This window comes from Agelaius phoeniceus, chromosome 3 (assembly GCF_051311805.1).
Source record: "Agelaius phoeniceus isolate bAgePho1 chromosome 3, bAgePho1.hap1, whole genome shotgun sequence".
NCBI classification, from domain to species: domain Eukaryota; kingdom Metazoa; phylum Chordata; class Aves; order Passeriformes; family Icteridae; genus Agelaius; species Agelaius phoeniceus.
Window position 1 is genome coordinate 80,288,425 of NC_135267.1, and position 135,787 is coordinate 80,424,211.

Here is a 135,787-nt window from a genome sequence, read left to right on the forward strand (position 1 = left end):
CCTGAAGAACAAAAAAGACTAAATTCTTGCTCTCAAGACTCCACTCCCACCCTGTAAGCAATTAACACTGAATTAAAATGGGAAATTGGCTGGGCTCAGCTCCCACCTCTGCTGCTTGCTTCTTCATCTCCTCCAGACCAGCACCTCCCCTGCTCCTTCCCTGGGTGGGGCATCCTCCAGCATCCCAGCACCAAGGGGGATGAAGCAGGCAGAACTAATCCTCCATAATCACCTTACAAACATCAGCAGCTCTCTTCTAGGAAATCTGGGGCTGAAGAACCAAAACATGCAACTTCGTAAGACAGTGGGACCAGGTAAGAAAGAATCTTAAAAGGCAGCAGGAACTTTGAAAAAAGCTGACCACAAGAACAGCACTTACAGAAAAGTGTTTATTGAGGGTGTTGTTGCCTGAGAATTGTTACCATTTCATCAGCAAAAGTGGTGGCAAAAGAAACATATCATTATCATTATCCTGTCCCAAAATTTGGTCCATACGTCAGCACTGGTTTCTCAGTTGGTTGCTCAGCTCCTGAAGTTCAGCAATCATGTTGTCCATAGCTGTCACCTCATCAGCTATCTCACTGTGAACTTCATTACTTGTTACATCTATGAAAAGTTGCTGCACAAGAAAAAGAAATACTTGTAAGCACTTTATAAATAAATACCTTTAAAAAATATATACAGTTTCTCTCCTTCAGGAGAGAGACAAAATACAGGAAGCTCATGATCTCTAGACTGCTTTTCATAATTTTGGAAACGATGATGGTATCTCTCTCAAAGAAAAGGCCATTTTGTGGCTAATAAACAGAAGTTATACACACATACAGACACATATCCTGCATATAGACCTGAAATCTGAGCCACACACCTGGTATTGTGCCAAAAGGGTTCAAATCCTCCTGTGGACGTGGGGTTTCTGCTCTGACCTGACTGCCTACGCTGACTCCTCATTCCATTGAAAGTAAAGGACTTTTTCATGAAACTTAAATTAGAAGAGCATCTCACATTTTGTCACTGAAGTTTATAAGCCCACCTACTGACAAATTGGTTGTGAATTTTAATGACCATTTTCCCCAGTTTCATATTCTTCATTTTCTCCAAAACTTCAAATAAATATTTTTTCACATTTGATGTGAAGACATGCATGGGTGGAGGCATTCACCTGTGTGAAACTAGTTATACCAGAGAAAACAAAACACTACAGAGTAATAAAAATTTTTCTTTAAGATTTTAAGACATTATTAGAAACAAAAAAAAAAGCAGCTAACTCATGAGCAATCATAATCTTCATCTATTTAATATTGAGGCTATGTGAGGTATTGCTACACAGAAATATGGGGAAGGGGGAACACCCAAACATATTTCTTCTCTTCATTATGTAAAGGGAGAGTGATTCACACTTCATTTGACACAATCACAAAGCCTACATTTAGAGACAAAAACAAAAGTTGCTCTGGAGTACATCTGTACATCAGAATATCATCAAAACATAACGGGACAATACAGATATGTATATAAACAAAAATGTACTTAAAAGGCTTGAACCAAGGTATTCACTGTGCCTCAAAACAATGTTGTCACTGAAATAAGGAACATCTTACACAACAATAGGAACATATTAATGCTACAAGTACAGAAACTTTGATTTTCAGCCCAAAAACTTCACACTGGGAGTGTGATAGAAAAATGTGGCTATTTCTGGTAAGATAGGTAAATAAATCAGAATGATATAATTATTTTCTCTTTTTAAATTTTTTTTCTACACAATTAAGAGAAATCTATTCAGCTAGAGACAGCCTGGGGATGTTTCAAGCACCATCATTCTTTGGGCTTTGTGCCCCATGTCTCCCCAAAACAGTGCCCACCTTTCAGGCATTTACAAATGATGTCAGATCCAAAGGGTTCATTGGGACAAGAACCAGAAGAGTGCCCACTGTGCTATTTGCCACAGCATGTGACTGCCTAGCAGGCCCTGTGCAGAAAAGAGCCCAGAAGCAGCACATCTGCTGCCTTTGACAGATTGTGGGTGCTTCATGAGTCTGACACACACAGGAGCTCAAACATCAAGAGATGGAGATCCTGGAAGCAGTGACATTGTTTCACCTGTTCTCCTTATTTGTTCCAATTGCATATCCTGACTACAAAATTTTGGAATTTTATCTTTTATCAGTTATTTTCACTGTTCTTTTATTCCTCCTGAAATATTAACTAGTGAGTATGTTCTTAGCCCATTTTTAAAGTGCTTTATTCAGCTGAATTTAAAAATTAAAAAAAAAATTCTCACACTAATAATGACTCCCAGGGCAGTAAAATGAGATGCAGTCAAGCTTGGACAGACATAAACAGTGCTAAGCTGTTTGTGCATAGGATCTGATAGAAGATGACTGAGTTTTTAAATTACAACATACTTTGAACATTCAATATTACTTCAAATTCAAAGTAGGATGGCATCTTGGATGGGATGCAAAACCAGTGAGTTCACATAAAATGCTTCATTTCTAATATGACAGTTTTCTCAGAAGTAACAGAAAATCATTAGCTGCCAATAATATAGAGGTTCATTTGATTAGTGCCTTTGGAACTTGAAATAGAGTTTACTAGAGTCATATATTATTAATCTTTCAGATAAGACATGATCTTTCATAATATAAACCACCTGGACTTGCATTCATATAATATATGTCATTTAGTGCTTTCTCTACAGTAATACTCAGTCTATGCACCTCTTTTAAAGAAAACACAATCATATTTTGTGAGTAAGAGCAAAAATATGTTGTCTCTTTTTTCAACACATTTAAAAGTCTTACCTATACCTGTACCTAAAAGCTGAGTTACAGATCCAGCTTGTGTTTGCTTACGCAACTTTCCTAGGCTTTTATCCTTAATTTTAAAGAACTTAAAAGAAAATGAGCCAAGTTTAGCACAATGATGACAAATCAACACTTTGTAGCACAAGCACACATTATAAAACTTCAGCTCTGTGATTCACAGTTACTAACTTCACAGGCAGGAGGAATCCCTAAGACAAGATGTGTATTTTAACAGAAAATGTATGATTCAAATATGATGACTTTTTCAAGTAATTGACATCTGAATTGGTAGAGTATCCACAAAAACCAGATTAAAAATTAGTTCTGTCTTTTAATAAATAGCTCTTTTTAAAACACCCCAAGTGATGCAAAGGAATACATCTTGATACATCTGGGTCCTTTCTGCAGGTTTAGATCCATTTTTTCTGAGACTGCCCAGTTTATGCCATGACTACTTACATTAAAAACAGGTCTTTGAAATGACTGATTGCTTTCAAAATTCAAATCTGTACAATTCAGTTTGTCCAACATTTTAAATCAAGTTCTACCTTACTCTAAAATGTCAGTGCTGTCTCTTAGACTAGTATTGCAACAAAGCCTAGCAGGAAGAAGGGAAATAAAAGTTTACTTAAAACTGGAAACCTCAACAGCATGGAAATGAACATCACCTGATGATGCACTGCAACAGGCAGGTATTATTTGATCTATAATTGATTCAAAACAGAGAAATTCTGGCAACAGAACAAAGATTTCTAGCTTTCAAACAAAAATTCCTACCTTTCAAACATTCCTACCTTTGCCTTGGATGACAAGCCACGTAAGTTGAGCCGAGCTGAAGAAAGTATCTGTAAAGCTTCCTGATGATTAGATTTGTTCTTGCTGCATTTTATAGCCACTAGAATCCAAACACAGAAAGACCCCAAAATGAAAAAGCATTACCACTCTAGCAATAATCTTTAAAAAAAACCATTTAATTAAAGATCTTGACACCCTCCACAGACATTTTTAAATGCCATATTCCCCCCCCCAAAAAAACAAAAAGTAAAAAAAAAGCCAAGTAATTTTGAGACGATAACTCTAAACACAACAGGTATCTGTATCCTTCTTAAACCTAAGTACCACAGAACAGGGAATAATCTTAGTAAGTTTCATTCATTTCCTGACTAGCATACTCAATCAAACAATTTATCTGATGATCTGAGGACTGAGATGAACTGTAGATGCATTTTCACTTGCTTTATGAAGTTGCTAGATCATGGAATTAATTGATTCCATATTTACCAGTCATATGTTTACTGACTCACCCTACACAATTTCTGCCTCATTCCAAGTATATTTTGTATGCAGTATCAGGATGATAATCTCTGTTACAGCACTCCTAGTAGTAGGAATAAATACAATAGGTAGAGTATTATTTTGCTACTAAGCTTAATAAATATTTGTTACAATCTTCATGAAAAATAAAAGGGAGAACATACCATGTGCAATCTCTATGGCTCCTTTCACCACTTCCTTGAAAGAAGAAACATCTTTCTCCCAATCACTTGATTGAATTTCACATTTATGTGCCTTAGTGAGATACTGAAGTGACTGCAAGGAGGAAAAAAAATTATTAGAATGTCAGAAAATTAACTAGGAAAGTAAATAGTTTTAAGTATCTACAAAATTAGTGGTGAATCCAGAAAATGAATCTATCTTTACTATACTTGATTTCCTGTGAGTTGGAGTAGTGTCCTCCTCTGCAGCAGTAAGCACCAGCTGTAACACAGATGTGCTTCACCAGTACTGCAGCTCAAGTATGAGAAGCATATAAAGTAACATCTGTCTAATTTTTATCTTTTAAAAATCTGTCTAGACTGATGGATGTGACCCATGTTTGCCAAGTCATCATAATTAAATGCACATGAAAAACAGAAAAATACTTGCATTCACACTTCAAACAGCAAATTCATATCTAAAAAATGTTAAGTGAATACATCAAAGCTTTCTTCCTGTATATGTAATCTTGGGAAATATGCATTTATAGATGTAGCTATTAGTTGCCAGACTGCTCTGGTTCTCAGTGTGAACAGGATAAAAAAATGTAAACAATATGGAAGGAGGATCTCATTAAGGGGAGTAAAATAATTTTAGCAGAAGAAATTGATTTTGGCTTTTGAATTTTGTTTTCTTTCTACAGCATCAAAAACATGAAACAAATACATGCCAGAAGTTACATGGCTTAGTCCAGTGACAACTCTCCAGTAACCTTTTTAAAGAGATTTTAATTTTAATATAAAATAATAAATTTTTTTATTTTAATAAAATAGAATAAAAATTTTAATTTTAATATAAAAGAATAAAAAAGTTTCAGTGTGGGACATATACATGAGCACAGTAAAGACTTCTGATTGTGAGGGTTGTCACTCCAGAAGCTTCCACCTTCTCTCACAATGGCACAGATGACTGAACTGCTCATGCTGCTGTAAATGGCAATAAAGGGATAGTAAGTCAAATCAGAGTGAATTACTTTTCTTTTCATAATAACCTAGGTTATAACTGGTAGTAGTTCTGGCAAGCAGAGGCAAGAATTTCCAAGAGAAGGAACAACAGTTTTTGCAGCAGTCTTATTTCAGTCTACATGTGTCTGAGTCAGAGCAGCAAATTCGGAGGGGGGGAATGTTGCTGACAGATGTCAAGGAGGGGAAAGAATTCAAAGTCTTGTGGACTGTTTATTTGCACTTCTGGAACCTGGATTTATCCTGAAAGGAAACAGTTATGAGCTGGGGAAAGTTCAAGGAACAGAAGGGATTCATAGCCTGGGATGGATCAGCAGCAAACTTGAAGGCTGGAAAGATTCCTCAGTGGGAAAGGTGTGGACTGGACTGCATCCAGTGTAGGGAAGAAAGAAGTACTGAATGAGGTGGCAGTTCAGATACACTGAAGTGTGAGAGTAAATATATGCTAAGCTAAAGAAAAAAACCCCAAAACAGAACCACAAACCCAACACTTCAGTAATTTTACACTCCTAACTTGCAAACCTTGACTGACTTTGATTCAATTTACAAAGCGCTGCTGTGAATTTTAACTGTAGACCCTAGTGATTAATGTGGCATCAGATGTATCAGCAGAACAGAAAAGTAAAAACCCCCAGCAACCAAGACACTCTTTGAAAATAGCCACACATACAAGATTGTTCTTTCAAATTCAATGTTAGGAACAAAACTGGTTAAAGATAATTAAACCTGCACTAAATAAGGTGCAGAATGGGAAGGTATAAAGGTCAAACCCTATATTTGTAAGGAGGTGCATGACACATTTAAAGATTTGTTCCCATCTTTTTTTGTCCTTTGATGCCACAGTATAGTAAATAATGCCCTTTTAGAATTCATTGACCTTTTCCCTAATAAATGCGGGTGGCAAACCGAACTATATATGTAGAATTTTTCTACAGATATGGTTATAGTCACTTAATATCTGACTGACCCATGATGCTGCTTGTGGCAGTAAAGCCAATAAATACGGGTTTTATCATTTTTACTTCATAACATGATATCAGAAATCAGTGATTATTTGCTGCATTGCAAATTAATTTTTACACTGTAAATTAATACATGCTGTGGCCTTAGGCAGTTTTTTATGATCTGGATCTGTGGTACTGTCATACCAGGATATTTGCATACACATGTAAGTATTTATAAACATCATTCCATCTCACAAGCAAGCTACACTGTGTGTTCCACAACCAGCCTGATTAGGAAACATAGTTAAAGTACAGTCTATACTCTACAAATTGAAACCATGTTTTTAACTGGGTTAGTTAAAAATACCATGATGTAACCAGATTCTGAAATGATTACATTCATAGTATAGACAGGGCCTCTGCTGCTTTGCATGTCTGAGTAAGAATTTGAGGATATATTACAGGATATTGCAGTATCTGTATTTCTGCATTCTAAATAGGCCAAATCCCTCGTACTCTTCGTCTGTAAAGAAAAACAGAGAAGACAAAAGGGAGAAATTGCAGGTATAATAGACACCAACAATGACTAAACAAGGCTCTTCACAGGGCAGAGCACAAAGAGACAATGAGCAAGGCACAAATGATTATAAATTTAAGACCACAGGAATACAATTCATAGGCCTAACCATCTTCTCTGCTTGATATTAAGCAATCCTCCAGAGAGGCATTTTTCGCCCAGGCCAAAGGCGTAGTACCCCCATTGGTGAACATATACTGAATGCTGACGTTGTGTATTTTCAACTTCAGTGAAGATCTGATGACCCTAATTATTTTTGAACTGTGCAAGGCTATTTGAACTTTTTGAAATTTAATATCAAATGCAAAGCATGCTCCAGCATACAACAAAGTAAACACTTCTAGCAGCGCAGAGTGGTTATTCTGGAAACGCAATGAACTTAATTCCTTGGGAAGTGATAAGGACAAGAAATGGAAGCTAACATAGCAAAATCAGTGATGGGTAAAGAGAAACCAATGGTTCAACAGACTAAGGATTAAGTATTATTATTTAAGTCCATTTTAAGCTAATTAAGGACAAAAAATTTCTACTCTGGGTACTCTGTGGCGTAGATTATTTTACGTGCATTTTCCCTTAGTGATTACAAAGAACACAGATGGCTTATACTGCTACTGGATCATGCCTTTACGATCCTTTTTTTTTTTTTCAGAAGCTGTAATAGCCTATCTTCTGAATCAAATATTTCAATTTAAAAAAAGCCAAAACTCATACCACTTTTATAGATGTTAGACTGTTGCCAAGAAAAGTTTCAGAATACTAATTCAGGACCATACACATATGCTGTGAAGGATGTGATAGGATGTTTTGAAATGAAACACTGGTAAAAAAGAGATTTTTTTTTTCAAGTCCAAGAAAACGGATGTAAAACATCTTGCTCCTTGTAAAAATGCGTGCTGTAGGAAGAAAAGACAATGTGCCTATAAAACACTAAAGCAAAATAGGTCTGGAACAAGAGCATGTTCTACTATAGCACTATAGTTCTTACCTTTTCAATATCTTCACTACTATCATTCTCTCCATTTCCATAAAGCTGGGCATAAAGTCTCCAGATTGCCCCATCATTTGTCACTCGTGAAGTGACTCTGCCCAAGAGCTCTTGCAGTTTCCCCTTCAATCCACTTGATACCTCTCCAGCACGATCTGCCAGACCATTCACTACTGCTCTGACCAGAATAGCCAGCACCTTAAAAAAGCAGCAGGAGAGAGTTGTTATTTCAACTCAAATCAACATCAGTATATATAATGTTATCTGTAATGTTTGGTCTCTATTAATGATTGTGCCATATGGCAAGTACAGAATTTACTAAGAAATACATGGACTAATTCAACTGATTTAAACCTCATCTATAAGATTCTACGTTGGTGTGGGTGAAGAGGTCAAAAATATAAGACAGAAATTTGGGTAAAGGAAACTGAGACAGAAAATATCTTATAGGTATTTTCACCTTCTAATACAGTTATAAAAAGATCAGTAAATAGGCTGAGCGAAATTAATTCGGGTAATGGAAGACACTTTTTTTACAGGACCTCTATTTAACAACCTGCAGAAAGTGAAAGATGTACAGTGGATAAGATGGAAACTGGAAGGCAATGGAATACCACCTTGGGAATCTGTTTTTAATGCATTCCTGGTGATTTACTAGACAAATCAGTTCCATCAAACTCTTCTACAAACACTCATTAGTGGCCATACTTTTTGAATCACTGGCTTGAGAATGTGGGATCTGACCTGCAGAAATGCTGAGCACATGCAGCTGCTGGTGGGAGATTGATTTTGCATGTAAAAAATGCAACATCATTCCAGTCTTTTTGTCCCAAACTGGACACAGAAAACTAGAAAACAGAGTCACTTTGCCTCAGTTTCTCCTCAGCAAAATAGGAAACAGCAAATGTAAATCAAAGCAGTAGATTATATGATGAATTAGAAGAGAATAAACCCCAGAAAAGCTGTGGTTTATCAAGTGAGTAGTACCCATCCTGTGCAGTGCAGGAGACACAGCGACTGGGGAAGAAATAAGGATGAAAACAGAATGGAAGTTTCATCAGGCTTGCATTCAAGCTAGGCCAGTAAAAGCTGCACAAACACCTTCATGCTGGTACTTCCTGACTTGTGAGCCTGTAATTTGGCAACTTTATTGCTTCAACATTTTGTGTTAGTGTCACATCCATGCGACACTAACAACATGAAATCTCACACAGCAGTATTAATATCAAGACAGTAATAAAACCAACTTCAAAGATGACCTGTGAATAGCTGCAAACCTTACCAAAACACCTCACAAATCAAGATGCAGTTCACTGGAAGAAAGTAATGCAAAAATGATGACAGTATCAAAGTATATGATACTCAGAATAAAAACACACCCAGTTTAGCACCTGTGATATGTCATTTTCCTAAAATAACTTTTCTTCTGTAGAATGACTCCATTACAATGCATCCCAAAAAATAACGAGTTTTATCAGATACAGAAGATTCTCGTCAGAACAACCCAAATCAATCAAAATGGCTGATAACTATATTAAATAAACATCTACCTGGTATCTTTTCAGAACCAGGTTGGCATCAATGTAACAATTGAATGGCATCACAATAACAACTGAACATGAGTTAAACAGCTCCCCTCCTGTGCCCCCAAAACCACAACAGTCACTCATATTCCTTATAAAATGATATGACAAACTGGCAGTTCCTTCAAGATCTCTTAAAATTCACTTAAGATAACAGAAAATACAATGAACTATTAATAGTCCAATTTATATTCATAATTTGGAATATAAGGCACCAAATCCCACCATTAACCAGGTCCTCTATAATGAGTTGCTAGAAAAACATCAGCAAGTGCTGATATTTCCATTACTAAAGCACTGTAATAAAAAAACATCGATGCAAGAAAACACTAAACTATGTTCTCTTTTGACAAGGAACCAGAACTGGTCCTGAGGATTCACACACAGAGATATGAATTCTCAATCAATTTCTCAGTTTAACAAAACTGTTAATCAAAGTCCAAATGTTAGTTCATGTGAATATCATATATAATCATCAAAAGTTTTAAAGCTTTTTTAAAAAAAGTTTTATTTTGTTTGTACATTAAAAAAAAAAAGAGTTTCCTTAATCAGTAGGATGTAGCAACTGTAAAATTAGCCCTATTCTCATAGAGTCTTGATTTTACTTACACATCTATCACAATAATCCATTTCCTTTTTTTGTAATCCATCACGTAAGCTTTGGCACTACAGCAGTTAAAATGAAACTAGTGTCAAGACCCAGATTAAAAGGTCCATTAAACAGAAATAAATCATTAATGCTTGGTTGTCCACACTTGTTAAATAAAGTTATTTCAAACTGCAAGTGAATTGTACTAATCATCCAGATCTGTATTAGCAGTGTAGCAGAGTTTTGCAATTTAGGTTGCCAAAAAAGTTAAAATTTGTATCTTTGAGAGATTTTAAACTGCCATACACACTAAACTGCTACAGCAATGCTCTGTTGGCCCAAGATCCCAAAACATGCAGTAGAGGATTTTTTTGGTTGGTTGGTTTTCTTCATGCCTCTTTTAATGAACTGGGCTCCATATGACCAGAGAGTTCACGTTTAGTATGACATCACACCATCTGCATGCCTCCTTCTCCTTTGCTTTGTGAATAATGTGTTTACTACAAACTGAACAAAAGATACTGTGAGACAAAACCTTAGAAATAAACCAAGTAATTTATAAATGCAGTGATTTTCATCAGTTACTCTCATTTCACAATTGTTCTCCAAACAACTCCTTTCATATAAAAATTCTCTTGGTCAAACCATTTTCAGATGCTTCACTAATACTAATCAAACTTGACAGTGCCCAAGAAAGATGAGAACCCTCAGATAACAGATCCAAAATGACAAATTTGCAGTCTGTGATCTCTCCCTATTCCATTCCAAACTAAGGATTTGATAATAAAGACAATTGTTATTAGTGAGCTACTGAAATGAAGTAGAGCTCCAGAAATTATTAATTCCTACCCTCGCTTTTCAAGATCCCCTTGGAACATGCTCTTGTGGCCTTTAGCTAGAAATGGTTTGGCAACATGAACTGCTGAAATGAGGATGGTACTTGATGGAAAGGGTACCAGAAAAACTGTGCTAGAATCTCAATAGCACAGAATAGCAAAGTGGAATCCTTTGTCCATACTTCTGTATTCATAATCTTTGACAGCATATAATGAAGATATGGTTTCTGAAATACTGTATTGAAACAGTTTTTCCAACCACAAAATAACTCTGTCATTCCGAAGACTGCAACACTCCAAGTAAAAAAGGTTGATTGCCTCCATAAGCACATGTGATGGAAATTAGTATAATCAGGAATTGCAGAAACCTTCCAGGTACATTTACTAGCTCATATCAATAACTCAGAGACCAAATTGATGATTACAATAGGTAAGGCTTTCTCCTTGTGTACTTTATAGTGACTGATTTACTAATGGAAAATATAGATAATTCAGTTAGCCTTTCTGTTTTATTACATAACATATATATTGAAGGTTTTTCAGGTATATTTCTCAGCTTTGTGAACATGAAAAGATACATGGAAATGTGAAGAATTTTAAGAACCTGTAAGGAGGGAAGGTAAGAAAGTGTGCTTTTAACATTTATACACAATGCTAGCAAACTGAGACTTTTGAAACTGTCATTTGCTGCAATCTTTTATTGCATTGTTGCTCACTTACAAAGAGCCCTTTACCTCTTCATTGTCCAATTCTATCTATAGAATCTGTGCATACATATCTTCAAGCTCCATGATATCATGATCTCAGAACCTCTGCCACAAGGATGGCATTGTTAAATAACTAGAACAGCACAGAAGAAAAATTTCCCAAATCCATGTGCTGCACTCAGAAGACTGGCACAAAGGACAACAATGGCCTAACAGAAATCATCAACAGGAATATGAACGCTTTACTATTATTAGAAGAAATCAGTGATATAAAAATATGACTTCATGCTATTCTGAAATAAAATTAAAGTCTTATGTAGCTACAGAAATCAAGGGCATTTCAAATTGTATATTCAATTGCACACTCGTAATCTATACATTCAGTCTCACAAGGGGTACTCTGCAGCAATGATTATGCTAAAAGCAGTTGGTTTTCACAAAGAACGAATCCATGACTCAACTTGTTTCTTCCAGTCCTGTGCATATTTATTTTTTTAAGAATTCCTACCTTGTTTCTCACCATTATGCCATGTAGCTTAGTAGTCTATCAATTAAAATCTATGATGACTACAAATAGTAAATATAACTTGAGAGAAGATCATACTATGTTGAATGGAAACAATGGTGTATATTTTCATTTACTCACGTTCATTATTTCAGATTGTCAAAATACAATTGCACAAGATGGTTATAGATCATCCCTATTCCAAACAGTCCAGTTGGAAAAAAGGAGAGGCTCACCAATTAATGGTGAACTTTGTAAACAATTTCAGCAGAAGCTTTTATTTTTATCTGCTTTTTTGTTTTGCTACAGAAATACTCTCCTCTTGTAAGATAATTGTTTCAAGCCTGAAATTCTCTAATCAGGCCCTGAGGTTTTTCTTGGCAACTAGTAAAATCCTCCTAATTTAGGCAACTGTATTAGAAGTTACAATGAAACCCATAAAACATTTCACATATGAGAAGCCAAAGTTAATTTTAAGATGCAAAAATAATTTAGGAAAGATACCATATATACTTCTTTAAAAGTTATAAAAGTTGTATGAGAACAAGATTAAAAAAGTTATGCAACAAAAATAGAAATTTAATACAAGCAGTATCTTCAAATCCTTTAATAAAATATATTGCATAAAATTTGACAAATAACAGTAATAGGCATCTGTATAATCTCAAAATATCTCAAATGGGCAAAGAGATGTAGGAACCTCTACTCCTAGTCAGCTGTCAGTCTGTTTTAAATAATACAGTAGACCACCCCTAAAAATGCTATTTTAAGTAGTAATTGAGAAAAAAATTAGTTGAAAAAAGCCAACCATCTACAAGATGCTCCATGACAGGCCCCACCAGTACAATGGTACTACTCTAGCTGCCAAACACACTAATCTTTACCACATATAACACAGTTTTCCATTGACACTCTTTGGTGCTAATGTTTAATGTTTAGCTATACCAAACCTGAAAGATTTTATTAATACAGAATGTTATCCTGGGCATGACTGGCTTTACTAGTAATAAGCATTGTACTCATCTACAATTTGTTATTAAAAAGTAACGTGAAAAAAGTATTTAACAGCCCTGTACCCCATGACCAAACGAAATGTTTCCACAATTTTAACCAATTCTATCTGCTCTCTCTTCTCATCACTGGACTCAAATTCCCAGGAAAGCTACTTTTTCTCTTTTTATGGGACAAGAAACAAAACATTCTTTGGATCCATGAGCAGGAGCAGCTGGTTCCTCTTACCCTGGTACTACATATCTCACTAAGAGCCCATAAGCTCTTCAACCAGATCTGCTAATTTTGCAAAGGCTCTTGAAGGTGTTTTATTATTCTCCTCGAGAGATTCTTTGGCTTGCCTTTCAGCTTCACCTTGCTATTTTCACTGAGTGTGCAAAACCCTGCTAGGTTCAGGACTTGGTTTCAGGCAAGGCAGCATCCCAGCTGAAGCTGTTAAGGTTGGTTTTCTGGATTTTGTCCAGAGCATACGTTTACAAACACAAAATTTAACTGAACTGAACTACAGTGAAAGATGAGCAAAATACCTCTTTTATTTTTCTTTGTTCTGGTTATTAAGAATCAATATTATGACTGTAATGCATTCAGTTCACTTTCAAAAGCTCATTTGTGGAATTTTCCAATACATGGGAAAAGCTTCCCTTTCTTTCAACTAAATAATTGATATTATTTCTGACACCGAGATATGCAGGAACAATATGGAAAGAAGGGATTATGCACTGCATTTTATATAAAAATAGGTCTTGAAACTGCAAGGCTCACACATGTGCTTTCACAAAGTTGGTGCAATCTGGATGCAAAGGTTTTCAGTTTTGTCCAGTTTAATTTGAAATATTTATTCTTAGAGTCCAACTCTCCAAAACTTAAATCACTTGCCTACATAACTTCATTGGCACGTGCACTATCATTACTGAGAGCACAGCTATCAGCAGCTATCATCAATCTCTCTGTCTCTGAACAAAAATTAGTGAACATATAGGATGACTAAATATGAAAATTTCCCCACCTGTGTATCCTTGTACTTTTCTTTTAAGTCCATGAGCCGGTGATAAGCTTTAATTGCTTCTGAAAATTCTCCAATGTCTGTACTGGTGAGAAGGTAGTTCTCCCATATTTGCCAGTGCTCATAGTTGCACTTGAGAGCTTCTTGGAGGGTTCGAAATGCTTTGATCCTAATCAAAAATAAAAGAATAATATAAATTATTACAGAAGATTTCTACACTAAAATCAGTTGGCACAGCTATCTGTGTCTAACTAAAAAACTGCTCATTTAAAAAATCCCATTTAGAACACAATGCCATGCAAAAGCTATTGCTTGTAATTCACAATACTGATAATTCCTTAATCTCTGTTGCAAACTATTTTATATTAGTTCATACACAACAGTACACTCTGTAATTCGAACTAGGTAACGTCTCTTAGCTCTTGTATTTTTTAATTTTTTTTACAAAAATGTATCATAATTTTGCCATCTATGTCAATATTTTCCTTTCCAAATTTTTAACTGGAACCATGAGAAAACAATCTTATTCATGCTGCAGTTTTAACACACATTAAAAAATTAAAAATCACTGAGTTCATGATAGATGCAAATGGTATTGACTTATTTAATCACATTTATTTTAAACATTTGCCCATGGTAAACATGCATATCCATTGCACAGAAGCCCATCATTTTGAAACATTTTTATCCTTAGGTCAGCTGAAAGATTTACTTACACCTTCTGATCCCTGATGCTGTGCTGCTCAGTACAAATGTGTCAGAATGGCCCCAAACACTACTAGGGTCCTTCTCCAATCTAACCCATCTCATACTGACAGGAGAAAGTGTTATGGAATAAAGCTGGACAGCACAATACCTATAAAATCATCATCAACTTACAAAGCATCTTTAGTTTTTCATATGCATCCGCTGCAGTCAACTCTTGACCATTTCCTTAGGAGAGCAGTAATGCCACCCTCAGATAACAACATGCCATCTGAAGCATGTGTTGGTGAGGTTTGCAAGTTTACTGTTTAAAGCCTTAAACATACTACAAAAAGTTGCAATAAATTTGAAACTTTAAAATAACCCTGCTAGAGAACTGGAATGATACATTTCTTTCTAAGAGACTGAAGTTTGACAGTCACACTCTCAGTTTCACAGTCATGATACGTAAAAAACCACAAAGGAATGCGTTCCTTTAAATTAAGACTTGAAATGGAGCTTTCCTAAGCTTCTTTGGTAAGGCATAACAACATATCTCTTTTTAATAAATACCATATAAAGATGGCCTGTTATCAAAATATGCAGTTCACTTGCTCTATATTGCTTGACTAAATTGTTGAAAGTGTTTTCTCTAAGGACAGACAGCCCAAAGAAACTGTTGGTTGAGTTTCAAAAAGAGGGTCCAAGAGAGTGTAAACACAAGCCAAGACAATGTAATATCTAAGTAGTTGATCAGGCCATTCATTAGAAGTTTGAAATAGCTTGGTCAGGGAAAAATGTAAATAACTGCAAATCTAATGCCGTGATATTAAGAGTTATCAAATATACACAAAGAGAGTGGACTGATAGAGCAAAATTATTTAAGGAGAACAGGTCATTTGGCATAGTTAGAGCAGAACAGTCCACATGCAGGATCTTCCCATATCCACTCCCCTTTTCTCTCTCTTCTCATATATTGATAGATGTGATGCTGATGAATAAATGTGCAGAGTTGAGTTTTCTCCTGTTAACAATCTCACTAAGGGATTTCAGACCCTGATTTTACTAGATTAAATTAGAAAATAACACAGTCCTGTTCCTTCGGTGGATTTTGCTACAATGGAAGTTGGGATCTGCCACAGCTCTCTGATATATTGTTTCTGCAACTGCTCTCCACCATCTGTAGGGTTAGTCTGTATCATCTCCCCTACCTTCCTGAAAATTAATAAGCTATCAGGAAGGCAGATGCCAGTAAGATGGAAATGTAGTCAAGATACTGAAGGGATGGGATGGAAATAGTATTCCACAAATCATCATGCTTGCTACGTAATAAAATCCTCTAGATTCTCAAAACAAATCCCCTGTGTATTTAACCAATCACATAATGATGGAGTATCCTTAACCAGTTAAGTAAATTCATACCCAGACAGGAAACAGTAGGCAGTACAAATGCATTATCTGGTCTTGGAAATCAGCAATTTTTCATACAAAGGACAGAGGGCCAGTCCCAGTTTATTCTGAGAAATGTGAGACCTAGATTTCAAAGACCTCCTGGCACACAGAGTAGTTTTTCTGGTAAACCAAAGCATGGAGTCTGTTTTCATCACAATTAATTTTTCTGGAGGAAATTCAGAATACACAAAACTTGTGGAGTCTTAAAAAGCAAACAACCCCAAAAATCAACAAGACCCCTGTCCTTTGGGTGTTAGCAAGTTGCTTGCATACACTTTTCAAAAAAATGTACTTATGTTATATTTGCTTGTTCTGTGAGACTCTGCCAAGCCTTGGCCAAATTCACAATTACTTCAGGCCCTATGAGTGGGCCTGAATTAAAAGCCTGTTTGGAGTAAAGCCGGATTTGTTTTGAGGGAGTGAAAGAAAGCTATTAACTTAAATATCTTAGTTTTGTTTTTCTTCTTTTTAAATCCTCACTCCAGTTTGGTTTTTTTTCTTCTGGCAGGCTTGAAAAATAAGAATTTATGTATCCCCATACAAATTATTTAAGTGTACTACTACAGATATTCTCCGTTTTGAGAGTTAAAATAGCTCACACACAGTCTTGACCTGTAAGTGACTACACAAATAATCAAAGAAGTTTCTATTCCACAGCAAGTACAGGCCACACTCAGCTATCAACATGTAATATTCAAAAGTTACTGTACATTGAGTCCTATCTCACATGATTCTGTGGGAAAAAAGCTCAGTAACATGCCCCCATTTATTAATTTCGCTACTATATCAAATAGGTTACAAGTTTTGTATGTGCTTAGCATATTCGATCACAAGAATAGATTAAGAATAATAAAATTAAACCAGTAAGCTGAAATTAATCACTCAGTAGTTTCTTAGCCTTGCAGATAAACAGACAGGAAATTATTTTGATTAAAAATACTTTTATGAAACAAGCATAAGTCAGTACACTGAGCATCTAACATTTTGAATTGTGTGAAAAAGAAGGAGCAAGTACCACATTAATTACACATACTCAAGGCACTGCTGAAGGCAAAAGGAACTACTGAAAAGTTAAAACAAGCTCTTGCTTTCTATTACTTTTTAGCCTTGTGTAGTTATTCTAACACTTCATTTTCTCCTCCCTCCTGCTCCCATTGACATATCTTTCTCCTAAGTCCACATTACTTCTCACTTTTCCTATGTATATTTATAAATTTACACTTTAATGCAAGCTTACTATTCTTTCTCTCTTTTGTTACTTTGCCTCCTGACTACGTAACCAAGTTGATGTCAGATTTCAAGTAAGGTTTTTAAAAATAAGTTATCTTATTCTTTTGTTTCATTCTTTGGTAACAAGTTATAATGTGAAAATTCTTAAATAACAAATTCTTCCATGTAAACTTTTATTACATTGCATTGAAATAAAAAATACAAAATAAGAGTGGCAGTCCACTTAGGTCAAAGCTTCTTGTATGAATCATTAGTTTTGAGGGAGAAGAATAAGCCAGCTAGCATGTGTGCAGAATACCATCTTCTTTTGTATATAAAAACCAAACTATCTGGATTTCCCTTAAATCTACTGATGAAAATATCCTATGAAACAACATAGGTCTGAAGATATTGTTTGCTTGAAATGGGCCTATCTCCTTAACTTCATGCTCCAAGTCGTTTTTATTATTCATCTTTATTATGAATATTTTGCACTGGTTGTACTTCCTATATCATAAATACCTCTAACAAGAAAAAAGTGTAGAGAGAGGCTGCTACTTGTATAAAAGTTACAAAATTATTTCCTCTAAAATAAAATAGTTACCAGTGATCCAGCTTGAGAGAGAGAACTGAAGGGCTAAGAATTGCAAAATATGAGTTAAGCACCTTATAATAATAAAAAAACTCCATGTCAAAAAAAGGAAACTACAGTTATTTGTTTTGAAAGCAGTATCTTCTAATTCTTTTTGAAGTACTTACTTCTGTTTTAATCTGATATAAGCAGTTGATAAATTGTTCCAGGCCTCAGCATTCTGGAATGATAAAAGGAGAAGTACCAAAAAATTTATTCACTTACATTGTGCTTACTTTGTAAAAATACATAAGTGAAACTACTGCCAAACATCATTGATTTTGCTAATCACACATATCGACACATACCTTCTACATGGCAGTTAAAATACTGCATTGAAGTATAAATTACTATATTAAAATTGAAATACATAAATATTTGACTACATCAGCAATTATCAGGTATATAAATATCAATTAACTGCCTTGGGGTTGCAATACACTAAGTCAGCTCTTGCCTTCAGTCTCAGCTGTAAACAGGCATGCTCTTCTGGAATCTAGCTGGGATGGCTGGAAAGGTCAGTGCTCCCAGCAGCTCCTCACTTCTCACTAGCTGGAAGCTACTTCAACTGCACCACTCTCTGCTACTGGACAGAAGTGATCTGATGCCCCCTAACACAGCTCAGGTAAAACCAGCAGAGATGAGCAGAGATGATTCCTACCCTTTGCCTGACACTGCTGTAAATGTGAAACCCCATCATGAATTCAGTAAAGCAACAACTAGAAATTATTTGAAGAATAGACTCTGAGCACTGCAATGAAATGTACTCTGTACTGAAGGCTATCCTGAGGCTTAAGGGGCATTTTACTCACTCTGGGAAACCTTTCTGAGACTTAATTCATGAAAATGGTCACTACATTGCTATAGCTGCAGACGTATAAAGACCGGTTTTGCCTCCAACTGAGAGCCAGTGCAGCACCTTTTACTCATAAAAACCCCACCACTTAACCTACTGAGAAGTCAGCTGGCTCAGTCATATGAATACAATTAAATACAGGCCCTAGAGATAAGTGAACCCAGTTTTAATATCTACTTGGAAGTAAATTTACTGCACTGAACAACAACAAAAAAACAATATATAAAGTAAGAATTCCATTGATGTCTGTATGTACATTTTTTCCCCTAAAGAAGTTGTTGCATTTTATAATAAAGAAAAAAGAATACTCTGTCACCTCTCATTGCTTTCTTATTCTTATCTCCAAGAGAAAAGTTTCTATTGAGTAGATGGCATTAATTCTAAGCAAGCAACAAGCTGACAGTCAGGCCTTCTGGCAAAAGTATTGTCAGTGTATTTCTCAGGTAATTCAGCTGGCATCTTCACTTTCTCAATGCACATTCAAACGACAGCATTGTACACATGCATGCCCTGCATCCTGAAAAAATGGCTGAGCTCCATTTTCCCTGTGCTCCTGAAATATACAGGACCTACAAATTCACTTGTCATACGTAAACTTGACTTTTTTCAGAAGAATTTGATTACTTAGATGACTAAATATTTTAATATAATTTTTGCTTTATCTCTTTTTAGCTCTCCTCACAATTTAGTCACTCCCATGTCTGTTTTAGCCATGTGTGCAAACATAATGGAATTTTTCAAATATATTTTAACATTCACACTCTCAGACTTGGACAAAGTTAAGTACTGGGTAATTATTTTTATGATGCCTTACTACAAAAATATAACCTTCATGAAGAAGATTCATTTATTCAAAGGGCTAAGGTTTAAAAAAGTTTTTCATTATTCCTTTGCTTGTTTATAATGAAAACATCCTTGCTGCTTTTAGATAAGCCATCTGAATAGTTTGTTCAAAAGTACATACATCTGGTTCCAATGTGACACAGCGCTGAAATGCTTTGGCAGCACCTTCATAGCCTTCTAAAGCAATGTATGCACAGCCCAAGGAAAACCATACACCTAGCTGGAGAGAAAAAAATAATGGTTACCTACAAACATGGATATTTCAGCACAAGAGAAATAATTTGCCCTGGGAGAACACACAATTCTTGCTGATTTATATCCATCTTCAGCTATAATAGTATTGTACTAGAAAAAATAGTATCCTGTAAGCTGATTAGAGAAAAACTTTAGGTTTGAAGTTTTAATTAATATGGATAAACAAAGGTGTAGACTGCATGAAGACCACTTGAACATTTGTGAAGTGCTCTTTAACAGTCCATTTGCATTTACAGAACAAAGGGATAGTTATGTAGGGGCTTGCATATTTTACTTTCATTTGTGAAAAATCCACATTCACTTTATACTATTATAATTATGTCAAATGATACACTAGGAAACATTTTTCAAGGTAATCACATTTTACAAGAGACATCTCAAATGACCAAACAGGAACAGTTCAAAATTACAGTTCTTTCTACTTGTCAGAACATTGACCATCTCAAGTTTCTATTGCAATGTTTAGAGATAGAAATGGACTACAATAATGCCTTGCCCAGAGAACGGAACTTCACCAGTTCAGTAATCTTGCATTTAAAGTCTTTAGTTGTTACAACCAAATACCTCTCATCAATAAAGATTCAACCAGAGAGGAGAGCTCAGCACCTCCCTTCTCCATTCCCCCTTCTCAGGGAGCTGTAGAGAGCAATGAGGTCACGTCTCAACTTCCTTTTCTCCAAGTTAGACAAGCCTGCTTGTCTCAGGATGTTCCTTCCAGTCAGCCCTTTTTCCAGCTTTGTAGACCTCCTCTGGATGCTTTCAAGGACCTTCACATCTTTCTGAAATTGTGGGGCCCAGAACTGCACACAGTGCTCAAGGTGAGAATGGCAGACAGCAGGATAATCCCTCCTTTTGACCTGCTGGTTGTGCTGTGTTTGATGCATCCCAGGATTCACTGCCCTCTTGGCTGCCAGGGCTCACTGCTGGCTCACACAGAACTGCTATCCAGTGGTATGATGAATAGGAATGGTACAAAGCTGCACCAGGGGAGGTTTAGTCTGGACATTAGGAAACATTTCTTTCCCTAGAGGGCAGTTAGACCCTGGAACAAATCTTCCTAGAGGCGGTTGATGCCCCAAGGCTGTTAAGTGTTTAACAGGCATGTGGTCAATGCCCCTAAAAATGTGCTTTAACTTGGTCAGCCCTGAATTGGTCAGCAGTTGAACCAGGTGATCATTGTAGGTCCCTTCCAACTGAAATAGCCTGTTCTACTCTAAATAGTATCAGATAATGGATAAATTACAGCAAAATACATTTTCATTGCTCTTTAACAGCAAGTTCCTGATTTGCCACATGGTTAATTCTCAAAGAGCTGCAAGCTAACCAGTATTACCTTTTATAAAAGTTTCATAATTCAGAAAATTATTAAACCCTAAGTACATTAACAGAACATTTTCTGACAGCATTATGCTTTTTAAATGCATGCAGTCAAAACAAAACAGGACATTTTATAAGGTGTTGCAAAATCAGTCCAGGTACTACTACTCTACTGCAATAAATTCAGCCATTTCTCCATTCTATATGCCAAGGTCAAAAAAACCCCTAAGTTTTTCTTGGGAAGTTTTTTGAGAAGGAAAGAGGTGGGGAAGAGGAAGATGGAAAAACAGGTTACATTAACTCCATATCGTACAATAACATATTACTTTTTGAGGTGTCTGTTTAATTTTTATATTCTCTTCTATTTTGGGTACTTTTTCTGAAGCAACTAACTCTGATAACTCAGGTTCTCCTTAGGAAATTGTAAAAAATATTTAAACACAAAAACATTACCTTAATTTTTTTAAATCAGGGATTTTACAGGGTTGAGGATAACGCTGTTGGCTCATACACAAGCAGCTTTTACCTCTACAGACTAATTGCAAACTGTAGCAAACATTCTTACAGTTCTCTCCACTTCAAACTCATTTTCCTGTCTCTAAAATTCAACTTATATCTGCTTATATCTGACTTAACTGCTATAAAATTTATAGTTAATCTGCTTCAAAGCTTGGATCCCAGCATACAAACACATGACATTGATCTTTGTCAGACACGGCAGCCTGGTGGACAATCTAATCTTCATGACACTGAGAAAATAATGGAATAAACTTGACAATAAAGATATCCTTTTGCTTATGAGGGGTGTAAGTGGATGGTCCATTCCTGGAGCATGTGGATAAATAGGTGAAGATAGAATTAACAACTACATCTAGGCTGGGCAAACATGAAAACCTACTTCTCAGCATTGTCAACCTGTCACTTTCATGATTCATAAACTCATCAATCAAGGAAGAAATTCCATATGAAGAGAAAACTATGTTTCTCAAATTTCAGAGGACAATCCTAATAGTAAATAACCATATAGTCAATCTAATTTTTTAAGGCTCTTTTGTCCACCAGCACTCCCACATGGCTGCCATCTCATTAACTCTCCTTATATTCTTTTTAGGTCAGTAACTTCTGGACAGGAAAAGTGGGGGCAGAGACTGGAGCGATCAAGTATGAAATTGAAGGTTAGTTCCATCTTTACAGCTCACGATACAAGTTAAACACTGCTTCTGTAAAGCCTGAGAGGAAAAACAGCCACTACATGTCTTATAAATCCAATGAGCAACAGCAGCACAGTCTCACTTCTGAACTGTGCAGGCTTTCACCACTGGAGAACTGACAGTGTGAGCTCTTTGACCTCTGGAATTGTTTGTCAAGCCTTGCAAGATGCTGACAGTGAAAGTACAAGAGAAATGTGTCTGTCATTAACAGAAATGTGTCTGTATACTAGAACAAGCAATTCTGTGAGCAGCAGTGCTAATGAACACAAGTTTCAGGTATATTTGAATTGCAAGGCTTTCATTTCTTTGTGGATTGCCCAAAGACTGATAGAGTGATTGGCTTATATAGCAAACACCTACCTCAAGATCTCAACCACACTTGAGTGGCTGGCTAAAAAATACACAAAATTAAAGGAGGGTTGAGAGAGAATGATTTTATTCATTACATATTTTGGGGAATCACTTGATGCAGTCTAAAAATCTCTTCCTTCAGAAAGGTTTCTAATAACCACAAAAAATTAGAATTTCTTTGTAACAGGGAGTCTTTGTTTACCTGATAAATTATTCCCAATTCTGGGAACAAGTGAATAATTTAATTAATTATTATTTTCCTTGGTAAAGTCCTTGCATTTAGAATCAATTTACAATCCACTCTGCTTTTGACCCACAAGAAGCTCTAGAATAGGAAACAATTTCTGCAGTTACAGAATACAGACAGAATTTAGGAGACGGTTATGTCAATCTGCACTATCTAGCTGCTCAATCTGTTTGTTTGAAACAATTCAACTGAATCTTAAAAAGAGCTTCCCTAAGCAACAAGAGGAGGAAATGTTCACTTTCCTATATGGACTGGCCTATTTTTCTTGGATTTCCTTTTATTCTAAACTTCCTTTGGAAGGGATACAAAATAAAAAAGCATTTCAGCAGATTATTTCTCAGTTTTGAGCCCTGTAGGCCATCTGCTGAAGCCCTTTATTATCTGGAAGTCCTCTTGATCTAAATAAAATTACTATCTGAGTAATATATATTTTGCTGACATTTTTGTTCATTTTACTTTCCATTCTAAAGATGTTTATAAGTTATCTGGAGTTCATCTGAATAAGACTCTGATTTATTGGAATAAAATATGTCAGTGAAATACAAAAAAAGCTTCATGAAAATTACTTGAAAGGCTGGAGGCATTTAAAATTTCTTCTAAAGCAAATGTCCAGTTAGTCACATGGAACTTAAAATAGCAGCTTCAGCAGTGCTCTTTGAGGGGCAAAGAGCAGAAAGAGAAATACCCTGCTTTTGCATGGACCTAGAAATGGCTACGAGGAGCACAATTTATATACATAAACAACCACAAAGCTTTTTTAACTTCTGAAGACCTTCCACAGGGTGAACCTTATTGGGTTGGGATCTAGTGGCTGAGAAACTGAAACAAGATTACAAAAGCTGTCTGCAGAATAGCTTGCAAAGATCAGCAAGAGAAACCAGCCTCATGAAGAGAGCTCTTTCTACTGTGGTTTCAATTTTGATGCATTGTTGTACTAAAAGCTACTGTCATCACAAGTATAACACAGTGCTTCTCAGTGACTCCAGAACAAGACAGACAAATGTTTTGGAACACTTGAAAAACATTTCTGTGAAATACAGAGATGAGAATTTGCAACTCAAAGCCAGGGCAAACTCAGAGAGGGTGAAGGGAAACTTTCATTAAAATCTGCTTAAATTCATTAAAATCCTCTTATAACTGCTTTGCTTTATAACTTGTTCATAATTTATTTCATGGCAATTATTAATTTGCAGTGGCTTCATCTCTTTGAAATTTCTTTGAAAGAGCTCTACAGGCAAAGATTTACCTGCATGCAAAGACCTGGATGTAAAAGGATGTCTTCATTTCATACTACCATTTTTAGCCAGTCTTCCAAGTACACGGTGAAAATTTTGCTAAGAATAGTAATAAACTCTAATTTTGGTAACTATGCCCAGAACTGTCTTTTAAAGAAGTGTCATCATTCAAAACTGAACATACAAATTAAAACCAAAGCCATATGTGCATAATTTCCCAACCTGCATAGGGTTGATCTGCACTGAACGTTCAAAGCACTCCACACACTCCCTGAATTCCCGGTTGCGGAGATGCAGGAGGCCTTTGGAGCGCTGGGCGCGGGCGCTGCGGTGCCTGGAAAGCTCCCAGGCCTTGTCGTAATACTGGTGGTCTTTAAGAACATCACCAAGCAAACAATATAATCCTGGTGTCTCCTTCTTCTCCAACTCCCGCCTGAGTATTTCTTCAGCCTGTTAAAGAGCAAAGAAAAGTCAACACATAATGAGACCATTTATTTTCAGTTAATTACCTACCTGAACAAATACTGCTTTAGCACCCTGCAATCATCAGCTGGAGATTAAGAACTAGGGCTAGTGAGGAAACGGTATCTTCATCCAAGACAGCACCAAAGAAAAAGACTAGAAAGAATCTGGTTCCAAACTGATGTTTAAAAAATACTTCAGCATAATATGGTGGCTTTTGGTTTAACACACCAAGGAAAATTAAACCATAAAACCAAGAAAGAGCTTACTCCTTTCTTTACTTCTTAGGTATGCATTCTGTCCCAAGAAGAAATATCAGTCCTGGACATCAAACCTACACCTAATTCCCAGCAATGCAGTATCAGCACCATCAAGGTATATGCAATTCTAGAAGTTTATAAATTTTTACATGTCCTAGTAAGTACTCCCGCAAAGACTCTCCTTCCCTTTTCTCTAATTGCTCTTTTCTGAAAATAATGATTTCCATTCTATTGTGTCTCATGTTGACATTCATACTGTTGGTTGTGGAAATGCCATGCTTTTATGTAAGATGCATAAATTCTATATTTATCTAAATCTTTGAAATAAAATATATTTGAAATATATACAGCTTTATGAAAAAGAAGGCACAGGCTGTGTCTTCCAGACATCTATTATGGGCTGTAAGAAACTTTCAACAGCTATTTTTCTCAGGGCCACTATCTTTGCTCTAACAATAAAATTATTGTTTCACTTTTAAACAAGAGACAGTCTGCTTTCTGTGGGTTTTTGAAAAGATAAATACACTGGACAGATGATCTGTTGTTCAGACGGAACCGTTACCTCAGTCCCCCACTGCAAAAATGCAACATACACAATTCAGATCAGTGTAATTTTTCTCTTAGAAAAGATCTACTTGAACCATCTAAACCAAGAAAGATCCAACACTGCCTGCCACAGAATTAAAGTTCAACATTGTAACTCCAGTCAGTCTTCTATCATAGCTCCTTTACCAAAAAGGAAACCTGCTATCATCTCTGCATCTAAATTATGATTGCTTTTCTTGCATAAGAATTGCTATCTTTGACCTTCAGATGATCTTTAGAGAAGCCAAGTTTTTTACTCCAATCAGTAGAATTCATCAAACCTATATGAAAATCATCTTTAGAAAAACGCTTGGTTTACCTTGTTTTGAAATATTTAACGCATAGCAATTTCAGCATCTAATTTTCTATTATTTTTGTAAAGTAACAGTAAAGTCCTACAAATATTTGAAGAGTACAAGTGTGAAGAAAAGTTTAGATTCCTAGAAGAATATTAAAAATTAGCAAAAATAGAATCCCATTAGGAAGAAAATTGGTGGCAAATTATAAGGAAAATAACATGATGGCAAGTGTTTTTAAGTGCCTGTGAAGCAGCTCTCTAAAATAAGTCAAAGAAGCTATTATTTAACATTTAGAATTAGCCCAGCCAAAGCAGTAGAAAAATCTTGCCTAACTAGAAGACTGTACTTACAGAATCCTAGAGTGGTTTAGTTTGGAAGGGAATTTGAGTATCATCTAATTCCAGCCCCCTTGCCATGAGCAGGGACACTTTCCACGAGACCAGGTTAATCAAAGCCCCATTCAGCCTGGCTTCCAGGGATTTGGTAAAGTGCAGTTTACTTCCTCTTAACTGCCTCCATTAGTTGCTATAACATACTAATAACACACATCACAGAGGATTTTTCTCTTCTAGAGCAGAGAGAGCTGATTTTTTTTGCAGTAACCACATTAGACACCAAAAGATAAGGTGAGTTTTTTTCCCATTCACATTGAGAAACAAGATTGAAATGTTGCTGTATAAGAAGATACGAGGTGAAAAGTGCACTGCAAGATGCATCTTCACCACTTCCTCTCTGCAGGGCACTCCCAGGCTCAGACTGCTATCATGTGGCAATGCCTAGATTAGAAAGACAACCACTCACTAATGGTGTTTCACATTTAAGAGCATAAAACCATCATGTTTTGGTCTAAGCTTACAAGAATTCATTGCCAACATAAATACACATAGATAAAACAGAGAATTAAATAAGCAGAAGTCTGACTTTTTCTTCATCTGATTAGCTATCTGATCACCTCTCTGCCATGTTGCAAACATTTTTATTACTTAAACATTTAAAGGCTAGTACAAAGATCAAACTAAAAGAAAACCCCTGTGTTATCAAAATATTTGCCTTGTACAAAACCAGATAAAACTCTAAAACTGGATTTCTCATTTTGCCTAGGATTTTGTGGGGGTGGAAAAAGGAAAGAGAAAAATCCTTTCTCCTAACCTTGTGGTAAAATGTTTTCAAAAAAATCACACTTAGCTTTGCTAGGAACCCTGCTGCTGCAAAACCAAATCTTTCCTTAATAACAAATAGTATCAAAAAATATCTTTCAACAGTGCATATAATATAAGTAAAAGAAATGCAGCCACTAGACATTTATTCTTACTCATTAAAGGGATACTAATTATGAATAAGTGTGTTTATAACTAAAAATTATAACTAAATTTAGAAAGATATAATACGAAAATTATCAATTAAAATATAACTAAAAAAAAAAAGAAGCTGCATAATCCTCACTGACTGAATCAGGTGCATTTATAACAACACTGTTTTTTCACAGGACAGTCTGCACCAGAGTGCATGGGATTCAATACTAATCTCAAAAGTCAGTTGATTGAAACACAAGAAGATTTAGGTTCTTATCTTGTCTTCTAAACTACTATGAGAGGTATGAGAATTAAACAGGCAACACTTCACAAAAATGTCCAATCAGTAAAGAGGGGCCTAGTTTAAACAAGAGGTGGTGCCTTTTCATTACTCACTATGCAGACTCCTGCACACCAAGTTCACGATTAATTCTGCATCTGGCTTCCCAACCCTAAACCTCCACTTGCCATCCCATCCATGCGTTCCCATATTTTAATGTTATATATTTCCTAAAAGACCCTATTAGCCTCACTTTTCATTGATCTAGCAGTTCTACTGTTTTACACTTAATTCCTTTGCTAGTTCAAAGTATTTCCTAAAAAGTCATTTTTCTGCTTGCACATAATGTACTTGGCTAACAGAGAAGTAGCATGAAGAAGCAGAACAGAGGAGCATGGAAAAAGGCAGTGAGACAAAAGGAAAGCTCTCTGGTTTTCATTTCATCTTCCCTGTAATTTCATGCAAGATCCTGGGTTACACATTGACTCCTCTTTCCTAGCTTTGTAACCACATATAGGAATGTTTACCTGCCTTCTGTGACTGTTACTATATATAGTGAAATTAATCAAGTTCCTGAATGAGCTCATGCACTGATCAGTGTAGTACTACTACACATCTGGGAAGCCATACCTGACTTTAAAGGTGAGCATTTGACATCTTGCCATAATTGTGTTTCCTCACTCAAATGTTTTGAGGTATCTGTGTCATGCAAGACAAGAAAAATAACCCTGTAACACATGGTTTGCTGGGACATGTTGGTCTAAAACCAGACTCTGTATCATGCTGTATACTCTCATGAGGTGATGGATTGGAGATAGGGTTGAAAACAGGCAGTTGTAAGATGGAATATCCATCTGATGCCAAATGGCAGGTCTCATCTATCAAAGGTTAGCAGCTACCACATTACAGAGCTCTTGCAAGGGAAAAAGGCCTTACTTCAAGTGGAAGAACTGAAAAGTCACATCTCTGGTTCACCCTTTCTTTTTCTTTTAGCAGGGAAATAGTACCATTGTTAGGTGGAAGAGACCTGTTACACCTCAGACAGAGTTGTCCAATGTTAATAATACTCTTGAGACCGCTGGGTACTTCTCACAGTTAAAAGAAGGGAGAGGGGCACTTTTCAACACCAGTTCTCACTACACACAGAGTTGTCGCCTTTTGCAACAAGTCTGTTAAAGGGATACAATGGAAGGGATACAATAAAAATACTTCAGTGAGAAAGCCACAGCAACTCTCAATATATAGTTCAGGTTTTATATTAGTTTTTTCTCCTTGTTATGTGCCATTTTGCTCATTGCTTGGCACTCTTACTTTTCTGTTGACTCTTGTAATAATATTAGTTCCTCCTACTTTTGTTCAGGTTATAAAACAAATGAATATAGAGCCATATCTAGTAACAGTAACAAATCCTCAACAAAGTTTGCTAAATGTTAGTGACATCTTACTGTGCAAAATTTGTACTGCTACATGATGGCCCTGTTATAACCAAATGAATTACATATTTTCTAACAGCACAATGTGAAGCTTCATATGGCCTTACCTACATGCTCTGTTTCTTTATCAGCAGGTAATTCCAAAACAGGAGGAAACTTACTTTCATGTGTAAGTACTCATCACATTGGTATTGATGATATTTAGCAGTTTTATTAAATTTTTCAGGATTTAAATTCAAGTTTTCTATATAAAAGCATTTTGGAATGAAAAACATTCAGAAGTTTATTAAAAAGATTTTTTTCTTTTGCACAGACATATGCTAAGCCCATTAATGATTTGAACATCTAGTGGCCAACATACTACTCCAGTAGATTTTTGTGCATTTCTACACAAACAACTACCAGGTTTAAAAACATCAAAACACTTTTGGTAAATATGAGCAGTTCACACTCTGAACACTTTGCAATAAAGAACACAGATATTCATTCCCCTCAGTGCACAGCTACATGTTTCTAATTCTCTGTCATTTTTGGTCCAAACTAGCTTTCTTCCAGCAATTCTGTTATTTCATACTTACACAGCATTTTCTCTTTTTCAAAGCACAGCACAATCCCTCATTCTGAAAGCATTTCTAAGCAGTTTCCTGTGTCAGATATCCTGTCCTATTCTCTGAGTGCCATTTTCGTAACTCCCTAAGGGCAGTTTGTGAATGCAACTAGGACAGAATGCATTTCCAGGAAATGGAAAATACTGACCTCTATTTCTCCACTGTACTGAGAAGATTGTGATATTAGCATGCTATCCCCAAGGCATCCATAATGTGGCACAGAATTTGCCAGCAAGACATATCTGTCAGTTTATAATGAACAAAATCTAGGCTTTGGTGCATGACTATTAGGAAAAAAACATGTAAGTATAAGGCATTCTGTTTTTTTCTATCAATTGAAATTATCTATCTCCATTAAGCCTAAATTATATCGGAGCATAGTCTTTGTGCTTGTGGTATCGTAAAGGCACACGTACATCCATACATTTAATGCTACCATACACCAAACAGAGGAAAAGGAAGGGAAAAAAAGAAAAAACCCTCTTTTTGTCTGAAATTGGATATTTCTGAATATCTATATAAATTCTGAAAACACTGCTTGATAGCGTAAGTTCCTGATACAGCCTGTGTGAGAGTTTGCACCCAAAAGAGAACACAGTTAAAGTTACATACAAGTAGGCATTGCTTCCAGGTATGATTTTCTAAAGTCTTCCTACCATTGCTTTAATAGTAAAAGCAAAATAATCAACAATAGGAAGGCTAATATAGCCTGTTACCAGCAATTTTAAAGAGTTATGTCACTGATATACAGAGTTAGGTGATGGCTTTTAATTGTCTTTGGAGCTAATCACACACAGTAGTAACCGTGCTAAAGAAGTGATGGAGAAGTTCAGGAAAACATCAACACAGACTTAACAAGTAAAGTCTTTTAATCTTATACCACTTCTTGTCTCAAGTGTTTGCTTCTGTAATTTCAATATGTTAACATTAAGCAATTACATATATCAAACACTGATGTTACTCTATTTAAAGTGTTTTTAAAAACTACAGCTAATAGTTTGAAATCAAGTGTGAAAGAAAATTAATATCTCCTCCAGACAAAGTTTCAAGACTCCATCATGAATGACTGCTACAGCTTTCCTGAAATGCCCACACTGCTGTTTATCCAAAGTAGTTGATTGAATTATCCTTGAATATTTTCAAGTATTGCTATCACAATCTTCTTTGCATCTCAAGTTGCTTCTTATTTACCAACTTCTATTTCATGTGGCTATTACTCCAAGTCAATTCTTTAAGCATTCACAAGTTATGACAAGCTCTTAAGTGTCTATTTTTCCTAGGCAGATTTTCCTTTGATGACTCCCCCCTGTAGAAATGAGTGTCATTAGTGTTTTGCCAGCTAAAGCCAGACAGTCCTTCACCTTTCAGATGCTATTTCAAGATGGGATCTCAGCTACATGAAACATTTTTCTTACCTTTCCATGTTGTCCTGCTCTTTCATAGCAGATTACTGCATCTTCCCACATTTCCAGCTCCTCGAATATTTGTAAGGCAGAGCTGGTGCATCCCAGCTCAAAGAGTAAGTTTGCAAGCTGGCGCTGCAAAGATAAGAAATTCCAGGTAACTGAAAGTAGCAAATAATGCTGACAATTTAAAAAATCTTAGAGGCATTTCTGACATCAACAAGAAGCAGAGAGATAATACAGAATTATTCTCCTGAAACTTCAGGTTGGAGCCTTGAACAGTGTATATACCTGAAAAACCCCCCACCAACTGAATAAAAATTGTTGTGCTTTGAACAATTTAACAATATAATGCAAAAATAGAAATGGACATGGCAAGAATGAATTGACAGAGATGAATTTCCAGCCCTTAAATGAGGCCCACGTGGCTGGAGAGCAGCTGCAGCAGGAAGTTGGGAATGCCGAGTGGGAAACAGAGGCCAAAGAAGGGAATTAAAGCCCCTTCTAGCAATGCTTTGTCACTGCAATCTGCACCTGTGGAGAAACAAAGACGGAGAGAAAGGCTCTGATACAATTCTGTCCAGTAGCTGTGAGAAATCACTGTCCCAAACAGCCACTGCCAAAGGGTGTTGGTTTTTACACAAACCAATATTGAATTTGAGTTTAGGTTCAACTCCCTAGCTGAGTTTTCCTCACAGTTCAGTCAGCCTCTTTGTTATTTCAAATTCAGCTATTATTTCAGTGTACAAATGAAAATAAATGAGTAATGTCTTCAATTCAAAAACAAACATGGCATGTTTCCATGACTTTGAAAAGTCATCTTTGATCTTAATTTTTTAAGAGAAGATTAAAATTACAAATAGGCCTTAACCTTTGAAATAAGGGTAACATGCACAATGTGTGACAGACAAATAGGTTTGAAAAATAAATGGGAGCATTCTGTGTATGGTCAGCTACTTATGCACCACACAGTTAACCTCTGCAGTGGACTTGGTGATCCTGAATGGACTCTGTGAAATTCTCCACATATGTTATGAACCTATCTTTATTGGTTTGGGTTCAGTATCTGTTGCAAATCCAAGGAGTTATTAGAGGGGAACAGACCAGTAGTAAAAAAAAATTACATCTGGCTACAATTCTTTGATATAAATATGTAACAAACTCTGAAAACGTCTTTGTTAGCTTGATATTAATCACTTAGGAAAAAAGTTTTGTCATTGTCTAAAACTAATTCTCATTAATGTTTAATTAAATTTGCTCAGTTATATTTGGTAAAATTTATATATGCAATGTGTCTTCATTAGTATGACTAGAAGAGTGAGTCATCTTTCATTATAAATCCTTATTTTAGCATTTCTATCTTTGGCTTAGAAAACTGGCTTGGATTGAAAATGCCACTCTGACAACTGGAAATGAAAACCATATTTGATGGTTATATTGCAAGTACATGTTGCAAGGTTATGTAGAAAATCTTGAGAATGATTGGTTAAAACAACATGCAGTGAGATTAGAATTCAAAAAGGAATAAAACACCATTAAAAATAAACCAACATGAATACCTTTGGAGGTATGCAATGTTAACAATTTTCTTGAGTTTGTTAAATACAGCATCATCAGATAAGACTTTAGTGTGTAGATTTCTGTTCTAGAAAATGAAGATGAACAGTGTAGTTATGGGTATAAAAAAATCCTGTCAATACTAATAAAAGAGGGGACTATCTCAAAAGAAAAGCTTTCTCAGCTCAAGTTCTTCAGTGTACTATTGATTCCCAACCCGTCTGATTTCACCATGATAACTTCCCAAAGTGAACCTTAAAAGACAAGAAAGATGCAGTAACAGTAGCATAAATAAAACAGTAATAAAAGGTAAGACAGTGGCAAGTTTATTTTAACAGGAAATATGTTTGAAGTTTGGAAGTTTTAGTCTACTTTGTACTGGAGGAGAAAGGAAAGTAAAGAAGAATTGCACTAAAAAGCAATTACTCCTGCGCATGTCAGAAGAAGACATCTGAAAGCAGAGCACTGTAGATCTTGACTTCTCTCCAGAAACACCTGGTGTATGTTTGGTTATGTCTTTATTTCTACAGAGTTTCAACTCAAAAGTCGATCACACTCACTTGATTTTGGAGTGATGCAGCAACAAAGATAACCACCACCGACTTTTAAGTAAAGATTGAAATGGGATTATTTCACACCTGTATGGCCCAATGTGGAGGCACCTGACAACAGTAGAAAATCTTCATGCGTTCAGACACCGATGTATTTGTATTTTCAAACTGGTCTGCAAGTGCCTGTAAATGCAAAGTATATCCTGATTTAGAATTTACTCAGATTTAATCAACCTAAACCCCCCATAAATTCAAAGTATTCAGAATTCTAGGCATTTTTGACATACTGGAGAAATTATAATCAACTATAATCAATACCAGGAATAAGAATCAAATTTAAAATCCCAAGTAAACACTTATAGAGTCAAACTGCATCAACTACTGTAGTGACTCTGCCTAATGCATTTCAGTTCTTAAGCTAGTTTTCCCCTAAGACAGAATTGATGTGCTTTAGGCATGACATTTCTTGTTTAAAAAAGAAAGACAAACATATTAAAGTGGACCATGGTTTTGGAAACAGTTCTAATACAGAATAAATTACTGTGACTTGGCATACAATTAAATTCAGGCTATTTTCTTTCTTTTGGTGGAGTTTTGGATTGTTGAAATATTTTCTTCTGAAGCCCTTTGAAAGAGAATGGCAACTTTGACAGAGAAAAACTGCACCACTATTTTTTTCTCTGAAAATCCACTACAAAGTTATTTATATCAAAATTCAATAGCAAAAAACCCCACAATAATAGAGGCTATAGCCAGAAAGGTGATTAGAAATTTTAAGGTAAGGGAGAAACTCTCTTCAAATTTGCCAAAGTAGCAAATTCAAGGACAGTGTATAAATAAGGGAATATTAAGTTACTTGTGTTCACATGATTCACCTATCAAACTCTCTTTAATAACTCAAAGACTTACACATGGTGCTACACAGGTCAGAATTTTCTCAGTTTTCTGAAAATGAATGCAAAGATTCCCAAGCTAAAGGAAAAAATTGATAGGATCACTTCTTTCCCTCTCTTTCTAAACCCAACTGTTGATATCAATAATGCAACTGACAGCTGCATAAAATCAATTCTGTGATTCAAACTGCTAAGCATCTTGTAACTGTTATTGATGTTAATAGGATTTATTAAGTGGCTTCATTCTTTTAATAAGAAAAGAAATCACAACTTGGAGCAATAATTTAGGCTCTAAATTGATGCTCAACCTCCTAATTTTAAATACTAATATTTCACATATTTCATCTTATTCACATTCTTTTTCATAAAATTATCTCCAGAGGCCTGTTCCTACAGATTATCCAGAAACCTATGCCAAGCAAATGGCTGAGCTGTATTTGCAGTAAGAAAAATGACATAATAATAAAATTGCATCCCTTTACACAGTTTCAGGCAAACCAAAAGAGTTAGATTAAAATAAAACTTATAAAGTAATATCATTTAATTTTAGAAGTTATTTGAATACAAGCTATATAATACATTCCATTTCTCTGTTTTAGTTCTGCTGAAGTGTTCTAATGCAATGCAGAAGCACATTTTTCTATACTCTGTTGCAACAAAAGTTAAACCAAAAAATTGTCCAATTCCTTGGATACCCATTTTATGAGACCAAACAATGTAGTAAAAAACAGTTGAAAAATTTAAAACAAACAATTGCTCTAGGCCTTGGAAAAGCAGGAAACTCCTAAATATGTCCTGCAAAATAATTTTTTGAAGAGTACAGGAAATGAAAGGCAAGAAAAATTCTAAGTGAATCAAAACAGTTTTGGGGTATTTTTAAGTTTTTGTCTTCCTTTTTTCTAATTTCTACTGTTCCAACAGAAATACAAAAGAAATACAAAGAAAAACATTTTTTCAGAAGAACATATTTTCTTTTCTACACTTCTCAAGCAGAAAAACCAAATGTAAGTGATGTGTTAGAAGAGAGTATGATTGTTAACAAGCAGAATTCTCTCCCTTCCCAAAACCAGTACTATACTCTGTTTGGAGTTCTAACAAAACTGAAAATGAAGGCAGGACTTCTGAATATTATACACTCCTTAGGAAGAGTAAAGAGCGATGAATTTAAAAGTCCTAAAAATCTGTGGCTAATGCACCCTTTAATACATTGAAAAAATAAGCTTTGACAATTCTGCCTACTATTGAAGCATAGAAAATAAGTTACTCAAATTTTCAATTCTGTGTTTCTGAATAATGCTTGAAGAAATAAAATTTGGGCTGTTTAATGGCAAGAAAATGAGAATTCTACCATTATTGCACAGCTAATATCTAACAGATATGAGATCATAGAACAATAAATCAATAAATTCAACAAGTGAGCACTATCAAGCGAGCAGACTTTTTCATTAATAACCTTCAACATAAATACACTGTAATAAAAAAGTATGTAAATACAGAATACTTGCAACACAGTCAGATATAAGATTTTGTGACTTAGTTTAACTTGAGACTCAGATTCCTGCCTTGCAAGTTTTTACATAGAAATAGAGCAGAAACCAATTAAAACTCACAATTCTAAATTATATGAGTTCTTCCACAGGCAACATTTAAAAACATTAACAGGTTACTCTCCCACCATGTAACACACCCTCTTCTCAAGGCTTAAACTGTCACAGCAATGAGTTCTAAAGTCAAAAACCACAATACAGAGACACATTAATCCAGTCTGGACACAACAAAACCAGATAGTTTTGATGGAATTTTATATCATGAGCAAAGACTACACCATTGCCACATGACTGCAGGAAAAGACAGCTCTAGAAACTACAATGTGTTTTCCCCACCTCACACTCCAGTGTCTGCTCTGAGATGAAGCAGTACAATAGGCAGCCTGTTTGGGAAAAGCATACCATGCTAATTTGAAATGATCACAGTAGGGCTTTAATTACTTATCAATCTCAGTCTAATCACTTTTCCAATCAATCTCATCTGGTAATTGTCCACAACTGAAGTATATGAAGCTTGTAAAAGACTTCCCCACCTCGGACATAATTTTTGTATGTTCATTCCCATTGTATATTCTTGCTTTGCTTATATGTTCAACATATGTGTAACGCCACTAAGGTCTTCAAGATAAAATATCAGCTTTGATCTTCGAGCCTGACCAACTTTTAATCTCTTCATCCACTCCACATGTCTTACCATCCTTATCTTCACCAGCTGACTGAGTTAGACCTTTTTTTGTTCTTTTTAGCCAGACCTTATCTCTGTGCTTAATCTCTGGAAATACTATTACACCCTTACAGTTTCTGAGTTGTCATTTTCCCATAACATTATGCTGTTTGATTTCTCAACCTATTACAGTACAGTTTTTTAATTTGTTAGTCATCCAACTGGTCTGAAATCCCTCCCCCAGAGATTTGTTCCTTTAGTTAAAATATAATCCTTAGATTGCTTTTTGCATCTAAGGTAAATAAATGGCAATTTCACATGTTTCTTTCTATTCTTAATCTCTTTATTCCAGATTAAATAGTTTACCTGCTTTTAAAAATGCCCCTTACATGTAATACTAACTATATGTAAACATTTTTTCCCATCCATTTCACCTGAAGGATGTCCTGATGCAAGCTTACTTAGGGGAAAAATTCCCCCACAGCCAAACAAAAAAGCCCCAAATTCCTATCTTTTGAAAAGAGCAGGATATTTAATATTTGTCAAAAACTTACTGGAAACAGCATAACACCTTGCTTGTGCAGCAACTACCTAATTCCATCTGGATCTCCCATCTCAAAAACACTGAAGATACAACTACTCCTATCCAAATTTAACATTGCTGGCCCAAATAAAACCTCCATTTTATCCATGCAATTTGATCTCACTTCTTCCCAAGTTTTCATATCAGTAACAGACAGTGTGACTGCACCACTTTTTCCTTTACCTATCTTTTCCAACAAGCATTTTCCAGTTTTAGTGTTCCAGTCACAATTGTACCACCCGATTTCCTTCCCCCATGCAACAGCTTGCTTCACAGACAGTGTTAATCATCATAGCTTGTTTATTCTGTTTTCCTGCCTTGTCCTACTGCTAAGCAGGCATCCAGCTGTTTTCCACCAACCACACCCTATTTTAAAACTACTAGTCTTTACCACGTTATTACCTGACCATGTGCTATGCATTTACCAGTACTGCTATCTCCACCCTTCTTTTATTTCCTCATACCCTTTGATTTATCTTGGTAGCCTTGATATTTATTTATGATTTTATAAACAGAAAGATTAGATAAGTTTTTTCCTAGACTTTTTTCTGCTTCTCAGTCTAGAAATCTAGTCAGGCCACCAGAATCAATCCCTAGTTAATACCTCTGGGACTCCAGTGGTGATGGTCCAGCCATGGAGTCCTCTCTACATGAATGCTCACACCAGCCATAAACCACTGTGTTAATCCATCACCTAATCCCAGCTGACATGGTGTCTGTGGCATTATCTTGTCCTGCTTTTACCCTTCTCTAGCACGTCAAAGCTGTCTGCTTCTCACATGTTTTTACCATATTTGACACAGATTTAGCTTGATTCAATGAATGGAAAATGCCTTTCAGTCTTTTCTAACACAGAAACTCCAGACACACTTCTCATTAAATTCTTGTAATTCCAGGGTTCTTTTTCTTCAATTTCTCCCAAGCCTGAAGACTCCTGAAAATCCCACAAATCACCCTGACCTTTCCAAGCTCTGCCTATAAAACCACTTCCATTTTCCTTGTGCTTCTTCCATTTCTCTACATTACCTCTGGATGACGTATAAGCAGCAAGCTGGTGTCACAACTCTCCTGTTCTTGTATTCTAGCTATTCCCATAGCTATTTACACAATTTATACACCTATTAGAGTATCAAAGTATGGACACCAGCTGTGGGACTGCTTGGTGGGTCATGGCTTTGTGTCAGGCACAGAGGTGCCTCAGGGCACCAAGACATAGCTGGAATTGTTCAGCTGCTTGCAAGAAAGGTGTCTGGAGACAAAGGGGGGGAAGAGGTAAAAATACATTTGTAGGGAAAACAAACCTGCTATCTCACCCATACTATGGTTCCTGAGAACTTAGCAAGTGTACAGTTCAAACTGAACTGAGCTCACCTACATTATTTACTCAAAAACAAAGTAGAGGAAACCTTTGTAAAAATAACAGCAACTACATGTGTAACTCTGGTTGTGGAATTCCATAGTTTTTATTTTATTCATAAGCTTACTTCAAAAATTATGAATGAACAGGAAAATTTATCATCAAAAAGCTCCTTTGATTTCCTTCCACAGAAGTTTGTCTCACAGACAGTTTCTATTAAGTGGGCATTTTTTTAAACTTATGGAACATTAAGTTCTTGTGGATCCTGTAGTAGGTAGAGACTTCTATAAAACTTTGATAAACTAATTCAATCTTTCACACTTTTTAAGCCTTAATTCTAAATGCTATAAAATTTTTTTTGAGGCAGTGATATTAAAATACTCGTTTAACAGAAAAATCTACATAATTCTTGAAGTTTCAAAACATTAATTTGCTTTATTATTTTTCAAGTTGTCTTCTGCCAAGTTACATTTTCTAACAATAAAGTCTGAAAAATGCTGCAGAAGAACGAACTAAAGTCCAAGTTAATTTGGGATGCATTACAACAGTAACTGTTGCAACCTTGTTCCACAACAGTGTACAAAATAATGCATAAACACAGAAAAGTACTAACAAAACCTTCATTCTTCCTGAAGAACATATACATAATCAGTGTCTAAAAGTCAGAAACTGTATGCCTATTAGAAAACAGGTGATAAATAGAGATAATTAAATATGCAGAACATTTACATTCCTTTCCTCTGAAATATGTATTGGGTATTCCAATCTTTTCTAGTACTATAACTTTTTAGTACCTTGTGGATATGTAATTAGATCTTGAGTTACACTCCTTTGATAATCTTACTTTAAAAAAACATTAAACCCCACATTTACATTTCAAACAACATACTTACTTCAACAGCTCTTTGTCAACCCAAGAGCACCTGAAACCAAGACCACCAGGACAAACTGAGACATATGCAGACTTCTAAAATCCAATAGTCAAATGTAAACTACCAGTGAAGCGATGCCAGAAATTATAAAACTATTAAATGTTTTCATATAACAATGCAGTAAAGTTTTGCTAAATGGGAGATAGTAATTTCTGGCCTGGTCCAAACTTCATTACACAGATCATGACAAAATAGTGATTACTTGATTGATTGCCAATTTTATCACTAGAGAAATAGATTCAAAACCAGTTCATTGGGTTTTACATTCAACCATTATTCAAAACAGCATTTTGACAGTTCACATAGAACTTTGTTGCTTGGAAACTAAAATGACTTTAAGGAAATAAGCTATCCTTTTAAAGCTCACAGAGCTCACAATTACATATTTCTGTTAAACAATAAAACCATCTCTGAATAGTTAAGAACTAAGGCATCAAAACACACAGAAAAAACCATTAAGCAAGAATGCATTTCAACATCAAGAAGAATCCTTCCACTCATTTATCTAATTTTCAAAGTGGAATTATGACACTAAATACTTGAGGAAAATTTATGACAATGATCACTATTATAAATTGTAATTTGTAACTCATTGAAGCTTAAACAGACCATTTCTTACTCTGTGCAAAGATGCCAAGCCAAAGACTACTACTTACTGGAGATTTTACATTATTCACATTCTCAGGAGGATAAAAACATTCTGTGAGAACTCTGCAAAAGTTAAATGCCTAAAAGCACAAAAATATTGCCTCTTTTTTACACCTCATTAAAATACAAGTCCAAGTTTCATTAAAATCTTGCAGCCTTGAAGACTCCTGTTTTTGCTCGTTTTGAAAATTCATCCTCTCAGTCATTTTTCCAATCAAATTACTGCTTGTTAGGATTGACCTCAATTGGTGTGTTTATTTAAACCAACTAGGACTGTGTATCACATTGCTCCCCAGGAACTAAAAACTGCTCTAAAATTTATGAAAACTAACTTTACCATTTTGTATTGCACTGATTGCCTACTTTTATGGCAAATAAAAGTGTACAAGGTGTCTGGATCACAGAAACTGACAAGATTTCAGGATCCTTCACAGAGAAAAACTACTAACAAGATAATGCAACTTGAAACAAAACTAAGTGAAACATTCAAGTAGAAGACTTTAGGATGCACATTTCCAAACCTAAGTCTGTTTGCATTGAAAGCAGTATTTTACCTACTTTGTTCAATGCTTGGGTAAAAACTTCTTGATAGTATGTAGTCATTACTGTGACAGAAAGCACAATGTTCACTGACCCAGGTTACTCCTGGGTCCACGAATGGAAAATGGACCTAGTTTCTAGCAGCTTTATACACAGAAGGGAAAAATGCTGATTTCCTTAAACTGAAATGAAAACAAAAATTTTCTATGCATATTCTCTCAAATTAGGGTAATCCTTTGTTAAACAGCAGACTAATCCCCAACTAATACTTTGCTTATTTTTTCCTCCCACCATAGAGTCAATGGAGAAATCTCTCTGATCTCTAAAAACAGGAGGTCTACTGGTATTGGATTCAGCACCATCCACCCCATAGCAATGTTCTAGTAGCTGACTTTGATGAATTCTTCAGTAAAGATGCTTTAGTTCTCAAGGCTAGAAGTAGCAATAGTACCGAGTACGCATAAGGAACATGGATTCTTCTCTGCTATCTCGTTTTTCTTCTCCCCACTAAACAGTTAAAGAAACTTCTTGGCACAAACAATTCCTCACCAAATACTGAAAAACCTAAAGTTTCTAGGCTGAGAGGACTGCTAATAGAGGCTTTCTCAGGACAGCTTTCTCTGTGGCATCTGCACACAGGTTTGATTTCACTGTCAGCCCTTAACTTGAACCTGAGAATAATGCATATTCTCTCCAAGACAGATTACAACTAGGTAATTTCCTAACATGGTTCAAGTTTGGTGCATTTCAAGTTGTTATTCCCTTTAAAAGCATAAGCAAATAAATTGTTTTATTTAAAACAAAGGTTGTGTCAATTTTGCGGCAAGGATCTTGCTTATAGCCTTTAATAAAGATCTGACTGTTCTTGCACCAGACACCTCTGTTTTGTGCAATCTTTCCTCCCCAGCCACATCAGGCATTACAATAAATTGTTATAGAGAGTAAGTTACATCAAACATTTGTGTTTTGTAATATATAACAGACATATTCTCTGAGAGATCCAGTTCTTCCTCAGAAAAGCCAAGAAAGGAAGGGGATAGTCAATCTAAACCCTTTAATAATTTTTCTATGCATTATATGATTGTTAGTTTGGATATAGTCATCAACTTTCATAACTATGACCCATTTGATCTATCCTGTATTCCAACTGGAACACCCTGCTCACATAGACTAATCTATCGGAAATATCCTGTACTTTTTCTGTTGCTGGTAGACTTGAGTTTACCTACCATAGAGCACACATTTGCATTTTGCTGATAGGAACTTATGCCATAATATATATATACACAAGCAATTTAAAAAAAAAGTCAAAGTATCTGTAAATAGCAAAAAAAGCCTCACTCAAGCTTTAATATAAAGCATAGGTACATAATAGGAATAAATATTCAAAAGAAACCTTTATGCATGGCAAAAAAAATTTCAGAATTAGATAGTCATTTCTGAAACAACAAATACTTTAAATAAAAAAAGAATTCCAGAGAAAAAGTACTTAAGACTTGTCACTAATTGCAAGCATGCAAACATTTACAGCTTCCTACCTAGGGCAGAGACTGGATAGTATTCTGTTATACAAAAGAAATATCAAAGAAAAAAACACAGCACAAAACAAAATGCCATGTATTCATGTAACTGTTTTGGTGCAAGCACATTTGGTTTTGGTGCAGTCACATCAAGCATAATTCTCTCATGTTACTAAGATACCTGGGAAAAGGAAAGAAAATCATGTCTAGTCTTATCTAGATACCCATAACCTGAAATCACAAAAATTCTGCTCCTTTAATTGCCAGAAGCTCTTTTTTCAGTAATAGAAAGAGTCAGTTTCTCATGGGGGTTTTTCAACCGCAAAGTGCTCTTTTGCTGTTACCTGTTTTTCAACTATTTTCATTGATTTGAAAACTTCAAGAACTTCTTTACTCATTTGGTGAAGGGGACAGGAGTATAAAGGGAAAAGACAAACAAGTTCAGTCTCTTTTTTCCTGAATCCAGCCACAATATCTCAGATAACATCTTGGGACACCCATTGTTTTCACTCCTTACAAGAAGAAATTTTTGCTAAGAATAACTGCCCTATACAATGAAACCTTGACTGATACCCAGTAGTTTCTGTTGAAAAATTACTTGGCAGCAAATAAACATTCTTCCAGTAGCTGAGCCTGACCCAGAAACCATACAGTGTATGATGGTAAGTACATTAGAAATATGACACAAGGGCAAAGTATTTAAACTTTAGCTATACCAAAAGAAAGCAGTCACATGTAAAGAAATCTGTTTTCAATATATGTATTTTCTTGAAAGACATCCAATCCAGTTCTTCACATGTTCCTGGAAAGCTCTCCATACATCAGGGAAAAACAAACAAACCCCCTATCAATCTCTGTTAGTCATTGATCTACTCACCAAAGAGGAAAAATAAACATCTTCAGTAACAACAGGTTTGAAATCAGTTCAATTTCCAGTGAAAATAAAAACATTCTAAATGCATGAAATGTTCCATGCCTGATTGTATGACATATTCAAATAAAAGTGTATCAAGCTCCCCTGAAGACTCAGCTCTTTATTAAAGAAGGAGGAATCCACAAAACCACAGTTCTTTCCACAATCATATAGCCAGTTTGGCACACAACCAATTAAAAAAACAGACCAGATGAAAAATTTTCAGTCAGCTGGACAAAGTTTTATGATCTGAGCTGGTCACTCACACCAAACTGGTTGATGGACAGAGACAACAGAGAATCTTCTGCTACTTCACGGGACTCACCATACCAAAAACCTTGCCCAACAAAACCATGTACTATAGACACTAAGGGACAGCCAGGATAACATGTACATCCTTTAACTCTGTTAACAGCCTTCAATTGCTTGAGGACCATCAGCTGCAAGTCCTAATGGTACCACTCTTGCACTGGAGGCAATTTTCTTACAGATCTGCAGGAAGGGGTATCAGCTGCTGCCAAAGGAACACTTTGGCACTTTGGTTTCAGCTAACCCTGTTTTACTTGAGATACTCTAAGTATACTAAGATACTCTCCCTGAGCCAGAGGGAGAGTACTGAAGGACAAATGAACTCTTTCACCAGCAGCTGCCACCACCACCTACTTCCTGCTACCATTTTTTTCTAGGGGAGTCAAGAACATGAGCCCAGGAGTCTGCTGGGCTTCTGGTCATTCATTCAACCCTCAGCCTGCACCCTTAATTGAGAGCCAGAGGAAATTAAGGCAGATTTAACACCAGAGAAAAGGCAAAGTGGAGCTTAGGAGCTCCTGAAATAGTTAAAGATGGCACTATAATTTGGCATTTTTGACCTTTTAAGTATCCGAACCTGCAACATTATTAATGACCTTGGCTCGTGCGCATTTCACACAGGGGAAAAGAGAAAGAAAGCAGAAGTGTTCTGTGGTAGAATCATTTACTACATGTTTCTATTTCTAGGCAACTTCAATGTTTTCCCAGATCTGTCTCTGGAAAAATGGGCAGGTATAGCACAGCAATGTGCATAACAGCTACAAACAAAAATATTTATGTCATTTAAAAATCTAGTTCTGACATGGAAGGTCATATTGCTTACAAAAACACCTCCACATTTGTCAAAATGCCAAAGTCTTATCACAAAACCACAGTGCCATCATTTACAATATTCAGTCAGAAACCAATACTATAAAAAAACTGGCTAACTGCAAAAGTAAATGGAAATATTGAAAAGAATCATTATCATATCATACTCTGCACACCAGACTGGGCCCTCCAGGGAAGTGGTCTCAGCACCAAGCTTGGCAGAGTTCAAGAAGCATTTGCACAATGCTGTTAGGCACATGGTATGACTCTTGGGGATTGTCCTGTGCATGGCCAGGAGTGGGACTTGATGATCCTTGTGGGTCCCTTCCAACTCAGCATATTCATGATTCTGTGATTATAAAACTCTCCATACACCAGTCCCAATGATTATTTGAATTGATTGTCATGAAATCAGTTTGGAAAGTTGAGAATCCAAATATATTCCTCAATTCATAACTAAAGCCGAAAGAGGAACTAAATGAGTTGAATTAGGCCAGAAAAATCAGTTCTTTGGTTAGAAGCTACATCAAACACACACTATTGCAAAGTTTATCTCTCCAATCAATTGATTCTTTACATACTAGATTCTCCAAACTGTCTATCTCCAAATATTTAGAAACCACAGCAGTCACCACATTAAATAGGATTTTTTAATAACCCAACCCTCCTTGAAACTTACCGGAAAGTGAAGCCCTCGGCATGATGGAAATTCTTTCAATGGAAACATCTTTTAGAAAAAGCAGTGCTCAATCTCTACTACTCCATCACAGTTACAAACTAATTTAAATGCATCAGCATTTTCATTTCACATAAAACTAGTTATTTCTGTAAATGGTACACACATTTAATCTAAAAACGTAAGAAAAATAACATTTCCCCTTGTTAATTACACAATAGTTCATTCTTTTCTATTTTATCTTTTCCTCAAGCATTATTTTCCATCCCTATTTCTGTACTTATCTCACAGGGATTTGTCACAAATGTAATGGCCTTTTTTACAAATCCCTTCTTCCCACTTTCTGTGAATTCATATTCTCTAGGTCAAAGATTACAAATCTCTACAGCTTATACTTCAAAGTTTTGCTGCAGAAAACTGATCTGCTGAAATCTTACTCTTAATACTGTACAAGAAACAAATTTTCCAAAGAATTCTCCTTGATTATCCTTGGTGTTAACTTCCATAATAAAAGTGAAATATTTCCAATGTACTGTGCTGAAACTCTACCCCTATTTGGCTCTACAAACACTTTCTTGCCCCTAAACACCTGACAGTAATTCTTTTCAGTTTTTATCAGATTTCCCACTGAAAATCTCCTTTGGCAATAAATGCATTGGCTTCCCTTAAAATCACCGCTTGTATGCTGACCTGAGGAAGTAAAATATTTATTTTGTATCAGGAGAAAAGAAAAGCCCTACTAACAGACCACTCAGGTTTTTTTTTTTCTGAGTGAATATATATGCCAAGACCAAGGACCACTAGTTATTGGGACTTATTAAGTTGTCTTTGACTTACTACCTATTCCAACTTTGGCAAATATTAGAGAACCAGTATTTCCATATTCATTCACTATTGATACTTCTACAACTAAAAGCAGTCTTCAGTCTCATTTCTTGCAAAGAGTAGAGCAGCACTAAAATACCTTCTGATGAAAGAATTTTTCAGAACAATGCTGGGTCACTTTCATAATATTAAAAGACACAGACACAAGCACTTCTATCAATAATATTTACCTCAATGTTATGTTACTTCCCAGCAATTGTTTTTGTACATCTTCATTTCATTAAAGAGGAAGGCACTATCTACTATATGCATAACTCTGAATTAAAGACTGAATTCATTCTCTGTCTTTCAGTACTGTTCACCATGGTCCTGGAACTTCTGGAACTACAATAACCAGTGCATTTAGCGCCTTTCATTGCATTGAAAAACTCATGCATTTGGCAGGCTTTGCACAGCAAGATTCCGCACAGAAAACAGAGAGGACAAAGAGAACTGCTTTAATTTATTTACCTGATTTAACTTCTTCCCTATAATAAGCTGATTACCATTACTGAATTGAAACTCCAAAACTATCATAATGAGGGCATTATATATCTTGACGGCTTATATTTTTATTGTTCTGGAAAATGATTAAAAACTGTAAAGAATGCAAAATTAATTCTGTCTTAATTCAATTTTTAAAAGCCATTTCATGCAATAGCTTCCATATTTTTAATAGACTACTACCCTAATCAAACAAAATAAGCCTACAGATTTGTGTCATTGAAGGTGAAGAATGACTGAGCCAGAGAGAACTATCACAAATTTATGCATTTTGAATTAATAAACGTCAATACTATTATGGTCAGCAAATAATTATGCTGGGGTTTTGTTTGTTTCATTTATCTGGGTTTTGCCAATTTTTTTTTTTTTAAATTTGCATCTTTTCTTCTGTTCCTTTAAAAGGTGAATTTTCATCAGCAGTCAGAATCAGACTGTCCTTCAATGATGTAAACATGTTTAAGACAACTCTATCTTTAGTAGAAAATTCCTGTTTGGTTTTTTTAAATTTAAATGTTGGAGCATGATTAATAGCATTTTTCATGTCCTTAAATAAGATGTTAACTTGCCCCTGTTTTAAGACTTTTTTAACTCTTAAATGGAAATTACACAAAATTACCTGCCTTGTAATAAAAAGACAACTATCAAAATGAGATTTGCATTTCAAATTTTCTCTTTTCTTATAAATATCTTAGAAATGCACAGGTTCTGATTGTGCATTAAAATTAATATCTATTAGGGTTTCAGTCCTAATTGTATAGGACAAACGTGAAAAACATACCTTTTTGTCCTGTAAGCTTCAAAGGAGTTTCTCAATTCTGAAAAAATTAGGTCTTAAGCTATGAAAGAAAACACACCTTTGCACCTGCCTGGCAGCTTCTGAAGGCTGGTTTGCCCTTTCAACACACTCTCAATTCCAGATACTTGGTTAGTGATTTTTACCAGATCATACATACGATTGTCATTTAACCTCAGCATCACAACATGTCCTGCTGGATATGAGTTGAGATTACTGATTATAAGTGTAATTTAAAACATTTAGTAATGAAATATATAAACATTAATTGAAAGACCACTGTTTCTTAACCTAGTTATAACCATATTATCACTTGGACTTTAAAACTTTGTTGTTCTACAGGTGGTGCCTGTATAATCAATAGAGATATTGAATGTATAAAGATATTAACATATTCAAGCATTCAACATTTAACAATTCCACTAAATTACCAATTTTTAACAATTATTCTACACTTCTTAGTCTATAAGAAAAATATAATTTATCACTTCTTGTTAATCTTCTTTCCAAGAGTGAGCATTTAGAAAAATAACACTTGTTTAACTGTCTATGTCTAGTGGACCTTTTATCTAAGAGGTCTTTCAGTCTAATTCTTTGGTATACCAGTTAAAACTGTTTAATTTTTCTATTTTATATGGTGGAAGACTGGAAAGCTACTGCCTATACAACATTTCCCAATTGTTTTCTTATGATATTCTGGTAACTCATTATTTCCCACCCATGATTACTTTGTCTCCAGGTAAACAAATTCATTCTTCACTTTAACTTGTTCCTTAAGTATGCCCTACATGTTTAAGCAACCTCAACATCTGAAGTTATTCATATCACAATTACTTAGAATTTAAAAATTATTGAGGAAGAGACTACCTCTTGAACATAATGTATCCATTTCACCTATACAATCACTTTAACGGCAGGAAAAAGAGAAGGCCAAAAATTTGTAAGGGATCTACACAGAAGAACTTCAGGCACTGGACAACCAATGGTACTTAGCTTTTGCCTAACTCAAGGTGAACTTCTAAGATGCAAAATAATGTTGATAGTTTTAAGGAAGCATGCTGGGGCAGGAGTTAATTAGCATGCTGAAACTATGTATATCAGTATTTTTTCTAAAGCGAGTCACATAGCAGATTCTTAATGTGCATGTTTTGGTTCATTATATCAGGTCCTGCAAATGTGCATTTCACTTTGAAAACAATACTAGCCAACTAAGAAACAATATTCACTTCAGTTGTTCACAGACATTTTACTAAAAAAAGCTCCAATTTCTTTATAATAGGGCTCTTGCAGTGGGTGGGGAAGAAAAGCACATAAGAGGAAATGAGTCGAACAATCCCAAATGAAATACAAAGCATTTTGATATCAAAATTAGCACAAAAGAGGTCAAGGTCATGAGTAGGAGATAACTGGATTCATGACCATCTGACGTAAGATTTCCTTTCTGTTTGAAACACAGAGCCAAGCAGCGTACCAGGCAATTTAGAGCATCCCAATGCAACTGCCCTTTGCAATGTTTTGCTGTAGGCAACACTACCACCTAAAGAAGCCTGGCAAAACATCGAGGTCTACAACAGCACAGCAGCATTATGAGTTTCAAAATGGTGAGCTTACTGTTATTTCTGTACAAATATTGAACACAAAGTTACTGAGTGCCAGTGCTTAGGATATGGGTTTCAATGTTAAAACCTATTAATGGCTTAAGACTCCACTTCCAGCACAAAATCTTCAGAAAAGTACAAAGTCTATTTCATCTTCTTTATGCCATTTATACTTATTTTTCATTTATGTTACTTAATGAAATAGCATTTTATAGTTATTGCATTATCCTTACCAAGCAAGTGAACCTTCTTGAATGCTTTTGTTTCCAAAGTAAAAGCTGTTCCACCTGTCGACTATGTTACTTTTATGATTTAGCAAAAGATGTAAGCAGAATTTCCTCTGAAGTCTGTAGAAGAAGCTAGATTTAAAAGTTTACTTGATGAAGGGTGGATTTAAAACCAGACCACTTGTTGTACTGGCCCTGGTGAACAGCAGGTATAAAACACTTCGCAAAGGGTGCAAAACCCACAGAGGAACTGCATATGATTCAAAATAGTACGCCTGTGGTAAGTTCCAAGCTGTTGTGGTTACACTACTATAAAAGCTCCCAAATCATTTGATCTGGGAGAAGACACAAGAGCAGTCAGTGCTGAAAAACAGATCCAAAGACCTCTTGCATCAGCTCTGTCTTCTGCTTTTCACTAAAGGGGGAAGGACAAGAATGAAGAAAGAAAAGAACAACTATCTCCATCAAATTCAAGTTAAATTACAATATAGGAGAAGCAAACAACTACCTTGAGATAAGGCAGAGTCTGGTTTGTAGTACCTGGCATGTGTGCTGGACAGTGTGACTGTCTAGCAGCACAGGGCTATTTCAAAATATTATTTGTTAGCTCACCTTGAGGTACCTATCTCCAGCTCTGTAATGACATTTATGACATAAAACTGTAAAGATTCATCTATTCAAATGTAGCAACAGCTGTCTGTCTTCATCTATTCAATTTAGCAATAGACAGGAATAGGGTCATCTGGTCTGTGGAACTAATTATTTTAATTGTTTAATTTGTTGAAGTGGAGCTTATAATGTTTAGGCCTTCCCGAGCAAAGCTTAGGCAGAACGATGCAAATATTGTGTCTTGGTGCTCATATTTCTCTTTGCAACTTCCTGTCATCACTTTATAAAAGAAATGCAGTATTACTGTTGAATATGGCTTAAGGATTCTCCTATCATCACCTTTCAAAATGTCACAACACCAAGTGAAGAGAATTCTAAGGGGAGAAAAGTCTTCAGAACTAAAGCTCAATGGGAAACATTTGGGAAAAAACTGGAGGCTTCATATTTTTGGCTTATTTTAGAAAGTGCATTGACACTGGAAGTGGAACAGCTCAGGTGTTGAACATAATTGTCAAGAATAGTTGAGAAAATATGAAGAAACTTTAGCACAGAAAGAATGGTTTCATTCTTTCCCCCACACCAATAATAGCACTGACCAAAACTGGCAAAACCGAGAGTGCCGTAGAAAACTTCTAGGCAGAAATCATTAGCTAGAAAATGAAATTACTCAATATTCTCTTTTTTGATAGTGGTACAAAACCACTTCAGTTATTCCTGGATAATTCTCGGCAGACTGGATCTCTGATTCCCCCTCCTCCCTGTCCTTCCAACCCCCATAATAACGCAGGAGAAGAAAAACAGGAGTCAAGCACCACCACATTAATTATTTTGAAGTGTGCTAATGAGTTTGGAGTATCCTCAGATGCACTTGTGTCATGTAACATCTTCTGGCAAATATGTCATCTGTTTAAGCAAAATGAAATATGTTCTGGAAATGTGTGCCTTGAGACTGAAATCATGACCATCACCAAGAGGTCACTCTCTTGTGAGATTGCTTTCTGAGGCAATAAGGTTTATTTCTAGTGTTCTGGAGACCTTGTGATCTTATATAGAATTCAGTAAGGATTGGTTTTATAAGACACCTGGCTTTTCTCATCTTCTAAAACACCTTCTGGAACATGTGTTCTAATAATAAATACAATTCATAATGGTTAAGAACTATTGGGATATCAGCGCAGGATCTCCACAGGATAGAAGAGGGCTGTGATCCACTTATTACCCTCCTGAAGGAAGTGATTTATATCTCCCTCAGCTCTCCAGTACATCTCAGATCCCAACAACTTTCCACTAAAACTTTCAACTTGATGTGAAACAAATTTATTAAAATGAATATTCCTCCTCCTTACTCCCCTCCTCCATTCCACCCACAACTAAAAGCAACTATCAAAATCTTATTTAATGTACCCCTAGAATTCAAGAAGGGGTTAAAGAACAGAAACAGGAACTCCTGGTACAGAGATCTAATAGTTTCGCTGAACATACAGGTGCTGTCATTCTCCTGGTTATGCTACATGTCTCTCTCTAGTACTGTGGTTTGAGAGGTCTGATCAGGAAGATAATATGACTTGAGAAGCAAAAGAATAGGGAAAAATATGTTTGCCTCAAACCTGTCTAGATGAGCCTTTTGGGAGGAAGACTGCTTCCCTCTCCTTTTTGAACTCTTCCCTTAAATGTTGAATTTGTCCAATGTAGAACCACCACCAAATAAAAAAAAGGCAGAGCAAGCAATTTGGCAAGGAAGTGGCCGTTTACTTTTGAAAATAAAAAGGATATATTTCTATGATAAATGACATAACTTTCTTGCATAACTATTTAAAGCCTATCAATGTGAAATTAACAAAACAGCAAAGTTGTGTTCAATCTCATAAAGCTCAAGACACCAGTTCTGTTAATCTCTATCAGCCTTCTGTTCAATCTCCATCAGCTTTTCCATTTTACATAGGCACATAATTTTTTTTTCAGATTTGAAAGAACTGAACACTAACTAGCATGCTTCTTTAGTAAGAACAATTTAAACAAAAAAAATTCCCTTTTTTTATGCACACAGAAAAACATTAGTTGCTGGTGAAAATGACACTCTGAAGTATTATTTAAGTGCAAATTAAAGGGCAGTTGACAGAATTCCCAACCACATACATCTGTGTATGACTAAGGATATAAAACAAGATCTCATGTGACCTTTCAATCTTAGGCATAATGATTAGCCTATAATATTGCTAGTCTGCTCCCAGCTCTCCTGAAGTCTTATTAAAACACCCTTTTCAAGACACATTTCTCTGCCCCAACAGGCATATTCCTTTACTGCCAAGAAAAGCAAGCAGGAGGGAAGTGTATGAAATCCTACGTATGCTGTACGACGTGCTAGGAAAGCAAAGCCATCAGCTTGCAGGCATGCTGTCACCAGGTGTAACAAGCAGCAGAAAACCCAGGCAGAAAAGGGGCCCATAACAAGCTGACAAAAGCTGCAAGTGTAGAGGTAGCCAGTGCAGGCACTCAGGTTAGGGTAGGATACACCTGGGATATCCCAGGTAGGATAAACCTGAGCAGGCTGCTGGAGTACCAGGCACGTGGCAGCTTCACCTCTTTCACTGCTGGCATAATACAGCAGTAAATAAATGGTGGTCTTGTTTCTAGCCCACCATTTTAATTCATTTTGCTTCATACTTACAAATTCACTGAAATGGAAGAGTAAACCTATTTCATATATCAAGAAGCTACAGTGGGATGATACTCTATGTGTTTTGAACTGGTTTGGTTGTGGGTGGTGTTTTTTGTGTTTTTTTTAGATCATCCCTCACTTTTCCCATTTTTTCATAGCTTCTAGATCACTCAAAAGTCATTTTTTTTCTCTCCCATCCTGTTACTTGAGCTCTGACTGCACTTTCAGCAGTAATTTGTGGCTTAACAGCTTAGTTCAACCCATCTTCCACTACTAATAGTTTCTGATTTACTTTCTTACAATAAAAGGTAGGTAAAGATCCCCAAACTGACAGAGCAATAGCAGGTTTCTGATTTTATCAAAAACCTACCCCAATTTTTTCCTGTTTTTTCCCTTCCATTTTTCTTTCCAACCTAGTACTTCTCACCCTTCCTGAACCTTCACCCAAATGGAAGAAAAACAATCACACAACCTTAAAAATATCATACTGCATCCAGAGACACATTTTAGTTGGCAGTACCTTGATCTGCACTTCTCTGTATGTTATACTGTCATGACTAAATATTCCAGCGGAATGTAAAATAACTGGTTTTGCTTTCAAATGCTGTTTCCTTTTCTTAGAAAAATGGTTGAAAGAATTACTGGCTTTAGAAATCTTTAACCTTAGTTTTGCAGATCCAAACCCCATTTAAGCAAAAACTGGACAGAGACAACCGCAGTATCCAGAAAAAGTATCTCCTCCTCACTAGCTACTAGCTGAAGTACATCCCAGAGTACCCAGAATGATCATTTCAAAAATCATTCCAAGGACTGCATTATTAGTTGTTCAGATTTCTAAAATAATCAGAAAAAGGTTTTGAAAATGATCATTCCAATTCCTCTTGAAGTTTTCCTATTAGGAAAAAAAAAGACCTAAACAAATTTATGAAAACTGTTTGTTATAAAGTAGGGATATATTTAATATTTGGAGTCTGGTAGTAAATTTTAACCAATATGCCCTCATTTCAAAAAGAGTTGCAAATATTTTCAAGTAATTAAAATAATGTAAACAGACATTATATTAATTACTTTATATTTAGCCAGTCCTACAAAGGTAGGATCTAAAAGGTAGTTGAAAAATGCTTTCTCTGACAAACCAACAATGTAGCCAGCTTTGTTTAAGGGCTGAAAAGCAGCATATGCCTACTAAGCAATATTCATTTAAAAATATGTTTATCAGCTGCAGACCCAGCACAGGAGCAGGTGAGGGTAGAAATGGGGAAAGGAAGAAAAATTGGAGTAGAATAAGACAGGAGAGTCCCAGCATCACTAAACTGGAGCCTATAGTGGCCCGTGCACTTTTCAGAAACCCTAAAGGAATGTAGAAGGTTTACCATGTCTTATTCAAGCTGTTCTATAAGAATTTTTAAAATCCCTTTAAAAGACTGATATTGCAAAGAATCGCATTTACACCTCCTCCCTTAATCTAGCATAACTAATCTTTCTACAGCACTCTGAACTAGTAAATAATGAACTTGTAAAAGAAGAACCCATTAAATCTATTTGTATGAAAATTCTGTGGGTTCAAAATCCATTTTCTACTGATAAATAGCTGTAGAAGTCATTCGTTCTTTGGCAACTTAATGAAAATTATACACCAGCATCTTCATGAAGATGATAGATCAAAAATTGCTTAGGATGTGTATGAAAACAACACCATTCGTGGTATCTTCTCTGATTCCTTCTTAGCACTGTTAGAAAAACTGATATTAAAAAAATTCTGATCCTGATGGAACTCAGGAATGAAAACCTTAGCTGGAAAGTTAATCAAGTCATTTGATTAATTTAGCACATATAAATCATTTAACAACTTTTAACTATTTTTGGAAACGGAGCTTGTTACCATCAAGAACAAATGGGTAGAAATACACAATTATATCCAAATGACTAGAATGCTTAATGGAAGAAAACATAAATGCATTAAGATTAAAGGAAATATTTAAAACCACAGATTCTCTGTCTACTGTGTGGTCATCTCCCAAAATGTCACAGCCCATGCTAATAAAATCCTTTGCATTACTGCAGTTGCAGCACAAGAAGTCAGATAAATGGACTTGCTAAGAGAACCCCTTCATGAAGGCTTCTGTCATGAGACTGTCAAACTGTCTAACATAAGAATTTCCAGTACTCAGGTTTAATCAAGCTAGACAAAAATGTTGGAGGCACTCCAAATGTTTTATGGCTTAGGGCATCAAGGATCCTGAGATCACTTCCCAAGTGCTGTCAGATTCTACATCTCCCAGATTTGGAATCCTGGCTTCCCTGACAGTCTCCTAATGAATGACCACAGGAAATTCCTCTACAGCAACTCCATGTCTTCATCAGCAAAAGAAAAATGCAGCAGCACATCCAAAACGCCCTCCTTCAAAGACTCATACATCATAATGATTTTAAATGAAACATCAACTTTTCAGGATTCAAATACATAGCACCATAATGATAATTTTTTTACATTCCTGGCTGTTTTAGCAAGCAGGAGTGTGATGGACATAGACAAGTGCCTGCTGTTCACGTGTGACAACAAGACTTAGCTATATAAAGATGACAAAGGGCTAACAAAACTGTAATATGAAGAAAAAAAGAATCTAAAAGAATCTTGATAAAGCCTATAGACCCTTCATTTGAAAAAAAAATTAAATAAATCTACTAGATTACACGTTTCAGAATTTTAACATTTCTTTTTTGTATTGGAAGAATAATGTTCTTTTTGTTTGGACTGAGATTATTTAAATAATCACTGCCTCAATCTTGCAATAAAAATACTAACCACCAACTATCACATCAAAATGGTAAATAGAAATTGCCGCTTTATTCATGAATGTGTTTTCTTGTTCTCACAATACCAATGACTATTTAAAAGTTTCAGTGTTTTACAGAGCTGATCTACTTGAGAAAAAAAAATTGAAAAAATTGATAGCAGTAGCAGCTTGATGTTCATGAACATCTACATGTACTCCTCAGATCCTAAGTCAGAAACTACAAGTACAAAAATAGATTTTAATTTCAGTCTTCCAAAACTTGTCATGTTGTTGAAAGTGATGATTCATTACTTGTACATATAAGCTTATCGCAAGACTAGCAGACACAGAAGGATTTGTGGTTTATGCATCTAATTTAGAGACATAATTAGAAAATTATCTCGTACAGTTTGCAGGGAGGAACTGCAAAATCTCTTAACTCCTGCCTATTTGAATTTGATTATATATATATATACACACTCTATATTTATACACATACATATATTACAATAAGGCAGCTCAGAAGTCTTACCTGAGTCTGCTTCATTGCTCGTTCCATCCTGCGAGTGCTTCCTTTCTCCAGTTTGGTCCGAAGGAGTAAGGCTGATGTCTGAATGGCCCAGAACTTTGGCTGGGAGAGCAAGCACTGCAGACAATAAGAACATTTTGTCATTACTTAAAGACATTGAAGACAGTAAAATTTTTTTAAGTGGTCTCAAGCATGAATGCTGTTTCTTATTCTGAAAGTCAAATATGTGGCTGGAGGACTTACTTCATGAACTGCGGGCTGTACGAATTACCTTAATCTATTTTCAATGTAAAAAGTGGCCTTCAAAACCGCTTCCTCACTCTCAGCTATGCTGTACTTTGTTTTATATGTACCCATATGATGCATAGGCCAAACTGCACAAATTTAAATGGCTACTTAGAATCAAAGAAAAAATGAAGATTTGATCCTGGGCTGACTGGCTCAGCCTTTTCCACACCTGCACACTGGGTAGCTGTAGACAGCTGCAGGGATCCTATTTCTCAAGGCTGAACAAATCCAACTCTCTCTTGGCCTCTTCTCATATGCAAGGTGCCCTGATACCCAGGTTAACAGCATTTCCACATGAAAAATGTTAGATTTGCTAAGAACCTGAAGAACATTAATTAATCTAGAACTTGCCATGACTTGAGAATGACAGGAAGAATTTTTGACTTTAGTAGATATATAGGGACTATGGAATAATCTATGCAAGCAGTTTTCCTAAAATAATTTTAAGTTATTGCTAAGAACACGCTGCACTGATGCCAGGAACTTAGTGCCAGTCTCCAACCACTGATTTTCAGGAAAGTCCAATAGAAGACATGCAGCCAATACAATTCTGGTACCTCTTAATAATTGACAGACTGCCTGGACTCTTTCCAGTATGGTTTTAGAAAGAATATACCATTTCTGAAAAGTGAGACAGCAGGAAAGCTCCCTTGCTAATTTTATTGACACTGCAAATATGATCCATCTTCTCTGAGAAAATATATTTGTCTATAGATATTTGAAGACTGGAGAAAAAGCCCCAGTGGTTTTATTCTTTCCTCTCAGAGATCTCCCAAAGCATTAAAAAGCATAATTTGCTCATGGTTTGTGTCTAATGCCTGACAAATTTCTGTCATGTTGTAATCTGGTTTTGTTTTCCCTAATGATTTCAAAAGAAAGGAGGCAGAAAGAAACAATCTAAAAAATATGCTCCAAACAAAACTACAATAGGAAGAGAGGCAACAACAAAAGCAAAAATGAAGGCAGTGTTGTTGTGCAACAACCAAACACTCAACTAATCCTGTCCTCTGTGAGCAAGAATCTCTGCACTGACTCTTTCAGGACTTCTCCTCAGTCGTAGATTAAGAGGCACCCAAAGGCTTCTATACTATCCTCTACTTTCTGAGGATCTGGAATTAATTAAGGGAACACAATCACAACATTCTCTGTTCTGTAGATTGTCAAGTGCCCTTTTACAAACTATAATCACCAAATCTGGTAACTGATGGATGTCCTAGTTCTGAGAGCTATCTCTCCTCTGTTTCATCAAACTTCAAACACCTATTTTAGTTTCATCTTAAGACAAACACAAGCAAGGCATTCCTAGCACAGGAGATTGGTGTCTGAGTTTATTTTTTAGCAGCCATACCAGGTAGCTGCCTAATCAAACACCTTAAGGAATTGCTTGGGCAAACACTGGAACAATGTTTCTTTTAGCTTAAAAGCTTATTTTATGGGGAAGGTCACCCTTTTCCCTATTTTCTCCACTATTAGTATTGTGTCATACTATTTAATTTTTTACTTCAAGGGATTTATTTCTGTGCTACCTGGTGGTAGACATCAGTATTAACTTTGCAAAAGAACAATGACAACTACAAGTCTTGGCTAATAATGCTCCTAAAGATATTTTCAGGTCTGATTACTGCCCTTGTCCAGCAGCAGAGTCCTTGTTCTCTCACTGCTTCAAGCAAGTGGCCCACGAAGGGCAGAGTACAAAGTTTCTTGTCCACAGCATCCGGCTCTGTAGGAGAACCAGCAGCCCAGGAGAGCCCATCGCCTGTCTCTGTGTGCACCTCCTACACCACTACCTGAGCAGTGATTTAAGCAAGCATGCTGCATGAGCTGTGCATAAAGTCAAATAGGGAGGGAGGAAATCTGAAGAGAAAAAGGGTGGAATACAAGCAGAGATAATTACATTTCACTCCTTTGCAGGAGCAATAACGAGTAGTATTTTGAATAGTAATCCTGCTTTTTAAAGGTATTCATTAAATAAAATGAAAGGTATATCTGCTGTAAAATTACAGAAAAAAAAATTTCATTTCTCCAACAGTTTACTGATACAAAAAAATATTGCAACTGCACAAGACAATGAGAAGCAGACCTAGTTTGCATTTAAGAAGCACTTGTACTTTGTACTGATACAGAGCTCACAGTCCTGTGCCAGAATTCAAATGTTCACCTTTTCATTGCCTAATTGGAATGATTAAAGCACCACAAAAAATCAAAATAATACATGCATAAAGGGCACAAATGTTTATACTCAAAGACTGTAAAGAATAGTTTCAGAACATCTAACCATAACCATTAAGCAAGCTTTAATCTTATACCCAAAATGTCCAAGTATTCCAGATAATAAATGCTTTCTCATAAGATCCAAAGCTTTATGTTTTCACCTGAAATTAAATCTAGGCTCTGCTAATAGGATTATAGGTTAAAACAAAACATCGGCAGCAGAGGGGGAACAACCTAAGAACATGCAGGTTTTGTCAACATACTTGGAAGTTCATTATACTGCACCAAGGGCAGCTAAGAAAATTAACAAAATAATAATTCTGAAGCAAAACGACTATTGAGAATATTCACAAGTTATCATTGTTCTTACTTTAGGGAAAGAACAATAAAATAAAGAGAAACATGGGAAGATTAGACAGACTGAGAAGAAATGAAAGGAAATAAGGTCATGCAACATTTTCTGCACAGAATAGGATATTTTCACATGGGAAAAGTAATTTTCCAATTCTTTCACACATTTTTTTCCGACAAATAATATCATCCTCTCCCATCATATCAGAATGTAAAAAAGGAGATGACCAAAGAATTACACAAACCAGAATATTTAATTCAATATAACTTCCTTATATGACATTGAAATGAAACAAGATGCTGCAAGTCTTAATAGCAAAGTAGTCCATTATTGTACAACACTTATAAATACATAAGAACAAAAGGCAAGTTTTGTTCTTGGAACATAAACTTCTCCTGGCAACCTGTTCCAGATTGCTCAAGGAAGTTATTGATGCCCTATCCCTGGATTTGTTCAAGGCCAGGTTGGAGAGGCTTTGAGCAAACTGGTCTAGTGGAAGGTGTCCCTGCCCATGGCAGGGGAGTTGGAACAGGATGGCCTTGAAGGTCCCTATCAACCCAAACCATTTCGTGATTCCAAGTAATACCTGAATTGTGAGATAGGTTACATTAGTAATGACACCCAGATCAAACCCAGCCAAAGATTTCTGTCAAACCCAAAAATCAGATACCATGAACAAACCATTTCAGCCTCAATATTCAGAATTTAACCTAGGTGTGAAGCACTCCCTGATCACTCTTAAAACTTCCTGTCAGAGAAACAGACAAAGAACTGCATCAGTCAGTCACAACTTAGAGAAGGTAAAGATTGGTCAAAGCAACTCTTTTGCCTTCCTGCATCTACTATTTTAAAAAGCTGGAGTTCCTATAGGAATTCTTCCTGTCATCAAAGTCAGGAAGAGCTTACTTGGGCATATAAGACATGCTAAAATACCTGGAACAGGTAAAGATGATTGTTATTAACTGCAGCGCTAATTAATTTTAATGGTTTCTAATTTTTCCTTATGATAAATCTATGAAGTAAGGTTATTGTTTTACTCCTGAAGCTTGCTCACTGATAAACTATCAGTAGCCTAGCAAAGTACTGTGATTGCTATGATGGAGCTATCATCTGAAAATGGACTTGTAAACGAAGCAATTTTAATTGCAATCACTTGTGGAATTCCTAAGAATTTGCACACCAGTCCATCAGTGAACCAAAAATATTCTGCTTATTGGCCAAATTGCCAGGATGTGGTGAAATTATTTCACTGAAGTCACAGGCATGAGGCACCCTGAGGATAGCTCTGGTCCTCTGTCATGCCTCCAAAGACATGACCCTTAATTCAGATTCAGCCCAGGTTATTTACTAACTTATTTTAAGTTACAAACAAGTACAAAACACTAGGGACGATTTAGAGGAAAAAAAATGAAAAATATTCCTTTTTAGTTCCTTATGTTATCCATTTCAGTTAACATACTTCAGGAGCTTTGGTGCTTACTTTTCAAAAAAACCACACCTTAAGATTTTCAGATTACTCATGCGGATTACTTCATCCACAGTCCAATAGTCTTGTCAATAGTCAAGAGTCTTGTTTCATATAACTATTATATCCTTATTTAATGATTTTCAGTAATTCATTCAGATAATTAACATGAAACCCTTATTTCTTCAACACATCCCAAGGCAAAATGGCAAGCTTTTAACTCATTCTGTGCTTTGCTGTAAAATGAGACACTACTATGGCTTCTTTTCCACATTCTATATCCTGCACAATTATCAGGTGAGTACATTAAAAACCCACTAATACAACTGAGACATGAACAGGGAAAATGTGCATTTGCTTGTATATGTATCTGTTAATCTCTGCTGAATGACTTTATTACTGAAAGCTAACTTTAAAGTGTTTCATTTGTTTTTATGTACACAGCAAAGAATTGGCAAAAACTTCTATGGAATTCATGACTAAGATCAAGAGGAAAAAAACAGCATGATATTAGGGAGAAATGTGATTTGCTTTCTACATGTTATTCTCATCCAAATAATTTGACACTTAAGTTTCTGTACAACTAATGCAAGTTTTTCTTCTGAAAAGTCATGTTCAAATGACACTTACTTAATATCAAATTTTTTGGAAATTTCTCCTAGCACTAAACTGGTGACCGAAAAAGCAAATGAAATAAAATTAAAAATAATCAACTTAGAGAAAAACCTGAAAGATGCCACATTATTATGGAAAGACTTCCTTTCATTAAGTCCATGTTTTTTCAACAGAATAGTGTTTAATAAAAGGTACTGCTTGCATTTCTGGAAAAAAGTATGTACAGAAAACTGCCCTGAAAAGCATCTAAATGAACTTTATGGAACTACTTTTAATTGTCTAAGAAAGATTATGGCAATCCAAGGTCCAGAGGGATGCAAAAATAATAGAAATTTTGAGATAAGTCCTTAAAATATTAACTCCTTTACTAACCAAGCTCAAACACAAATGATCTGCAGTAGTATTGGCAGCATCCGGATGAAATGAGATTTGTAACTTTAAACAATAATTCTGTTTGAACCCTGTAAGTTAAAATAAAGCACATTTGTGACTAAGTGGTTTCCAGTACCAGCGCACTTTTTATTTTTTAGTGAAAAGCACAAGTATCAAGAGGGCAAGAAAAATACTAAATTTCTAATTACCATTAAGCAGCAGAACCATGGCCTGGCAACAGAGCAAGCCAGTCAGTATGACCACTTTTAGCTTTTCTGCTTAGTGTTAGGAACATGTAAAAATTGCCTGTTGGCTCAAACAGATCAAGTATGTTCAAATCAAGAATACATACCTATTCTGCTGTACATGCCCACCCCAAAGATTTCAAAATAAAGAGGAATCAAAAGAAGATTTGACTATATGGCATCACTAACAAAAGTACGATGCTGAGGTTTCACAGAGCTCCAGTTCCTCCTAGTGTTTTTATTCTTATCACAACACTCAGCAGTTTACCAATCCTTCAGTGACCACAAATTAAGAGGAAACTGTAATAGCTGCACGCATACACAAATCCTCAAATCAATAAACAACTAAAATTCATTACTGTTTTCTAAATAGGCATATTTAAATGGTCAAGGAGTAGTATTTGATATTTAAGCTGATTTAATGTGTGTTACAAAGGATTGTTTTTAAGCACAGAATGCTGTTGTGCTGGTGTATATAAATAGTTTAATGCAAAAAATTGCTTAGCAACCAGCTTAAGGAACATTTCTCCTTTTATCTATATTTAAATTTAAAGTTTCTATTTTGCAATTATCATAGTACATATGCTCTTTATACATAGAAATGAAATTTCTAATAAAAATGGATTTAGAATTGCAGAATACTGAATAACAATTACAATAAAAAGTTTTTGTGTTTGATACACCATTTCCCTTAGTTCAATGCTACCCCAAGACTTTTCCTTTTTATTTTCCATTGTTGTTATACACAAATCCTCTCTGTTATGTGTAATGATACATAATTACTGCATGTTAATCTCTAAATGTATTTTTATGTAAAAATTGAAATGGAGCCATAAACTAAAATGTGTATCTGTAAATGCCCATCTGATTCATCTCAGACAAAGACTTAATGCTATAATTTCAGAGGTTATTTTTTTTGTACTAACAGGAGAGCTCCTCCAGTGTGTCTTCATAAATCAACATTTTATTGAAATTGAATAATCTGAAGTTCAGACAGAAACAACTCCATTCTTCTATATTAAATATATATATATGAAATACTTTTCATTTCTTTGAGGGTATCACCTTAACACATGACAACTTCACTTTAAGTTCAAAATTCAAACAAAACCTGACAGCCAATAAAGATTTCCTCTTGGACAGTAAATTGGACGAGGTAGCAACAAAACACAACACATCAAATTCAAGCCTATTGCCTTTACTGCTTCTACAGGAGAACAACTACTCATGGAATCCACAGTACGATCCCCAATTTTTATAAAACATCTTAAGTATGTGACAGTTCTAAACAAACAACAGTGATTAACTTGGGAACAAACAAATAGGATGATGAAGCAAATTATTTCAAACCATCTGCTCTTTCCAGCTTCTGTCATCCATAATCATTGACATTGCTTTAGACATGAACAATCAAGCTGTATATTCTCCAGTCACATTTTATTATCTATAAACGCCTTCATATTTTCTAAGGTCCAACAACAAAAAAATTACATTAGGACTTCACTCCAGATGATTCTTGTTTCAAATGGATAAATTCTAACCTATTTGGCATAATTATGTCCTTGGAGAGCAACACAAACAAGATACGGGACACAAACAAGGACAGTAATATTTTTATACCTTGAGAATGCAAGGCTTCCATAAATACTATGACAGTGGATATGCTTAGTGGCTAGAAGGAAGGAAGAGAAGAAAAGATAGTCAAATTTACGCAGAAAATTATTCCTAGCATGGACTAGCCAAGAGATTTTGCAGATTGGTTTTTGGTTGCTTTTTTCCTATTAAAAAAATACTGAAACAGAAGGAATACTCACACCAGTGTGCATTGTAGTCTACTACATCTTTCCTCCTCAAGGTCAAAAGCTCTGCTCAGGTATCAAACAAAGATCAAAGGCCCTGCTGGTATGTTTAACAGTTATCAAACCCTGTGCTGTATATGCCTTGATACATCTCTTTAATTTCACACTTTCACTAAACATGGAAATCTGTCCTACACTTCCAGTCATTCTAACAGTTTTGGGCCACAAAAAATCAAAATATTATCAATAATCCTGCAAATTAGAAGTCACATCAACACGTGAGTAACTGTCTTGAAAATTTCTGTCTTTTTCTGTGAAATGGACTGCAATTTCAGGTAGCAACCAAAAGCATCTTTTTCCACATGGCATTAACAACTAGAACTTAAAAACCAACAATATGCAAAGTCTTTGGAGTTATGGATTACTAATTGATTTAACAGTCTTAGGGAAAAACTAGCAAGACAAGGATAATTTACATTTTTTTCTTTGCAAACGTGACAACTTGCATTATACACTTCTAATTAGTAATACTTCAGGCATTATTCCAAGTCCTGTGTTAGTCTTTCTTTTTCAATGCTGCATGAGAAAAATGTGTTATTACTTGGTTAGGTCTTAAATACTTTCTTGCCTAACAGCATCTAATATAAATTCTACATGGCACCTTTAGAGCATTATGCCAAGACCTTTGCACTGTAATAACAAAACAAAAAATAAAGCAATGCTTGAGCCTGTATGAAGTGCATTAGCAGAAGTTCTGTATTTTTGTTTATTAGGTCTCTTGGTGTTTCAGGGAGTTGTTACATCATGCTACAGAGTCAATCATGATCATCTGTGGTTTTTTTAAGGCCTCTTGAATTACCATGATTAAAAAAATTCTCTGACTGTATGTTAGGCAAATGAGAGGCAGAAATCCTGAAAGTATTAAAGTCACAGAGGAGAAGATTTACTCTCCTGCACTGGCTGAGACATCAGCATTTGCACAGTGCCATTTTCCAGTACTGCTTTAATATTCCATCTATTTCAGTAGGTTTAGACCACACATTCAGCATATTTTTCCCCAAAATCTAAAGCTATTCACTCAATTGTATAACAATGGTTTATTTTGGTCCATAAAACTAATCCTGGGACTGTTGAACGAAAATAGCTTTTCACCACAACAGGTGTTAGCTGATCATTAGCAGAGCTGGGCTTAAAGCTCTTAACCACAGCCATTAGAAATACCTCTTGGGTGTTAAAAAGTCAAGAGTGAGGCCAAAACACCATCAGTGATCTGCATCAAGGGACTAGTTTAATTAGAATGGCATTTTTAAAATTCACTTTGTCTAGTCTTGTCTGGTAGCCTCAGCACTCAAATTATAACATTACATCATTGTAAATACAGAGTACCTTTTGTTGATTCCTACCACTAAAACAAGAATACACTATCTGATTTTTTTTGCATTGCTATATACTTCAGTGTATACAGCAATGCAAAATGAATGAAATTTTTTTCATATACATAATTTCAGAAGCTTGGAGAATTTAATGGATTTGGAATAAAATATAAATTATGAGTGTTTTAAAATGAAACGTGTACACATACATACTGATCACTTTTTTCAGTTTTCTTTTTGTCCATACACACTTTATAAGGCAAAATGTTAGAAACCTATTAGGTAAACAGTTACTTACTTACACTATACTAGACTGATCTAGAAATGAATGTTAGACTCAACAGAGCAGCAATTATATTGCACTTACCTAAAGGCAATTTAATGTTCTCAAGTGCCTCATTCAATTTTAGTCCACATGTGACTGACTCTCTCTCTGAAATTTATTGTATCTGGAATTTATCACATCTGAAGGTACATTAAATATAAGAGTTATTTCGTAGCTTGCTCAATCAGTTAAAAAGTTATAAGACAATTCTGGAATAAATTTTCTTCTCGGAAGATATAAAAAATATCCCAATACATGAAGGCTAATGTAATTTCACTTCAGTTGCATTTTCCACAGCTTTTTTTACCCTACTTAAATAGTGTTCTGCAGCAAATGGGTAGGTTTTGAAAATATCCACCCACCAGTGGCCTCAGATTCTATCCTGCTTATCATTCTAAACATATTTCCCCTCCATGGCACTTATTTTAAGCAGTAACTCTTACTCCTTCTGGTATCTACCTTGCAAAGGGACAATTCTTGCTTCTAGGCAACTATGTATGCTAGATCAGCTTGGAAACTGTGCTGGCTTGTGTACCACTTCTGTAGCACCTAGAATTTCAAGGAATAAAAAAAACCAAAAAAAAAAATCAGGCAGGAAATATTGGAAGTTAGTTCTACTATCTGCTCAAAGATACTGTTACCAACCTTATTAGAACTAGCAAGACACGTCATTGCCATCTCTTCTACCTCGCCTTAAAAGAATTGTGGTTGAAAAAACTCAACACAGCCTCTTCTCAGCAATAGATCAACATTATTCACGAGCAACCTTCTGCTTTGTTAGTCAATACTCAGACTCAGCATAGTAAGCTGACAGTCTTAAAGGGATAAAGGATGACTTTCCAAAAGAAAACACCCTCAGACTTTACAGCTTCTTTGTTCCATTTGTTTTCATTAGCAAAGGAAACATATTCAAGTAAAGTGAGGCTGCCTTACCCTGGTCTTGGTTCTTCTAAATAACATTAGTCAGGAGAACATCCAACTTCTCTTTCTATTCTCCATCACCATCTCATCTGAAACCTGAATAATCTCAAGTCCTATTTGCCTCTTCAGTGAATTTTTTTGAAGAACCCAGAGCAAAAAGAATCATAGAAAAGGTCTAGATCTGCTGCTTTTACTAACAGATCTAAATATGTTGTTCTGTTATTTTTATCTCCTGATTCCATGTACAGTTCCTCACATGCAGAACACCAGTCAAAACTCACTCTCCTTCTCCGCAGCCACACTGTTCAGAAGTCTAAAGGGAAATGGTTAAGCACTCTCAGCACAAGGTTCATAACCAAACATATGAAATGCCATAGCTGTTCCTTCCCCCATTACACTCTTCATATCATCTGACTACACACCAAGAATTTCCTCAGCTTTTAAGTTGGATATTCCTATGTTTTCTCTTGGAAAATCTGTCTCACGCCATAACCCTGCAACTCAGAAACACCTAAATATTGTGTGTATTTAAAAAATTAAATAAAACATGTTCTTTGACATGAATATGGGGGTACTGGAAACAGATCTCTGGTCAGAAATAGAAGAAACACAAGCACATGATGAATGTCTTTCCAGCTAGCCCTGAACGTAGCTCTGCAGATAAGAGTGAAATGACAGCACAATGGCCCCTACATGATACAATTTACAGGGAAAAAGGTCAGAGAAAATGAGCACTAGAGAAATCTTCCCTTTCAGAGGAAGTCTCCTATGTTCCACAAAAAGAGCTGTGTGAAAGGAATACAAAGATCTATGCTCAATGAAGAATTTTCATTGGAAACAAAAGACTCAAAGAAAGCTTTGTATGGATTCAAATGTAACAGAAACACAAAAGAGCAAGCTCATATTAGCCTGCATGGAACAAAAATATAATAAAAAGTATGGAGACTTATAGTGAGTTATAAACATGATTCTTTGCTTCCATATAACGCAGTCTGTGACTTCACTTGCATGCATGCAAGTACATAACTTGCAGAGAAATCTATGGAAGAAACAAGTACCACAATTCAAAGTAATTTTAGACACAATGAAATAATCAACTCAGATCTGGATTGGCTAAGAAAATGTTTCAATGCTTTTCCCCTTTAGGACTTCCTACTTTCTAATAACAGCACAAAGACATTATCAATCAAATTAGTTGTTCAGTTCTACTTATACAACCAAACTGCAAATGTCTCCTGGATGTCCAGAATTATGTATGTTTTCTTCCAGATTAACAGGCATTGGTGGGCTAATATTTAGCAGGTTTTTAAGAGCTTGACACTCTCTTATGATACTAAGTGGTATACCTTTTGTGTCCTCATTTAAGATGTAAAATATTTTTTTATGCTAATGTCTAATCTGGTTTTTGTGTTGTATTTCAGTTTGCATTTTTATTTTCAGTTTAAGAGACAACTTAAGTTCAGATGTAAGCTTTCCTTGGAGGTTCTCAACTTTTTTATTTTTTTAGAAGAAAGAAACTAGAGAAGAAAAGGATATGTAATGAAAAAAAAGAAGGTACTGTTTTATTTAAAGGCATCAGCTTTCAATGACTAGTGAAGGGTAAACCACATAAGATATGGCTCCTATTTTCACTTGGAATGGAGTCCAGCCATATGACTGACACTTGTTCCGTTGTGCCAAATACATCACTTATTCTGTGTTATGCTGCAAACAACTTCAGCCAGACTTGACGGTAGTAGCATTGTTTTTTTCAGGTCTGTGGTTTGGACTTACTCCTGAAACAGCATAAGTACAGACTTCCATACCACATCACAGAACTGCATTTATTTCCTAAGGCCCAATCTCAACAGTAATAAATCACAATTTTGGATACAAAAGACTAGAATTTAACTCTTTGGTACCAATGATAAGGATTTCCCTAGTTATTTAACAAGAGCAAATTTCTTGTTTTAACTGCTCAGCCTCTGTAATTTCACCATCTGTGCCAAGATTCTCAATACATCATGTGATCTTGAGGTTATAACCTGAAAACCAGAAGAGTATTTTTTTTCCTCTGCACAGGTAGTAAAATAGTGAACTGGTTTGACAATGGCTAGATATTATATCTTAAAAATAGATAATTTCAGGACTGCATGCAATGGTACACGCTATCTGCGGACTTGCGATCTATTTAGTACCAAGACAAACAAAGCAAATGACTGACAAAAAGGCTAAAATTTAGAAAACCTGCGTCGATGGAGGATATTTTCTAACTTGTTAGAATTGGTCATGTGGGAGAAGAAGTAAATCCCTCCTCCCCTTGCAAACTACCACAGTAGGCTCCTAAATCCTACGCCTTTCATGCTCTACTCCCCTTCAGCCTTGCCTCTCCTCTGACAAAGAGCATTTTTGGAACAGACAGTGCTACAGGTTAACTCATCCTCTGCTGATAAAAATTTTTTCTTCAGGGAGACAGTTATGACTGTTAATCTTTCGATTTGTTACTACTGCCTGCAGCTACAGACAAAACCCATCATTTCTCAATACTTTCATTGGGTTGGTAATTTTTATTTTTTTTAAAAAGTAGTACTTCTTACTCAGCAAAATCTGGGTAAACCTACACATTAAGGTTCCCATTCCCATTTTTCTGCTTTATTTGCCTGAACTTTGCAGGGCAAACTCACTGCTTTCAAAACTCCAGATCACTGGAAAAATTCTTTAGGTCTGACAGATCCTGCATCCTTATGCAACTGACCCAGGGTGGTGGGATTAGTCTGTTCTGCCTGCCTACTCACATTTATGAGCTCACCACTATGTTTTTTTCCACAGACTGCCAGTGATACTTCCTGTTTATTTGGCCTATCAACAGCCTCTGGAAGAATGCTGCTTTATATACTGATGTTATCTGATGCTGCATAGATTTGTACTCTAACAGCAACTTTTATCTTTAATTCTACAATGATAACTTCAGCACAAATATCCATTTACAATAACTATCCTTAAAATACCTTAACTGAGAATCTTCTGCAAGAAGAGAATATAGGGCAGCAAAAATACTTGTTCTCAGACAGATTTGGAGCACAACCATAAAAATTACACAGAACAATGAAGCATTAAAAATTCCCTTCACAGACTCACTAGAAGGCATTAAATTATCTTCTTGAAAACAACTAATTTCAATGTTTTCATAATTTCTTATATTTAACATCAGTCAATGGCACAAGAAGAATAATAGTTGCATACAACTTTTACATTATAAAATACACATGTCCCATTTGTGAACCAATCCAATAATGATGTTAACTAGTAAAAATCAGCTACCACATTTTTTTCTGTAACAGGCACAGCCAAAAAAATTCAGAAATAATTACATGCCTAGACCAGTGATTTATAGTAAGGCTGCCACTGACTTTATTATTCATCTATGTCAGAACAAATTAGAGAAGTTCCATAAAACACCCTCCCAACCTTCAGTCTGTAAGAACAGCTATCTGTATAACAGTGAGACACAGGAAAAGAAAACCACACAATGCCAGACAGGGCTCCACAGGGAACGAGTTTACCTGGCTTTTCCCCGTTTTGAATGCCAGCATCCACCGCAGGAATTCTGCCTACAAGGGTCTCTATGGCTCAGCAGTCTACACACTGCAATACCTGGTGTTCACAAGTAATGTGACATGTTAATGCAAGAAGCATGCCTCACTTACTGCTTGGTGGGCTGAGGGGACAGGAGATGGCTAGAGATGACAATTTCAGTGAGATTTCTAGGATGGCCTCGACAGTTTCCCCAGAAAGAGCACATTAGCAAGTCTCACTGTCCATTAGAAGATACTTGATTTCAATTTCATTCAGTTCCTTCCTGACTTCACCAGCAGAAATATTTTGTCTCTTAAAAAGAGCTCCTGCTCTCACATGCAAGAGCATCAAGCTGCTGGAGGCCACCAGCACCCTGGCTTTTAACCTTACGTGCAAAAGTTTAGTTCCCAGGAGCACAAAAAACCCACCACCTTCCTTTCAGAGCCTGAAGACACAGTAGTCCTGAAAGAAGAGTAACTCCTTTAGCAGCAACCAAAAGTGAGGAAGGAATGGAGTAAAAGTAGTCAGCAATATATTAGCAAGAAAGAAATTAGGGAAGAAGACAGCAAGAGTGAAAGATAAACAGAAGGCAAGCACTGACAAAGAAGGGCTGAGAGGAACATGGCATGGATGAGTAAACAAAAAGGGAAGCTGACACAAGCACAAGCAACTAATACTAGTGGGGGAAAAGAGTGAGAGACTGCTGGAGAGCATGAAAGAAAATCCTGTCTTGGTGGCCAAAGTGAATAGCTTTCCTAAATCTGAGAGAGTTGTGAAGAGAGAAGCTATAATCTGAATGTATTTATCAGGGACAAATGGCAGTGTCTGGGTTGTGCTTTGACTGGAAAGAAGCTACAAGCATGAGCTGTAATGGATTAAGATTCAAACACAGTCTAGTGTCTGACCAGTGTATTATGCACAGAAACCACAGCAGTTATTAAAATCACTATGAAAACTGGACAAGGAATCACAGAATGAGTTGGGTTGGGTTGGCAGCGACCCTTAAAGGTCATCTAGTCCAATCTCCCTGCAATGATCAGGGGCATCTTGAACTAGAACAGGTTGGTCAGAGCCTCATGCAATTTGACCTTGAATGTTTCCAGGGATGGGGCATAAACCACATCTCTGGGCAACTTGTTCCAGTGCCTCACCACTATCTTCATAAAAAATGTCCACCTTATGTCTAGTCTGAAGAAGCTACATAGACATTTTACTTGGACAAATGAAAGGGGCAATCTTTTTAGTTATATACCCCTATGGTTTGCAACTTCCCAGCTTTATTACAGCTACAACACACAGAAATGAACACTTGCCTATTATAGATCAGGAAAAGACACACAATATACACACACTGCAGTTCCTGCACAATAAGCTGTAAGATGAGAACTGTGTCATTACCCCAGCCTCTAAATGTCCTGCTTACTACTAAGCTACTAACTGCTTCAGACCATGCAAGCTGTTCAAAATAAAAACATAAACAGATTTCTAAACATATTTCAATCCTTTATTCCCAAACAGTAATGCTTTGACAGATAGGTATTAAACTAAAACCAAAGAAAACATCATTTCTAGCAAACAAAAACCAAATTAGGTACAATACCCAAGACATAGGCTTTCCCTCTCCTGGTGTTGCAACTATGAAATCAAACAACTAATCTTACAGCGCAGAAAAATCTTTCACAGTCTATTTATAGAAATCTGTAAAAATATTTTCTCTTTCATCTTTCGCCTAGACTAGCCAGAATTCATTGGAGAATGTGTTGCCCAATGAATTCTGACAAATATACTTAAGAAAAATCTAACTGACACAAGATATGAAGTCTTCAAGAAGAAGAAAAAAGCCCAAGCTCCAATTTAATTAATGCAAGACATGCATGAGGATAATATAGACAAGACAGTAAAATCTCAAATATGTCAAAATATATCAACTAGTACCTAGTGTCATGATTTTTATTTCTGTTCAGAAAAGGCCCCAAATCTCAGCTTCCCAGATAGAAAAGCATTAGTGCAAATATTTTAAAACATTTTTGCAAATTCAAACATGCAGAACATGATGCTTTTAAATATTTTATTGTCCTTTATTTGAATAGTCTTCATAACTAACAGCTCTACTTGCTATAATTAATGCAGCCAATCCAAACATGTCAAAAGTATTTATGTTATACCATATTATCACATATACTATATTCTAGGCATAGAAGTTATACCAGAAAAAAGTCTGAAATTTCTCACAGTAATCATCATTTATGTAATTTGTGATAGACCTTGCTTGAACAGTCCACTAAATGAGCTGGCATTGGTTCTATTTCCTGATGCAATGGGCTAACCTTCATCAATAGAATATAAACCTTTCTTATTCATGTATTTGCATAACTGGAAAGTACTTTTCATAAGGCTCACAAACACTGCATGTGAATTACCTTATGAAGATTTCCTGCATATTTGATGTTACAAATAAGTCCTAAAAATAATACTTTGCTTTATTGGTCTGTAAATTATACCAGTAAAAATCTACTTCCGTAAGAAAAAAAATCCAGCTGAGCAATGGGGTTCTATTGGAAAGAATAAAAGCTTCCCTCTGTAGTCATATAAAATGTGATCAGTACTTGAATTCAAGCATTCTATAAACACGTGTAAAATAAATGCGCATACACCCTCTATATAAATGTATTTAAATGTTTCACAAATTAATTTAACCATAACACCTTACTTTCTAGCCAACAGCACTTCAAAATTCCATTCTTTTATTTAAATGTGCTGCTTCTGATAAAACAAAGAAAATACTGTAGAAATACCAGAATCAGAGCTCCTTTGAGAGAATCTTTGTCCTTCTGTAACCCAGAGGGCACCGTGTTTTTCTCAACATACAGAAGCCAACAAACTCCTCATACAATGGCAGGACAATGCCCAAAACCATAACCAAGATCACTGCTGAACAGAACAGGATTTACTCAAACAAGGACAGCTAAGCAAGTAAAGCAGTATTTCCATGAATAAAAGGTGTAAGTGTTTCTTTGGAAAGTTTTCCAAAAATAGGTACTCCAAATCTTTCTCCATTACATCTCCATTCAAAAGCCCATCGGTTTATAGACTTAGAACTTGATTAAACTTTTTTTTTCCTCAAAAATGTTGAGCTGTCTGTCAATAAATGTACAAAAGAAAATACCAATTAGAAATCCTTCCCAGTAGCTTGGCTACCTGACTTCAATATGAAAAAAGACCAAAGGAAAAAAAGAATTAAAGAAAGGAAGAATCTGGAGCCATTTCAGTTTTTCCTCCCCAATTTTGGGGGAAGAGAAAAAGAAAGTCATGCAGCAATAGGGTAAGGTAATTTTATTACTTATCAAGTTCATATTATATTTTTCCCAAAGTAGCTAGAATAGAATAGCTCTAACTGACTGCATTCAATAGAACCAAGAACAACAGGACAGTGACATTTTACTGATGACAAATGAATCAATGAGTATCAGATTTGCACATTTCAGACACCTTGGGCGGGACTGCAATATTTCATTACTGCACTATTTCATGACTGCAATCAAAGACTATGACATTGTAATCAAACCTATCCTAAAGTGTATTAAGTCACAAAAAATGTCACTTGTTCTATATTTCATCTTTAACATAGACCATAAAGATTGTTTGGTGAACTGACATGAAAAATACTCTACTTCCAGTTGAAACACAGACATGATATCATCAGAGAAAATTAAATTTAAGTTGTTTAGACACTAGCAACAAGAATTCAATCACCTTTATTTTTTCAGATGCTATGGAACAAGCAACATTAGAGTAATAATTGGAGCATTGAGTTAGGAAGAAAAAAAAATGAAGGGATGATATTTAGGTAGGTAGAGAAGATGAGAGCAAGACATTATGACAGCTATATAAATTTCAAGAATAAGTCTTCCTCATACAGTAGTAAAACAATAAAAAATTTACTTTGAACAAAGGGAGGATTGGATTTATACCTTGTTTAGTTCATCTGTGCCCTCTCCAGCAAAACAGTCACTAAATATAATGAATTATACACAGAACATAAGTCACTAACAAAAGCAACTGCTAGTACTGATAACACGTGATGATCATAACATCACCAAAAAGGGGTTACTAAGCATCAGACAGAACAGTGAGAATGTCTTATTTCCTTCAGATGATATCTCAGACAGCATTCTGTTGAATAGGGGGTTTTATTTCACCTTCTTGCTGCAATGAAAATTTTCTTGCTGAAGTAAATTATAGTAGTTACAACTGGTGAAGGACATGAGAGGGGGAAGGGAAGCCTGGGACATGTCAACTGGCTGTCAGAGAGGCTGCTAGAAAAAATAAGTGAGCTGCTGATAGATAAAGGAGGAGGGGGAAAAGAAAGGGCTGCTGTAAAAATCTACTTCTGCTGTGGGAAAAAATGTTATTAATTGTCATCAAATTTGTCTGCTTAACTTCTCAAACCCTTAGACAGGCAAAAAGTCTATTAATATTTAAACATTATTTCTGTGTTCTTTTACCAGTGCAGTTACAGTGAGCCCACTAAAATCTATTGCTTGAGTAATTGTGTACGGGTTATACAAAAGAGCACACCATGCTAGAAAGGAAAGGCTATCCCAAATTTCTTGCTCAGAAAGGCACACAATAAATCAGGAATCATCTCTTGCAAGACATAATTCAAGCAGAGCTGTGGATCCCATGGACTGAGGGAAGAATGCAGACCACAGAGGAGAACAAAGTTGAAAGGGATAAAAGTGTCAATTATGCTGAAATCTGATACTTTGTAAAATAAACCAACTTCAGACAGACTGTTACTTAATCCCAGTTTTGGAATGGAATGCAAGCTTCACCCCTGCCCTACAACACATGTACTACAGCACCCAGTTACTTTACCCTGAAACATCTAAATGCAGCAAACATAACTGACAATAGCAGGCCAGTCTCCTACCCACAAAACACTGCACACACAAGTACCAGATGCTTTGTGAACAAGCTTCCAAGAGAGCCAGTGGAGTCTTTGCACATGCAGCAGAAAGAGGCAGCTTCTCTTTTGCTACACTCAATCTGATTTCCCAGTACTGTGTGATGGGCCAGAAGGCATACATGCACTAAACTAGCAAGTGTTTAGATCCTGACATTCCTGTAAAATGATTCAGACTTTTGAATAAAGCCTTTCGAAGAAAAAAAAAAAAGAAAGAAAGAAAAAAAAGAATGGACTAGCTTTGAATTCATTTACTTAAAGTCTCACTAGCTAACTAGCAGGGCTTTGTTGAGAGAAAGCCTTTGCAGTGTTATAATCTTGTAACCAACAGAGGCTATTCAAAATGGGCAACACAGCTTAGAAAAGAAGTGAAAGAAACTTTTTATAAAGCCACAAAAGTTACAGCAGTAGAGACACATGGCACTCTTAATGAGCTTTTCAATACTCTTGCTGCATATAAAACATAAAAAAACTGCAGCCATTTTCTCAGCAGAGAAAAATGCACTGCTTTTATTTAAGCTGTATAAACAACTTCTCTTTAGAAACCAAATTGGCATGTTAGTTTTAAAGAGTTTTGATAGGAAGGCTTAACATTAAAAATATCGTATGCTGTGACTTGATTGCTCCCTAGTTCCACATTAATATCGCAAATGCCATAAAAAAGATGAGAAAAACAAAGCATTTCCATTTCCACCTTCCACTCCCTCCTCCCAATGCCCCCTTCTACAGTGAAATGCAGAAAAAGTATTCATATATGCATATTCATACACACACACTCAATAAAATGTGCACTGTAATCCTTCACTGCGCTTTTCAAAGGTACCATACAACATGAGCTTCTATTACACTCAATAAATGCCCACCTCTGGAAAAAAAAATATCCAACCATTCTAAAATTCCTTAGTAAAAACAGTCTCTTATGGAATCAGTAGCTCAACACTGAGGAAAAACATTCCCATCTGGTCTATCTTTGGAATACATAGTATTCCTTGGATTTTGCAGACTCGTTCCATTCAGACAGACTCGTAACATTCTCCAAATCCTCCATCGGACCTTGGTATCCCTCTCAGTACTACAGGAACAATTTCAGCATGATACATTGTTTTTGTTAGAAGGTGGTAAACAACTTCAATTCTGTAGTCCAAGCAAGATACAAGTTATTACCCTGTTTTCTTTCCCTCTTTAGAAAGTTATCCTCACCTGTTCAAAATGTCCACAGAGAGAATTGCCAGAGCTTCCTTTTCCCTCTTTCACCACTGGATTAAAAAAAGACTGTTCAGCTCTCCATAAATCCTGAGAAAGCTCAAAATTTTAAGAAACCAAAGCAACTAAATTTTTGTGGTTCCATTTCTCTTCCTTCTCATCTTTCATGGGTTCCAAAGGATACAAACACAAGTCTAAGACATGGGATGCACAAAGCAAGACTTCTCCTTCACAGTTGCTGGTTACTTTCTCTTCTCAGTTCCCTACAGGTTAATACTACTGCTGCCACTCAATGTCCCCTGATCATAATACACTAATAAGGGAAAAAAGTAATATCCTCCCACACTGGGCTAAGTGCTCATCACATTTACCACAAAAACCATTTCTCCTGGACTGTTCAAGGGCTTCAACAGATGGAATGGGTAATTTTAAGGACCAGCTGCAGCTCCTTAATCTTGGATATTTGTTGGACTGTCATATTGGACTATAAAACATTGTTTTCCTGATATGTAAGCTATAAGCTATAGTGGAAGCTTTCTATAAAGCTCCAAGAACTTGTATTGCTGAGTATAATCTTATTAGCCTTTTTTTTTAAAGAAAACATTTTTCTCTTTTGCAGAAGAAAAATGCAACACCATCCAGTACTTAATATTTTCTCTATTTCTCTGCAAGGATTGCATAATACTAAAATTATAACAAAGGAATATTTATCAGTTCTTAAATATATTTTTCATATGTTCCTGGAACTTTTTTACATTTCAGAAATAGTTTGCAGTCCCTGGTTGTAAAACTTATGTTCACATCAAAAAGATTTCTATAAAGCCTTAAATATAATCTTGATTTTTTTTTTTTAATATCATGCACACTTACATAGCACTGTTGTTCTGTCTGACCTACATTACCTATTTGAAATAATGCAAACAACAAATATTTAACAAATTATTTTAAGGCTTACTTTTGCTCATTTCCTAAAAGGATTTTTTCCCTAAAAAAAGTATTTTGGCCACTGATTTACAGCTCAGTGATGTACTTGTGTAATTCTAGGGAAAAACTGCTGACCAATATAAAATGCAGCAGAACTTCACTATTGCATTTTCCCATTAAAAATAATCCACTAAAATTAAAGAAGGTAATTAAGCACATTTAAGCATTGGAAAACTGATGTGGGGACCTGGGAGTAAACCAATCTACAAAATCTCAATGTAAAAGCATGTAAGCAGCACTGATTTAGTTCTTTGGTTTCTTGCATAGTCTACTTCCTACATCCTACACAGAAAGCTCCAGCAAAAATTTTATTAAAAGGAAGAAACCAGTAATTCTACCAGAGAAGCATTGAGTGTCACTACTGCTTGACTGTCCCACCATCCCCCTCTTTAAATGGTAAATAGCTGGGTAAATACCTTAAATACAAATGATAACAGCTATGGTGCCATTTAATTTACTTTACTTACATTTGATTTAATTTACTTTACATTTAATTTAATTTACAGTGTCAGCTAGCAGACATTGTAGGAACCAAGAAGCACTGAGTGTCACTTCTGCTTTACTGTCCCACCATCCCTCTCTTAAAATGGCTTTTGAATGCAATATTCAGTTAAGTAATCAGAAAGTTCACCAGCTACATAACTGTCTCTGAAGTGGCTTGTGTGATGTTTGATTGCTAAAATATATCTTAGCTTTCTTAGAAGGCCAATTGCTTAACATAATAGACTTAATTAAAAAAATCTATAGTTGTTACCCTAAGCTATTAAGTGTGAAAAGAATAATATTCAATCCCCCTCAAAAATCAATGCTTAATTTTGTGTTTAGTCTTATGCTAAAATGTAGAATGCAAGCTTCATTACTTCTTATGTAAAGATACTGTATCAACAATTGAACTTAAAAAAAATCTAGTGCATCTAATTTCACTTCTGGATTAACATCTTGAAAGTTGAAGTATTATACTGATGGGTTGAGATTTGCCAATTCAAGTCCAAATTCTTGTCCTGAGAGCTGCTATCCCAGTCAATGAGACTACATACACCCTCACAAGTTGCTTCAAAAATGAGCAACACTGAAAGCAATTCTTTTGTAAAAAAGACAGTGCTTTTAGGACAATAGCAACTATTTCCAAGTGACTCCAGTAAATTAAAAGCAGCAATCCTTTTGTAGTTGACTGCAGTTGCCAAGCAGTGAATTAAAAGTGATATTTTTAGCATTACAAGTTATGTTGTTTAATAGATACAGATATAGATATCTCTTCCAGATCCAGTAATTTTCAACTTTTACACATATAAAAGGGAGTCTAGAATGACAATTTTCCAAACTGCACCTAGTACAAGGCAGGATAATATCATCTACTTGAGATCCATTTGATCATCCTTTCCCTCTTGTACTACCTAGATCTTAATTCTCTCTGCTTGAGAGAAATTTCATGTCACACGCACTTGTTTTTCAGTGCCCAAAGCAAGAGGATCTTTTGATGATATACTGATCAATTTAAAATGCCTTGTAATTTTTCAAGTTTCCTAAGATAACTTGAAATGCCTTGCTTTTCTGAGGAAACATGAATTTCAGTAGATATCAGATGAATGCATGACAACCATCTAACCAGCCTGCAGATTTAGGAATCCACATGTAGGCTGAGAAGATGCCTGCTCACACACACACACACAGAGCAGTTTGATGCTAAAGAAATTACTAGAGCAGCATTGATACAGTGCTCATTTGCCTGTTTTGGCAGTACCAAAGCTTGGAAATACCTTAAATACAAGTGCTAAGAGCTACGGTGCCATTTAATTTACTCAGCTTGCAGACACTGTAGGAACCAAGGCTGTGTTAACATGGACACATCCCTACTGCCAGGGAACACAGGGATGGATTTGCCTCAATGACAGATCTGAGACACAGAAGATTTCATCACGAAATTCTGCAGTGACTATTCACAATTACAGGCTCAGATGCAAGAGCCACAAAAGGTACATTTACTGAAAAGAACCATTATAGGCTAATATCTGATTCCTGCTTTTGGCTTCCAGGAGGGATCTGGGATGGTTACTACAATTCATACTTGTTCTTTTTGTGTCTTGGGACCATAGGTCAAGATGAAAAGAGAAAATAATTCTTAGATTCAATTGTGTCCCTACATCCAATTAATGGAAACATTAAGTAAAAGTTTAAAAGAACACTATTCTGATACCAAGAATTATTACTCCTCAGTAAATCACTATTTACTCTAACATTTAGACTACCAGCTACTTCTTTATGTCCCTGCTGTTGACTGAATTTTGCATTACTGGTATGATCTACATTCCTATTCATCTACTGCCATAGATCCTTCTTTTTTGCTACTCTGAGTACAAAGTGATAGGGAAGCCTACACAGATCTCTCAGCTGTTTCTCTGGAGACCTAACATGATAGTGGCTGCTGATCTTACAAGTGTGAAGCAAGCCATAGCTGACTTAGCAGCTCTATAAAAAATATAAGTAAATAAATGAAAACATAAGCTCCCCATAATCATGGCAATAAAATAATTAAAGAATAAGTTAATCAGCTGTCCTGTGATTTTTGAGGGATCAGCCACTAGATGGCAGAAAAATGCAGTTTGATTTTCCCATCATGATGAAGAATTCACCCAATAGATTTCTTACATCTGCTCTAACAGGCTATCTGTCAAGCAATGTCAGATAAAGGATGACAGGAAGGCTGATTATCTCTTCCCTAGTGTACAGCCTACCTTGACTCTTTCTACTCTGCTGTAGAACTTTAAAAATATTTAAAGTATATACTTGCTGTATTCTGGAAGTAGACCACTACAGGAGTAGGGTCAATTTAGTTAAAGATATTCTATTATCACAATATCACTCCATTTAATATAAAAATGATAGAAGAAATGGAGAAGTTATGTCAAGATTCAGGTATATAATGGCTGGTTTTCCATCCAATAATGATGTGAACAATAGCGGTAGTGAGGAGACTGAAGCAAAGGATGTACAAAAAATAGTGCACAGAGTTAGGAAGTAAAATATGAGAAGCAAGGTCCTGAATTTTCACAGAAAACCCTACTTCTATAGTTTTACATACTGTTTTTACATTATTTTAACAACAAAAATGGCAGGGTTTGTCTTAATGAAATTACATGCATGTCTTAAAACTTCATACATTTGTATTAACATTACTTTTGGGGGGAAAACTGTATTGTAATAGTTTCACCATTTTTGAAAAAAGCTTACAGTACTCAGTCCACCAGTTTGGTGTCACTCCTACAGGCTTCTTTTGTGTGTACATTTCCTTACTTTATATGTGTTTGTTATTTCTGTAATCTTTTGTTCCCCTTTAACGGTCATCATTCTTGAATATTCTTATTGGATACTTCAATTACTACAAGAGGAGAGCAGACAGTCTCATTTTTTCTACATTTCAACTTTTTCCTGCTCTCTGTTCCTACCATTTGGGGAAAAAAAACAAACAAACAAAACAAAACCAAAACAAACAAACAAAAAAAAAAACAAAAAAAACAAAAAAAAAAAAAACAAAAAAAAAAACCACCACCAAAACAAAGCACACTAAACCCAGAACAAAACAAAACTGTAGTTGAAAACAAAATACCTCAGAAATTATATAATGAGGAATTATAGCACTACAATCATTGTACCAACAAAGAGAAAACCTACAAAACCCGAACTGTTTTACAGCAATTCACTGAATTCCCTCATGCATCCCCTCTTACACATACTGCACTACCAGAGGGACCTAAACAAACAGTACTGCTAAACCAACCTATTTTACATGTATCTAGTAAGGTTAGGATTATCTTTTCTCACAGACACAACCTCCTTTTACAAAAAACCCTCAGCCAAACATCACCATAGTTAACCTTAGATTACTGTCTTTTTTGATCTTTTCACATAAGTAAAACTGTCAGTTGTAAGATTCTAGCTCAAGTGAAATCCAAGGGGTTTTTGCTGAGATCCCATAATTTACTTTTTCAGATGACACTACTACAGCAATACAGTCTCTTACTACAAGGCTTAGGTTGGATGCAGGAAAGAGGACTTGATCTCCTAACTTAAGTCTAACATTGTGGAAAGTAGGCAAAAAAGACAACATAATGACAAGTTTTTCCCTCTACATCTGCCATCTAAACTAATGTTGAAAACCTCACAAAAGCAGAAAAGATCAAGGCAGAAGCAAAATTGTGCCTTAAGTAAAAAAATAATAAAAAATGATGATATAAAAAAATACTGAGAATTTTCAAAGCTTCACTGGAAGTTACAGATTTGTTCTGCAGCAAATCAGCCACTGAATTGGGAAGAAACATGTCTAAGCAGAACATCGGATACAGACTGAATAAATCTGACAGAATAAAGCCAAAATTGCTTTAGGACTTTTCTTGAACAGTGTTTAAAGAAAAGCACCTTTAACACTAATGTTACAAGAAGAGTTTGTTGTAAAATTATTTAGTCACATATTATGCTATAATTCATATAGTGAATAAAACTTAAACACATGAAAATGTTTTGTATGTGTTTTGAGGTGAAATTAAATTTTTAGATGTCAAGTTTTTCCAGCATGATGATGGCTGGAATGATGTTAAAAATCAGCATAGTTTAATTTCTTGAAATAAGAAAAAATTAATGAAACATCTGACTACTAACACAAATTTGGTTTCCAAACAGTTTCCTGATTAGGGTGACTGACAGATTATTACTTGGTACTTAAATATTAAGTAAAAAAATGTTTATTAAGTACCAGGTAAGGTACTTACTGAAGTAAAAGCCAGAAGTTCCTCTTCAGTCAATTTGTGTATTGGATTGTTCTTTTGGAAGTCTATACTGTAAAGAGAAAAGAAAAATCAAACAACGCTGATTTCATCTTTAGAATAACATTATTCAGAACACATTTTTCAAACTTGCAGAAATCTGAAGGACATTCTGGAAATGAAAAATGGGAGTATGGTACCTGCAGAAAATGACCTAGACCTAGAACACAGAAATAAAGAACCATTTAGGGGACTAAGATACTTTATAAGTACCTTCCCAACACCATCATCAAATGAAATGTCTTCCTTGGTTTAAGCTTATGGGAATAACAATTTCACTAATCCTAAAAAAAAGTTTAGAATCTATTGTTTGCTTTTACAGAGATCTGTTTCGAGTTAAAATCTTATAACTAACTGAATGCAGATTCTACAAATCAAGAAAGTACTAAAGCTAAAGTAGTGCTGAAGGGTTATCTCAGACAAACACCCTCCTAGTCACTCAAAATACACGACCACAGGAGTCCATCTCTCACTAACCTATAACTATATATAGACATCTATCTCACTGGTTTTTCCCCACCTTGTGCAAAATTTCATGCAAACAGGAAAGTCATAAAGAATTTCACTGCTTCAGTTAAACCTTTTTATCATATCTAATGTCAGGTGCTAGCAGACAAGACTTCTAGTTGGCTGGACGTAGTCAATTCAAGTCAACTGACTTCAGGTAAACAACAGCAAGTTTCTCTATGCATGGGAGGAGGGAGACAACCAAAAAAAAAGAGGAAAAAAAAGGCAGCAAGAAAAGTTCAAGGATTATAGCAACTCAACAGCAGTTAGGCAACCAGAATGTTAAATGACATGACCATAGCCTTTGAAAAGTACAGTAAACCAAGGGACAGTTAAATTGCGACAAAAGTAGAACTTATTTTTTATCATCCTAAAAATAAATTGTTTCAAGCAGGAAGGATTAATCCTCTTCTTATTCTAGATCAATTTTTGTCACTGCTTTTTGAAGCTTATAGATGCAGCTCTTCCACATAAAAACAGTGCTAAAATAGATCTCTGATTTCCATTTCTGCCACATCCATTTACAAAGCCTGAAGACAAGTAAGTGCAAAAATGTAAGTCTTCAAAGATAGAAGAACAACTAAATTGTTTTAATTATTTTTCTGTACTGAATCAAATCAAATTTAAAGCTATAATTTGAATCTGAATCTAGAGTAGAATTGTACCTTTTAAGCATTTCTAATGACTCTGTTAGTTCTTGTCAGACTGCTTTATAAAAATTTAATTTCTATGACCTGTATTTGTTCTGGTTTCAAGGACAGATAAACCAGTTCATCCCAGAGAATTTCAGGAGTTGAAATCTGAGTGGAACTTAGGATCTACTAGGTTATACGTAAGATGAGGGATCTTTTCATAACAATATGAAGAGAAGTCACTAATCATCACATCATTCAGTTTTGTAAGCTGTTTTCTCACTGCTCTTGAGTCCTGTCTTAAGGAGTTTATTGAAATAAAAGAGAGAAAGAAAACAATGAGAAACAGACATTCTTTAGACAGATTAAACAGAACCTTGGAGTAAGATGTACTGTGCAGCAGAAAATGGTATTTTCTAGTAAAACAGCAAAAGTTAATTGTCAGCAGCTTACAACCAATTCTTAAATCTGATTAATCAGGTCTACCTTGACAGCATAATGGATAAAGTATCCAGCTTAACTAATGAGTTACAAACTTTGGGACTTAATGACCCATACTTGAAACAGTGGAATTAATAGTCATCAAAGCATCACTTTCTGGATTATGACTACATGTTTCAAAAACTGATTTTGAAAGATGAAAAACATTAAGGAACATTGCTAAAGCTATTAAAAATGAAATAGCTTACAGGAATTCTAAAGCTAACTTATTAATTATTAAATGAAGCATTTACCCTCCAGAATTGCAGTTCTCATGCATTAAAGCACAGAACATGCTATAGAAGAAGGCTTGAGAAGAATGTTTTGCTTAAAAGCCAATGCTGTTAAATGCTTTAACATGTCTATGCTTCCTCACAAACTGACATACAATAGCTGGTATGGACACCAAGGGTACAGCCAGCAATCCAAGCCTAAACTCTACTCGGTTACAAGAAGAATTCTCAAAGCTGGAATCCTATTACAACACCCTTACTGCAACATGGCTGGATCTCAAATCTTGTCTCCATCTCTGAGACAGCTTCAGTCACTTAACGTCACCCCACCCACTAAATGGCATTTACCAATCCTTCAGGGAAGCAACACTGAATCTGGTTTGGTTGGTTGTCTTTAGTTTTGTCTTGCCAAACACAACTGGCAGGCAATATGGTTCCTATCCACTGCTCAGAACATGACAGTGATGGTTTCAAACTCAAACACTGTGACCAAGAAACCTACTGTGCAGCCAGACAATGTAAAACTCAAATTGTACCCTTAAAAAAAAGAAAATAAAACAAAAAAGAGCAGTAGGTAAATTAAAATTTCCTTCAGAAGGGAGGGAACAGGAAGGGTTATATAACCTGAACATAAAACAATACTGTGTTAAAAAATACAGTGCTCATTAAAATGGTCCTCAGCAAGGGAAAAGCTTTGCCTTGGCTTGAGTCAGAGTGTGGAAGACTAAAAGCGAGTGGGCTAAGAATTTACATCAGCCCACTGTTCACTACATGGTCCTCAAACCGGATCTAACAGATTCCGTCATTTTGCAACTCATAGATCAGAAAAGCACTTTGAGAGTCAGCGATGGTGAACACTGCACCAAAGTAATTGACTGACTATATTATACTTCTACATGCCCTAACTTCTGATCCTCAGACCTCAAGCCTGCCTTTTGCTCTCCTATGCTATTTACAAAACCCGTGTTGCATATAATTTCTAAAAGGTGAAAAAAACCAAGGTGCAGAATCACATGGACTTCATATAGTTTTTAACTAGTAAAAGACACTGAATTTATACAAGTTTTCCCATTTCAGTGAATAGTAGGGCATTTGCTTGATGGTTGATCCTCACAGGAAGCTGCCAACTGCAGAATCTGAAATATTTTTTCAAAATTCACTGAAGTGCTATTGCTGTATGGTAACTAATGCCAGCTGAAATCTGAAATGTAACTAACCTGAAGCACAAAGAATATAAAGTTTTTTAAAGATAAAACAACAATATAGCTATTAATGAAATATTGCTAAAATTCTCAACTGGACACTACAGCTCACTGTGAGAGAACTGAAAATGTTATCCATCTAAAATGCAAATCTTGAGCCTTTTAGCCAGACTATACAATAGGGAAAAAATGTCCCCTCAACTCACTATTTCATTATTTCATTGTAATAATGATTCATGCAGTTGTTTCTTTGGGTTTTTTTTAAAGTAACCATAAACCAACTTACCATATTCCAAGGATTACAGCAAGCTCTTCTGCACACAAATCAGGTAGCTGGTACTGATCAGCATCTGCAAATTTGATCTCATTAAGCACCGTGTCATCATTTAAATCATAATTCTGCCAGAAGAAAAAAAGAATATTTTAAAATACACAGAATTATGCCTTCAAAATATGAAAAAATAAAGACTTGTTTGAAAAAGGATAATACTACCAATAAAGAATGACACAATGGAAAGTAATTTACCATTATGATATAATAACTAAGTAATGAAGCCAGTACAAGGAATTATCACCTAAAACATTTCTCCTACAAATATACTGTTTCTCATGCATGAGGAACAGTATTCAGAACAACTCTAAGGTTAGCTAATATCAATTTTCTGTTTAAATAAGCCTGAAGGCAGCTTCCCTTTTCAAGCTGTTGCTCATAGAATTATCAACAATTTCATCCTCTATTATACATTTACAGACAACTGAAACAGATTGATGTTATGGTCATTAATGTGGGTTTTCAGGCTAGCCACCTTGGACATCTGGGAATTTAAGGATTTCTGTTTAAGTATCAGTAAAAGCCAACTACATAAGCCATGACTTCTGGCAGTAAAGGTAAATTAAAAAAAAAAAAAAAAACAAAACAGAGAGACTGAAAAGACCTCACTGAGCCAAGCACATTCTAAAAACCTTTACTCCTGGACAACTACCTGTAATTTTCCATAAAATTTCCTCTGGAACACACTTTCTATTTAAAGAGTCTTTAGTTTTACAAAAATAAAAAATGCTACCTGTAGTTCACTGTCTATCATTTATTTAACTTGAAGAAGAAAATAATATAATCTATGTCTGAAAAGTGCAAATTAACATGTTCACAGAATCTGCGTTTTTTGAAAACAATGAAAGATTTCCTTGGCTGCAAGCAAAGAGGAAGTAGCTGTAATACTACTTCTTCCTTCTCCCCTTGAAAAACAAACCCAAACCAAAACTGGTCCTGAAACCAATTATCATACTACTGGTTTTCAGTTACCAGTAGTAGTTTTTACAAACTACTAAAAACAGATAATGGATTTCTATTAACAGTTTTTCTAATTTCCTATTAATTTCCCTTCAGTGTCCCAGGAGAAGCTGTTTCTCATTCATATCTTCCGTTGGCAAGATCAAATTGAAGGTCCACAGGAGAACAAAGAGCAAACAGGAATGCTTTGAAGTGAGTTATATGCATTCATCAACAGTATTTTATCACTACATAAATGAAAGGAAATTGTGATTTTACAGAGAATGTGAAGAAAATAAGTTTTCATTTTAAGAGGATAAGTAAGATATTCACAGTTTTAAAGTCAAATTTATTACCATCATTTTCTTCTCTTACTGTATTAAACTATAGAAGGATTATCTACCACTTCCAGTGGAAAATTATTTTTGAACTAGTATAATGATACTTCATCAGGTGTAACATAAATTACAATTTCCTCCTTCAGGTCTAAAAAATTTCAAAAATCTATCTTGTATAAATGGTACTAATTACTTTAGTTTCACTACAAATATTGATCAACTGAACTCAACTGTAACTGTATGCCAGAGCTTTAAATCGTGATTTCCATTCCTAGATATAAAAAGAACTTCCTTAAAACATAAAAACAGCTCTGAATTGTTTAAAACTGATCAAACTATTTTAACATACCACTTCATATCAAGAGTCCTTATTCATCACCTCAAGCCTGAGGCTTTCCTTTCACAGCAACTGACCTGGGAGCAAATACTTCAGAAATTTGCGAGTAACTGGGAAAAAACACTCAAACAATATCCCAGTTAGGAACTCTGAGAACAATGCATCCTATCATTTAGTTCTAGGTAAGTTGTAATTGAAGTCTATAACTAAGTGTGACATTCACCAGGCAGCCTCCCCTGAGCTCTCACTATCCTATAAGGGGTTGCCATATGCAGCTCTACCATAAGCCTAAGTTGTCACATGTGTAGTCAACCTTGTTTCATCAAATCAAATGCAACACCAAGGATGTGGTAATGGGCAAACAAGAAAAATCTAGATTAGTCTCCTAAGATATTAATGCCTTCAATTTTGAAATAGAGAAATATTGACAATTTTTTTTGCTTAAGATCCCTGCTTGACCTGGAAGTCTACCAAGGCACAGTATTTTTTAATAAAGGCTTTCCTACTTGAAGTATAAACTTGGGACCATAATGGCTCAATTCATCTCTGGCTTCTTTAAGAAGTTCAAATAAATTTAAATCTCCTTATGGGGAAAAATGTCATCCTAAATCAATACTGTGGTTCTCAAGCAATTCATAATTGAAGTCATCATGCACACCCTTAACATCAGTAGGACCAAACTCACATAATTCATGCCACAGGAATAAATAGAGCAATTTCCTATCTTTCCACTGTAACTGAATACGTCTGTCAGTCCACAGGAATCTCTGAAATCCTGTGATGTCTTGCAGACTACTTGGAAAATCTGCCTCTCACCTGTTTTCCTAGCTCCATCATTCTTAGTCACTAAAAATTAATGCATGAACTGTAGAAGAATATATTTGCAAACATGCTCTTAGTTGAGTAGCCACATCTGTCTTGCAGGCATGCATATGTTGCTTTACCCCATGTCCTTTAATACTACGCAAACTACTGAGGCACAGTTCTTTCATGAACTTTCAAAAACCCCAGCTAAGTTTCTCTAGGCACAACACACTTTTCCCTAGTAGACACCCGACAAAAGCCTCAGAACATTTTCATTTTAAGAAATTAAAACAATTCTTCTCAGATACATACTATTGTCAAGCTTTCTAGAGGTGTTGCAGCTGGACTTAGTTCACTGTGAGGAAGGAAGAATCCATCTGTTCTTTGGACATCCAAAATAAGCTGTGCAACATATTTTTCCTGAAATCGTGTTCTCTTCCCCAAAGCACCTACAGAAAATATGTTGATAATAATGAACACTAAAAACCAGATATCTAATAGTATACTAGAGAGTTACTACCAAAAAAAACCCAGACAAAATAGAGAAATACAAGGAGAATTAACCTATAATATTTAGCAGTGGTTAGCCTCTGCTTGATCTCTTTGCAGTGTTCTCATTGCCAGCAAACATGCAAAGTAATACACATTACAAACACAGCTATATAAGTCTTGCAAAGCTGCTTTTAATTAAATTCCCCATAACCCAGCATTCTGAAAACTCATAGTCATCAAGTTTTGTCACTTCCCTGCTTATTTCCATGCAATAAACCAGAAACAATTGTTCAATTCACCTGCTAGAAGTTAGTGACTACATGGAGATATTTATGCAAATGAAAATCCCATAATATCTTAATAATATCTTACAGACCATCATTTTAAATATTTCAAATCTTCATCCAAAGAGTTAGATCCTTTGAAGAATTATCACAGACATGATGCTACCAGAATATGGCATGTAAGATACCATAAAAGTAATATTGGGAGTGAGTGAAACAGCAAACCAGTGAAGGCTCTATAAATGAATTAACCAATATTCAGAATGCACAACATGAGACCCCACTCAGTGTTGCTTCTTCAGTTCCTTATTGGACCCACTGACAATTTTTATTAGTTTTTAAAGTGGTAATTGACATCGATACCAAATTGTAAGGAAAAACATCTGTTTCTCTTCTGTTAGCAACTTACTTGTAAAATGCAGACAAATAAAAGAGCAATTTCAGGAAAATAACTTAAAATAACAAAATTTTAGCTCCTAACCAGAGCCAAAAATGGAGCTAAAAATTACTCTATAAAATGTGATGGTTTGCTTGTTCATTATTACTGTAATACGATGCTCAGACAGTGTAAAATGGAGGAATGAGAGCTAATCCACTGCTAGCAATCCATCTGCTGCTTTTGCAGAACCAATTAAGATGAAATAAAGTCCTTATTTTTGTGATAATTTTGAAAAAATTTCAGTATATAAAATCTTTGAGGTAAAGACGATTGACTGCTCATGTGACAAAGGCCTGATGATGAGGCCACAGTCCATAAGCCTCATCCAGCAGAGGGACTGAAATAGCAGTCACACGCTTTTCTTCCTGAAAGTGGAAAGAGATGAGTTGGGAAGCCAGAAATTAAACTGATTTCTCCATTTCTGCCAATTACCCCTTTTAGTGGAAAAGCCCTGTATTAAGAGATTATGAAGAAATGAAAAAGGTTCTAAAAATATCACTTTGAAAATCACACAGCAGAGACACACAGAGCAAAATACTGTCTAATGATTCCTACTAATTTTACGCAGTGGCATCCAATCCTCTATTTTAATATTGCTTGAAAATCACTATGCTGTAATTCACTTCCTGTTATGTCTTACTGTCTAAACAGCTGAAGGAAACACTTGCAAACTTATTCTGGATACCAATAAAATTGCTTACTACCACTCAGGAACTGTGATTTATTTATGCTCTCACACCTCCCAACCCATTTTTTAAACCTAAGAATTCCTTGCTATTACAGGGACAAAATATTGGTTTTTACTTGAAAAATATGTATCACATGTGTTAAAGCTGAGAAAAAATTTGGTTGGTTTGTACCACTACCACCACAGCAGTGTTCAAGGCCAGCTGGATAACACCTTGAGAAACCTGCTGTACTAAGAAGTGCCCCTGTCCTTGATCTTTAAGGTCCCTTTCAACCCTTAACATTCTATGGTATATCCTCCCAAAGTAAAAGGAACCTACACAGAAACTTTACTTTCTGTTTCATATTACAAGTGATGTGTTCATATTCCCAGAGATGTGTTAGTGGGTATGAAAAGAATAAACAGATCTCAGAGTGCAGCATTATTAATCCTCTAGATCTGTTGATTTTAAATTTATTTTGGATTACTACTCTTCATTTCACTAAATTTATATGCAAGAAGGATATTGGAAATTGTTTTGTAGCATTATTGATGGTTATGACTCATTGTGAGGAGCATAATGATGTTTTCAATAAAAGATGAGCACTATACATACTTGGATTAATGGGACTTAAAAAACTTACACAAACCAAGTATGATTTATTCACATATTACTGAAATAACTTTGGAAAATATTGGCCTAAAAACTCTGTTGTAAGAACTGTATATGTTTCCATGCTGTAATACAATAGTCAGCTAGTAAGGATTACAACCATTAATGCATATAAACCTCTCCAAATCCTTTCCTAAAAAGGAAATCCCTCCCAAAAGCCTTAAAAATGTCTTTGCTAGAGCTTAGATTTTTACATTAAACCAAAGTCTTTTTCAATGATGCAACATTCCTCCCATTTAGCCCAAACATGCATGTCAAATGAATTTGTCTAGAATGCCAACAATTCCCACATGTTCAGTTCAGTTCATTTGCCTTCAGGTTAGACATAACTATGTTAATAGATTTATGGAGATAAACCACAGAACATTTAGGAGTTCCACAACATTTTTCCAAGATACTCTATCACCACAATCTTTCTCTGGGACTATCATAACCTCTTGGTAAAGTAATAAAAAATATAAATAATTCCACTGCATCCAATCTTTTTTCTCCTTCTCCAAACAAGAAGGTTTTATCTAAGTTAGGTTTAAGGAAATAATTAATCCAAAATCTGAAGATCTCCTTTAAAGGGAAAAAAAATCCAACAGGAAGACTGTCTCTTTGATTTTACTTATTCTCAGTTAATTGCATTTTTATAGCTAGAGTACCATCATAGGTAGTGATGTTTTCAATAAAAAAAAAAAAGAAAATTTTTGACTCATTTTAAAGAAAAGTACTTTATAATACCAAGCTGGCAATAAATTCTTGGAAAACACCACATGCACAGATTTTGTTGCATACAGGGAAAAGAAGATAGGATCAATTGAAATGTATCAATTTCCTTCAGATACAAACTATTATGTTTTATTTCCATTACACATCTTTCAAAGTAAGCTTTTAAAATTTTTGAATAAATGAGCGTGGAGTTCCATATAATTTCTGAGAGTTTGTGTTTCTTTGGGTTATTATTTGTTTTTTTGTGTGCTTTAGGATTTTTTTTTTTTTTTTTTTTTGCTGCTGATGGCTTGGGTTTTTTTATATTAAATTATTAAAATAATTCATGATATAAATAGGATTAGCTGCAGCTCCAACCTAGATATGAAGGAGCATGAGCCTTGTGATATATAGTGATATAATAAGTAAGGAAGCTGCAAGTTTGAGCTCCTTAGCACTTCCCACAAGAAAAAACCAGATAAAGATTTTTTGCATTTCTACTCAGGTATAATCATACATTCTCACAAAGAAAAGGTGTGATTTTATGCCAATTTGATTGCCTAGCAGGACCAGCTAGGCCATAGATCAATATCTATACATGGAAGGTTTTAAGTGCAGCACTCTGATCTTCCTGACACCAAAGAATAGGTCCTGAAAGGATAATTATAAAGTCTCCATAGTGACTGAATCCTTGTGATTTCTGTTCATCAGAAATTTAACTTCCCTACTTATTTTCCACGATGATACCAGTCCTGGGAGTGACTTCTAAAAGCTATTTACCCAGAGTAGATCTAGGCTAGTGGCACAAAGGGTGAAAGACTGCATCGAATCATCATGCAGACATCTATGTAAGTGTCTCCAAACAAACAAACCAAAAAATATTCATCATGACACCAGCAGATGCAACTAGCCATAGAATTTGACATGAAACACTAGGAAGAATGCTTATAATACCCCAACTCCTCAAATAATCATTCAGGAATGATTTTTTAACTTGATGTCCTATTTCTCTTCCAAGCAACACCATTTCTTGGAAGACAAGTAAGACTGACCTGTTAAACATCAAGCTTTTTCAAAGTACAGTTTTTTATTCCTTGGATATGTCACAAAAAGCCCCAACAAGCCATAGGTTAGTTTGGGTGAACCAATCACCCTCTTAGACTTTAAAAGCAAAACTTACCTGTAAGATTAATCTGCAGTTTTGTTATGTCTTTAGCCATATTGAAACAGTGCTTCGCTTTTTTATATTCATAGTAAAACAAAAACGTATAGGCAGACTCAAGATGGAACTGAACTGCTAAGTGCCAGCTTTCACCACCTGTGAACAAAGCTTCTGCTTCTGTCACTGCAAATTAAGAAAAAGAAAAGAGATGAGAATGCAGTTCAGGAGAATGGTATTTTAATAATACCATTTTAGCAATATACCATGAGAGAAAGTCTGTTGCTCTTTACACTTTCACACATTTAATAATTCACTAACAGTGGATAAAAGATATGTGATTTAAAGCATTTTTCAAGTTTCACATCTAAGGATTATTACCAGAAAAAAGAAAAGTCCAATCTTTGCTTATATTTAGCAGCAAAGTTGAAATGGGAAATATCACCTCTCCAGCAAATAAACAACTCTAATTGTATTGGATCTTCTAAAGAACATAAGAACAAAATATTGAGCTAATACCCACCCCTTAAGTACAAAGCTTCTAATTAAAGCTTCAACAGCAGATCAAGCATTGAATGGTGGCTTAGGATTTGTAAGACATTTTCTGTTTAGCTGGTTTTTTGTGTGTTGAATTTTTGTTTGTTTTTAAAATAATTATCGACTTCCTGAGTGATAAAGATCATGTTCTCCATCTTAACTGGAAAAAATACCTCTGTGAACAGATCTGAAGTCTTTGAGAAAGAAGACTTGAATTTTTTCATTCAGCATAAAAGCATTTGTATTTCTTAAATATTTAAGTTTATCAAAGCACAGTAAGTTACAAGAGAATATTCCTGCAAATACAGACATTAAGTTGAAAATTATTCATCTGATTAGTCTTAAATGGAAGAGGGTTTTGTGCTTCATGCTTTATTTCTGCATTTTGCAAAAATATTTAGATAATAAGAATTCCAAAAAATCTTACAGCATCACAGTACTTAAAAAGGACTGGTTACCCAGTTATAGCACTGAGGTGGCTTCTTATGCTTAATTTTTCAAATAAGCTTTATTAATGGTGTTAAAAAGTCTTACTATAAAAACAGTATTATCAAGGATTTTTTAAACATTTTCTCTGAATTTTTTGTTTTTTTTTAAATTTAGAGATTGGCAGTCAAATCTAGCATGAAGAGATTTTATTGTTTAAACCTCCTAGGCTTTTTTTTTGTTAGTACTCGTTAATCCTTAAAACCTTTCACTTAATATAGAAAGCTGCCAAGTCTGAATACAGTTTTTACACAGCTTTTTTAATTCACTAAATTAAAATTTGCATAGATAAAATCTACCTAGTAACAACTTTTTCAAAGATGAGGTTTAAAATTTTTTTTAAAAACCCACGAAGTAGTAATTTAAAAATATTACTCCAAGCCTACAAAATACTGGACATGCAAGTACAAGTGGAAACCACACAAAACCGCAACTTTTGAATGGAGCAACACAAAATAATTTCAAAGGAAAAAAAAAATCAGGTTATAGTATTTAATCATGCATTACAACTAGATTTTCCACAGCTAGCAAGTTTCCATGATGTGAATACAAGATTACTTGTGCTAAAGTCATGAGCTCAAGTGGCACACTGAGAAGCAGTCTTACCACTGCCTAAATACCATTTACTCACAGTGCTTGATAGGCTTAGGCACTTTGAGACTTGAAGGACCTTTGAGGAAAGCTTCACATCATTACTAGTACTGATGCAGTGGCCCAGAAGCACTGATGTCCCAAATTTATGACATCCTTCTGGCACCCATACCATGTTTGGCACATGGCCAAAGGAATGGGAAACTGCACCAAGTCCCATTGGTTTTGCATAATGGCTGCTTCAGAACAGCAGGGAATCCTTGCAGCTGTCTTCTATTCAGGTGATGATACTGACCTAACAATTGAGAAAAATGTAATTTCTCCTGAATTTGAAGGTCTTTTTCTCTAGTAACACAAAGTTTTCTTGAGAACTTGATATAGACAAGCAAGTGGGTGATTCAAGACACTCACTTACTCAAAGACAATAAAAGGTTTAAAAGTATGTATTTCATGGACTATGAAGGTACTTGATTAAAATAACAATGGATTCAGTGAGAAAATAAAGAGGTAAGAGGCACTAGGCAGCAACAACTACCAGGAAGAAACTCACTAAATATTCAGGTGTATTTTACATCATGTATCTCTGAGAACCATATCCAAGAGTCTCAAAACAAGTCACTGTTAAAAAAACCTTTGTCTACGAACACATTTTCATCATAGAGGCTGAAAAATAGTATGTGCCTTACAAGTCCATATCAACTTAAGTGAATTTCTGTTCCCTCTCTAGTCATCTTAAAAGAGATGCTGCAAGTCAATAAAACAAGTAATCAGAAATATACCTTGTTTAATACAGGCCTGGGCAAGAGTAAATAGCTCAGGTGATCTCTCCTCCAACAACTGCTGGTGAATATTTACACATCTTAGAGTCCACCAAGGTAAAGTCTGAAAGAAAATATGGATACATCAAGATCATAACAAGTATAGACCTTTAAGAAAATAAAAGAAAAAAAGGAAAGTAGTTTTAAAATACAGATTTTGTAGTCTATTCAATTCTAGTTTCTAAAAAATACAAAGCTGTCTAAAACAGCTGTTTTATTATATAAAACAGCCATAATCTAGCATAAAGATGAACATATCCAGGCACTTCTACATTGCTATAAAGGTTTTATGGATTTTCCCTCTATTAATTTCTCTAACTGCTCTTTGAACCCTGCAAATCTTTAGTACCACCATCTGGTAAGAAATGCTGTGAACAGCAGAAAAAAGGAATACTTGCATACACTTATTTTGGAGGAGTCACTTGCTACTTTGATTTCATAGCTCCTAACTCTTATAACAGAAAAGGACCAAAATAAAACCAAAACCCCAAATCCAGCTGTTTCCTACTTATCTTCTTTGTGTCACATAGATTATTTTAATAGAAAGCCATGATTTCCTTCTTCAGCAATCTTCCTGAAGAGTCCTAAACTATTTCATTACTGCCTGTACAGAAGCCATTCAGTATTTCTGATAATCCACTGTCATCCTTCTATGCATTTTTTCCTGTTCTGTTTGGCCTTTTTTATTTCTTCAGGTGGGAGCATGAACAAGCCTGAGAGAGGCAGAATAGGAGCAGAATTGCTCTTGAGAACACATTACAATCACAATTGATAGTTCTCATGTCTGTATGTTCAACTTCAGAAGGGCAAAAATGTTACTGTACTAAACAATCACTCCACAGCAGGTAGAGCTGAGCCACAGCCCAGGAAATATTTGATTTTAGAAAGCTGTGTACACAAAACATAAATTCCCCACAGTCTCTTAAACTCTTCTCTAGTTGCAACAAGAGAAAATGCATGGAAAAGTTAATTTCAATACCCTAGTCTCAAAATTGTACTTAAGATTATAATCTGTGAATGTAGAGCACATCTCTACAGAGGCTTTAATGATTGCTATTTATTCTGGTGCTGTTAGCAGCAGACTAACAGCATTTTCTATGAAAGATGTTTGATTGTTTTAGAGGCACCCATCTTCAGAACTTTTTATGCAGGTATGCTTCAGACTGACCTAAGGGTTGTGCAGTATTCAAGCACAAACATCTAAACTAATTACAGGGAGCTGATTCTAATGTCCCTAGAAAGGAACGATCAAAAAGAATAATAGCATCTCTTTCCAAGAGCAATGAAAGACGACTTTTGATATCAAGCTAGACAGAGTAAAGCACACAAACAGGCTTCATGAAAGAGGTCAGATCCCAACGTTTCATCATTTATTTAGAAACCTAAAGGCAAATTAAGTAACAAGTTTCAAATTACTTGAGTTTAGTTTTAAACAATGAAGTATTAATTTTCCCACACAGTGGAGTATCCAGTTTAAAGATACAATGTCCTGAGGCCTTATGCTTATCACTTAGAAATTATAGAATCAGTGAGAATATATTTTTAAAGTCTCAGATAAACCAGCTGAGCTGCATACAATATTCTATTGGCAATGTTTTTTGGGAGCCAAGTTGAAAACTTACAGATTATTTTTAAGCATTTACTCTTACATGTGAAGTATCACACAGAGCTTTATTAATGGTTTAAATAATACATTTTGAAGCATTTTACCTTGTTTTAAATTTGTGTGCGCTACTATTAAAGCAGCAAAAGTATTAAGAGGCCACCTTTGAATCAAGCTGAAAAGAACAAGAAGGGCAACCTTTAATTGCTACACCAACCTGTTGATCAAAGTAGTTCCTATCAGCTGTTGCCTTTGAGCTACTATTCAAACTTAATGGAGACAAAAATAACTGAACCTCAACCCTGTAGAATAAAGCTCCCCATTATGTTATTCTTAGGGGAGGCATCAGGGGAATTCTCTATACCAGGTACATTTTCTGTTTCTCTGACTGACCCAGTTGCTGAAATTCAACAGCACTCATCTGTGAATAAGAGGGAAAACGATGGCTTCCAGAAATGCAGTACAGCCAACATCTCCCACACAGTTTAATTCATCACTCATACAAAGACCCAGCTGGGAATGGATGTTGTCAGCCAAGCATAAAGAGAGGCCATGTGGCATTTTGATCTCCAGCCAAATTCTGTTCAACTGAAATTCAATAAAGAGAAGTTGCTGCTGTTAAAAGTCCCCCACTTCCAGAGAGCCCTGCTACCAACCAGGCTGCTGCCGAACTACAAGGGAGGTACAGAGCCTCTAAGAGTGCTTCATCATGTCTGCTTGTTTTTAACACACATACACAACAGAGATTTAGAGTTAGAATTCATACAGTAATGGTTAACAGTATCCAAAAGCTTGTTAAAGGGTATATAGGGCATGTAAGCTGCATTACTGGGCATTCCCAGTAACTCCCTGACAAATAATATCACAAAGTATGTGTCTGGATAAAGCTGGTTGTATTAAATTTCCTAATTTTTCCAGCTAATGAAGACACCTTTCCTCTTTTTTAGGGAAGACAGTGAGTAAATAGCTTATCTTTAAGAAGAAGATACTTGTGATTAATTGCAGTCACTTTGTTGTAACTGTTTCTTAGAGGGAAGAACCTCAGAGCTACAGGAAAAGAAATAGAAGTCAGAATGATTCAATGAGGTACAAAGAAAAGAATGAGAGAACCAATTAAGCAGTAGCTGGTAGTCATAGTCATTAGTCACATACTTCTTACCTGGAGAGATGTGAGTTTGTGTCTTGAATTCACAAGGATTATCCTGGCTATAAGCAGCAAAATAGGATGAGAAGTCAAGGTATAGACTGATTCACCATCTAGAACCAGCATCTTCAGAATAGTTGCATGCAGCACTTTTGGCTAAAAGAAGGGGGAAAAAAAAGACAAGTTTCAGGAAACTTAAGTTTACTAAAAAATAATGTAGTATAGAACAGAAAAAAAGGCTATTAAAGTATTTAGGGAAAATGTCTGCTTAAAACATTAAAAAACCCCAAAAAGCAAAAGAACCAAAACAAAACCTAAAACCCTTGTCTCTAGGAGTCTCAACCTTTTACCAAATCATGGTAAATGCTGCACTGTTTCTTGCTGTCCTGATACACAACATCAACGCAATCTGCAGGACACTCATTTCCTCCCACCTGAAATGCCATGTCATCCAGTCAACTAACCCCAAACACATTCCAGTAATATATTCATTCCCATGATCTAAGGAGAAAAGCTTGGTAAATCCATGCCATTCAATTTGCAATCACGGAACCAAAACAATTTTATAATTAAATTAACCTACAGCACTGAAACACACTAGATATTCCTGCAGTGTTGTCAGTATATGTTATCATTTTCTTTCCCCAGAGGGAGCTTCCTGTTGGAATGGCATCAGAGCAGCAATATCCGAGCCGTTTTTCCCTTTGTCTGATAAATAAAAAACTCTCTCTGCTTTGGATGCATTCCTGTATGATGTTCTCTACAGTAACACTTTCACTTAATGGCCCTGAGGTGGCTCTCCAGGGTCTCTCTCAGTGGTGATTGTCATCTGACAGTCACCTATTCTCCCCTGCCTTTTAACACAATGAAAGCATTTGAACAGTTTATCTTCAGGCTCAGGGAGATGTCCATTTATCAGTCTATTCCTGGCTCTCATATGACAGATTTCCTTAATGAACAAAAAAATAGGGTTTTAGTTTTCAGTTGGTATAAAAGGGGCAGCAAAGGGGAATGGAAAGGAGAAAGCAGAACAGAAGGTTAAATGACAGCTTGCATTGAAGTCACTTGCCTGAGAAAGATTCTGAATCAGTCTACACAACCAAGGTATAAGTTACTTGAATCATATTTCAGCTTTTTAAACTAAACAAATAACATAATTCCTGAGTTATTTGAAACTCTTTTCAATACCTGTATCAACAGGTTCTATCAAAGACAAAAATTGTTATGCTATATGAACCTCCAATATCACTTTTTAATAACAGAGTAATCTTTAAGTTTATTCTGTTAAGTTTACACTGATTTACTATGGGGTCTTTTAGTTAGCATTAGCATTGAAAATACTTTTACTTTGCAGACAATGATTTGGGACAAAGACGAATTCCTGTACGACATCACTGCAGTCATTTCAATCCCACTGTGGAAAATGATGATCACAACAATCGGACAAACCACTTGAGAATAAAGGAAAAAAACTGCCAACTGGAAATATACTGGATCTGTTGCACCTCTGGCCATTCAGAAAGGAATAACCTTATCAACAACTGTAATTTTGAGAGGGGAAAGTCATCAATCAGGACTTTTAAAGATTAATTTTTCAAACACACACACATAGTGGGACACTCAATACAGTTTTCAGTTTAACATAAACTTTCTCCTACCCTAGAGATACCTTCTCTATCAAAAAATAGAATGTTTTTGATTCTTTCTATAATCAGAGTAGACCACATTTAAAATATCCAACAGGAAAGCAAAGGAGATTTGTTATAAAACCTTTTTCAGAAACAGCCTTGCAATACTAGAGTTATCTGTACTTGTTTAAGCGCTGTAGTAACAAATTAATCTCAAATTCACATTTCAAGTCCTTTCACCACAAAACTCAGTCCTGCTAATGTAACATTAACAAAGAATGAAGGAGGAAGAAGGGAAAGTTGAGATGACATATTACAGCCTTGACAATAAGCCAACAAGTCCCAGAGCCAAAGAAACGCTATCTTCTATTTTAACTAATCCATGTCCTTTTTCATGAAATAAATCCCATCCAGAAATGCAGACATCCTTTACCTGAGAAAGTTTAAACCAACATTCATTTTTCCAGCCTATGCTCTAAGACTGTATTATCCATGCAGAATTCACTGCCCTGATGTAGCCTTTAAGGTGAGAGAACAGCTGCAAGTAAGAAGATGCTTAAGGTGTTATGGCTTCAAGGACTGCAAAGTTAAGAATAGAAGTCCACCAAAACCTCGAAAACATTGGCTAAGAGCAAAAGGAAATTCTGAGCTTGTGTTCTTGTGTTTAAACACCTAAAAATAAAATGCATTGAACCTATCTTGTAGCTCCAAAATTTCATGTATCTCAAAATAGCCAACCCAAGACTTGCTAATATAATGTTCCTTACCTAGTAAACCTGGGTTAGATTTTTGAGTCTTTCTATTCTTCATCAAACTTATCACAAGGAATAATTATTTTATTCAGGAGTAATTCTTAAAGCACAGAAACATATACTAGATAATTATTTCATAACATATGCAGAGAAATCACTGGAGTAGTCATCTAGCTTCTGCTGGACCTGCAAGTGGTTCCGTTTGACCATCACAAATCAACACACAAAATACACACAAATTAAGCTCAATTCTAGATCAATATTTTTTAATCTCTGAAGCACAGAGATTATTTGTTTCTATATTCTACTTACAAACAGTAACTTAATGGCTACTTTTTAGTTAGTACTGCTAAAGACCTGAATCAACTGCAAGCTGGACAGTACTCCTATGTATTTCAATTTTCACAGTATTTCAAAAGTATTTCCCTGCATAACTGGAGCCACCTGAGTAATGATAAAAATCAAAAGAAAGCTCCTGCCATTCACGTTCAATAGCTCTAAAAATAGAGTGTATGAGAATTTTAGTTTAGGAAATTAGTGTTCTTTTCTTGCTAATGATAGTGACTAGAAGCAAAGTGAGCATTCAGTATGCTTTTACTTCTATATTGAGAACCACTCTGGCCTTTGTAACATTTCATCAGCTCTTTCTGTCTTGGGGATCCTTAAAAAGGTAAGTGCAGTCATAAAGAAGTAGACAAAGCCAGGCTAAAGGCTTGGGAAGACTTGATTAAATGGAAGCAGAGGTGAGGTGTAGTCAAACAAATGATCGGATCAGGAAGCTACTGCCTGTGGCTACTAAGCCATATATACTGGGCTTCTCATATTTTTAAAAATACAAAGACTACTCCACAACAATTTGTCATTTAGCAAAGCTAAGGTGATCTACATTTCAGATTAACAAAGGATGTACTGAGGTTACCTGCCAAAGGTTTGGTCCTTGTAAACAGAATTCACTCTTTACACTCGAATGCAATGGAAATATTGCTTTAGTATATAACTTTTTTTCTGTTATGCTTATGCTTTTCTCTTCAACTTTCTGAAAAGGAGGCAAGATTACACAGGAGGCTGTCCCCAGTTTTACAAGCCGAATCACTAACAGGTAACCTATGGAAAGCTGAGTCCAGATTAAAGATAATCATGGTGAGCTCTTTCAAGCAAATCTTGCTTGAGAGCACTACATGTCAAAGAAGTACTTGGGTTATGAAAGCTCTTGTTCATAAACCCTCTCTTGTTCATGAGGGTGACATTGTTCTGCTATTAAGGGGGAATTTTTGAAGTGACTGCATTAAGATTCCCCCTTCTGTTCTATATCCATACCAAGAGAATGCAGGGCAAAACTGTAGGCAACTTTAGCAGACTATCTTTGCTTACAAGACTCTGCCTCTGGATTTAGCCTTGATCATCCATCCTTACATTCCCCACAAGAGGGAGAAATCTGCATAACTTTCAAAGCCTATATCTTGCTGGCCAAGCACAGATGTTTTTTCTTCCTAGCTAGTGCATGCTAATAGAAGGCAAGCATCTGGGCCTGAAAAAGGAATTCACAACAGACTGAATTAACAAGACCAAGGAATCATACCGGATTTGAGACAGTAGTGCCACATAGTACATTAGTGTTTTTCACATTAATTATGACCATGGCTATAGATTCCAACAGAAGCATGGCAATATTTCAGTCTCTTCCAGCAAAAGGATCAAATAATGCATAAAAAGGAATAATAAAAACATACAAAAAAAATTATTCAACTGTATTCCAAAACTTATCCCTGGGATCAGCCTGGAAGCTACAAAAAAAAAGAACAGGAACTGTTGATAGATGTATTTGGAAGACTCCTACCAGTTGCTTACAGGTATTATCAATTAATAGATTGACATCTTCCAGATGGAGCTTCTCACTGTTACCAGATATATTCTATTTGTGAATATGAAATCAGACCATAAATAAAGCAGCAAGCAGCTTGTCCCCTCAACATTCTTTATCATCAGTGGTCTTCATTAGTACTACTATACATGATTTTCCAGTTCATCCACTAAAAATACTGAGCTCAGCTGTATGAGGTAATACACAGAAGCTCTGAAACCTAAGGCAGAATAAATATGCTTCAATTTCAACAATTTTGTATCTTTTATTCCCTTACACACAGAGACAGCTCTTTTAAGACAAAAGGAGCCCATTACTATAAGCCACTTATTTTAAGCACTGAGCTCATTAATAATGTTGTAGTCTAACCCCAACAAGATCAAAACAAGAACTGCTAGTCCACCTTCACTAGAATTCAGTATTTTTTAATCTTCTTTTACCACATTCACTCATTTAAAAATGCAGTGTGGTATCAGTCAGACTATTAAGAGGTGTGATAAAGTCTCACAGTTATTTTAGAAAACTGAAACACATCTAATAAATAAAATGCTACTTTTGTGTGGACTCTGAAAATCACAAGCGAGTTCTGCAGGACATAAAAGCAAATCTTAATAGAATATATGACTGTAACCATAGTATAGAGAGAAGGCTAGACTGAAGGAGGAAAGGGAAATAATTGACACATACTTATGAATATTGCTCATTGAAGACATCCAAGAGGCCCCACTAGCAACTCATCTTAAAGAGGCTATTTTATTTTATTCTTCACTAAAATAATTACAGTCTCACGCAGCCTTATTGCACTTGTAAGAAAAGAAGTTAGCTAGGAGCAAAAATGAAGCTAGGTCACTGATCCAGAGGTGAAACTTCCCAAGGATAGAAACGGCAGCAGTTACATACCCTGGAAACAAGGACTAATCCAATAAAGTGTTCTGAAACTAAGAGTTTTTAAAATATTTATTAAATAAATGAAACATTGTAAAGCTGAAATTTAGTGACATTACTTAGAGCAGGCTAAAAGAAGCACGAAGACGTAATTCTTTAACCTTGATGTGGGAAAAATCATTTTAGTCTGAAAACCTAAAAAACGGATGATCGGTTTAAAAAGGGACTGTATCAGCCTTGTGACAGAATATGGAAGGTTACAACAGACAGAGAAACTTAAGAGTTCCATTTTTAACCCACATTTTCTGAATATCTGTGTACGCATGAGAGGAAGGCTGGATTAAAGGAAACACAAAAAAGGCACTATTGAGATGTTCATTTTTACAGAGTGCTCATATACTAAGAATCCTTGGAATGAAAAGTACATGAAGAGAATTCAAAACATAATTCAAAACCTTTTGAATTCAGACTTTTAATAAAGAAGAGAACTGGATATTATATTTTAGCACTTAAGTGCGTAGTGCTCTTGGAAAAAAAACCAACACCAACATGTCAGAAGACAATACAGATAACAGTAATAGAAATAAAGGTAAACTTCTGCCTAAATGCATAAGTAACCAAACCTTGAAACAATATGGAAGTCTGATGGAGCCCTCATTAGACTGAATGCCTAAGTAGCCAAACCTTGAAGCAATATGGAAGTCTGATGGAGCCCCCATTAGAAATAAAGTCTCTTTTCCCTTATAATCTCTTGCCAGTTTAGTTTCTGCAATACCACTCCTGCATAAGCAAACACATTTCAAAGCATCACGCTCCCAGCCACTGCAGAAACATAAAAGAAACCAAACAGGAGATCGTGTATTTCCTTACTCAACAGGGAATTACTATATCATTCTTCCAGACATTAAATGAAATTGCCTGGAAAAAAAAGGATTTGGGGTGACCTAATTGTGGCCTTCCAGTACCTGAAGGGGACCTACAAGAGGGAGTGAGACTATTTACAAGGGCATGTAGTGACAGGACAAGGGGGAGTGGCTCAAAACTGACAGGGAGTAGGTTTAGGCAAGGAAATTCTTTGCTGTGAGGGTGCTGTGGCACTGGAACAGAGTGCCCAGAGAAGCTGTGGATGCCCCTTCCCTGAAAGTGTTCAAGGCCAGATTGGCTGGAACTCTGGTCTAGTGGAAGGTAACCCTGGCTATGGCCAAGGGCTTGGAACTGGGTGATCTTTAAAGTCCCATCCAAGCCAAAACATTTTATGATTCTATGAAATGGTAAATAGAAATTATGAACACTGTATTTTTCCAGGTCTCTGAACTCTGTCAGTGACACCAATCCTATAAGCATCATCTTGAGCTGCAGACTGTGTTAGACTGCAACCTGTGCATACACACTAACATAGAATATAGAGTTCTCCAGTAAACAGAAACAAACATTTGTAAGAATATTTCAATATCATAATATTAAACATTATGAACAAATTATAAAGAGACTCAATTAGGCTTTATTATTTTTACTATATATAATGGCAAAATGAACTACTTTTCCCTTCAAAACTTTTGCTCATTTCACATCCCAAAAGGTTTAGTACACTTGGTTTTCACTGTTACTTATTTAGTCATCAGAAGACAAGATTTGAATTTCAAGTATCAAAAATCATGCAAAAAATAAGCCTATCTATACATACTGTTGTTGTCATTACATTGCAAAGGTTCCATATTGTTGTCCCCTTATTGCAAGAGTTTCATATCTCCTTCATGTTTCTCAAAGGCAGCTCTTCTAAGCACTGACACTTCCTTTTCTTGCAGTAGCCAACTGACTCCAGTTCCCCCTCAACCAACCAACCCACTCTTTTATAACACGCTTCTTATTGGCTACAGGTGCAGCCTGTTAAAATCAGGCCTGCTCCTAATCTTTAATAATTAGCCCAGTTGAAACTCCTTAGGTGTAAGATTACTTTCTATACTACCTTTATTTTCTTATATTCTGTCCCCTACATACTGTGCCAGCCCTAAAAGATAAACCAAATTTATAAACATCTATTTAAAAAAAACGGGAGCAATACTGTATCCACAGAAGGAAATAACTACTGTATCTGAAGTAGTTATTTAGAAATACAACCTTGCAAATGAACCTAAGGCAGGACTTTATGAATTATGGAAAACATGCCGCAGTAAAGCAGCAGAGCCAACAGTTTTATGTGAAACTTTTCATATACTCCAACTTCCCCTCATTTCACTTTACAGCACTTACATTGCTCATGATCCATACCCTATTCTTAGTGAAATTCTGAATTCAAACTCACGTATAGATTCAGCATTAACAGAAACTACTGATATGTTCTTCACTGACACTGCAGTAGCCAGTATTTTACCACAGCTTTAACCCCCAGAGAAAAATCAAGAAGCTGTGCTAAAACCCCATGTGAGGAGAGTCTGGACTGTGGTACTGCATGAGGAATAACACACACATTTCACTAAAAAAAGTTAGGGTGTTGATTAGTAATCTACATAAAACGATGACAAAATAAATAAAACTGACAGCCTGCAGTTTCATCTCCTATATTCCCTTCTCTTTCCAGAAGCTCTATATAAATTAGCATTTTTGTACTAATATTATCTCCACTCACTTGGCATTCAGGAGCCTAACAGGATACTGAGCATCCAAATCTACTGTTGCCACCTGCCAAACACTCTGCTATTTGCAAGATACACAACTTCTACCTTTCCTTAAGGAGGGGAAATTTCTAAGCCATTTATAAACATCTTTCTTCAATTCAGCTAAGAATGTATCCCAAAATAAACACACAAAAAAGTTTATTGATTGAAAATGCCCTTTGAGTAAATGCCTATATTAAAGATATCTTCTCCACCCAAATCCAATATTTCCAGCAGGAAATAAGTAGAAAAGCAGTAACTACTTTTAGAACACTGCTGATATAACTGAAGATGCTGCAATAGCAGCCGGTAGGATTGATGATTATGGCGATTCATCTAGCACCCCACTTTGCAGATGTGCCTTCTCTGACACAGTGCTATGGTTACTTGTGAAAAGCAGAGACAATAAGAGGACAGCTTATTAAAATCCAAACCTACCTCACAGAATTTCTGTAGCAATGCAGGTGGCAAAAAATCCTGAAGCTTTAACTGAACAGGAGGCCCAGTCCAATTGCTTTGAACGAAGAGCTGCAAACTCCCCACACCAAGCAGAAACATCAGCCTCTGCCTGCAACATAGATAAGAACAGCAATTAGAAACATATTACATTTTCACTTAAAGCTACAAGAGCTAATTAAATCTTGTGCTAGCTCAAAACCCTCAGCTTTACCAAAAAAGAAAACAAACAAAAAACCCCAAACAAACAAACAAACAAACACCCCCCCCCCATAAAAATCACTCTCCTACTCTCCTATGAGGAGGGTTCAATGAATGGAATATTCAAGAATGCACATAGGAAACTGAAAGTCCTTGAAACATGTTTGTTTATAAAGGTTGTAACTAATGCCAAACATCTTGGAGGTGGAGTTTATATATTTCACAATTTAAGGCTGTACATAACGATCAGAGATCAGAAGACTAGCAAAGGATGCAGATAATCTGCAAATACCATGCAGTATTTGCATATTGCATGGTTATTATAGTTTCTTACTATACATCTAACATTCACAGAGAAAATACTGCATTAGCATATGTTCCAAAAGAGCAAGTTTATTTTTGTTTTGTCATAACTGTTTATTTTCACTCACTCTAATAAAAAAATTAATTAAATCAAAAATTCAGAATACTCCCTCCAAGTTGGTTCAGACACTTTGGCAGTAAACAATATCTAATTCATCATGGCCTTTATTTTAATTAATAGTAATTTATTGAAAGATGAAATTAAGAGACTGTTTCATTTCTGAAACTAGGTTTTGCAAAATTTTCTTTATCTACAAGACTAAGCTCATTTTACATTACTATGATTTCTTCAGCAAATAATCTATGTGGTCTGCAGAAGGCAGGGCACAATCTCTCAGAATTTAATGGTTAATTTAACAGGTGTAGACTTTTGAGATTTATACACAAACTTCTTGTTTGTTTTATGATACCTTAATAGCTCAGAGCCTTATTGACTTATATTAACTAACACATAGAAAATGGGTCTCCTAACTACAAAAAGTTACATTTTAATTGTGCAGGTTTGATATAAACACTGGTACGTTAAGGAGCATAATTGAAACAGAAAAACCAAGTCCTTTCTTTTTGTAAAAACAGAAACTTAGAGATGTAAGAGCGCTCCAATCAAAACAAAAAATAAAGTGTTATACAACCCCTTAAAAACTAAAGTAATATAGAAAAGCCACACACAAACAAGCAGCTTGTGGGCAAGAATGCAACAAAAGATGCAGAACAATAGGAAAGCAGGGGTGGAGAACATTAAATTGAAAATTAAAAAAAAAATAAACCAAAAAAACAAAACCATCTCGCATGGGAGTTAGAGAACAAGGACTAGCATAAAGAGTTCTTGTTGAACAAGACAAGGTAACATCTCCTGGCTGTCATTATTCAGCCAGTAACTATCTGCTAGGAAATATGAATATAGGAATACATAACCAAGATCACCATTAAATTTCCAAATAACTCAAGAACTCAAGAACTCAAGAAAGCACTAACAATTATTGTACACTAAATTATTACCACTACACATGAAATATCAACATTGGTATAAATTTCCTCATTTTTCTCCCATGATAAATTATACTTCAAAGCTTCTGAAAGGTAACAAAGAACAATCAACCATCCCCGCACTGTGATTTGATACTCCAGTCTTTTGAAGATCATTTTCATTATTTTATCTTTTACACTGTTTCTACTAGTAACAATTTATTTATTTATTCATTTTAACATTACTGATATCTATCTGGAAAACAAACTTGCTTGAAGAGACAGAGTTTTATCCATGCAGAATGTCTCTGGAACAACTGATAACCAAATCCATTACTTTGGCTGGGATACTGTTTTTCCACTGTTTAATTTGTCATCACCAATTTTTTTTTTTTCCCCATTTCAGATTCATGACCAACTCCCAGTCTCTTTATCAGTCACTCTGTATCAGGAAACGAATTTCAAGCTGTAATCCCTGCAAATGCTGAACTCCCTTGCCTATCCCCTGGGTTTTTTTCCAAGAAAATGCATTCTGTCTCCCTGACTGCCCTTCACACTCACAATGCAGACCTGCAGATGCTTACCTCCCAAAGGCTGCCTGAAAAGCAACACAGAGACTGCTGCCAATGTCCCCCTTGCTAGGGTGAACTACATAATTTATTTTGCATTTATCCTTAGATATATGTATCCATTCATCTCATTTTTCCTTTTTCTGTGTGAATGGGTTTTTTTTAACACTGTTTACACTGAGTCAAATCATTCTTCATGATACAGAATCACATGCTTAATATTCATATTGCTGTATCAAATGCTGCTCAAAAATAAAGAACAATAGTGCATTTGTATTTCCAAAAAAAATGGATGTGCATATAATGCTAGAATTTACAAACAAAATAAAAGAAAAAAATATTCAATAGCCAGGTTCTGCTTAAGAAGTTACTGGTTTCTGCTCTTTTTAGTGATGCCATAAATTGCAGAACAGCAGCCAAAACTATTCAGTGTCTAACTTTGCTATTTTTTAAATTCATGAACATCAAAGCAAGCTGCAAAAACAGCAAGGATGTCTTCATTTTAGGTCTTCATTCTATACAGCACACCAGTTAACCAACCATCAGATGTTCCATGAGAAATACCAGAAATACCATTCAGTGTTCAATTTGGGAAACCGTAACAAGCTTTATTGTATGGACTTCTTTTTCCAAGTATTCATTTATACGTTGAATATGTAGAAGTAGTAAATACAGGCTCAACAAAAAACAGTGTTAGAGCTCATTTCCTTGTTCCTTTAGATTTTGGAACCTGCACACTATTTCCTTCCAGTCTTTTGAATCAAACTGTACACCAGGCAAGGAATTCACCTTCCTCCTATGGAGCTCAGGAAAAAAACAAAAAAAGGCATTCCCCCTCTGCATGGTTAACACATATCCTATTGCTTCATCCTCCAAATTTTGCTGATTAAAACACAGCCACGAAGCTACATTTTCTGTAGAAAATAGCTTTTAAGCAGTGAAGTGAGTAGCAATAGCAGGAAAAAAGTAAAACAAAAAATATCCTATTCAACACATTTATTACAAGGAATGCTTATTTTTTAGGACATAAAGGATTAAAGTGCCATAGTGAAAATGTGTCTGGGGCAGGGAAAAGAAGGCAATCAGTTAAAAGGATAGAAAAGTTGCACCAATTTTTAAAATGCTGCTAAGTAATTTTTGTTACAGAACCATGGCTTTGAAAGTGGAAAAAGTTACAGAGAACTTGTCCAAAGAAATTACCATCTAGATACAAATTTAGAGCTGTTTTGCCCTCAAGCTGCTCAGTTTTAACTTCAGAAAAAGAACTCCTTAAGAGTTCTTTTAACCTTATTACAAAACTGTACTTTGCACTGTTTATATTGTGCAAAAAAGGGTAAGATTCACATTATCCAACTTTCTCTTTCTGATTGAATTCAACTCCTACTGTGTTTTTAAATCTACAGAATTATAACTTTCAATTCAAGAAAAAAAAAAATTTTTACTTATCCCATCTACAGAAAGTCACAAGAAAATCAGTGTTTTACTGAATTTTCTGGGCTAGAACTTAAGAGGTTTGCTGCACTTCCTTTGAATCACTCAGTGGAAAAAAGAAAACTACATTTTAGGCATTATAAAATATAGAACCCCCCCCATTTTCATCATAAGCAATGCAAAGTCTGGATGCAAAGGTTACATTGGTTCCTATAAGGCCTTCACAGGACACTGGATCTGCAGGTAGAAAAAATAAGTATGTAACACACTCCAGGAAACTCCTCCGAGACCAACACTAAGAAGTTACCTGTCTTTCAGACAGGCAACTTCAGTAGAAGTTTTTATATAAGAGAAAGCCACAACTTAGTTCCTTCAGCCCCCAAAACTTCTTAAATTATTACTAATGGAGCTAGAAAAATTCACTTGGGTGCTACAAACAAGTTTGTAGTGTTTCTGGCAGACACTGACAGGTTTTGCTTTCATTTTGAATAAAACTTCAGGCTATCATTTTGGGCAAAAAACCCTCTGTCTGCTTCTGAAATGCTAAATATTGCAGGTCTGCCTCCATATATTCTGGCAAGGGGGCTTCTAATATAGCCCAGAGCTATAGAGCAAAAATGAAAAACCAGAAAGACCATAGAGCTGGAGTGCAAGCAGCAACAAATTCCTTTGCTGTCTGCAGTAGGAGTGCACTATAACAGCAAAAATATAAAGTTTCACTGATACAGATTGTGATTACCTTCAAGAAGCTGAATGGCTTAAAAAGGCAGCAACACATATTTGAAGCAATAATTAAGATCAGGATTGAGTCTGCTTCAAGTCCTCACTGATTTTTCTCTCCTTATCACATTATTCAAATTACCACAAGGTAACAGAATCTAGAATTATCAAAAAATTTATCCAGCTAATATTTAATAGTAACAGCACAACAAAGTAAGGTAAAAAAAAAAACACCCAACAAAAACCATGTACAGGAAAAACCTCTGAACACTAACTCAGAAAGCAGGAGTGCATTGTATTGTGCACCACACCAGAAGATGAGTTTTTGACACACTATGATCACGAACAAATCTCAGCTCAGTTTTTCAAACATGCCAGCTCTTTTTTTTTTTCTCTGATATTTTAGCAAAAATTCTTAGGCTTATGTGTGTCATACCAAAACACATACATTTGGATTCTGCCAACACTAACTGGTTACAATTACCTTCCTCTTACTTTTATTTTTTAATCTTTATCTTCTCTTATCTTTTGGTGAAATTTTTTACCTTTTAAAATATGATATATATATGTGTATATATATATATGTGTGTATATATATATATGTGTGTATATATATGTATACACACAACACATGTATAGCTCTCTGCTTCTACTATCCCAAGCATGCCAGATTTCAATCTGTTCATTATTTACACAGCAAAATGTGAACAGTAAATGCAAAGTCCTTAACAGCAACAATTAGCACATAAGAGTACAATTAAGAGAGACTGTATCAGAGAAAGTCTTGGGAAGAAAATAATTAATTGATGAACAGCATCCATGAGTAACACCTTACTTGTGTTTACATTAAGAAGAGTAGAACAACGTCAATATCAGACTTAGAAATACAGGCATTGCTTGCACAGTAACATTACACAGTACTTCAAGCAGCCACATAAATGTAATACAACATTTCAGAGAGAAAATTGTTAATTGTTTGATGATATATGGCAAAATGAATTTACATGTGTGACTTCTTTATACGAGAACCTTCTGAGGTAATCACTGTAAGTAAAGCTAATGTCTTCAACAAACCCCTGTATCACAACATCATTGTTTCTTTCACTGGACAGAAATGAAGAGATGCCCAAGGGAGCGGGGGGAATAACACAAGAAATTTGTTTTCTGCTTTCTTGTCAGTAGAAGGATTTTGAAGGCCCTATACAAATTCTACATTTTTAAAATGCCTTTTGTAAAAATCAAACATAGCCTCTATTAGACTTCCATAAAATAAATAATGATTTCCACCTTTCCACGTTATCAGCCTCTGCAGAACAATCCAGGTATGCCAGAATCTGTTTCTCCAAGTAAGTGTCAATGTTCTCCTCTGTCACAGAAGACACACTGAAAACATTCTGAACGGCTGAATTTGAAAATATTGCCTCATATTTCCCATCAAACATCAACTGCAATAATGATCCACTTTCTGGAAGAGGAAAGAAAAAAACAACACAGAAATCAGTGTAAACTTTCAAACAATTTTGTCTTTCAAGACCTATTGAACATATTCAAATGAAAATATCTACCACTCCCCTTCTAAAGAATGTATCTTCATTTACATTGCAGGGAAAGTGCAGTTGCACTGAAACTCAAGAGCAGCACTAGTAGGTGTCACTTCATTCAAAATAATTTGTATTAAAGTCACAGTGAGACACAAACGACCAGATGAATGCAGAACAAAAACTTGCACTGAAATTTCAGGAAAAACAAATGGATGGCTTTTTAAAATACTTCAATTATAACAGCAGGATGTTCTTCCTTCAAAACATTTAAAATGAACAGTAAACTGCTATAGATAAGACAGTAATTTCACAGACCAGAGAATCTACTTAGGGGAAATGCAACAAATAAAAATTATTCAATATTTGCAGAGTTCAGTGAATAAAGCCTTATGCAAAACCACAGAAACTGCTCAGTCCTTCATTTACAAGCTTGGAATACTGACAAGCAATGGGCAATGAGATTTTATCTTTACAAAAGAATTATCTCCTATGGTAACTCTACTACCTCAATGAAAAGCCTTCACATGGAGCAGATCCTTAGGGGTAACTACTAAGGTGGATTCAGACCCATGACTGTCTCTTAAGCCTGATTTCAAGACAAAGGGAAGTCAAGAAATGCTATATATTTCTAAGAAGCTTCAGACCCATCAAGTTCTTGACCCAGGCTACAACTTTATTTACAGAAGCTATCTTCAGATATGCTACAGTGTAATCAATACAGCAGTTGTTGGAACAACCTGGCCACGTTAAAACCTGCTATTCTTGAGCAAAACCATTATCTGCCTACCCTGCAGCTGTGGCCACAGCTCATGCAGATGCACTAACTGGTTCCTGACCAGATGATGTAGGTGCTGGTGATGGTTCAGCTGAGGAAATGCAGAGGTCTGCACAGGATAAGTGCCTCACTATCAATCTGTGATTCCAGCTGGGGATTGCAGCTCCCTGAGCTGCACTAACATCAGTAGCCAGGTAACCAATTTAACACTAGCACAGCTGTAGATCCACACAACACAGCAGCTGTGCAAAGAACTGAACTGAATACCAACCCCAAGCTCATCCAGCTAAACAAGTACTTTAAATTTTACAAATACAGGAACACAGAGGGCAGAACCACCTTCAATAACAGCAATGGATGACTCTGTAGGAATGGGTGACAGAGACTCATTCATTCTAAAGTCTCTGCACCACACTGCTGACTGAAGTTCAGTTCTTCACAATGAGCTAGTGAATGATGTAAGAGATAATGTGTGCTGTGTATTATTTAAAAAACACTTTAAGCTGTACCTGGAAGGACATATACAAAGAATAGCAGTGGTACCACAATGCTGCTGACATCATGCCCTGACAAAGAATGGAAATAACAAGAGGCTTTTCTCCAATCTGTGCTTTGGAGAGACTCACCAAATGACACCTTTTCTATATTGGATTATAGTTGCCCAGACAGGCAATGCTGTAGTTTGTAGAATAACTATGGGCTATGAGGACACGTGTTGATGAATGAGGAATATTGAGGTTCTTCTCTTTCCAGTAACATAACTGTAGCATGTAAAACCTGCTTTTGATTCTGTGTGTAGCTTTTTATAGGACACTATACAAATTCAAGGTCACAGCTTTTAAATTCATTTTCAGGACCATCAATAGGAAAGGTCCATGTAAATGATGACTAAGAATCATCACAAACCCCATCATTTTCTATCTCTACTGCAAGATGCCTTTCTTCAACAAGTTTTCCCCATATCTTATAGCAGCACACTACTTAAAGCTCCTCAAAACAAACCAAAGCTAACAAAGAAACCGACCAAAAAAAAAAAAAGTAATCAGAAAAACTCCATACCACAAACAGCATTGTTGAAAAGATAGATGTGAGAGATGTCCGTCACATCAGCTACCATTCCTGGACAGCACAATAATTAAGGTCAATTGAAAAGTCACATAAGGAAATTAGTTCTGTATGGCTCTTTTCCAAAAATCAGTAAACGCTTAGGTAAGGATAAATGAGATTTTCAATATGCTACAACATGGCCCATGACTTCAGTACTTCAGTCTGCCTGAAACATGGAAGCACCTTTACATGACAAAGGTTACATTTTAAGACCTGCTGCGCTTCCCTGCAGGAAAGCTGCGTCTAACCAAGTCCCCTCAAGAGACTATTTTCCATTGATCCCTCAAGCAACTGTGACCGAATAACTAATAAATATAGAAAAGGCAGCTCGTGCCAGACTCTTCCTTCCCACGTTTTGCTCCAAGAGCGTGTTCCACCTCACTGCCAAGCTCCAACAGGCAGGCAGGCAGCCTTTCCCTCGGGAGGCGACCGGAGGGAGCTCCTCCGTGCTTACAAGCCTCCCGAGCGCCGGCATCAGGCGGCTGCCGAGGCGTCTGCCGGACCGGCACTGCTGCGGCACCGAGAGCGGCCAAGGAACCCTGCGGAGGCCCGGCCGCTGCTGCCGCCTCCGCCCTGTCCGCAGTGCCCGGAGCTCCTCCAGCCTGACAAGCCCACGGCCTCCCCCACCCTATAACACGGGCAGGAGTCCCCGGGAGCTCGGCGAGGCTCTGACAGGCGCTGCAGGTGAAAACGCCCGCGGGAGGGACCCGCCAGCCGCGGCCCCGGCTCAGTCCGGTGGCTCCGGACACGCACAAGCAGCGGGCACCTTCCCCACGCCAGGCCGGGACCTCCCCTCACCTGCGGCCGCGACTTCGCCCTGCTTCCACTCCAGGGACTCCGCGGCGCTGAGGAAGCCCCTCAGCAGGGCGCGCTCCAGGGCCAGCATGGTCCCGCCGCCCGGGCCCGCCCCTCTTCCCGGCACCGCTGCGATCGGGGCCGCGACCCCCGGCACCCACAGAGGCGCACGCTGCCCGTGCGAGCCCTCAGCCCATGTGCGGGCAGCGGCCACAGGGAGCCGCCATGACAGCGGCGCGGGGCACGCCGGGAGGGCGCGCTGGCCCCGCCCCGCCGCGAGCCGGCGGCGTGAGGGGAGCGCGGGCACCGCCATGGCCGGGGAGGGCCCTGCGGCGGGGCCGGCGCTGAGCGCAGCTTGTGAGGGAGCCGGGGTGGGTGCGGCCAGGCATACGTATTCATATGGAGACTGCCTGGGCGATTCCCCGCGGAGAATCACCGAAGGGGTCAGGTTAGAAGGGAACACGGTGGGTCAGCTTGTCCAGCCTCCATCGTCCAAGCTCCCTGCTCAAGCAGGGTCATCCCAGAGCACAGGGCACGGGATTGCATCCAGACGGTTCTGGAGTATCTCCAGTGGGGGAGAAATCCCAGCTTCTCTGGGCAATCTGTTCCAGTGCTCAGTCACACGGCAGAGAAGTTCTTCCTCGCATTCAGCTGGAACTTCCTGTGTTTCTGCCCTGTGCGTCCTGTCCCGTTGCTTGACCCCACTGAGCAGAGCCTGGCTCCATTCTCTTGACACCCTCCCTTCAGGGTGGTGCTGACATCACGCCCTCACAGAGAATGGAAATAACAAGAGACTTTTCTCCAGTCTGTGCGTTGGAGAGACTTTCCCTCACCAAATGACAACCAAATGACAATCAGGTGCAGCCTGAGGTGCCCGGCACTGCACTCAGGGCAGGCAGGTCAGGATCGCGCTTTGGTCTATGCCCGTGTTAATTTCAGCACCTGTCCAAACACAAACTTGATAATATTAAAATTAAAATTCCTATTGTGAGACTTTTGCTTTTTATTTTCAGGAAAAACCACTAAAGTAACATTTTCTGCGAATAAATAGTTGCTAAGTATAATTCCTTAGTAAAAAGAAGGAAGATTTTGCTGTCTTCCTCACCTCTGCCAGTTCCCCCCATGTGTGGGGTTTCACCCTTACAGTTCAGTTCTGGTAGCATCTGGAAACATCTGGAAGCTGCAGGAGGTATGTGGGCAGGAGTACCCCGGCAGAAATGAGGGCACTCCTCCCTGGCACTGGGCTGATTGTTACTGCTCATGTAAAAGATGGTTTGGGATGTTTGTCAGTTGACTGAAATCTGCCACTTAAGTTTGCTTCCCTAAACTATTTGAAGAATACACATTTATTTATCAAAGAACAATCAATACGCTTTCTTTACATCTAAGGATAGCTTCTGCCATATGGCTCAAGGGGAAGAAAGTCTTTGCAGGTCTGTGTAGTGCAGATTCAAGATTTTAGCATAGTGCTGCTTATTGTTTCTAAGCAGGAAGTAGATAATCAAAGTTTCTGATACGAGAGTTTTCAGAGAATAACCTTCATCTTTAACTTTTTCTGAGAGTGTGAGAAAATTATCCATATGAAATGTGCTACTGTGGTATCTGAACTAGCACATTTAATATCACCTTACAAGATACCTGTGCTGCTGTATTGATGCAGCTTTTATCTTCTGCTGCAGGGTTTTTTTTCCTAAAGCCTTTTGAAACAGATAATCTTGTGGACTACCAAAAAAAACCTGCTTACTGTAAAAAAAAAAAGATTTTGTAAGCTTCAAGCAATTAATTTTAACATAGATTTATTATAATGACATTTTTAGCAGTGAGCTGCTGTTTGTAAAAGCTGCTGTTACATGATTTTCAAATTGATCTTGAATTCTGTGTGCCAGGTCTCTGGTACTGCTGGGGAGAGAAGCAGTTGTGTTGTGTGCCATTTTTGAGCAGGAGTAGATTGGCTATTTGAAGAGTGGGGAAAAGGGAGGAATTGTCAAGGACAAACCAGCTCATTGGTATACCAGGATGAAAATTTGCAGGACTGTGCAACCAAACTTCTGCAATTCTAATGAGCACATCTGATGGGCCTGGTGAGAGGAGGGGAGATGCAAGGCTCATATTGGTGAATTCTATCAGCTTTTCTTGCCTTGGCTCTGTCAGTTCAGCCAAGTTATATCCCACTAACCAGCTGGTCTCTGTGATCCATCATATTTAGGGTTACATCACCTTAGTTACAGTATCAGAAACTTCAAGCTCCTTGGAAGCTTGGGGGGCCCCAGTAGATGTCAGCTAAATGTTCAAACTCTGTTCTTGGATTTTGCTGAGTTAATGCACAGACCCTCACTGTCAGGAGGGGGGTCCCTCAGAAGGCTCCCAGCATATTTACAGCTTTCCCAGTTTACAATTTAAAACCTGCAGTCTCCAGGTGAGAAGGGCAAAAGAACAGCAATGATTACATGCTCCAAGCAGGTATCTGGGCACAGGCACAGACGTGATTCCTGGTGTGCACTGTGGTTGCTTCACTGCTCTCACCAGCAGCTCTGCATCCCTCGGGTCTCTCCTACCACTTGACCAACTTATGCTCCTGCTTCACCAAACCCCAAAGAACAAAATCACTGGGCAGTCAGTAAAGTGGAGGTAAAAAACCTACATTTCAAAGGTGCTAAAATAATAGAGGCTAGGGAATTCTTATCTTCCTCACAACTTTATAAAGCAGTATCAGTTAGTGTAGGCCACTGCACCACAGGAAAGGAAAGAGTGATTCAAACCACTCTGGGAATGTAAAATGAAGAGCATGGCCGATGGCAAATAACCCTGGACAGCTCTTCTCTGGTATTGTGGCAGCTCTTCTAGAAGCTGACATTAATCTTCATTAATCATTTGGAAAATACTATATATTAACATTACTGTATCTCTCTTTGTATGGTGTCCCAGATGAATAAATGAATAGAAAAAGAGGAAGTAGGTCTCCAGTAAATACTTATTCTGTTTGTAAAATACAGCTTTAATATTTGAGGTGCAGTCTTCCCACTCATAATAGGTTAGTTTTTCTAAAATTTAGCCATTTAGTAGAAAATCTATTGCCATTCCTGATGTCCATGAATAAGCATTTGCTGACCATTTTGTAAATGTTGCTCTGTTCTTTTTTCTCCTTTTTTGTCACATCAGAACATACCTCATCTGAACTTTTAAAAAGTAGTCATTACCTTGTTAGGAGATATTTGCTCTGCCTCAACTACATAACATCTGAGAGTTTTCAGATGAAGAAACTAAAGTGGAAATAATTCAATTTACTGTTCAACAAAAGAATTTAGAAATTACTCTTTCATTAAATAAGCACATCATATCTGCCCAAGTAGACATTTGCGAAGTATTTAATGCCTTCTTATATGAGCTCATACAGAAGCATTATTTTATGATGTCTAATTTGTTTTACACAGCAACATTTTCTCTCTTTGCTAGCTTCAAAAGGAGAGAATTTAAAGTGAGATTTAAAATATATTAAATGGGTCTCATTAATTGGATTCTCTTTGGTAGTCTGAAGAAAGCAAGCCAAACAAAATTGGTTCCCATCACACTACATTACACATAAATTTTAGTTGAAACAGACAGAATATTTTATTAAAACTACATGATAATTTTAATCTCTTTAGTGCACCCACAAACATAATTATATTTTTGAACATAGAATGTGCATGGTTACCTGTAAGCAGAAACATGTTTTTGAGATTACCACACATTGAACAAAAAGAGTGGATAGTTCTGGCTCTGGGATATTTTTGTGTCACAGCCAGGTCATGGTGGCTGCAGTGCTCCTGCCGGGTCATCCCTGTGGGGCTGTGTTGGCACGAGACTGTGGGTTCATCAGAAACATGGACTGAGACAGGCAGCAAACAACAGGGGGATCATGAGTTCCTGATCTGGAGGTCCCAGCTTCCTTAAAATATTGTCTGTCACCTGGGAAGAGTGAAGCTCTTGGATTTCATCAGCACCTGAAATTGTGCCTGAAATCACTCGCAGTGATGCTTTTTATGTTGGGCCTCCAAAATTTGGGGCATCTCTGTGACTCTTGACTTCAGTAAAATTTGGTGCATGACTTAGGGAATAAGGACCATTGGTCATTCCTGGTTTATATGTAAGATTTGGTGGGTTCTGTGGATGAAATATGGCATGTCACGTTAATGTGGAATATTCCATGTGAATCAGCATAAAATAGCTGATACAGGTCTGTGACTATTTTTATAAAAATATAAAAAGCAGTTCTATTCATCTTTCTTAGATTCTTAAAAACATGAGCTGAAATGTTACATGAGACACTAATGCATTTGATGCAAGTTGGATTCCAGAATTGTTTTAGATCTACAGAATAGTCACCAAACTGAGTTGTTACAATGTACCTTCCAGTACAATTCTAACTAACTAGCATGAAGGATTTAACAGTGGTATTAGCTTAAATGCTGTCTTGATTTGTAATGACAGGAACACAACAAGGAACATTCTGCTTGATGAAAAGAATATTATCCTAAAACTTCCCATGGCTCACAGCTTTGCCAAATAGCACAAATACCAAGTTTGATGTTTTCTATTTGGAAAATGTCCCTTAGCTTGGACTTCTAAGCAAACTAGGTGCAATTTCTCTCTCTTTTTAAACACAGGCACAAAAATGTTTGCTCTTGTATTTTCTATTCTTTGAAATGTGTATTTTGGATGAGGAGGTATTTAGTGATTGGGCATATGGTGGCCTGTATATCAGAGAAGTGTGTTTTGCCATCTCAGTTTGAATTTTGTAAGTAAAAATTCAGCACAGCTTTGCAGTGGGATAGAATTATAATCATAGAGAAATAGAACTTATGAGAACCAAATGTTAAGGCAGGAGGCCTCAAATTCTGGAAGTGTCTGGAAAAGACACAAATCCAATTGGTTCCAGTGAATTTAATTTGGAAATACTTGTGCAATATTTGTGAGAAGTTGATGTTTTATGGTAATTTCAAATGTTATTTTGGACGATACGGGACATCACTGTAGATTCTATTTATTCTCCAAAACTGACTGCAAATGTTAGAAGTTGCAAAGAAAAAGGGTCTAGTAAAATAAGTAACTAGATTATAGTGGAGGGAAGTAGATGGAGAAGAGACTATTCACACTTAAAACACCAGTAGATCTCGATGTCCTTCAGCAACCAAAAATCTGCACTGAAATGATTTCTCATATTCTCTATAATGAGTTTCTCCCTAAACCTTTGAAACTACTAGCTTCTTTGAGGATTATCTGTCCTAGCAAGAACAACAATAAGATAAATGTTCTAATTCAAAACCTGCCTCAACAGGCTTGTCAATATTTACTATATATTTATAACTTGACACGGTGAAGGATTGATGAGATCATTACAGTGGATTAGGATGACTCATTTCCCTGTCCTCCATGACTGCTTCTGCTTAGCTCTTTGCTTCTCCTGACTGCCCAAAGGAGAAACTCTGACGTGTTCTGAGCAGGCTTCCAGAGAGTTGGAAGAAATCCATTCTTTTACAGTCCTTGAAGATGTCCAAAAAATTCTTCTAACAAATTTTCTGTGTAAAACCAGCACTCCAGTGATTTTTCATTCATCTTGCAGTTGTTAATCATTAGACTCCACAAACATTAGAGCTGGAGAATACTTTTTAGCTATCATTCACAATCTCTTTCCACAGGCAAAACTAGTATCAATAAAATCAGGCTTTGACTTTCACTTCTGTACAATCTTTCAGATCATATGGTACAGAGAGTGGTATCATATTCCAGTCCTCTTCCAGGTTTCCTGTGGCTAATAGGATGAAAATAACTTCCTATAGGTTTTCCAGCTGTTCTCAGCAGCAGAATTATGCCTTACTTTTGTGGCTGTGGGAAATTCTTTCCTCTTTCTGATGTTGTAGGTTTAGGAATATTCTGGTAGGGTTGTGACTAGAACTGCTTATGATAAGAAAGTACTTTTTATAGCTACTGTTTGCCTGAGCTCTGCTGATCTGTTTATACATCCATTCTCTTCAAAGACTGACCATAGCAATTATTAGTGGAAATAGATGAGGAAATAGTAAGGGATTAGCCCATGTCTACAGGTTAATTTTGTTCTGCCATGAAATTAGCTGTGGGGCATTGTGATCATACTTTGAACAGGAGAGTAAGAGAAACATTCATACTGTTCATTCATTCTCAACCTGTTCACCTGGAAGAAAAGCAGTTGCTTTGGACTTACATTGTGTCTCAGAGGAAGAGCTCTTCTTGTTTGGCTTTTAAAACAAAATATTAACAACGAAACAGTTCTGGGTTTTGGTCCTTATCTACTCCTAATTTTAGGATATTTGTCTGAATTGCCTAAGGCTCTTTTTCACTATATAGTACCTCTAGGTTTCCTGATAAAGAATGATCTAAAACGAATACAGATATTTTACAAAGGAGCAAAAGTTATCTAAATCCGGATTTGCAGTAACAAATTTAGAAAAGAAAATTAAAAAATATTACAAGAAAGGTGTTAGAGACTTAGGAGTCTAACAAGAGCTGGAGAATACTTTTTATCTTTGTATGGATTCACACACAGCAAAAATATGTCGGTGGTCTGACATCCCAGAGTGGCTTTGAATTGTCTGAATCACAGACCTGCATCACAATGACTCATTCTCATTGCGTACTGACATCCCTGCTGGGAAAGAGCTGCCGTCTCTCCCTTGTAGCAATTTCAGTTGGCAATTTCAGTTCAGTTTTCTCCTCCCAATGAAGTTTCTGTCTTAACAGACATCTACAGTGAAGAAGAGAGGCACTGTTCTGCAAGTGCAGTAAGTCATTTATGGCTCTATTAGAAGCAGGTATTCACTCCTCCAATTGGAAAAGGAATATAAAATCCTACCTCCAGTTTCTAGGGATTTTGCTGTAACTGAATTCCTTCCAATGCCAACACACAAGAGGATAACACAAGCAGAATGCTGATTTGTGCTGTTTGTATGTGCCTTTCCTTTATAGATGTAACATCTAAACCCTTTAGAATAAAGATGCTAATCCTTTTAAAACAATCTTGTGTGCAGCCACCAAAAGAAAAGCCTTTCTAAAATAAGATGATCAGCCAGTGCTACAAATTCTTTGTATTCAGTTCCACTCAGCTCAGAACTCTCCAGCCTGGGATGAAATGGTACTTATTCCATGGGCTTTGCCACCATACATCAGTCCTAGATGAAGTGAACCAGGAGTGGCACACATAGAGGAGAGCCTTCCCTGACTTAATGTTCTTCTAATCACTCTGGATGTAGATGAGGCATTGTGTTTTCAGGGCAGATCTCCAAATTTATGCTGAGGACAGGGAGAAGGGAACTCAATACATCCTTCTTCCAGAAACTGTGATCATTTCCCCCGCTGGCCCCACGCTTATCATCCTCTGTAACCTTAGTGACATAGCAGGTGATCTGTCCTTCCACAAAGTCACCAGAATTTTGTTGCTGGCTGCATTTTTCACAAGGACTTTTCAGGTGAACATTAATATTACTGCCAAATTCTTGTCAGCACACTTGGGCTAAGAGCATATGACTTAATGTCTGGCAAAAGTCCTACAGGATTTGTTTCTGAAAATTGATAAGCCCTCACAAGTTGAGGAGAGATCAGGCCGAAGAGGCATAATCAAGTGCCCTCCTGAATAAAAATATCCTTTCTTAGAACTTCCAAGGAATATATTTTGGGTCTCTGCTGCTACCTGTGTCTTGATAGTGCTCTTAGATCTTCTTGCCCAGACCTATTTCTTTTTTAACTTAGTGAAGCCATGTCTTGACTTTTCTCACCCAGGAAATGGAAGGTTAGGTTTTTTTATTCAAATTTTCCTTCGGAGTTGGCAGTAATTCCAAGGCTGAGCTATAGATTCATCATTCCTATGCTGGATGCTCACATGCCATTTTAACCTTCAATGCGGACAAACTTTGTAAAACTGCTAAATTTTTCCTATATTGTTACAAAGTAGGTTCTTTCTAGAACCTATTTATATATTCTTTCTTCCACCAAGAGCTTTGTTGAAATGATGAAATGTATTTTTCACTTATGCATTACATTGTAAATGATTTCTTTTAATTGCTGAAATCAATGATAAATTCATTTAGGAAATTTTAAGCTAATGTGTCATCACAGGATCTGTGCTCAGAAACAAATCAATTTGGATTTCTTGACCCTTAGGAACCAGTCTATTTCTTTTGGTGTTTTTCTGACAATCGCTAAAGCATCAGGGAACCAGAAGGTTCTTTTAAATTCCTTATTTCTTTCCTGTTAATCAGTAATTCTCCATTTCTCTCTGTTTTCCTTGTCAAATTTTGATACTTTCTTTATGAACTAGTGTGTTAAAAAAAGAGCCAAAAAAAGGGAAGTTTTAGGGGAGTTTACAATAGTCTTCCCATTTGTGAAAAGTTGCTATAAAAAAGACACACAGTGTTCAGCACACACTTGGACTTTTGTGATCTTCTGATGCTGCAAGCTTGGTCTAAATGATCTCTTGATGAAGGTTTTTCCTTGTGACTTTGTCTCCTCTGAAGTTTTTCTCTGAGCCATGAATCCCCACAATATGAGATGGCTGCATTCACATTTGAAGACAAATTGATGACACATTGCACAGAATATGCTGGCTTAACTTTCATCAGTACAGACCTTTCCTGGTCTGCTCCATTGAAGTTGCAGTCAGGAAAAGGGGGACAAGATCTGTCATGGATGGTTGTGATCTGATTAATAGATTTAAAACTATGTGTCCCGTTTACAGTGCTGCTCAATCATACTGTAAGAGTTTTGAATCATTTTAGAAAAATGATTCAAAACATTTAGTCAAAGGCTTCTCAAAAAACCCCAACAACTAAAGTGAACCTTTCCTCCTCTTCTTCCTCTGCTGTTTTGGCTTGTTATCTCAGTCCCCACTCTGCACCCAGGCAGAGCCCTAAAATGAGTAATAAGTCTCATTGTAGGAATGACACCTGAATGACCTTGAAAAGAGGAGACAGAATTACAGCTTTGATTGGAAATGGCTGCCTCTCTTTCTTGATTTTTTTTACAGTTATGTATTATTCAGTCTTAATGGTGTTTCGTCCACTGAAATAATGCTTTGTTACTTTTCCATTAACTTAGCAATGTAAGCAGCCATTGTGTGTTGCTTTCCTTCTTTTCTGTAGCTAAACATACTTTTTAATAGTTGAATTTAGTTTGCAGAGTTGACATTGAGACTGGCTGGCATGGAGACAGATTCTGATAGCATCACAGCATGTTACAGGTCAGGACTTAATTTAGTCTGGCTTCTAGTGTGGATGGATTCTCCTGTAATGTCATCTTTCTGCTCCTGACATAGAATAATAGCTAGTTCTAGTTACATCTCATTTTCAAGTCACAAAATTCCTGCCAGTGCCAAAATGACAAAAAAGGCACAGGATAAAAAGACAGGATAAAAGCCCTTGCTATAGTTCACTTGTTTCTGTATGAATGGAGGTGATGTTGGGTACTTTAGTCCCACTCTCTTAAAAATAAAGGTAAGATACGGCTTTTGTCCCTAAGTCACCTAGTTAGTGTAGCAAAACATGTTTGTTAGGTTGTGCAGCCCTCCAGTTTCTAACTAAGCATGGTTTAGGTTGGAAGGGCCCTTAAAGATCATTGAGTTGCAACACCATGACCACAGGCAGGGTCACCTTCCACTAGACCAGGTTGCTCAGGGCCCCATCCAATCTGGTCTTGAACATTTGCTTATTTAAATGAATTACTTGATAAAGTTCTGAACTTAAAGGAATCTGCTTCAGGTATTCACTATGTGAAACCTGAGTTTTGCAGAGCCTATTGGTCCTTGTTAGAGAGGTTACACCAGCATATATTTGTAAGCAACATTGCCTCTTTTTTGGTTTTAATTATGTTTTTCCTCTTCTTCTAGTTCCTTACCTTTCCTTGCAATTATTTTTTTTCCCTAAAGCCCTTCTTGACAAAATAACAAAATGCATTTTCTGTGTGTGTGTGTGTGTCTCTCAGTTAATAAGCCATACTGTCCTCCATTTCTGGCAGTCAGGTTTCTGCTGTTTCCAGGTTTATAATCACTTATTTGGGAGCTTGGCTGCTGGTTTTGTTTTGTAGTGTTTGTATTATCTTCTCCTTACCGCTTATTGGGACTTGAGCTTTATACACACACAGGATCTTCAATCACATTTTTTTGGCATCTTAACATCTTGAATTAATTTAAGCAGATGAAAGAGATCAATAGGTAAGGCCTTAAATATCCTTGATAGCCAGATGCTCCTATATTTTGCATGCAGAAATCTTCCATCTGCTGTCAGGTTGACAAATGAACCAAGTTTGAATGTATCCCCTGTTGACTTTAATGGCTGAGCATTCAGAGATTCCAAATTCTGTCTTCTGTCTCTGCACTGAAGTGCATAGGCCTAAGTACAGGAAAGCTTCATGTTTATTATGTAGTACATATCTGATTTAGATATGTAAAATAGTTAATTCAAATAGTTATTTTTAAAACATTTTTAAGTAACTTCAGACACATTCCAAATGCAGAATCTTTTAACTGCTTCAGAATTGCACAAGTGGCCCTAGGGAGAGGCAGATGAGAAGCTTATTTCAGTAGCTGACTTTTGAACTCTGGAATTGACAGTGTAATCCTTTGCCACCTGTGTTCCCTAGCTTTATTTCTTGAATTTGATATGCAGTTGCTATAAATCAAAACTTTGTTACCTTGGCATGTACAGAGATATTTCAGTTGGTCTTAGATATTATTGCATTATTCCATCCATTCTAAAAGGAGCTTAAAAACATCTCTAGTAGCTACTCTGTTGTCTCTTAGCATTTATGGTAGAGACTGGGCTCAAACTACACACCCTGTCCTGATGTAGGAAGGTCCCACACCTGGAATATAGAGAGTACCTGTTGTCACTCTGTCAAGCCTAGTGTCTGTTGACACCCAAGTTGGAATACAATACAGCATGTGATAGCAAACTTGAAATGACATTATAAACTAATCTTATCATCATACTACTAGATCAGTGGTTATAAAATTCAATATCTAGATACCATAAAGATTTTATTGTTGCTTAAAGACTTAGAAAAAGAAGTAAATCCCACAGGTCTAAGCACAGCCAAAATCTCTGCCAGCATCCAGTTTGGAAAGATGCCATTTAGCCTCCAGGAAAAAGGCCTACCAGCAGCTTGGACTAAGAATGTTCACACTCATTGCCTAAATAAATGGGCACTAGACTTCAGACTGTTGGATGATGGTGACACATAAAAACATATTAACCAACCCTAATAATGAGATAATGCCAACATCTTAGTCCTCCATGTGATAGAAAATAAAGAGAACACTTCACATAAGGGGGCAAAAAAAAGTTCTCCAGTCCCTTTAGTACTGTCCTCATTAGCCTGATTTCCTAGGGAAAATCCAGTCTATGCAGTCTGATCTCTGTGACTGCCCTCAGTTAAGACACTCAGAAGGCACTGGCATAGTTCAGCTGAACTTAACAGAGACAAAACTTGCCTCTAAGTTTAAGTTTTTTCTAAGTTTGTGAAAAAGCTGGATGGATAAGGGGAAGAGAAAGATAACAGTCAAAGTTTGGATCCTGTGTGAAAACTTTTGTGTTATTATGTAAAAGAGAACTCAGCCTTAGGAGGGTGAGGGGTGTAGGAGAGGGGAACATTAAAGGCCCTGAGAGCAGAAAAAGCTTCAGCTGTGCCTGCAGTCAGCTGAGGCACAAATCAGTTGGAGGCCACACTCATGAACCCTTCTGGACACAAAACTCCTGATTTAGTTATGGCACCATCATCCTTAACATTACTGCTTACAGCACCACACATTTGGAAAGCTATCAGACAATAGAGTACCTGCTACAGATGCTTTTAAGCTTATTTACTTCTCCCAGTAAATTTTTCTGTCTCTTAAATTCTCTTTTCATAACACAGGGGTTTTTTCCTGTGTCACAGCACCCATGTTACATCTCTGCTCAACTCTGCTGCCTGTGGCAATGCAAGCCGCTGTCATAATTCACTTTTATCCCATATTTCAGTTAGTGGTATGACTTCATTTTACAACCAGCTTGCATTTCAGTCTTCTTTTCATCAATAAAAGTGTGCAGCTTAAAATCTCCAAATTCCAGTTCTAAACCAGGATTTGTTTCTATAAGTCATGCTGGTATTTTCTAGGGAAGAAGAGGAAGATGATTCTGGTGTACAGTGATTTTCTTTGTAAAGTTTTTCTAGTCTTAGTGATTGTGGTTTGAATCACTGTCAATATGCCCCAAACTTTCTAACATGAGGAATGCTTTGCTACAGGTTACCAGGACAGTTCTGAAAAGGAAAAAAAAACTCTAAAAGAATACTAGCTAAAGTGAAGATGAGAGGGAGAGATGAAAGAGAAAGGCTTGACATTTTCTCTGTTGAGTCAGATTTGCCAAACTCCTTGAATTGCAAAATTGATAACAATTTTCTTTTGCCATCTTCTTGATTTCACTTGGGATGGAATATATATGCTTACTGAAACACCATTGATTAGCAACACGACTTAATAGGGGTGTATGAGTAAGATATGTACCATCATCAAAAAAAGGAAAAAATGAAATAGTCCCATAGAACACCCTTCACCATACCTGCCTTTGCAAAGGACAGCTGGATGTTGACATGAAATTCTGTCTATTTCAGTGACATCAAAATTTAGTGCTACCACAGGGGCATCTTCATGGCAGTTCCCAGCTGCAGCAGCACTGGCTGCTTCCCTCTCACATGTAACACTTGCTTTGGACCCAGAAACAGCTGTGAAATCCTGGAACAGCTTCTTTAAAAAAGGCATTCCTGTTCCTCACTACATAAGTCACAATTTTTAAAATGCTAATGGAGAGGGCAAGGTTTCAGTCTTTGGATGACTGAGGTTAGAATTTTATTTTTTGGAGCAATTGTAGCAGATTAAAGCCAATCAGAAATAACCATGTTTAAAGGATTTTCCTTTGAACATTTATTTGCATCACTTTCTCTCAGGCATCAGAGCAGTAATGATAGTGTAAGTCAAGTATAAAATATTTTGTGTTGCTTTTCTGTAAAAAAAACCCTAAAGCAAATTAGAAAGCATAAGATGTTACCCCTCTTCAGCTGCAAAACTTACACAACTCCGAAGTCAGTTTGTAGCTGGTTTCACATTTTAGCCCAGGAGAATTCTTGGTAAGAATGATTCTAGGTGACATTGAGAACTTCTGAAAGAGCCCACCAAGAACTTGGGGCCAGTCAGGCTTTTCTCCTCCTTGTCCTCTCTATAGAAAAAAACAGCAACCACGGCCAAAAATAACCATGGAAAAAGACATACTGTGGAAAACTCCAGTCTCTTGAGGACTCAGAAAAATTATTTGCAGAGTATGACTAAAATGGGAGTTAGGTAACTTGTTTTCCCTTTTTTAAAAAACCCTCAAACCCAGATATCCCTCTTTTGATCATTTTGTCATCCTGATGTGTTCACCTATACACCAGAAGTAAAAGCAAGACACATTCAAATACGTGCATGAGCAAGAAATCTGATTCAAGATAGAAGGATAGTCTGAGACACAGAGAAAGGATCAGCTCTTGGAAATAATGACCTCCCAGTACTTCCACAGTCTTCATAGTTTCCCTAGACATGAGTGAATTCACATCTTCTGTGATTTGTGACTTTTCCAAGAAGACTGAGTAAAATAAAATTCAAATTTAAACAAAGCCAATGTTAAAGCCAATACAGCAGCAGTCTGCAGGGGTTTTTTCCAGCACATGCTCCAGCGCTATTGTAGTCAGATATCTGCTCTTAGAAAATTTTACAGATTTCTCAGGCAGAATATCTGCCTTTGAATTCTCTTATGGTTTCTGCAAATGATCCTCATCCTTATTGAAATGGCTAGTTAAGAGGCAAAAGACATGTCTCTGACAAGTATTGCCTTGTGTTGCAGGACACTGGTTTTACATATAATTCTGGCAGCCAGTAGATTCAAATGTGAGAAATTTGGCAAGTTCAGCACAGGATAATCTTCAATCTAGGAATATCTTGGATGAAGCCACAGGACAAAAATAAAACCAAATATGACTTATCTTAAACATGATTCATCTGCATTCAGTCCATGTTAGTGACAGTTTTTTCTCTGATGTTGACAATGCAGTTGTGCCACCAGCTTGAGCTTTGCTTACAAACATAATGCTCACATAACAGAGCACTTGCAGTTTCTCCTGTTTGTAGATTTATTTTTTAATAGAAAAAATTTCAATAGCAGTTTTTACCCTCACACAAATGAGGTCCTTCCTTTTTGCATTTCCAAAACTGTGTTACTGTTTGTTCATACTAGGGTTGTGCCTCTGCTAGATCCTGCTGTTCCACTCAGTGTACAAACACAGCATAAGAAGCTTGTCAGTTCCATGGAAAGTCTGATTTCAGCCCTGCAATCAAGCCGCTTTGCTAACTCGTTGCCTGGGAAGTAATTTTTAATAGCCCATATTAAAACAGGGACCAGAATTCTTCATCACAACTGAAGATTTGGGTGGCAGTCCTTACTACAGGGCTAGCAGGCAGCAGCAAGCTCTGGCTGCTCTTCAGGGCTGGTGAGGACAGAGCTGGGAGGGGAGGACCAGGTCCCCCACAGTCAAGGCCCACTACCCACAGCACCTGGGCAAAGCAGCCCCACAAGCCACAAAACCCAGTCAAGTCAAGATCATTACAAAACTCACCAGGTCCAGGGTCAAGCCAGCCCAGGGGTCCAGTTCAAGAGAATCCATGGCTATGGCAGAGGCAGAAACCAACACCAGCTCAGTCCAGGCAAAGGTTAGTAGCCCTGGGCTGGGTTTAAATAATGCTCTTGAGCCCACAGGAACAGCTGTGTGTGGAAACTGCAGGTGGGGCTGGTCAGGCTTGTTAAGACCAAGGCCTGTCAGTGCACTGGGGGTTCTGACAAGAACCCTTCCAGTGTTTAAGATGGGAAGAGTTGTTACAAGATGTGAAGAATGCCAATCAGTTGTCTTTAACATTTTAAAAGTTTAATAGTAATAAAATGGTTATAAAAATAGTAATACAATTAGAGTAATAATAATTTGGGCAGTTTGAATTAGGACAATATGAGACAATAGAAACAAAGAGTTATGGATGTCCGGGTACCTTTTCCTGGGCAGCATAAGCCCGAAAAAGGACACACATTAACAGAGGATTAACCCTTACAAGCAATAAGCTGTTGCATATTCATACATCTCATACATGATGCATAAATTCCATTCAAACACAGAATTCTGTCTGGTCAGTGTCAACTTCTTCCTCTTAATCCTGACGGTGTCACTTGCCCGAGCGAGGTGGGAAGAAGTTCATTTTTTCTGATAATGGAGCAATAAATTCTCTTTCTCTGAAAGATTTAGGTGTCCTGGGGCTGCTATCTCATTGTGAGTCCTTTCTTTAGAAAAAAAAAGTATCCTACATAGCTTAGTTTCTATTTTAACATTTTGTTGTAACCCAAAACTATATTTAACACACTGCTTAAGAGAATTAATGCAGCATTACTTTCTAACACAACACATATAATATTCATTTTAATATTTGTGAAAAGCCAATCATAAAATATGCATTTTTCACCCAAGATACACTTGGAGATGCTGTGGAGTGCTAATGTAGTAAAAGGCAGAGAAAACAACATTTTTATAAGTCAGCTGTGTAAACAGCTGCATCTTGTCGGATTTTATCTTTTTAATGAAAAGATCTGAGAGCTACACAAATAATGGAAATTTCTGCAAAACCTCCATGTATTTACAAAGAGGACATTGCAGGAGCTGTCATGGTAGATCCTGGAAAAGGATGAAAAGAGGAGTGCTGAGAAGTGGCATTGCAGACAGGCCTGGAAGGGTTTTGTTTTAGTTTGTCCATAATGCAGTGTGAAAGATGGATGAATGTGTTTGTGGAGGAAAGGGTAAACAGGCAATGGAAATGAACATTGCTGTACCAGTTTCCATACACGTGCATTAAAAACTCCAGCGCCTTGTTCAGGAGGTGCTGAATAAGGTGAGAGAGTGGATATATAAAAGGTCTGATACATTACTGTTACTGATAAGGAAAATAGTTATTAAAGGTAGCATCTTGTGACAAGAGTCATGTTTGGGAAGAACCTCCATGTAAATTCTGGTAGCTCTGCTGGTAGAGGTTAAGCATCTGGACAAGAGGTTCAGTCCTTGACCAAGGCTCCTTTGAAGTCTGCTTTATTTCTTTGGAGTGCAATAGAATTTTTCAAGCAAATGAAAGCTAGTCCGTGTTCCTTCCACCCCCACAAAATTTACATTCTTTTCTCTAAAACACCTTCTGTTTGTTTTGGAATAAAGAGCATTTCAGCCTCATAGCTCAAAAATAGGGCAGGTGGTGCCCTTGCAGAATTTAAATAAGGTATCAGCATGTTGACACCTGTAAGGGAAGTGGTTAGAGAAATTCTGCAGTGCAGTCACTGGGATGTCAAAAACAGAGAAAAAAGAAGTTTTGCTTCAACAAATGCTGCATAGAACAGTTTTACAAATTGCTTAACATTATTCTTTGGCTTACCACAGTGCACTGGGCAGAAATTATTAGAGAGAGACTCATATACAAGGATTAAAAGAAGAAAAGTAATTGATTTCTGCATGTAGTAGGTGGAAGGAATTAGAGGGAATTTATATATCCATAGCTGGCAGGTTTAATTTGTCAGCTTTTAGCATGGCTTTGGAGGATAAGAGGCCTCAGTATTACTTTAAAGCCCATGCTATCTTTATCAACATCAAGAAGTACAGAAATTTGACTACTCAGTTTTTTGAAGTAAACATGAAGTTGACAGCTACAGTCTTGTTCCTGCACTGAATACAACATGGAGAATGTCTGCATGAAATTCTCTTCTTTTATGTTACCACTGTCATTACCATTTAAATGTGACATTAACATATCACTGAAATTAATCATTGTTTCAATTACTGAATTGCATTTTATATTTTGTTCTTAAAAGGGGCAGAAAGGTGAAGAGCCTGAAAAATAATAAAATGGAACATATTTAGGGTGCCATTTTAGGAAAAAAAATGGTGAAGATTTTACTGTTAATCTAGAAAATACTGTACGCATTAAGAGAACTGGGCATCCAAATATAAGTTAAGTCCTAAACACTAATTAAATAGCCTGGAGTGATGGGCCTCTCATTACCAGGAGAGAACAATTTTTGAAAGACAGGAGTCAAAGATTGCATGAGCAGGGTGAATATAGAAGGGAAAGAACAATGCAGACTTTGGAGAAGTTCATAGTAGTTTTTGCAGTGAGAGAAAGATAAATGAATAGGAAAAATCTATGAGCTGATAAAGGGAGTCATGCAGGAAAACAGCACTTGAGAATACAGTGCTTGAGTTCAAATGTTTTAGTGAGAGGAATTCATAATTGAGTCAATTTTTTTGGATCTGATTCTATTTTGAGTTTCTTGAGAGTCAGCAGTATAGATTATACCACCCAGATCCTGACTGATTGCTGCCGAGGGTTGGTCTCATTTAAGGTGGTGTCCTCTTTAAGGTAGTGTCCTCCAGGATGGCAGGAAACCAGCATGCAGCTCTAGATTAACCCCTTGATACTGCACTTTAGTCTATTTCCTTTCCCCTGTATCAGTATTGAGAAATTAATGAAGCTCCTCAGAAGGACAGAGGCTGTGTCATACCTGCCAGAACAGGGCAGGGTTATTTCATTTGATTTTGCTTTCCTGTCATGATCAGTGGGCTGGCATGCAAGTACAACAATGGAAATACAGTCTCCTTTTATGAGGGTAAGAACGGAGGAAAAATAAGATTCTTTGTCCCCAAGGTGGTTGGTTTTAGTTTTGATGTGTGATGTGAGAGGCAGTAGGATTCCTGGACAGTATGCAGAAGTATGGAAAAAGAAAGATTTTTAAAATTTTCTTTGTGTATTCAGGAGGCTTTACTGGTGATATTTGTTTGGTTTGGTGGTTTTTTTTGGTTTTGTTTTGGTTTTTGCTTTGTTTTGTTTCCTGTTTTGGTTTTGGGTTTTTTCCCCTATACTGTGTACTGAGATTTTCCTGGTGCAAGGTCATGCTAGTTATATGCCCTACCCCAAAAATATATTTCAGAGCCCATCTAGAGAAATTTAAGTTGGTGAGCTAATCAAGCTGAATAAAAATTAATAAACATGACTGATAAAAGAATTAGGTTGAATTCACCAAGAAACTGTCCTTTTGTAATAAATCAGATTAGTTAAAGGAGCTATTAAAATATATACATCCTTTTTTAATTCTTTTTTTTTTCTTTTACAGCAGAGAAGGAAACTAAAAGTTATGAGGTAAGGCTGAGATGAGGCTTTGCTTGCACGAGCAGCTGAGCTGGCCAAACAGGTCACTGCCTCTGAAAATTAGAGGTCTCAACACCCTGCTCTCCTGCTTTGCTTCCATCCACTCTTCCCTTTGCATTCCTTGAGGGCTGCAGCTTCTGACAGGTGCCTCTTTGTTCAGGCAGCTTCTTGTCAGGTGGAGGATGACACTGTCACAGGGATGGCAGTGTTGGATGAGCAGCTCAGCTCTGGAGTGCTGGAGCCACCCCCATTCATGCAGCAGTGACCTCCTAGGCCAAGTCAGGCCATGTCACAGGACTGTGTGTTGTGCTTCAGGATGAAATTAAAACATTTGTGTTAACCATTGTGCATAACATTGTACTGAAATTTTACATTTTACAGAAATAAACAGCCCCAACAAAATTGCTTCTCCTTTGAAGTCAGGTGTTATAGTTTGAACATCAATAGGAACAAATAATGAACAAATGCACAGTTTTGAGTGTTAATTCTCTTTTTCCCAAAGTAGGCATTCTGCATGATGGCATTTGTTTCTTCATGGTGTCTAATTTCTAAGTTAAAATATAAAAGTCTCATGTACAAAAACTTGGCTTTGAAGTTGCTTACTGTGAAGCTGAAAGAGCCTCAGCCCTGTGGAACCCATTTTAAGAGCTGGATAAATGCTGAGGGGCTATCCAGCCTTCCATTTTATCTGTGTAGGAAATGGATGTTTTTAAAAGGGATTTGCTTTTTCATTGCAGCTGTTCTGTGTGGGCTGTTGCACACCTCGGATTAGATCAGCTGTGTGGAAAGAGAACTGCTCTGCCTCACCCAGCAGGGCTGTGGTTGTACATACCATGGCTACAGCAAGGGGGAGGGATTAAAGCTGTGGGAAACAGATTTTCAGCTGTTTCCCCAGTTTGTTTTTCATGTTTTCTCCAAAGGAATAAAAAAGAGCTAATAGAAAAACAAAAGGTTTGAATCAAACCAAAATCGTTAATTTCTTCCAAACCTTGACTTGAAATCTTACAGAGAGAAATGGGGAGTAATAGCTTTGACTTTTAGGTTTGGTCCCAGTCCTTCCCTTTTCCATGATGCCATATATATATATTTGTTGTACCAGGCTGCTGCAGGATTTCAGAAAATAGTTGCATTTTGGTTAAGGTATAAGCTGTATTTCAGACAAGGTTGCTTGCTTTTGGAGGAGGGGAAATAAAATTCTATTTCTCTCTTGTACTACTGCTTCCTTCTTTGAGGATTCTTATGCATACAGCCAAATGAGATGCTAAGCTAATTCCAGTTTATTTGTGTTCAACTATATGTGCCTGTACAAATGGTGAATGTGAAGCCCTGAATTTCAAACACTGTGCTTAAAAAAAGGGAAGAAATTAAAACCTGCAATATTCATTATTATTTTAATCATCTTTTACAAAGTATTAGCTGGAGCTTGATTTTTATTCTAGAAAGGTTTTGGGTTCTTACTGTACCATTTTTAAGCTGTGTGTATATTTTCTTAGTCTGTGAAAGTGAGTCTGTGTCAATACAGTATTTATGTCTATTTAATGAAAATTAAAATCAAATTTTACTCTTTAGCAGCTGACATCAATCTTGTCCCCTCTCTCCCCTCCCCCTGCCCCCCATAACCTTTAGTGCTAAACAATGTTCCAAAAGGAAAATTTATTATATCACCTTTTTTGATTCTCTGACATCATTCTGTCATGGCAATGAAGTGATTTACATGGAAAAATGTATTACCTCTGCTTTTAGACAAAATGAGTTTATGATGATTAATGGTTTTACTGCAAGTATGACAGAACCTGGAAATGGCCAGCCTTTTTAAAGTGAAACATGACCTATGCTCAATTTTCCTCCTTTTTATTTTCTTCAGTTATTGTAAAATGATTTTGGTTGTGAGTAAATGAAAATGTAAAAATTATGTCTTGTAACTGAAGTAATTTTAAATGCTGGGGTGCCATGGTAACATCATTACAGAAATGGAGACAAAAGGGAGAGAGAAATCAGCTTGAAGCACAGAGCCTAAACTATCATGATGGCAGGGGACTTGGATCACAAATTCCATGAGGAGTCCAAGTCCTCAAGGAAGGCACGTTTCATTTGGGGAAGAGTGGGCTAAAGGATGATTGCCTCCAGCTGCCCCTCCTGCTTACCATTCCTATGATTCTGTAACAGTTGACTTTGGGCAGAGAACTTGGAATACAGAATGGTCATATGAATGGTGAAATAGTATTTTACCAGGAAAGCATGGAGCAAATAATATTTTCTGATCCATGCCTTAAAATGACATTTGAAACATTTCTTTTAGCTTCATACAGAGCAATATTTTTCCTTAGATATCATATAAATAACAAGTAATATACCAAGGCCTAAACTAAGATGAGAAGAAGATGCTGATTAAGAACTCTGAAATATTTTCTTTACATAGGTTAACTGAACTAAACCCCAAAGGCCATTAAGGCAAAAGCTGTTCAACTATGGAAAAACTTAAATTCAGGAAAAATGTAAACAGTGGCATTTTTTTCCCAGGGGCCTTATGGAACAGAATCACTCTGCTAAAAAGAAGGCAAAGGTTGAGGTGAACACTGGCAATTTAATCTGCATGGAGACTTTGTATCATTCACAAGATGTAATATTTGAGAATGAATAATTTTTGTATGACAGATCAACTACATATTGCTTCTGGACATTTAATCCCAGGCTGTGATGGATGCTGGGCACTGAGCACTGCTCTGCTGCCTCACTGGAGCCTTGGTGCCTTTCACTGTGTGGAAATGTGTAAAATGAAGTATTGGGGAAAAATGGAAACTGGATGAATTTACAGTCATGGCTTGTCCTTAGTGACATTGGTTGGACAACTCTCTTTGAGGGCACACTTGGCAATGGAAAATAACTTGCTGTTGGATTCTGTGCATGAAAAGGCATTTGCAAGTAAAGCAAAAATGTATTTAAGGTACTGATTAAAATACACAAGTCATACTAACATTTTCAGGAAGACAGCAGTATCACAACAAGCATTTTAACCGTGTTATTTTTGTTCAGATGATTAATCCAAGTCTTCCATTAGGCATGCATTAAATTTAGCATTCTACAGCAGTTCTCTATATGCAATCTAGAAATTTCAGCACTGTCCCTCATTGACTTCTGCTACCAGTACAGGCTCTTGAGAGCTCTTCAAGACTGACCTTTCCTGACTTACACACTTGTTTATCAGGAGCCATGTACTGCTGTTCTCCCATTCTTTGTTCAAATGGCTTGGCTTTTCCTCTGATACAACTTATTGTTTGTTCATCTGGCTATTTGTTTTCTAACACGAATTCCCTTGGAGGGAGAGCTAGAAACAAGTGAAAGAAGGTTCAACCCATTAGTAGGCAGTGCAGATACAAAAGGATATTTTGTTCTTTGGCTTACCATTGCTTCAGTCATCATTTGTTCTCATCCACAACAATTGTTTGAGTCTGAGTGTACATAGTGTACATTTGTAGTGTTGTCTGTTTTGGTTTCTTTAAGTCGAGTGAAATTTGTATGGAGCTAAATCAATAGCTGGATGTAATTTACACCTTGTTTTCCCTGCTCTGTCAGATGGATCAGATGGTGTCTGTTAGACTCTTCATGTTGCTGATGCTGAAGTCTCCCAGGGACCTGTACTGGAGCAGTGTTTCAGTGTCTGTGTGACAAGCCTGCACACTCTTGCCTTCATAGTGACCATGAGGCAACTGGAGATGTGTAGAATTGAATCTGATTTTTTTCCACTAGTCTGAAGTTCCTCCAATGCTCTGGGACTCTTCCAGAATCCCACATGCTGTCAAAATTCAGCCAGCCAGATGGTTGCATGATTTCTCTTGTGAGAAATCATGCTGCTGCTTTGCTGGAGGCCAACCCCTGTGAATTTTATCTATCACATCAAATTTCTCTGCTTGAAACTGTCTCAAAATACAGTTGAGATGTGCAGTGTGACTATTTGGTAGCTGAGAAGATGGGTCCTGTGGGCAAGCACAGCATTTGCTTTCCAGCAATCCTGCTGCTGGCTGCTAGGTTTTGATGTGCCACATCACCTCCATTCCCTCTTGAATCACTGCCCCACTATGTTGCCAGCAAGCAGCTCCAAGGTTTTCAGGACAGCCTGAACTGTAGCTATAGCCAGGATGAAGGCAGGGACCCATCCTGCAGACCATTCCCAGCCACTGTGCACAGGGATCTGGCACCACCACACTGGTACCCGTCCTGCAGTGTTAAGGAGCTGCTGTCATAGTCCAGGCTTAGAAATGCGCTGCACCAGAATCCAGCTAAGGCCACCTTCTCACACGCTGCTTAAAATACTTGTAGAAACAAGTTTATACTGAAAACTCTGCAATGATTGGAGAAATTTTGACTGGACTTCTGGAGACATCCAAGGCACTGCTAAAAGTAGACTGTAAGACATTTTCTGTTGGTATTCTGTTTCTGCATCACATGCTTGTTTAAATATTTTAATGAAAACAAAGAAGATGGACCCCCCCCCAAGTTCTGCGGTTCCCATCGCTCTCTCAGTACATAAGAAAATCCTTAATGAAGCAACACAGAATCTTTACAGATGGCAAACTGAATTTTTTTTATAATGAGATTTTCAGTTTGTTTTTGTTTTCCACATTTGCACTCTTAATGCAAAGGGTAAGTAGCATTAATATACCTGGAGAACTAAGTAGATCAGGTTATCTTTTGAGAGCCAAAACTTGGGCTCTGAGGCAAGAGCAAAGGAGACTGCAGCCTACAGAGATGACAGGTCACAATATGCAAAACTCTCTCAATCAAGACAGAGAATTGTGGTTTGGGATTTGCTTTCTGAGCCTTTATAAAACAGAGGCAGTGGTGAGATTATTTGGGAGCTCTGCTATAGTAATTCAATGGGTGGATAATATA

At 36.4% G+C, this 135,787-nt stretch overlaps 1 protein-coding gene across 1 annotated transcript; it reads right to left on the bottom strand.

The window, feature by feature from the left end:
- Window positions 1–375: 375 nt before the first annotated feature.
- TTC27 (tetratricopeptide repeat domain 27) lies at window positions 376–112,933 on the bottom strand. The gene is made up of 20 exons (XM_054629777.2): window positions 112,609–112,933; window positions 109,675–109,852; window positions 104,120–104,249; window positions 95,917–96,057; window positions 93,116–93,218; window positions 90,744–90,908; window positions 86,628–86,764; window positions 83,853–83,965; window positions 80,459–80,525; window positions 55,025–55,138; window positions 33,157–33,252; window positions 30,974–31,096; window positions 24,562–24,789; window positions 19,845–19,943; window positions 18,153–18,205; window positions 14,052–14,217; window positions 7,815–8,012; window positions 4,289–4,400; window positions 3,605–3,705; window positions 376–619 (listed from the first exon to the last, which is right to left on the bottom strand). The coding sequence occupies exons 1-20, from the start codon at window positions 112,916–112,918 to the stop codon at window positions 497–499; spliced, it is 2,757 nt and encodes a 918-aa protein (XP_054485752.2). The 5' UTR covers window positions 112,919–112,933; the 3' UTR covers window positions 376–496.
- Window positions 112,934–135,787: the final 22,854 nt, after the last annotated feature.

What these genes read in the sequence shown, in the direction of transcription:
- TTC27 (XM_054629777.2), bottom strand. Translation starts at nt 112,918, where the DNA reads ATGGCGGTGCCCGCGCTCCCCTCACGCCGCCGGCTCGCGGCGGGGCGG. An exon ending in GAGCAATGAAGCAGACTCAG is followed by an intron (nt 33,253 to 55,024) that starts GTAAGACTTCTG and finishes TTGCATTTACAG; the next exon opens with GCACTTGCAGACCAGTTTGA. An exon ending in AGCCATAGAGATTGCACATG is followed by an intron (nt 3,706 to 4,288) that starts GTATGTTCTCCC and finishes TTTGGATTCTAG; the next exon opens with TGGCTATAAAATGCAGCAAG.